Source organism: Salvelinus fontinalis, chromosome 26, assembly GCF_029448725.1.
Source record: "Salvelinus fontinalis isolate EN_2023a chromosome 26, ASM2944872v1, whole genome shotgun sequence".
Lineage (NCBI taxonomy): Eukaryota > Metazoa > Chordata > Actinopteri > Salmoniformes > Salmonidae > Salvelinus > Salvelinus fontinalis.
In genome coordinates this window covers 16,992,182-17,114,077 of record NC_074690.1, presented here as the reverse complement: position 1 = coordinate 17,114,077, position 121,896 = coordinate 16,992,182, and the positions used below count along the sequence as shown (strand labels likewise).

At 44.3% G+C, this 121,896-nt stretch overlaps 5 protein-coding genes across 5 annotated transcripts in view; 3 read left to right on the top strand and 2 right to left on the bottom strand.

The window, feature by feature from the left end:
* The first annotated feature begins 7,620 nt into the window (after nt 1–7,620).
* On the top strand, nt 7,621–12,499 carry LOC129823761 (trithorax group protein osa-like). The gene is made up of 7 exons (XM_055882723.1): nt 7,621–8,087; nt 8,328–8,501; nt 8,624–8,742; nt 8,824–8,989; nt 9,099–9,214; nt 9,321–12,323; nt 12,413–12,499. Exons 1-6 carry the CDS (start codon nt 7,724–7,726, stop codon nt 12,318–12,320), a joined length of 3,939 nt encoding a protein of 1,312 aa, XP_055738698.1. The 5' UTR covers nt 7,621–7,723; the 3' UTR covers nt 12,321–12,323; nt 12,413–12,499.
* A 9,164-nt stretch (nt 12,500–21,663) lies between these two features.
* Nucleotides 21,664–26,026, bottom strand: ahsg2 (alpha-2-HS-glycoprotein 2). The gene is made up of 7 exons (XM_055882722.1): nt 25,791–26,026; nt 24,991–25,101; nt 24,817–24,898; nt 24,332–24,489; nt 23,690–23,797; nt 23,424–23,501; nt 21,664–22,393 (listed from the first exon to the last, which is right to left on the bottom strand). Exons 1-7 carry the CDS (start codon nt 25,998–26,000, stop codon nt 22,004–22,006), a joined length of 1,137 nt encoding a protein of 378 aa, XP_055738697.1. The 5' UTR covers nt 26,001–26,026; the 3' UTR covers nt 21,664–22,003.
* Nucleotides 26,027–37,155: 11,129 nt separating this feature from the next.
* LOC129823759 (uncharacterized) lies at nt 37,156–62,637 on the top strand. The gene is made up of 10 exons (XM_055882720.1): nt 37,156–38,717; nt 38,890–39,112; nt 39,193–39,298; nt 40,291–40,438; nt 42,787–42,834; nt 43,080–43,157; nt 55,973–56,110; nt 59,071–59,154; nt 59,348–59,398; nt 59,541–62,637. Exons 1-10 carry the CDS (start codon nt 37,755–37,757, stop codon nt 59,649–59,651), a joined length of 1,950 nt encoding a protein of 649 aa, XP_055738695.1. The 5' UTR covers nt 37,156–37,754; the 3' UTR covers nt 59,652–62,637.
* A 23,334-nt stretch (nt 62,638–85,971) lies between these two features.
* LOC129824525 (protein crumbs homolog 1-like) lies at nt 85,972–102,582 on the bottom strand. The gene is made up of 8 exons (XM_055884219.1): nt 102,534–102,582; nt 100,936–101,958; nt 99,004–99,557; nt 94,803–94,968; nt 91,345–92,272; nt 90,903–90,944; nt 90,592–90,714; nt 85,972–86,230 (listed from the first exon to the last, which is right to left on the bottom strand). The coding sequence occupies exons 1-8, from the start codon at nt 102,580–102,582 to the stop codon at nt 85,972–85,974; spliced, it is 3,144 nt and encodes a 1,047-aa protein (XP_055740194.1).
* A 10,033-nt stretch (nt 102,583–112,615) lies between these two features.
* Nucleotides 112,616–121,896, top strand: part of zbtb41 (zinc finger and BTB domain containing 41) — a 19,454-nt gene continuing 10,173 nt past the window's right edge. Inside the window, exons 1-5 of the mRNA XM_055882719.1 lie at nt 112,616–112,766; nt 113,249–114,518; nt 119,449–119,656; nt 120,636–120,705; nt 121,856–121,896. The exon at nt 121,856–121,896 is cut by the window's right edge and continues 107 nt beyond it. Coding sequence (XP_055738694.1) covers nt 113,279–114,518; nt 119,449–119,656; nt 120,636–120,705; nt 121,856–121,896 — 1,559 coding nt within the window. The 5' untranslated portion in view covers nt 112,616–112,766; nt 113,249–113,278. The remainder of the gene's footprint in view (nt 112,767–113,248; nt 114,519–119,448; nt 119,657–120,635; nt 120,706–121,855) is intronic.

Here is a 121,896-nt window from a genome sequence, read left to right as displayed (position 1 = left end):
TCGGGGGAGAAGGGCCTCGATCAGGGATGTGGAACCCGATGGTCACTCTGACAGAGCTCCAGAGTTCCTCTGTGGAGATGGGAGAACCTTCCAGAAGGACAACCATCTCTGCAGCACTCTACCTATCAGGCCTTTATGGTAGAGTAGCCAGACAGAAGCCACTCCTCAGTAAAAGGCACATGACAGCCCGCTTGGGAGTTTTCCAAAAGGCACCTAAAGACTCTCAGACCATAAGAAACAAGATTCTCTGGTCTGATGAAACCAAGATTGAACTCTTTGGCCTGAATGCCAAGCGTCACGTCTGGATTATCCCTGGCACCATCCCTACAGTGAAACATGGTGGTGGCAGCATCATGCTGTGGGGATGTTTTTCAGCAGCAGGGACTGGTAGACTAGTCAGGATCGAGGCAAAGATGAACAGAGAAAGTACTGAACAGAGATCCTCGATGAAAACCTACTCCATACCGCTCAGACTGGGGCGAAGGTTCACCTTCCAACAGGACAACGACCCTAAGCAAACAGCCAAGACAACGCAGGAGTTGCTTCAGGACAATCGAACATCTCTGGAGAGACCTGAAAATAGCTGTGCAGCGACGCTCCCCATCCAACCTGACGGAGCTTGAGGGGATCTGCAGAGAAGAATGTTAGAAACTCCCCAAATACAGGTGTGTCAAGCTTGTAGCGTCATACCCAAGAAGATTCAAGGGTGAAATTGCTGCCAAAGGTGCTTCAACAAAGTGATGAGTAAAAGGTCTGAATACTTACATAGTTGTGAGTTTTATATTTTTCCTAAATTTGCACCAAAAAAACTACATGCTTTGTCATTATGGGGTATTGTGTGTAGATTGATGAGAGGGGGGAAACTATTTAATCAATTTTAGAAAAAGGCCTTTGTATCAAAATGTGGAAAAAGTCAAGGGGCTGAATACTTTCTGAATGCACTGTAAGTTATAGCAATCTGGTGCCTGATGGAAAAGTCAATCAACCAAATACCACTAATTGATCACAGTTGCGTTCAACTTGGACGCAATGTTCAGATAGCAATGTAGGCTGTAATGTAGAATAGACATATGCCTCTCATGTAGAATAGGGAACCATGTCAGCTCAGAACAAGACATTTCTGTCTGCATCGTTCTGAATGTCGCACCCTCCTGAAGGTGACGTTGGTCATTTGATTAGAGACACCTGTGAGTGGGAGGTCTGAAGTCTAATTGGTCGGTAATCATATTCAGCCTCTGGCGACAGTGAGTGAAGGAAACTCTTTCAGCACACTGATGTGGTGGTCTGGTGTGTTTGTGAAACACAATTTTATTTTGATGACATGGAACACAAAAGGGGCAGCATCTATCTTTAACATGTTTAGGGCTGGTTGTGATAGTATGGAACTCATTTGAACATGACACTGGCCATTTGATTTAACCTGGACTCGGGTAGATGTAACATAGTACATTTAAATATGGTACACTCCAATTAGTTTGATGTTTATGTATGGTATGCATTAATTTCTTGTCGGCTATGAAAAGCCAACTGAAAATTATCCATGATTATTATTTGACCATGCTTGTCACTTATGAACATTTTTGAACATCTTGGCATAGTTCTGTTATAATCTCCACCCGGCACAGCCAGAAGAGGACTGGCCACCCCTCATAGCCTGGTTCCTCTCTAGGTTTCTTCCTAGGTTTTGGCCTTTCTAGGGAGTTTTTCCTAGCCACCGTGCTTCTTCACCTGCATTCTAGCTGTTTGGGGTTTTAGGCTGGGTCTCTGTACAGCACTTTGAGATATTAGCTGATGTACGAAGGGCTATATAAAATAAACTTGATTGATTGATTGAATTTGAAAAAGTCCATCATCCATTAGGTTAAAGGGTTAGGGGAAAGGTTAGTTAACATGCTAGTAGTTGCTAAAGTTGTCCGTGATGAGATTCGAACAAGCAACCTTAGGGTTGCTAGACGTTCGCGTTATACTTCCACCCTGACCAATGTTTTCTTACGTTTTTGCAATAAGTAACCTTCTGTCATATGTAGACTTACCAAAAATAATATGTCATACTATTTTGAGTGTCTTGGATTTACGTTTACTACTTCACGTATAGACTATGAGACCAGGCTGTTTGATTAGAGACATCTGTGAATGGAAGATCTGAAGTCTGATTGGTTGATAATCATCTTCAGCATCTGGCGACAATGAGTGAAATTAACTTTTGCATCACACTGGTGTGGTGGTCTGGTTTGGTTTGTGTGTGAAAAGTTCCTGCTTACTCTATGCCCCCAAACCCCACTGCATTGTCACTACCAATATCATTATGACCCTCAGCCAGCTAAGGCTGTAACTGGCTCGGCTTAGAAAGATCTTCAGCATCCTTGGTATCGAGATCCCTTCCACCCTTATGACCCTCAGCCAGCCAAGCCTGCTATTCATCATCCTGTGACTCAGAAGCCTACTCCTGCCATCCTTTACCTTGTTATTGAAAAGCCAACAGCTCCACGGCATCCGTACTACCCATAATCTGCTACTCCGCCTCCTGGGAACCCTCAATATTACTTTTCCTTCTACCCTCTGCCCTCCAAATCTGTAATTATCCACTGAAAATGCGGTCGGAGGATTAGTATGAAAGGTGTGACATACTGCATCGCAGTGCGACTCGTATGACATTAGGTGTACCCACGTTAGGTGGGGTCAGTACGTTCTGTATAAGTGAAATGTGAAATGGCTAGCTAGTTAGTGGGTACGCGGTAGTAGCATTTCAATCAGTTGCGTCACTTGCTCTGAGACTTTAAGTAGGGTTGCCCCTTGCTCTGCAAGGGCCGTGGCCTTTGTGGAGCGATGGGTAACGATGCTTCGTAGGCGACCGTTGTTGATGTGTGCAGAGGGTCCCTGGTTCGCGCCCGAGGTCGGGGCGAGGGGCCGTACTAAAGTTATACTGTTACATTGATGCTGTTGACCCAGATCACTGGTTGCTGCGGAAAAGGAGGAGGTTGAAAGGGGGGTGAGTGTAACGGATGTGAAATGGCTAGCTAGTTAGCGGGTACGCGCTAGTAGCATTTCAATCAGTTACGTCACTTGCTCTGAGACTTTAAGTAGGGTTGCCCCTTGCTCTGCAAGGGCCGCGACCTTTGTGGAGCGATGGGTAACGATGCTTCGTGGGCGACCGCTGTTGATGTGTGCAGAGGTTCCCTGGTTCGCGCCCGTGTCGGGGCGAGGGGACGACGTAAAGTTATACTGTTACATAAACACAAACTCACTTCCTTGACAACAACCTTCACAATAGCGCTGATGTCTGCGGAGGCTGCATCGCACTAAATGCTGTACGGTAACTTCAGATGTCGCATTTATCGTGCAGAGCATTTTTTATTGTCAACGTGTTAGTCTGCAATGGACACTTGAAGTGAAGGAATCTGCACTGTACATATCAATTAGATTTAAATTAACATTAACCCACAATTCTTCATTTGGGTGGAATGTTTTCTCTGCCTCCACATTATCCACAGGTTAACAGTCAACTTGTGAGTTGACACTTGATGTCAAGGAATCCGTAAATATCAATTTGATCTATAAAGACATTTTTCATTTCACATACAGGTGTTAAGTGCACAGAAGTCATTTGTACATTGTTTTGCCCTTCCGATGCGACCTTCCAGTGACTCCCCTTCCACAACTTAACAATGGACCAAGTTATTTGCAACAACAAAAAAAGAAAGATTATTGAAATCGTTCTCTTAGTTGTCAGTCGTGAGTTATTAATTTAATATTTTGATAGTATACCACAGCATGCCATTGTGATTTAGTGCTGAATGTTTTAGTTTTATGCATTGAATTTCTATGTAGCCTAGCTACAGTATGTAAGGTAAAAAGCTACATTTAAAATTTATGAAATATACACTGAACAAAAATATAAACGCAACATGCAACAATTTCAAAGATTTTACTGAGTTATAAGGAAATCAGTCAATTAAAATAAATACATTAGGCACTAATCTATGGATTTCACATGACAGGAATACAAATGCATCTGTTGGTCACCGATACCTTAAAAAAAAGGTAGAGGCGTGGATCAGATAACCAGTCAGTATCTGGTGTGACCACCATTTGCCTCATGCAGCACAATACATCTCCTTCACATTGAGTTGATCGGGCTGTTGATTGTGGCCTGTAAAAATGTTGTCCCACTCTACTTCAATGGCTGTGCAAATTTGCTGGATATTGGCGGGAACTGGAACACGCTGTCATACACGTCGGTCCAGAGCATCCCAAACATTCAATACAATTTTATAGGTCACATACACGTTTCTTTAGCAGATGTTATTGTGGGTGTAGTGAAATGCTTGTGTTCTTAACTCAAACAGTGCAGCAGTATCTAACAATACACACATCTAAAAGTAAAAGAATGGAATTAAGAAATATATAAATATTAGGACGAGCAATGTTGGAGAGGCATTGACTAAAATACAATAGAATAGAATACAGTATATACATATGAGATGAGTAAAGCAGTATGTAAATATTATTAAAGTGACTAGTGTTCCATTATTAAAGTGACCAGTGATTCCATGTCTCCAGTATGTACATAGGGCAGCAGCCTCTAAGGTGCAGGATTGAGTAGCTGGGTGGTAGCCAGCTAGTGATAGCTATTTAACAGTCTGATGGCCTTGAGATAGAAGTTTTTCAGTCTCCCGGTCCCAGCTTTGATGCACCTGTACTGACCTTGCCTTCTGGGTGGTAGCGGGGTGAATAGGCTGTGGCTCGGATAGTTGATGTCCTCGATGATCTTTTTGTTTTGGCCTTCTTGTGACATCGGGTGCTGTAGGTGTCCTGGAGGGCAGGCAGTGTGCCCCCGGTGATGCGTTGTGCAGACCGCAACACCCTCTGGAGAGCCTTGCGGTTGTGGGCAGTGCAGTTGCCGTACCAGGCGGTGATACAGCCGGACAGGATGCTCTCAATTGTGCATCTGTAGAAGTTTGTGATTTGCTTAGGGGCCAAGCCAAATTTCTTCAGCCTCCTGAGGTTCTTCAGCCTCCTGAGGTCTTCACCACACTGATTGTGTTGGAGGCGTGCGTGGCCACGCAGTCATGGGTGACCAGGAAGTACAGGAGACTGCTGAGCACACACCGTTGTGGGGCTTCTGTGTTGAGGATCAGCGAAGTGGAGGTGCTGTTTCCTACCTTCACCACCTGTGGGCGGCCCGACAGGAAGTTTAGGACCCAGTTGCATAGGGCGTGGTTCAGACCCAGGGTCCCGAGGTTAACGATGAGCTTGGAGGGTACTATGGTGTAGAAGGCTGAACTGTAGTCAATGAACAGCATTCTTACGCAGGTATTCCTCTTGTCCAGATGGGATAGGGCAGTGTGCAATGGCGATTTTCATCGTCTGTGGATATTTTGGGGCGGTAAGCAAATTGAAGTGGGTCCAGGGTGACATGTCTGGTGAGTATGCAGGCCATGGAAGAACTGGGACATTTTCAGCTTCCAGGAATTGTGTACAGATCTTTGTGACATGGGGCCGTGCATCATCATGCTAAAACATGAGGGGATGGTGGGTGGATGAATGGAAAGACAATGGGATCTGGTCACGGTACCTTTGTGCATTCAAATTGCCATCGATAAAATGCAATTGTGTTCGTTGTCTGTAGTTTATGTCTGCCCATGCCATAACCCCACTGCCAACATGGGGCATTCTGTGACATCCGCAAACTGCTCACCCACACAATGCCATACACGCTGTCCGCCATCTTTCTGGTACATTTGAAACCAAGATTCCTCTGAAGAACACACGTCTCCAGCTTGTTAGTGGCCATTGAAGGTGAGCATTTGCCCACTGAAGTCGGTCACGACGCCGAACTGCAGTCAGGTTAAGACGCTGGTGTGGACGCTTCCCTGAGACGGTTCTGACAGTTTGTGCAGAAACTCTTCGTCTGTGCAAACCCACAGTTTCATCAGCTGTCCGGGTGGCTGGCCTCAGATAATTCCGCAGGTGAAGAAGCCGGATGTTGAGGTCCTGGGCTGGCGTGGTTACATGTGGTCTGCAGTTGTGAGGCCGGTTGGACGTACTGCCAAATTGTCTAAAACCACGTTGGAGGCAGCTTATGGTAGAGAAATGAACATTCAATTATCTGGCAACAGCTCTGGTGTACTTTCCTACAGTTAGCATACCAATGGCACACTCCCTCATAACTTGAGACATCTGTGACATTGTTCTGTGTGACAAAACGGAACATTTTAGAGTGGCCTTTTATTGTCCCCAGCACAAGGAGCACCTGTGTAAGGGGCTCCTGAGTGGCGCAGCAGTCTAAGGTACTGCATCACAGTGCTAGATGCGTCACTACAGACCCTGTTTCGATCCCGGTCTGTATCACAACCAGCCGTGATCGGAAGTCCCATAGGGCGGCGCACAATTGGCCCAGCGTCGTCCTGGTTAGGGTTTGGCCGGTGTAGGTCGTCATTGTAAATAAGAATTTGTTCTTAACTGACTTGACTAGTTAAGTAAAGGTAAAAAATGTAAATACAAATATTTTTTTAAGTGTAATGATCATGCTGTTTAATCAGTTTCTTGATATGCCACCTGTCAGGTGGATGGATTATCTTGGCAAAGGAGAAATGCTCACTAAAAGGGATGTAATAAATTTGTGCACAACATTTTAGAGAAATAAGCTTTTTGTGCATGTGGAACATGTCTGGGATCTTTTATTTCAGCTCATGAAACATGGGACCAACACTTTGGGATATATTTTACTAGCTACCATAGAATGCTATCAAAATGTATTTCCACACCATATATTTAAATATATAAACATATATGTAGAAATATATGAAAACAGCAGATTTTGTTATATGTCCATATATTTTTGTGTACATATAAGGCTTAAACATAGATTTAGCAGTGGAGGCTAGTCGGAGGACTTATAGGAGGACAGGCTCAAAGTAATGGTTGGAATGAAATTAATGGAACTGAGTCAAATGTGTGGTTTCCATATGTGTGATGTGTTTGATACCTTTCCATGAATTGCATTCCAGTTATTGCAATGAGCCTGTCCTCCTATAGCTCGCTCACCAGCCTCATCTGCTATTTAGATATCTGTAATTTACATATATGTAAACACATGTACATACAGGTTAAAATATATGTCAATATATTATTTTTCCATATGTGTGTAGTGACATTTTTTATCCGACATGTACTTTACTCGCATAAAAAGGTTGGCTGGAAACCCAGGAGGCTGCCGAGGGGAGAACCGCTCATAATAATGGCCAGAACGGTGCAAATTGTATGGCATCAAACACATAGAAACCATGTGTTTGATTTATTTAATACCATTCCACTGATACCATGAGCCCGTTCTCCCCAATTAAGGTGCAACCAACACCCTGTGGTTGGAAACCTGGTTATAGATGGAACATATTCTAAGCGTACATGTCAATCAACCAAATACCATTAATTGATAACAGCTGCATATCATCACAGTTGCGTTCAACTTGGACGCAATGTTCAGATAGCAATGTAGGCTGTAATGTAGAATAGACATATGCCTCTCATGTAGAATAGGGAACCATGTCAGCTCAGAACAAGACATTTCTGTCTGCATCGTTCTGAATGTCGCACCCTCCTGAAGGTGACGTTGGTCATTTGATTAGAGACACCTGTGAGTGGGAGGTCTGAAGTCTAATTGGTCGGTAATCATATTCAGCCTCTGGCGACAGTGAGTGAAGGAAACTCTTTCAGCACACTGATGTGGTGGTCTGATGTGTTTGTGAAACGCGATTTTAGTCCGATGGCATGGAAGGCAAAAGAGGAGCGTCTCTCTTTAATATGTTTAGGGCTAGTTGTGGTAGTATTGAACTCCTTTGGTCAGTGCACTGCATTAACACAAACAAGATCGTCAAAATCCTCTATTGTCCTGGGACCCCATTTGAAGGGGGATCTTAACAATGGTAAAGAGGTGCAGTCTACAGGTGCTGTGCGATTTGGAAGGCTTATACTTGGACGTAATGTCAAACCAAGAAATGAGAGTTTTTCTACTGATGAACATACTGTCTCCAAAGTCAGATCCTCCAATGGTTCACTGGATGATGCTGACTACCAGTCTGACATGGGTATGTATGATCTCTAACTTGCTTTTTATTATGTTCATTTTGTTTCTAATTTTAGGAATGCTTTTGACTTAACAACAATTAGTTGCACCTTCCAGTGTAAATGGAAGTTTTTGGTCCAAACAATGCTGTTAGGGACTCTTAGTCCTGTGAATGGCTTTAGTAGCATTGTCCTACAACCTAGGTTTAAGAATAGACTACCATTGGTTTAGTTAAATACATAAGTTGTCTTCCACTTTAAAGGTTGGGAATCTAAGCAGCTGGGAGGACATGTTTATGGCACAGCTAGCCCAAGTAGTCCAGTGGTGGAAAGTCTTTTGCGGATGGAACCAAGTGTTGAATGTGTTGGGGACTCCATGAAACTAAAGGTCCATGACACAGGCTCTACACCAGGGTCTCTCTTTTTTGTGGACCGAGGTAAGTATCCAGCTCTTTATCCTGGTATTTGATTATGAGTCATTTGAAAGCTGTACAAGTTGTCATTTGTTTTGTTACTGGTTAACAAATATAATTTATCTTGCTGTTACAATGTCTTGCAGGAAATCAGTCTCCCCTGCCTCTGTCACAGTTGCCCACAAGCTGTGGTCATTCCATCAGAGCCACTCGCCAGGATTGGATTTTCATAGCAATCTATAATGGCTGTTATGTCACACTCGAGGTATGAAGTATATGAAATTGTTCCTATTTTATTGTGAATTAACACTTTCCAAGATGAGTAACTTTATATTTAATCTTGCAGGATGGTAATTATGTTCTGCCTTTGCGTTGGTGGGGGTTGCCAATTAAAATGTCCTGCCCTGCCAAAAAGTCCTCTAAACCCAACCCTCCTACTGTTTCCTGCTACCCTGAGGGCATGGTGGTGAAAATGGAGGGGGGCACCTCTGCCAAGGATCTCAGGGTCAAGTGTAAGTTAAGTCTCAATCCTTGTGCATTCTCAAGAGGAACACAAACGCAAGTTAGATAAGTATATTTGTAACTGTATGCTCTAAGTTCTACTCCATTACTCTCTTCCAGTCAAAGGACACTGGCAGCCATTGATGGAAGTTTCGCCCCATTGTGGCTACAGTGTGGTACCTCATCTAGAATATGTGACCATTTCTGCTCATTATGAGCCCTGTGTGGAAACTAAGGTATGGCTCTCTGAATTGTCAGTTGTGTTAATATTGCCCTTGCTGGTTTTGAAAGACATGGATGGGAATCAATGATTTGACTCAAATGTTAATCTCTTTATTGCAGGATGGGATGTTCACCCTTGAACTTGCTGGAGAGGGGGAGGTTAAAGTGTCCTGTCCTAGTTCTGTTGACCAGTCTATCCCTCGCCCCAATTACCCCCAAAACCCTTTGTTTCCTCTTCCTCCCACCATTGCGCTTCAACCAAGTCCAATGTTTCCTCCTCGGCCTACTCCACCCTCTAAACCCCAGGCGCCGCTGCATCCTTACTTCACAAAGCCTGCTACTCCACCTCCTGGGAACCCTCAGTATTACTTTTCCTTCTACCCTCTGCCAGCCAAGCCTGTAAGTAGCGCTCCACCTAAAGACCCCCAGCCTCACTGGTATTCAGAGTCCTTCTACCCTCAGCCAGCTGAGTCAGTTACTCATACGCCTGCCACACCTCCCCCTGCAACAGAAGCTCCAAATGGCAAGGTGTACTATCCTTACTACCCATATCCTTATGATCCTCAGCCAGCCAAGCCTGTTACTCATCCTCCTATGACTCAAAAGCCTGTTAGTGAAAAGCCAACATCTCCACTGCATCCTTACTACACAGAACCTGCTACGCATCCTCCTGTGAACCCTCAGTATTACTTTTCATTCCACCCTCTGCCTGCAACTCCTCCCCCTGCTGCCAAAGTTCCTCAGGGCCATGTACAACATCATGACTATCGACATCCCAAGCCTGTAACTGGCTCTCCCCCTAAAGACTCCCAAATTCCTTGGCTGGTTGACGGTCAAAGGAATCCCAAGCCTGCTACGCATCCTGTGACTCCAAAGCCTACACCTGCCATGCTTTCCCCTGCTACTGAAAAGCCAACAGCTCCACTACATCCTTACTACCTGAAACCTGATACTCTGCCTCCTGGGAACCCTCAGTATTACTTCTCATTCTACCCTCTGCCTGCTAAGCCTGTAACTCCTCCCCCTCAAGTGTCTACTCCTGCTACCAACGCTCCTCAAGGCCATGTGAAGCATCCTTACTACCCACATCCTCACTATCCTCCACATCGTAAGCCTGTAACTGTCTCTCCCCCTAAAGACTCCCAAATTCCTTGGGATTCCTTTGACCGTCAACCAGCCAAGCCTGTGACACATCCTGTGACTCCAAAGCCTAAACCTTCCATGCTTCCCCCTGCTACTGAAAAGCCAACAGCTCCACTGCATCCCTACTACCCACATCACTACCAACAGTTCTACCCTGAGCCAGCTAAGCCCAATACAATCCCACTTAGGCCTGCAACTGAAACATTAGAACAAACTCAACTTGTTGTTCATACATGGATACCTGCTCCTCAACAACCTAGTCATCAAAGAAATACTAAAGCACCTCCAACTGTGGCTCCTAGTTCCCCTCAGCCAGTTGACTCTTATCCACCACATCCTGGGTATTGTCCTGCAGTCTGCCCTACTGGTTTCTTGACCTGCTGCCCCATGCCCATATCTTTCCATCAACACCACCACAACCATTTTGGCCCTGTAACATCAAAGGATGGTGTAATCATTCCCGCTTACCCTTTCAAACATACATCTGACCTGTTCAATTATGCTTCAGTTTCTGAACCTAGCCAAGCCACTACAACCCAACAACCTGTAACGGCTCAGACGGTTGCCCCCACTAAAACGTCCTTGACTGGTTTCCATGACTACTGGAGTCAGCATGGAATGAGATTTTCAGCCTCCTTGGCTTCGTATGCCCAAGCACCTAGTGATGCCAACCAGCCCTCAGAACCCCAACGTCCAAAGGAATCACATTCTCAGCCCTACAACCCACAGCAGCCAATGCGCCCATATTTTGAAGCACCTGCCAGTGACTCCAAAAAACCTACGGCACAGCAAAAACCAATTCTGCCCCATAACCCACAACAGCTTATGCATGCATATCCTCTGCCATACAACCCACAAGGTCCAGTACAGCCACATGGCCAAGCACCTGTTTATTCTAAAAAGCCCTTGGAACATGAGCGACCTGCCAGTGATCCAAGTAAACCATCTGAACCTCAATCGCTGTCTAGTGACCTCAACAAGCCCTTAAAACCCCAACCTTCAAAGTGGCCACATTATCCTTTCAGACCTCCAATGTGGTATGACCCTGACATGTTCTACGCATCCAAGCCTCTGATGCAACCAGACCACCACATTCAACTGTCTGAATCTGCAATGCAGATGCATAGCACACTTGAACAACAGAGTCCTCAAGAGCATCCACATGGAACGCCTCAGCCTCCAAGACCAGTCAAGGAACTGGGTGGCTCCCTTCCCAGTAATTCAGAGGGTATCTCTAGCCTTCAGCAACAAAATCCTTCAGGCCAACAAATGCTTACCCATTACGGCTCATTGCCAATATATTATGCTGGTTCTAAACCATCCTACCCCCAAAAACCTGCAGCCAAGCCTTCTGGTAAACCCTCTAGACCTGAATTCCCAGAGTCCTTCGAACACTATTGGAAGCCCATTGTGCCACTAGGGTCTAACGAAGGGTTCCATGTTTCTTACCCGGCCCAGTCCGCAGGAGGTTCTTACCCGGCCCAGTCCGCAGGAGGTTCTTACCCGGCCCAGTCCGCAGGAGGTTCTTACCCGGCCCAGTCCGCAGGAGGTTCTTACCCGGCCCAGTCCGCAGGAGGTTCTTACCCGGCCCAGTCCGCAGGAGGTTCTTACCCGGCCCAGTCCGCAGGAGGTTCTTACCCGGCCCAGTCCGCAGGAGGTTCTTACCCGGCCCAGTCCGCAGGAGGTTCTTACCCGGCCCAGTCCGCAGGAGGTTCTTACCCGGCCCAGTCCGCAGGAGGTTCTTACCCGGCCCAGTCCGCAGGAGGTTCTTACCCGGCCCAGTCCGCAGGAGGTTCTTACCCGGCCCAGTCCGCAGGAGGTTCTTACCCGGCCCAGTCCGCAGGAGGTTCTTACCCGGCCCAGTCCGCAGGAGGTTCTTACCCGGCCCAGTCCGCAGGAGGTTCTTACCCGGCCCAGTCCGCAGGAGGTTCTTACCCGGCCCAGTCCGCAGGAGGTTCTTACCATGCTGCTATCTAAATGGTAAGTCATTTTGACCTTCCTCCATAGTTGCCTAAACATTTTAAGTCTTTAATTGAACAGTGGACTCAATATGCATCTGTCTTTTTCAGGATGCGAAGGGTCATGCATCCTTCAGTTAATGGTGCTGATGCCCACCAGAAGCAGTCATGTTTTCCCAATAAAGTAATTAACTGACAATTGCGCAACATTGTTAATTTTTTTCCCTTAACTGCATGTTAAGAAATTTAGGTTTTAAGAAATGTTTTAGCCAGGTGTGATTAACACTTGTACTGTAAACCAGAAGGCACAATTTCCACATACACCACTGACTTTTCTGTGTACTTTTCCCAGTCAATGTCACCCACATACAAACTTAAATTAATAATTTCAGACCATAGCTTCTGGAGCTATTTCAGATCATTGCTGAAACGCTGGCAGTATTCTAACACTCAAATATGGTGTAAGCCTCCCATCTAGTGGTCATATTGAAAAATAGTTCAGCTTTTCATGCGAATGGGGTTAGTGGTTGCATGCTATAGTTGTATTGGCCACTGATCTCAACGGAGTCTAAAATAAATAATTTGCTATTGAATGTGATCATTACTCACAGTGCATCAATTTCTATCCTGCCGCTTTGAAGTCTACTGCATTTTGCTAGAATCCCACTCAGACTGCACATGCATTTGGTGGCAGGACATTGTCACCCATTATCCTCATGCATCACTCATTTGCGCATGTCTAGAGTGAACTATAAAGCTTTTCTGCAGTCTTAAGAAATGCTGAGGATTTTTTTGTTTGATGTGCAACAATTGAATTAGTTTGGGAGTTCACACAACTGGTTAGGAGTTGTATGGGGATGTTGTGGCTTGTTCAATATTGGGTCACAGTAAGACATCAGCCAACAAATACTGTTGGCCTGGTTGTCTACCACCTTTGCTTCAACAGTGCTAGAATGTACCATCCTAAAAGAGGCAGCATGTCTTGAGTCTATCCAAAGCAACTTACTATTAGTAGTGGGTTGGTTAGATGGTGTCTAATGGGCATAACTGTGGTCCCCTCAGCTAGTAGAGCATGGTGTTGCTGGGACAGTGGGTTCGATTCCTGACACCACACTTATGTAGAATGCATGCATGACAGTCGTTTGCTGAACACAGGTTTCTGTGCCAATGACCACACAACCAATTAACAAAGCATATTGACATTGAGCACTTAAATCCCAAACCATGTTATATCAAAACACTCGATCTCTACAAACAAAATACATCACACCCTACCTTGTATGCTTACCCAGAATTGAAGTCTTGGCAATCTCCAAATGTCATAACTTTTTAATGTCTTGTAACATGTCTCTGTCCATTCATCAATTGGCCGGTGCAGTTTGGATTGAAGTCGGACTTATTTCCGTTGTGATCCCTATTTTCTTTTTACATAAATACATATACAATTACAGTGGTGTAAAGTACTTAAGTATTTTTTGGGGGTATTGGTACTTTACTATTTGTATTTTTTACTTCACATTCCTAAAGGAAATAATGTACTTAGTCCATACTGTTTCCCTGACAAGTACTCGTTACATTTTGAATGCTTAGCACGACAGAAATGGTCCAATTCACAAACTTATCAATAGAACATCCCTGGTCATCCCTACTACCTGATCAGGCGGATTCATTAAACACAAATGCTTCGTTTGCAAAGTATGTCTGAGTGTCACTATCTACCCGTAAATTTAAAAAGGATGGTGCTGTCTGGCTAGCATAATATAAGGAATTTTAAATGATTTAGACCTTGATACTTAGTGCCTTTGGAAAGTATGCAGACCCCTTGACTTTTTCCACATTTTGTTACCTTATTCTAAAATTGATAAAATAACATTTCCTCAGCAATCTGCTCACAATACCCCATAATGACAAAATGAAAAAAAGGTTCTTAGAAATGTTTGCAAAAAAAAAACAGTATTCAGACCCTTTGCTATGAGACACAAAATTGAGCTCAGGTGCATCCTGTTTCCATTGATCATCCTTGAGATGTTTCTACAACTTGATTGGAGTCCATCTGTGGTAAATTCAATTGATTAGACATAATTTCAAAAGGCACACACCTGTCTATATAAGGTCCCAAAGTTGACAGTGCATGTCAGAGCAAAAACCAAGCCATGAGGTTGAAGGAATTGTCCGTAGAGCTCCGAGAGAGGATTGTGTCGAGGCACAGATCTGAGGAAGGGTACCAAAACATTTCTGCAGCATTGAAGGTCCCCAAGAACACAGTGGCCTCCATTTTTAAATGGAAGAAGTTTGGAACCACCAAGACTCTTCCTAGAGCTGGCTGCCCGGACAAACTGATCAATCGGTGGAGAAGGGCCTCGATCAGGGAGGTGACCAAGGCCCAAAAGGCACCTAAAGGACTCTCAGAACATGAGAAACAAGATTCTCTGGTCTGATGAAAACAAGATTGATATCTTTTGGCCTGAATGCCAATCATCACAACTGGAGGAAACCTGGCACCATCCCTACGGTGAACTATGGTGATGGCAGCCTCATGCTGTGGGGATGTTTTTCAGGTGCAGGGAGACTAGTCAGGATTGAGGCCAAGATGAATGGAGCAAAGTACTGAGAGATTCTTGATGAAAAACTGCTCCAGAGCGCTCAAGGTTCACCTTCCAACAGGACAACGACCCTAAGCAAACTGCCAAGACAACGCAGGAGTGGCTTCGGGACAAGACTCAATGTCCTTGAGTGGCCCAGCCAGAGCCTGGACTTGAACCCAATTGAACATACAGTTGAAGTCGGACATTTATATACACATTAGCCAAATACATTTAAACATTTTTTCACAATTCCTGACATTTAATCCCAGTTAAAATTCCTTGTTTTAGGTCAGTTAGGATCACTATTTTATTTTAAGAATGTGAAATGTCAGAATAATAGTAGAGAGAATGATTTATTTCAGCTTATATTGCTTTCATAACATTCCCAGAGGGTCAGAAGTTGACATACACTCAATTAGTATTTGGTAGCATTGCCTTTAAATTGTTTAACTTGGGTCAAATGTTTTGAGTAGCCTTCCACAAGCTTCCCACAATAAGTTGGGTGAATTTTGGCCCATTCCTCCTGACAGAGCTGGTGTAACTGAGTGAGGTTTGTAGGCCTTCTTGCTCGCACACGCTTTTTCAGTTTTGCCCACAAATGTTCTATAGGTTTGAGGTCAGGGCTTTGTGATGGCAACTCCAATACCTTGACTTTGTTGTCCTTAAGCCATTTTGCCACGACTTTGGAAGTATGCTTGGGGTCATTGTCCATTTGGAAGACCCATTTGCGACCAAGCTTTAACTTCCTGACTGATGTCTTGAGATGTTGCTTCAATATATCCACATAATTTCCCTTCGTCTTGATGCCATCTGTTTTGTGAAGTGAACCAGTCCCTCCTGCAGCAAAGCACCCCCATGCTTCCCGGTTGGGATGGTGTTCTTCGGCTTGCAAGTCCACTGTATGGATAGGCCTGTAGGCTTAGGAGTCCACTGTATGGATAGGCCTATAGGCTTATGAGTCCCCTGTATGATATTCATATTCTAATATATACACTGCATTCAGAAAGTATTCAGACCCCTTGACTTTTTCCACATTTTGTTACATTACACCCTTATTCTAAAATTGATTAAATTGTTTTTTTCCCCTCATCAATCTACACACAATACCCCATAATAACAAAGCAAAAACAGGTATTTAGACATTTTTGCAAATGTATTAAATATTAACTTAAATATCACATTTACATAAGTATTCAGCCCCTTTACTCAGTACTTTGTTGAAGCGCCTTTGGCAGTGATTACAGCCTCAAGTCTTCTTGGGTATGATGCTACAAGCTTGGCACACCTGTATTTGGGAAGTTTCTCCCATTCTTCTCTGCAGATGTTGGCACCACAAACCAATGCTGGCACTAAGACCATGCTCATTGAGCTGTATACGGCCATAAGTAAACAGTAAAACGCTCACCCAGAGGCGGCGCTCCTAGTGGCCGGGGACTTTAATGCAGGAAAACCTAAATCCGTTTGACCTAATTTCTACCAGCATGTTAAATGTGCAACCAAAAACTCTAGACCACCTATACTCCACACAAAGAGATGCGTACAAAGCTCTCCCTCGCCCTCCATTTGGCAAATCTGACCATAATTTTATCCTCCTGATTCCTGCTTACAAACAAAAACTAAAGCAGGAAGCACCAGTGACTCGGTCAATAAGAAAGTAGTCAGATGACGCAGATGCTAAGCTACAGGACTGTTTTTCTTGCACAGACTGGAATATGTTCCGGGATTCTTCTGATGGCATTGAAGAGTACACCACATCAGTCATTGGCTTCATCAATAAGTGCATCGATAACGTTGTCCCCACAGTACATACCCCAACCAGAAGCCATGGATTACAGGCAACATCCGCACTGAGCATAAAGGGTAGTGCTGCTGCTTTCAAGGTGCGGGACTCTAACCCGGAAGCTTATAAGAAATCCCACTATGCCCTCCGACGAACCATCAAACAGGCAAAGCATCAATACAGGACTAAGATTGAATCGTACTACACTGGCTCCGACGCTCGTTGGATGTGGCAGGGCTCGCAAACTATTACAGAGTACAAAGGGAAGCACAGCTGTGAGCTTCCCAGTGACACAAGACTACCAGACGAGCTAAATTACTTCTATGCTTGCTTCGAGGCAAGTGACACTGAAGCATGCATGAGAGAATCAGCTGTTCCGGATGACTGTGATCATGCTCACAGTAACCCATGTGAGTATTTAGTTAAACAATTCTAATAATTTTACATTTATTTAACTCTGGTATAAGCACTTTAAACAGGTCAACATTCACAAGGCCACAGGGCTAGACAGACTACCAGGACGTGTAATCCGAGTATGCGCTGACCAACTGGCAAGTGTCTTCACTGACATTTTCAACTTCTCCCTATCTGAATCTGTAATAGCAACATGTTTCAGGCAGACCACCATACTCTCTGTGCCCAAGAACACTAAGGTAATCTGCCTAAATAACTACCGACCTGTAGCACTCACGTCTGTAGCCATGAAGTGCTTTGAAAGGCTGGTCATGGCTTACATCAACACCATTATCCCAGAAACCCTAGACCCACTCAATTTGCATACCGCCCCAACAGATCCGCAGATGATGCCATCTCTATTGCACTCTACACTGCCCTTTCACACCTGGACAAAAGGAACACCTATGTGAGAAAGCTATTCATTGACTACAGCTCAGAGTTCAACACCATAGTGCCCTCAAAGCTCATCAATAAGCTAAGGACCCTGGGACTAAACACCTCCCTCTGCAACTGGATCCTGGACTTCCTGAGGGGCCGCCCCCAGATGGTGAGGGTAGGTAACAACACATCCACCACGCTGATCCTCAACACTGGAGCCACTCAGGGATGCGTGCTCAGTCCCCTCCTGTACTCCCTGTTCACTCATGACTGCATGGCCAGGCACAACTCCAACACCATAATTAAGTTTGCTGATGACACGACAGTGGTAGGCTTGATCAACGAATACGACAAGACAGCCTATAGGGAGGAGGTCAGAGACCTGGCCTTAATTTTTTAATATTTTTTTCTTAAAATGGCATTGTTGGTTAAGGGCTTTTAAGTAAGAATTTCACTGTAAGGTGAAATTCTAAATAACCGTATTAATATAACCTTGAGGGGGCAGGTTCTCTAACAGGCTAACACAACAAACCAAACACTGTTCAGATTCAGACAACTACGGAAACAACTCCAGGCCAAACTGCACCAAAAGAGAAGTAGAATAGAGAGATCTAGAGCGTCTAAAAATAAATAATACATGTCAGAAGATTTCAAATGGTTCCAATATTTAAGGCAATGCAGTGGTATTATTCCTCTTGGTGCTTCTCAAGCCTTTGCCCTCTGAACCTGTTGAATTCGGCGCGTTTGACAAGTAAAATTTGATTTGATTTGATTTGAGATCATCGCAAGCTCTGTCAGGTTGGATAGGGAGCATCGCTGCACAGCTATTTCATGTCAAAGGGGGCTGAATACTTATGATACACACTGTATATTATTAGATAAAATATTACTGTGAAGTGTCATTCTGGTTCCACCTCTAGCCCTGATCTGAAATGACTAGATAGGTGAAATTAAAATATGTTGGAAATTCTTACATATTAAATTGTTTTCCATGCATTGAGATACACTTTGTCAATCTGGTATCTTCCCCAGCTTTAAGACTCTTATAAAGTCCTGGATTGTTCTGCTCAGTTCCTCTAGGACTACCTGTAGGCAGCTGCCAGTTGTTGTTAGGATGATGGTGTCATCGGGTCCACAGACATGGCATGGACATCAGGTTGCCAACAGCAACAGCAAACAATGGCACATCACTATTGGAGACAGATTTTAAGATATTACAAGGGTCTTTTATACAGCTGAAACCTGTTTTAAATGCAAAGAAAACACATTTTATAATTTTTAATAGGTTCAAAAAGTTGGTTGAAAATACACTTGCACTTACGAGCTTAGATGGTTCTCGAATTAATCAGGTCTCTGCATATAAATACTTATGGATATGGTTGGATGATAAACTGTCTTTTAAAATGCATATTAATGAACTTTGTAAACGGCTAAAAATCAAGCTAGGCTTCCTCTATAGAAACAGGACATGCTTGTCCTCTACAAATAGAAGGCAAATTGTGCAAGCTACTTTTATGTCTGTTATAGATTATGGGGATATTATTTACATGCATGCTACGGCATCAACACTTAAATCGCTGGATGCTACTTATCATTGCGCACTTAGGTTTATTACGGGTGCTAGCTACAGAACTCACCACTGTGTTTTATATCATAATGTGGGTTGGACTTCGCTGTCCGTGAGACGAGAACAACATGCTCTCGTGTTTGTCTATAAAGCACTTCTGAACAAACTACCTTCTTATTTATCATCACTCATCAACATTAGAATTAGAATTCCTAAAACCAGGTCTCAACATGGATTACACTTGAGGCCAATGCGATTTCCTCAGAGTTGGGTATGGCTGCCTTTTCCTGTTACGCTCCTTGCCTATGGAATAGCCTGCAGACTAAACTTAAACTTGAGACTCTTGTCCCCCTTGCTAATTTTAAATATTTATTGGAGAATTTTTATTTTTGTATTGCTTGTAACTGTTTCGGGTAATGCAAGTTCTTGTGCTGTTAGGGGAATAACCTATGTGTAAATTAAATCTGTTGTTGTATTTAAATGTTAAAAAATTATATACATTTTTGTATTATCTGTGATCGTTTTGTTGGTCTTGTTTAGTTTTTTAAATCATTGTACCTAAACTGTATGTGTAAACATGTATACGCAGGGCCCAGCTGTAAAAGAGACCTTGTTCTCAGTCTGTGTTCCTTGTTGAAATAAAGGTATGATAATCTTCAACCTTGATCATTGCTCTTTGCCAGGATTGGCAAGTATTCTGAATGGTCAAAACAAGTGCTTTATGCTTTCAGGTCATTTTATATTTCCATGCTGATAATTTACCTGGAATGTCTGCATATTTATGTTGTCTTCGATCATCAAGAAGGCCTTATAGTTTTGCACAGTAAAATAGATATGTGAAAACAAGAAAGCCCACCAACGCTGAGTGTGTATGTAGGTTCTGACTGTAAAGAGGTCCTCAGTAACCCAGAATACACATGTGCCTTCTTTGACCAATCAATAGGGTAGTTCTTTGAATTGGAGTATTAGAAAAAGGGGTTTCATAAGACATTGTTTACACAAGCAAAGTACCATTGAACATTTTGAATGAAAGCTGTGTTGCTATCACAGACTTGTTAATGAAGCCCTTTCAAACCAAATTGTGTTTTCTGGATTAAAAGGTGTCACATAATCCTTTTCTAAATTGTCCACAGTTATGTCCATATTTTCTAGCCATATATTTTTTATGTTTTGATGTACATGATCTTTCAGGGATTGATTATGATACTATAATTTTGATTAGAAATGTATAGTACCAGTATTATTTTGTACCATAGAACAGCCATACTCAACACGCAGAACTCAGTCGGGCCTTGACTCCTGGTATCGTATAAACACACATAAGAAATGGGAAACTGTGTAGAATTACAGGACATGAGCTTTAAAACTGCAAAACGTTCTCTCTGCCCCATGGCAAACTGTGTAAAATTGCATGAAATTAACTTTTAAATTGCTAAATGTTCTCTCCGCTAACAAGAGGGGTGTTAACCGTTTGAACAGTTTGGGGTCACATGTGTTGTGAAGTGGGGGGTTTGTTACTATGACTATAAATACAGTAACAATATCCACCTGGACCTTTGCCACCTAGGAAATGTGTGTGACCGGACCTGCTCAAATAATACTTGAGTACCCCTGCCATAGGCCATAGTCAGTGCTATGTATCATAAGGCAGCCCAATATGGACAGCATGGATCAATGAATAGTTTAATAAATATAGATGAATGAATAGTTTAATTCTTAGAGGATGGATGATGCCAGTGCTTCTGAAAATAGTCATTGATTTTGAATACCTTATGAATTATATCACCAGAGTAGTTTATGTAGTAACGCATTTTAAGATGCTCAAAAATGACTAACAACCTTCATGCACATTAACACAGTGAGTCCTATTGTCACGCCGGTGTGATTTAGGACTTCTAAAGCCACTTCTAAACCCTTTTATGTGCTTGAGCTACAGACTTCTGAGTTACACCATTGGATTCGTCCACTCCCTCTGCATCCTTTGGTACGTAACATTAGTTTGTTGAACCGGGGCGGAGCTAAAGCGATGTTTGTGAGACAAGGGAGGACCCCGAAACGGCCCAGGGCAAGGTCTTTTATACAAAAACATCTGTAGAATCCGAATGGTTTGAGCTTTCAAGTATTAAAAGATATGACGCTCACAAGTTACACAAGAGTCGTTAGAAGGTAAGGGGTTCTTCTACACAGAAGATCATAGGAAATCCCAGGACATAGTGTCTATAATACTGTAATAAACTCACATAGTTGCGGTCATAAACTCTGAACGCCAAACAGTTGTCACTGACTAGTTGGATATTCATTTCCCACTGAGAAAACAATTCCTGTACTTACAGCATTCATTTGAATTCATTCTGATCAGGTTTTTGCTTTGGCATAATATATATATATATATTTTTTACATTTGTCAAAAAATGAATCTCATGAATTCAACAGTTTATGTCAAATAGTTGTGTCTTCTACTGGTTGTCCTGAAAAGAAAATGGTAAAACACTTAATTGTGAGGCTAAATATAAGGGCTGTACATCAAAGTCAGATAAATAAAAAGCCCTTTTCTGCTGGGGTCTCGTTTAGCTGTGAAAGACACATGAGAAAGTAATTAAAATGTCATTCTTTATTACCCCTAGATACAGAGCAGTTCAGAGTACATACAGCCATTGCGCATTGAGCGTAGTAAATTAACCCTTATTACCTACATTTTAACCCTTACTTGTAACTCCCACATGTTTAGAACCATGAAAAAATAGCTAGTAAAGATGTAGGAAATCTCTACCGAACCAATTAATGATGAAGGTCTTGTAAAAGCAAAATGAAAACTCAGCAAGGAAAGCAGACTCAAGCCCTTATGCGGTATTCTCTGATCATGCAGTGGGCCCACTGCATGCAGTTTGATGACTGCGACATTAAAGAGTCTGTGCCTTGTAAAATCTGAACGCTTCTCAGAAAAATTGCTTCTTCCCTGGACACACTGGCACAGGTGCAAGAGGTGCAGACACAATAGCTGGGCTGTCTGGCACTGGTTCTGGGGCTTCCCTCTTCACCACCCCAGATACAACAGGTGCGTCCGTGCCTACAACTGGATCGACTACGAACACAGGGGGCGCTTCGGTACCTACAGGGACCACCACCACGGGGACCACAGGCACTATGGACTCCTCGGACTCGCCAGACTCGCCAGACTCGGCAGACAGAAGGCCGCTGCGGTCGGGGTCGTGGAGGGCGGTGAGTTTGTGGTGCCTCAGGCCGTGGACCTTGTGGAGGTTACCAGCGTGGACGTGGACCACTGACGCAGGCACCGGGACTGTGCCATTGGTGTCCACGATAGGCATCTGTACATTAGAACGAGAGACAGGTCGTCAAAGTACTGTGTCAGTGCAATGGTTTGTTTTCATGTGGCATTTATTGATATACCCTGGCATTATGTGGCTGAGTGATGAGGAGACAGACCACCAGATATACCCTGGCATTATGTGGCTGAGTGATGAGGAGACTGACCACCAGATATACCCTGGCATTATGTGGCTGAGTGATGAGGAGACAGACCACCAGGTATACCCTGGCATTATGTGGCTGAGTGATGAGGAGACAGACCACCAGATATACCCTGGCATTATGTGGCTGAGTGATGAGGAGACAGACCACCAGATATACCCTGGCATTATGTGGCTGAGTGATGAGGAGAAACTGATTTTGTTTTTGTCCATTGGGTATTTCTGTTTGCGGAATATTTAGATAAAGCCTTCAATAAAAGAAAAATGGCTACCTATAATTAAATTATAAAAATATTTATCTTCGATGTGGTAAATGGCACGTGTGTATTAAATATTGTGTATAGGCTTGTCTCCCATATGAATATTCTCTTTGTGCCAGACTGGGTTCAAATGCCTTCTATTTTTTTCTGTATTTATTTATCTGTATATATGATGTATTTATGTCTATGTGTATTTACAGGGTGTATGTATGTATCTAAATATGTCTATATTTTACTGCTCTAAGGATATAATTATTGTTTGGATAACCTTATTCACTATTATGTATTGATTTTTACCTTACTTTTTTTCACTCTTTATGCGATTTGCACCGGAAGAAGAATGCTCATTTAATTACCACAGTGAATGATTGTAATGTTTGTTTATGTGTCAGTTCATCCCATAAGGGATGTGTTGCCAATTGGAGATTTGACCAGAAAATAACATTTTCATTCATTCATTTCATTCATTCAATTCATTCATTCATTCATATTGTTCGGTTCAAATAAGATATAGCCTTTATAGAGTATAGAAGACACATTAATAACTCAGTGATAACAAGTCACCTACTTATTCACAGGTGTGAGTTAATGCATGTCTTTTCTCTTACCATTGAAGATGCAGCAAATATATTGCACTGGATTGAGTGTAGAGAACTCACACCAGCAACTTGACAAAAGCCACGTTGCTGAAAGAGAAAAGAAACGTGTTAGCTGCTCACATGGTGGTACTGATTAAATACCAAGACATTGAGTATGTTTCAATAATCACACTATCATACCACCTAGAATAGTATACATCCTAAATAGTATGCTAGTATGGCATTTTCAATGCAGGTTCGGGCTTTCCTCCTTCCATGATATAATGTATACTTACTGCCGTAGCATTGGTCAGCGGCACACAGTTGTCATCCCTGTCATCAGCGGTGCAGTTCGTTTCTACTATAACGTATTCTGCCAAGTATCTGGCTCCACCAGACACAACCTGCAAACAGAATTGAAGTACATAATGCCTTTCCACTATAGTTGTGTCACAGTTAGTATATGGGAGGTGTATGCTCAAACAGAGGAGATGTTTAATTTTATTTAATCTTTATTTACCTAGGCAAGTCAGTTAAGAACAAATTCTTATTTACAATGACGGCCTACACCGGCCAAATCCGGACGACGCTGGGCCAATTGTGCACAATGGGACTCCCAATCACGGTCGGTTGTGATACAGACTGGATTCGAACCAGGGTGTCTGTAGTGACACCTCTAGCACTGAGATGCAGTGCCTTAGACCACTGCACCACTCGGGAGCCCCACATCAACATCAACCTGTCTAATGGAGCCCCTATTCACTTTTTACATTTAGGGCTAGTTTCCTGGACACAGAAAAAAAGCCTAGATCTGTGTGCAGAAAACTCTCCCTTAAAATGTTTACCTCATTTGGACATAAAAAAAACATTACCATACTCTTTTTAGAAGATTGCACTTGCCCACATGATGATCATATGATCAGAAACATATGTTTTACCTGAGTTGACATGCGTCCGACTTCCATGATTTCAAACAATGACTCTTTGCCTGTCTTGTTGTTGAAGGTGACCAGCGAGGCAAAGACCATGGTCAGGCCTGCAGTGTCGTTAAGGGGAAGGAGTGAGGCACAGCCCACACAGAGGTCCTCCGTTGATTCTTGACATGGTACCAGATAGAGAGAGAAGGTGAGTGTATTAGTGTGTGTGTGAATATATTCCACTTGGCACAGACGTCAATTCAACATCTATTCCACGTGTGTTCAATGTAATTTCATTGAAATGACGTGGGAACAACGTTGATTCAACCAGTGTGTGCCCAGTGGGATCTCACCTTCCCACTTCTGTGGTACCTCTCCAGTCAGTAGCTGTCAGACTTTGTTCACAGAATGTGTTGATTATACTTTATTTGCCTGGGGAACGGGATTGTGAAATTATATAGTTCACTGGATTAGATTGAAAAAAATGTGACATAAAGATTGCATACCTTCAGTTTTACACTTGAAAGCTGTGACAGACATAACTCCTCCAACCTTTCTCAGTACCACATCACAATCTCCCTCCACTGCCTAAAAAACAACAAAGAACATTACCAATGATCCATTGGAATTAACTACATTGAATATAAAATGTATTAAATAAAGTGGAGAATTGGCCTCACTGTGGCTACTTTCGGTCTGACGGTGCAGTTGGCGACAGGTGTAGGGTCCAGAACATGACATGTGGTCTCCAGTAGGTCCACTTCCATCAGATAGATCTCTGATCCATCAGGCTATTGAACAACACTGGAGAGCATGACTGAATGGGAATACATTATATCTGCGCTCTTATTCTAAAATAAAGTGTCTCAGAGTTGGAGTGCTGATCTAGGATCAGACTACACCAGTCGTCCATATAATCTCATTCATTATGATCTAAAAGGTGAAACTGATCCTAGATCAGCACTGTGAATACAGCTCCAGGGCTAACTGTAGCGGTTAACACATGAAAAAAGGGGCTTTGTATCAAAAGTATATTTCTCCTTAGAACACTAGGGTAAACAAAACCAAAATATGTATATTTTATCTGTCTCAAACATCTGCAAAACTGTAGACTGGTAGGACCTGGGTAGTTAAGATAAACTTGAAAATGTATCTTGTCTTTACATTTACATTTTACATTATAGTAATTTATCAGACGATCTTATCCACAGAGACTTACAGTAGTGAGTGCATACATTTTCATACTTTTTTTCATACTATTTTTTGTACTTAACATAACAATAATTCCGCCTCATTCTGCGAGTACAGAAGTCCAATCTACGCGAGGCCGGTATTTCCATTACAATCTGTAATAATGAATGTTGCACACTAGACTGTATCATACATACATCTAGGCCAATCTAGAGATGAGGCATATAGAGATGTATCTCTATGTGACTCTGTGGATTATTCTATTATCCATGCTCCAGCTCTGGCTCACCTTGGTTATGATCTTGATGTCATCGATCTGGTTCAGGGCGTACTTGTAGCCGTGCGTGTGCTGTCCGTTGAGGTAATCCTGGGCCACCAGGGCTGCAGCTTTCACGTCGGGCGAGTCGCAGGGCGGACGGGTCACATTATGCAGCAACAACTGGGCCCATGCCCCTGTCAGCAGCCCCAAAACCAAGGCTATACCCAGGCGACTCATCATTAGGAGGGTTAGGACAGGGCGAGAGGATGGAAGTATTGTAGCAGGTAATGACGGGGGTACACTAGAAGAAGTCCACATGCCCTGGTATATAGCCTGTACTTTAAACTTCACTACAGAGCCAAGGTAAACACATGTCCACCCCGGACTTCTGTGTACCGTGTGGGTTGTGCAAGAATCCTCAGCCTGAACCCCATGTGGAATATTGCCAAGATAAATGCTAGACTGACAAAGTCTGGGGTGATCAGGTACATTGGTGTCAGCAGGTAGATGTCAAAGTTTTACTCTTCAGTTCAACTGAGAAAAAGTCACGCTTGGATAAAATATGGGATTTCATTGATGTGAATTTAAATTTTTTATTTTATTTATTTCACCTTTATTTAACCAGGTAGGTTAGTTGAGAACAAGTTCTCATTTACAACTGCGACCTGGCCAAGATAAAGCATAGCAGTGTGAACAGACAACAACACAGAGTTACACATGGAGTTAACAATAAACAAGTCAATAACATAGTAGAGAAAAAAAAAGAAAAGGAGAATCTATATACAATGTGTGCAAAAGGCATGAGGAGGTAGGCAATAAATAGGCCATAGGAGCGAATAATTACAATTTAGCAGATTAGGAAGATGCCATGAAAAGTAATACTGTAGCAAAACTGTAGCCCGGGTCTTCTCTAGATCTTCCGTAGCCTGTGTGTTCAGAACATGCAGTAGCTTTAAAAGACAATGTAATATTTTTTTATTTTTTTTTTATTTAACCTTTATTTAACCAGGAAGGGCTCATTGAGATTTAAAATCTCTTTTTCAAGAGCGTACTGGCCAAGATAGGCAGCACCAAGTCATTACAAAAATTACAGACAGACAACATGAAAAACTACAAGTAATCTAGTAAAAACCATTGAATTCACAAGAGTATAACAATATCAAAAACAGCAAATTAAAAACATTAACAGGTCAGGGAATCAGCCTCAGAATCCTTCATCAGTGATTTAAAAACACCAATCGGGACAAGTTCTTCCAGTTTAAAATTATTTTGTAAGGTGTTCCAAGACGATGGCGCAGAGTAAATAAAATACCTTTTATCAAATTCAGTTCGGACATTTGGAACAGTTAGCAGGATAAAGTCTAGCGAACGAAGAGAGTACCCACCACATTTCTGAACAATAAAAATGCCCAAATAAAAAGGTAGTAAACCCAAAATGGCTTTGTAAATAAAAGTATACCAGTGACTGAGCCTACAAGTGACTAGAGAAGGCCAGCCAACCCTGGTATACAAAGTGCAGTGGTGCGTAAGGGTTTTGCAGTTTAAAATAAATCTCAAAGTGCCATGGTAAAGAGTGTCAATTGATCTCAAACACTGAGCGGAAGCATTCATATATAAAATATCCCCATAGTCTAGTAAAGGCATAAATGTAGCTGATACTAGCCTCCTTCTGGCTTCAAAAGAAAAACAGGCCTTATTCCTAAAATAAAATCCCAATTTCAGCTTCAATTTTTTTGTAAGTTGTTGAATATGCAATTTAAAAGACAGGCCGTCATCAATTAGAATTCCAAGATATTTATATGAGGTTACAACCTCAATCTCCTTGCCCTGACAGGTAGTAATAGGTGGAAGGTTCAGAGGTCTATTTCTTGCATTAGAAAACACCATTAGTTTAGTTTTGGCAGTATTGAGGATAAGCTTCAATTGACACAAGGTATGTTGAACAGTATAAAAAGCAGTTTGCAAGTTCTGGAAAGCTTTTGTAAGAGATGAGGCACAACAGTAAATAACAGTATCATCAGCATAAAAATGAAGTTGTGCATTTTGGACATTTTTGTCTAAATCATTTATATAAATAGTGAATAAGAGAGGACCAAGTACAGAGCCTTGGGGCACACCATTCAGGACAGACAATTTAACAGACATAAGCCCATTAAATTGAGTGCACTGAGTTCTATCAGACAGATAGTTAGCAAACCATGCAACTGCATGCTCCGAAAGACCTACACTCAACAATCTCTGCCTTAGTATAGCATGATCAACTGTATCAAAAGCCTTAGAGAGATCAATAAAAAGTGAGACACAGTGCTGTTTTTTGTCAAGGGCTTCAGTGATATCATTTAAAACCTTCATGGCTGCTGTAATTGTGCTATGCTTCTTCCTGAAGCCCGATTGGTACATTGATAAAATAGAGTTAGTAAATAAAAACTCTTTTAGCTGTTCACTCACAAGGGTTTCAAGTATTTTCACCAGGGGTGACAGCTTTAAGATTGGCCTATAATTATTTAAAAGAGTTGGATCTCCCCCTTTTAAAAGTGGTAGGACAAATGCTGATTTCCAGATCTTTGGAATTTCATTACATTCCAGGGTTAGATTGAACAGATATGTAAGTGGTTCAGCTATGAAATCAGCTGCCAGATTTAAAAAGCAGGGATCCAAAAGATCAGGACCTGCAGGCTTTCTTTGATCTAAGGATTTCAGGGCTTTATGTACCACCTGCACTGAGAATGGCAGAAAGCTAAAAGTTTGACCAGCTCTCACTGGTTCATCCACACAGGGTTGTACAGAGACAGAGGACACTGGTTCATCCACACAGGGTTGTACAGAGACAGAGGACACTGGTTCATCCACACAGGGTTGTACAGAGACAGAGGACACTGAATCAAACAGCCTACCAGATGATACAAAGTGCTCATTGAAACAATTCAGCATTTCAGTTTTGTCATATATAGCAACAGAGTCCTTCAAAACACATGACGGTAATTCATTAACATTACTGTTACCAGACATAGACTTAATAGCATTCCAAAACTTTCTAGGGTCATTCAGGTTATCAGTGGTAACAGACATAAAATATTCAGACTTGGCCTTCCTGAGAAGAAAAGAACACTTGTTTCTTAACTGCCTAAAAATAAGCCAATCAGCATCAGAACAAGATTTCATTGCTTTAGCCCAGGCTAGATTACGGTCGTGAATAATACAAGACAGCTCAGAAGAAAACCATGGATTATCCCGCCCTTTAACCCTGAACCTGCGGAATGGGGCATGTTTGTTTACTATTTGGAAAAAAACATCATGAAAGAATATCCAGGCAGTTTCCACATCAGGGATAAGCTCAATCTTGCTCCAGTCAAAATAAAACAAATCATGAAAGAAAGCCTGCTCATTAAAACACTTCAAATTTCTCTTACGAATAAAACGTGGATTTGTCTTTGGAACCTTAGTATTTCTAACAGCAACAACAGCACAATGGTCACTTAAATCATTACAAAAAACACCAACCGCAGAATATTTATGTGGAACATTTGTCAATATCAAATCAATCAGGGTAGATTTATCTGGGCATTTAAGATTTGGGCGAGTGGGTGAATTAATCAACTGGGTAAGATTCATAGAATTACAAAACATTTTTAAATCATCAGACACCGGCTTTAACCAACACCAGTTGAGATCACCAATCAAGATCATTTCACTGTAAAGAAGTTTAGACATAAGGTGCAAAGAAGAAAATGCATCACCGAGAGCAGAGGGGGTCTATAACAGCCAATCACAGTTATAGAGGCCCTTTGAAACCTCAATATTCAAAGCAAGAAATTCCAACTGTTTACAAATAGTTTCAGACTTTGCCACACTTACATGGAATTTAGATTTTACATATATAGCCACACCCCCACCTTTCTTAACCCGATCAGTGCGATAAACATTGTAACCACTTATACAAATATCCTTATCAAAAATAGACTTGCTGAGCCAGGTTTCAGAAAACACAATTACATCAGCATCAGTTGATTTAGCCCAAATCCTAACCCCATCAATTTTTTACAATGAAAAATACCAAAACCAGATCTTGATTTAAAATCAGAGGGGGTTTGGAGACATTGCATATCAGGGCCAGGGTTAGGTTGCACGTTACCTGATATCAACAACAGAAGAATAACTAGGCACCTCTGTTTAATAACCTTGCACGGCTTCTCTTTTTTAAGAGACCTACTGCAAGCGAATTCTACAAGTGAGTTTCCAGACAATACAAAACAGTCATTTAAAACCATTAGACTTTGGTAGTGACACAAGTTCGTACTGTTCACATCATGCCACAAATGCATCGGCACTTGGACGAGTGGACCGAGTGAAAAAGAGCGAGTTCCTGCAGACAAAATGTCTAATGGACGGGAGAGCACATTGTCATTGGTTGATGCATGCAACGTCGCACCAGGGGAACGAGAACACGTACCCGACATCGGCCGTGTTCGAGAGCATCAAAACTAGTGCAGTCAGTCAGTCAAAATTTACCCATGATACATTGTGGTTTTGATCCTCTCAAACACGGCCACAGACACAGAGAGAGAGAGCTGGGCCCTGACAGTACATCTCAGTAAGACAAAAATAACGGTGTTCCTAAAAAGGTCCAGTTACCAGGACCACGAATACAAATTCCATCTAGACACCTTTGCCCTAGAGCACACAAAAAAATATACATACCTCAGCCTAAACATCAGCACCACAGGTAACTTCCACAAAGATGTGAATGAGCTGAGAGACAAGGCAAGAAGGGCTTTCTATGCCAACAAAAGGAACATAAAATTCGACATTCCAATTAGGATCTGGCTAAAAATACTTGAATCAGTTATAGAACCCATTGCCCTTTATGGTTGTGAGGTCTGGGTTCTGCTCACCAACCAAGAATTCACATAATGGGACAAACACCAAATGGCGCCGGAAGAAATGGCAGCAGTTTTACGGGCGCCCAACCAATTGTGCTATTATGTTTTTTTTTTGCATTATTTTTAACTTATTTTGTACATAATGTTTCTGCAACCGTATCTTACTTCAAAAAAGAGCTTCTGGATATCAGGACAGCAATCACTCACCTCGGATTAGACAAAGATTTTTTCTACAACAAAGACGACGCACAAGACATTCTCCAAACACCCCACAGGACTGACATCCCCGTAATTTGCAAGAGGAAGCGACGCAGGTACAGGGGACAAAGAGCCGGATGCCTGGTCAGGACCCGGAGAAGGCGACTGGGAAAGATGCCGTTACCGTCAATACTACTCGCCAAGAAGCAATCATTGGACAATAAATTAGACGAGGTACGATTACAAATATCCTAGCAACGGGACATCAAAAACTGTAATTATCCCATGTTTCACGGAATCGTGGCTGAATGACAACATGGATATTCAGCTAGCAGGATATCAAATCAAATCAAATGTATTTATATAGCCCTTCGTACATCAGCTGATATCTCAAAGTGCTGTACAGAAACCCAGCACGGTGGCTAGGAAAAACTCCCTAGAAAGGCCAAAACCTAGGAAGAAACCTAGAGAGGAACCAGGCTATGAGGGATGGCCAGTCCTCTTCTGGCTGTGCTGGGTGGAGATTATAACAGAACATGGCCAAGATGTTCAAATGTTCATAAATGACCAGCATGGTCAAATAATAATAATCACAGTAGTTGTCGAGGGTGCAGCACGTCAGCACCTCAGGAGTAAATGTCAGTTGGCTTTTCATAGCCGATCATTAAGAGTATCTCTACCGCTCCTGCGGTCTCTAGAGAGTTGAAAACAGCAGGTCTGGGACAGGTAGCACGTCCGGTGAACAGGTCAGGGTCCCATAGCCGCAGGCAGAACAGTTGAAACTGGAGCAGCAGCACGGCCAGGTAGCCCACAAAGATCTCCGCCACGGCACAACCCAAGGGGGGGCGCCAACCCAGACAGGAAGATCACGTCAGTGACTCAACCCTCTCAAGTGACGCACCACTCCTAGGGACGGCATGAAAGAGCACCAGTAAGCCAGTGACTCAGCCCCTGTAATAGGGTTAGAGGCAGAGAATCCCAGTGGAGAGAGGGGAACCGGCCAGGCAGAGACAGCAAGGGCGGTTCGTTGCTCCAGAGCCTTTCCGTTCACCTTCACACTCCTGGGCCAGACTACACTCAATCATATGACCCACTGAAGAGATGAGTCTTCAGTAAAGACTTAAAGGTTGAGACCGAGTCTGCGTCTCTCACATGGGTAGGCAGACCATTCCATAAAAATGGAGCTCTATAGGAGAAAGCCCTGCCTCCAGCTGTTTGTTTAGAAATTCTAGGGACAGTAAGGAGGCCTGTGTCTTGTGACCGTAGCGTATGTGTAGGTATGTACGGAAGGACCAAATCGTAAAGATAGGTAGGAGCAAGCTCATGTAATGCTTTGTAGGTTAGCAGTAAACCCTTGAAATCAGCCCTTGCCTTAACAGGAAGCCAGTGTAGGGAGGCTAGCACTGGAGTAATATGATCAAATTTTTTGGTTCTTGTCAAGATTCTAGCAGGTGTGTTCAGCACTAATTGAAGTTTATTTAGTGCTTTATCCGGGTAGCCGGAAAGTATAGCATTGCAGTAGTCTAACCTAGAAGTGACAAAAGCATGGATTAATTTTTCTGCATCATTTTTGGACAGAACGTTTCTGATTTTTGCAATGTTATGTAAATGGGAAAAAGCTGTCCTTGAAAACAGTCTTGATATGTTCGTCAAAAGAGAGATCAGGGTCCAGAGTAACGCCGAGGTCCTTCACAGTTTTATTTGAGACGACTGTACAACCATGAAGATTAATTGTCAGATTCAACAGAAGATCTCTTAGTTTCTTGGGACCTAGAACAAGCATCTCTGTTTTGTCCGAGTTTAAAAGTAGAACATTTGCAGCCATCCAATTCCTTATGTCTGAAACACAGACTTCCAGCGAGGGCAATTTTGGGGCTTCACCATGTTTCATCGAAATGTACAGCTGTGTGTCATCCGCATAGCAGTGAAAGTTAACATTATGTTTCCAAATGACATCACCAAGAGGTAAAATATATAGTGAAAACAATAGTGGTCCTAAAACGGAACCTTGAGGAACACCGAAATGTACAGTTGATTTGTCAGAGGACAAACCATCCACAGAGACAAACTGATATCTTTCCGACAGATAAGATCTAATCCAGGCCAGAACTTGTCCGTGTAGACCAATTTGGGTTTCCAATCTCTCCAAAAGAATGTGGTGATCGATGGTATCAAAAGCAGCACTAAGGTCTAGGAGCACAAGGACAGATGCAGAGCCTCGGTCTGACGCCATTAAAAGGTAATTTACCACCTTCACAAGTGCAGTCTCAGTGCTATGATGGGGTCTAAAACCAGACTGAAGCGTTTTGTATACATGGTTTGTTTTTAGGAAGGCAGTGAGTTGCTGTGCAACAGCTTTTTCATTTTCTTTGTTGTGAGGAATGGGAGATTCAATATAGGCCGATAGTTCTTTATATTTTCTGGGTCAAGGTTCGGCTTTTTCAAGAGAGGCTTTATTACTGCCACTTTTAGTGAGTTTGGTACACATCCGGTGGATAGAGAGCCGTTTATTATGTTCAACATAGGAGGGCCAAGCACAGGAAGCAGCTCTTTAAGTAGTTTAGTTGGAATAGGGTCCAGTATGCAGCTTGAAGGTTTAGAGGCCATGATTATTTTCATCATTGTGTCAAGAGATATAGTACTAAAACACTTGAGTGTCTCTCTTGATCCTAGGTCCTGGCAGAGTTGTGCAGACTCAGGACAACTGAGCTTTGGAGGAATATGCAGATTTAAAGAGGAGTCCGTAATTTGCTTTCTAATGATCATTATCTTTTCCTCAAAGAAGCTCATGAATTTATCACTGCTGAAGTGAAAGCCATCCTCTCTTGGGGAATGCTGCTTTTTAGTTAGCTTTGCGACAGTATGAAAAAGAAATGTTGGATTATTCTTATTTTCCTCAATTAAGTTGGAAAAATAGGATGATCGAGCAGCAGTGAGGGCTCTTCGATACTGCACGGTACTGTCTTTCCAAGCTAGTCGGAAGACTTACAGTTTGGTGTGACGCCATTTCCGTTCCGATTTTCTGGAAGCTTGCTTCAGAGCTCGGGTATTGTCTGTTAACCAGGGAGCTAGTTTCTTATGACAAATGTTTTTTGTTTTTAGGGGTGCGACTGCATCTAGGGTATTGCGCAAGGTTAAATTGAGTTCCTCAGTTAGGTGGTTAACTGATTTTTGTACTTTGACGTCCTTTGGTAGGTGGAGGGAGTTTGGAAGTGCATCTAGGAATCTTAGGGTTGTCCGAGAATTTATAGCATGACTTTTGATGATCCTTGGTTTGGGTCTGAGCAGATTATTTGTTGCGATTGCAAACGTAATTAAATGGTGGTCCGATAGTCCAGAATTATGAGTAAAAACATTAAGATCCACAACATTTATTCCACAGGACAAACTTAGGTCCAGAGAATGACTGTGGCAGTGAGTAGGTCCGGAGACATGTTGGACAAAATCCACTGAGTCGATGATGGCTAGTCATTGACTACAGCTCAGCATTCAACACCATAGTACCCTCAAAGCTCATCACTAAGCTAAGGATCCTGGGACTAAACACCTCCCTCTGTAACTGGATCCTGGACTTCCTGACGGGCCGCCCCCCAGGTGGTCAGGGTAGGTAGCAACACATCTGCCACACTGATCCTCAACACTGGAGCTCCACAGGGGTGCGTGCTCAGTCCCCTCCTGTACTCCCTGTTCACCCACGAATGCATGGCCAGGCATGACTCCAACACCATCATTAAGTTAGCAGATGACACAACAGTGGTAGGCCTGATCACCGACAATGACGAGACAGCCTATAGGGAGCAGGTCAGAGACCTGGCCGGGTGGTTCCAGAATAAAAACCTATCCCTCAACGTAACCAAGACTAAGGAGATGATTGTGGACTACAAGAAAAGGAGGACCGAGCACGCCCCCATTCTCATCGACGGGGCTGTAGTGGAGAAGGCTGAGAGCTTCAATTTCCTTGGTGTCCACATCAACAACAAACTAGAATGGTCCAAACACACCAAGACAGTCGTGAAGAGGGCCCGACAAAGCCTCAGGAAACTAAAATGGTTTGGCATGGGTCCTAAGATCCTCAAAAGGTTCTACAGCTGCAACATCGAGAGCATCCTGACTGGTTGCATCACTGCCTGGTACGGCAATTGCTCGGCCTCTGACCGCAAGGCACTACAGAGGGTAGTGCGTACGGCCCAGTACATCACTGGGGCTCAGCTGCCTGCCATCCAGGACCTCTACACCAGGCGGTGTCAGAGGAAGGCCCTAAAAATTGTCAAAGACCCCAGCCACCCTAGTCATAGACTGTTCTCTCTGCTACCGCATGGCAAGCGGTACCGGAGTGCCAAGTTTAAGACAAAAAGGCTTCTCAACAGCTTTTACCCCAAAGCCATAAGACTCCTGAACCGGTAATCAAATGGTTACCCGGACTTTTTGCATTGTGTGCCCCCCCCCCCCCAAACCCTCTTTTTATGCTGCTGCTACTCTCTGTTTATCATATATGCATAGTCACTTTAACTATACATTCATGTACATACTACCTCAATTGGGCCGACCAACCAGTGCTCCCGCACATTGGCTAACCGGGCTATCTGCATTGTGTCCCGCCACCCGCCACCCGCCACCCACCACCCGCCAACCGCCAACCCCTCTTTTACGCTACTGCTACTCTCTGTTCATCATATATGCATAGTCACTTTAACCATATCTACATGTACATACTACCTCAATCAGCCTGACTAACCGGTGTCTGTATGTAGCCTCGCTACTTTTATAGTCTCGCTACTGTATATAGCCTGTCTTTTTACTGTTGTTTTATTTTTTTACTTACCTATTGTTCACCTAACACCTTTTTTGCACTATTGGTTAGAGCCTGTAAGTAAGCATTTCACTGTAAGGTCTACACCTTTTGTATTCGGTGCACGTGACAAATAAACTTTGATTTGATTTGATTTGAGACTCTGCATACAGAATTCTGCAAAAATGTCCTCCATGTACAACGTAAAACACCAAATAATGAATGCAGAGCAGAATTAGGCCGATACCCGCTAATTATCAAAATAGAGAAAAGAGAAGTTAAATTCTACAACCACCTAAAAGGAAGCAATTCCCAAACCTTCCATAACAAAGCCTTCCCCTACAGAGAAATAAACCTGGAGAAGAGGCCCCTAAGCAAGCTGGTCCTGGGGCTCTTTTCACAAACACAAACACACCCCAAAGGGCCCCAGGACAGCAACACAATTACACCCAACTAAATCATGAGAAAACAAAAAGCTAATTACTTGACACATTGGAAAGAATTTACAAAAAACTGAGCAAACTAGAATGCTATTTGGCACTAAACAGAGAGTACAGAGTGGCAGAATACCTGCCCACTGTGACTGACCCAAAATGAAGGAAATCTTTGACAATGTACGGACTCAGTGAGCATAGCCTTGCTATTGCGAAAGTCCGCCGAAGGCAGACCTGGCTCTCAAGAGAAGACAGACTATGTGCACACTGCCCACAAAATGAGTTGGAAACTGAGCTGCACTTCCTAACCTCATGCCAAATATATGACCATATTAGAGGCACATATTTCCCACAATGAATTCGAAAACAAATCCAATTTGATAAACTCCCATATCTATTGGGTGAAATACCACAGTGTGCAATCACAGCAGCAAGATTTGTGACCTTTTGCCCTAAGAAAAGGGCAACCAGTGAAGAACAAACGCCATTGTAAATACAACCTATATTTATGTTTATTTATTTTCACTTTTTTTTCACATCGTTACAACACTGTATATAGACATAATATGACATTTGAAATGTCTTTATTATTTTGGAACTTTTGTGAATGTAATGTTTACTGTTCATTTTATGTTTATTTCACTTTTGTTTATTATCTATTTCACCTGCTTTGGAGATGTAAACATATGTTTCCCATGCCAATAAATCCCCTTAAATTGAAAATATTTTATTGAGAGAGAGACAAACACACACACGCACACACATGAAAATAACACATACATTGACATGTATGGATGTAAATTTAGCAAAATGGCATAACGTGGCATCTCTCATCATTTTATTTACTTTTTTCAAAAACCCACGGGCTGTATTTGATTGACCCTCATTTATTGAAATTGAATCAATTCATGTATTTATTATTATTGAACGTATTATTCTGATCACTTTTTTTCTTGATAAATTCCGATTGGTACCGGTCGTATCTAGTTATCATAGCTACAAAGTCATAATTATGGTTTAATCCCGCCTATCTCTACAATGTATCTTCTTGAAACCTTACCCACTCTGCTAACCTTATACCTAACTCTACCCTTGAATGAATACCAAAAAGCAAATGTTTGTTTTCATGAATTTGTACGATAAATTCAATTTTTACTTCTTTGTGGCTGTGGTAACTAGTGACCACGGAAGCCAGTGTCGTGACGTATTCAATGTGCGACCGCTTGCATGAAATCGACACATGACACAATCAGTCGTGATGTATTTTGCAACAGGCGTCTGGTCGTCCAGGCGAAGAGAGTATACACGAAAATTATGTGGTCCAGGTATCGGTTCATTTGGGTAAATACATGTTGCTACATATTTCTGAATTAATTGGAGTCAGTCAAGACAATACTAAACATGCTGACGTCTAATAGTGTGTGCTACATTTTGGTTAGAGAATTTTTTTTGCTGCACGCTTTGGTCCCAAATCCTTTCGGTGTGTTGTTGGAGGCTCTGACATGACACATGCGGGCTAGCTTCAAACGTGGTTCAAGTTAGCTAGCTAGCATACCGGTAGTTAGGATTCACAGTAGCCAATAATCAAAACATTGTATTGCCGTGCCAGTATGTACATTGCCAGAGAGTAGGTAACGCTACTGTGAACTAGCTATTTGAGTTATATATTAGTTAAATTAGGCATCTTAAGGGCATGTTTTTCTCAGCGTGTGGTGTCTATAGTACGTCTAGCCAGTCGGCTGAGGAGGCAAAGAAGGGAAAAATAGAAGGCAAGGGTCAGGTGTCTTGTTTTCCTTCCTCGGACCCAACTGAAGGCACTCAAATGGGGAGCCATACCCTGGAGACCATGACCTATTCGAGTCATTCACTCAAAAGCGGTAAGCTCTCAGCCGTCCAGTCAAACACACGGCTAGAGCTATTAGTCCCTCTCTCACACAAGAGCAGGATAAAGCACAAACTTAAAGTGGAGCCTTCCATTGTCTCTGCTCCAGTCCTCCCTAGTGTAGCTATTAGCAACCATGGGCTTGAACCTGACTCTGAGTGCATTGCTCCCACAGACAACACTCAAGCAAATCTGAGATCAGATCTAAAGCAGATCTCTGTGTCTCATACCTGCTCTGACCTGCCCCTGAGTCAGTCCCCCTCCATGCACTCCCCTTGCCCTCCCTCCACAGTGCACATCAATAGACAGCCCCTGCCAGTCACACACGCCTCTTACCTCTGCTGCAGCCCTGTGGCACAGGTCCACGACCCATCCCTAACCACAACCACAGCCCCCATTAGATCCACAAACCATAGACAATGCCTGAAAAGGGGCCTAAAGCACAACAGAAAAGGAGTCTCTCCTCTCTCCATGCGACACAAGAGGCATTCGCGGCGCCGGTGTAACATCCAGTTCTGGTGCCAGGTGTGGCTGAAGCGGGGGCACAGAAAGTGGCGGAGAGCCAGGTGTCTCCACTGGTTCTCCATGATCAGAGCTAAAAGACTGGCGGAAACCAGGAGACTCCTGTCTATTGTCAACACACAGATGTCTTATAAATACACTGGGGAATTGGAGGAAAGTCAGAAATGGCAGAAGGTACGCAAAGGAAAAGAAGTGGTCACTACGGCCATTGCATGTGATGGTCAAGGCCTGGACAGTGCAGAGGACAGCCAGGCAAGTTCAAATTGCATTACACCAACATAGCAGTCAATACAAAGTCCATGAGCATGTACATGTCATCCATTTATATGCTCAGGCCTATCCAAACACATTTATAAATCAATACAAGAGACCCATACTGACAGCAATAAAATCCAAAATAGCTAAATACTGTTTACTTATTTAGGCAAAGGGGAGTTTGGAACAGAAGGTGTGTCCGTCTGTGGGCACATCAGTGCTGTGTAGCAACCCTGTCAAGGAGGAGGACCAGGGCATAGTCAGAGCTAGGGATGCGGCCACCGCCACTAAACAGGACACATTGGTGACAAAGCGAGCAGTGCTGCATCTACCTCAGAGCCAGTGGGCGTCCACGGACGTCAGCTGGGAAGCAACAACGACGCTCATCCATGGTACATTTGTTTTTCTTAAACTTTTAAAATGTTTCCTTAAGTGCTGCCTTGAGTGTCTAATGTTCTTTCTATCTCCGTAGAGTTCCTTGACTGCTTCTATGTGAAGTACGGAAGTTTCATCCCATTGAGCAAGAGCGATGTACTGAAGCACCTTAACAAGAAGCTGAACACTGACCTTACTAAGGGGCAAGTACATAATAAATACAACAGAGAAGACATGGTTTTAGTTCCCTCACTTCATAATGCAATATGAGTAGTATGCCCTGTTTTTCCTGATCATGTGGCCTGACTTGGGTATACTAGGCCAGGGCTGCCCAACCCTCTTCCTGGAGATCTACTGTCCTGTAGGTTTCCAGTGCAACCCTCTTCCTAGAGATCTACCGTCCTGTTGGTTTCCAGTGCAACCCTCTTCCTGGAGATCTACCGTCCTGTAGGTTTTCAGTCCAACCCTCTTTCTAGAGATCTACTGTCCTGTTGGTTTTCAGTCCAACCCTCTTTCTAGAGATCTACCGTCCTGTTGGTTTTCAGTCCAACCCTCTTTCTAGAGATCTACCGTCCTGTAGGTTTTCAGTCCAACCCTCTTTCTAGAGATCTACCGTCCTGTTGGTTTTCAGTCCAACCCTCTTTCTAGAGATCTACCGTCCTGTTGGTTTTCAGTCCAACCCTCTTTCTAGAGATCTACCGTCCTGTAGGTTTTCAGTCCAACCCTCTTTCTAGAGATCTACCGTCCTGTTGGTTTTCAGTCCAACCCTCTTTCTAGAGATCTACCGTCCTGTTGGTTTTCAGTCCAACCCTCTTTCTAGAGATCTACCGTCCTGTTGGTTTTCAGTCCAACCCTCTTTCTAGAGATCTACCGTCCTGTAGGTTTTCAGCCCAACTGTAATTTACCACACCTGATTCTATTTATTAGCTGTTTATTAGCTGCACACCAAGCTGAATCAAGTATTTTAGGTTAGGGTTGGACTGAAAACTTACAGGACAGTAGAACTGGAAGAGGGTTGGGCAACCCTGCTCTAGGCCCTAGCTGTATCTTATATCTCTGGCCCTGGACAACTTTAGACCCAAGGTATAGCCTATCCTGTTGAGTTCACATGGTCAAGGAAAAACTCAGGGCCCTAGGAATTATGAGGCTCTCTACTAAAGAACAAAACAATGTTCTGTTCTGCCCTCTTTCATAGGAAGTATTTAATCTCTGCAGTAGTAATGAAGTACCAGGCTGTCCTAGCGCATAGAATGATGCCCGCTTTCCAGGTGGTCTACAACAAGCACACTCTGACACTGGAAGACTTGTCTACGCTGGACGATCAGAACTGGCTCAATGACCAGGTTGGTGCCTTTGACCCAAATCCACCAATTTTACCATGATATACAGTGCCTTTGGAAAGTATTCAAACCCCTTGACTTTAACAAATTTTTGATGCGTTACAGCCTTATTCATAACTGGATTAAATAAAAATCCTCAGGAATCTACACACAATACCCCATATTGACAAACCGAAAAGAGGTTATTTGACATTTTAGAAAATAAATAAAAAACATAAATACTTTATTCAGACCCTTTGCTATGAGACTTGAACATTGAGCTCAGGTGCATATTGTTTCTATTGATCATCCTTGAGATGTTTCTACAACTTGATTGGAGTCTACCTGTGGTCAATTCAATTGATTGGACAAGATTTGGAAAGGTGCACAACCGTCTATATAAGATCCCACAGCTGACAGTGCATGTCAGAGCAAAAAACAAGCCATAAGGTCGAAGAATTCGTCTGTAGAGCTCAGAGACAGGATTGTGTCAAGGCACAGATCTGGGAGGGGTACCAGAAAATGTCTGCAGCGTTGAAGATCCCCAGTAACACAGTGGCCTCCATCATTCTTAAATTAAAAGTTTGGAACCATCAAGACTCTTCCTCGAGCTGGCCGCCCGGCCAAACTGAGCAATCGGAGGAATAAGGGCCTTGGTCACATAGGTGACCAAGAACCCGATGGTCACTCTGACAGAGTTCCAGAGTTCCTCTGTGGAGATGGGAGAATCTTCCAGAAGGACAACCATCTCTGCAGCACTCCACCAATCAGGCCTTTATGGTAGAGTGGCCAGACGGAAGCTACTCCTCAGTAAAAGGCACATGACAGCCCGTTTGGAGTTTGCCAAAAGGTACCTAAAGACTCTCAGACCTTGAGAAACAAGATTCTCTGGTCTGATGAAACCAAGATTGAAGTCTTTGGCCTGAATACCAAGCGTCACGTCTGGAGGAAACCTGGCACCATCCCTACGGTGAAGCATGGTGGTGGCAGCATCATGCTGTGTGGATGTTTTTCAGCGGCAGGGAGACAAGTCAGGATCAAGGCAAAGATGAATGGAGCAAAGTACAGCGAGATCCTTCATGAAAACCTGCTTCAGACCGCTCAGGACCTCAGACTTGGGCAAAGGTTCACCTTCCAACAGGACAACGATCATAAGCACACAGCCAAGACAACGAAGGAGTAGCTTCGGGACAAGTCTCTGACTGTCCTTGATTTGCCCAACCAGACGAGTTTCAGGAGAAAGTTCTTTGTTTCTGGCCATTTTGAGCCTGTAATCGAACCAACAAATGATGATCCTCCAGATACTCAATTAGTCTAAAGAAGGCCAGTTTTATTGCTTCTTTAATCAGAACAACAGTTTTCAGCTGTGCTAACATAATTGCAAAAGGCTTTTCTAATGATCAGTTAACCTTTTAAAATTATAAACTTGGATTAGCTAACACAACGTGCCATTGGAACACAGGAGTTATGGTTGCTGATAATGGGCCTCTATGCCTATGTAGATAATCCATAAAAAATCAACCTCTGCCATATCGTGGATTCAGAGCTAATAGAACTCAAAGGGTTTTCTTTAATGGAAGCGTCTCTAATGTTAAACATGTAAAGTGTGGTGTACAGCAGGGCAGCTCTCTAGGCCCTCTATTCTTTTCTATTTTTACCAAAGTGACTGGCATTCCAGCTACAATAGTCATTTACAACATTAACAATGTCTACACTGTATTTCTGATCAATTTGATGTTATTTTAATGGACCAAAAATGTGCTTTTCTTTCAAAAACAAGGACATTTCTAAGTGACCCCAAACTTTTGAACGGTGGTATATATCCATAGACTGATATATAGTGTTATATACGGTCCTGAATGAATTGTGAATAATGATGAGTGAGGAAGTTAGTCACACAAATATCATACCCCAAGACATGCCGACCTCTCACCAATACAATATTCGTGAGTTAGCATTTTTTGAAGGGTATGATATTTCTGCATTCGATTCATTTAGGAATATCCTTAACCATGGTAGCATCCACATGAATGTAGAACTGTTTGACTCAAATGACACTACGTTATTTACCATTCATTTCTAATGGGCACAAAATAATCTGAAACACAACCGAAACACACAGCAAATGCATCCAACAAATTTGTCACAAGCTTCATGTAAAGATTGATTGCTAGGAATATGGGACCAAATACTAAACTTTTGACTATAATACACACAAAGGAATTTGTCCCAATACTTTCGTTCCCCTAAAATAGGGGCACTATGTACTAAACGTGCTGTAATTTCAGTTGATAATTCCCTCAAATTAAAGTTGTCAGTCTGCACTTCAACCTCAGTCATTGTATAATTTCTATTTCAATTTTCATTGTAAGGTCATGAATATGTATGGAGAATTAATCATGGAGTCTGCACAACACAAGGTAGGTTTTATTTCCCATTATATTTCCTCCATTCTATCAAGAAATATTCATAATGTATTATAATGATGTGTTACATTTATAATAATGAGTCTGATCACAGAGGGGTAGAAATTCAACAATAGCCTGAGTCCTGATGCAGTTGCACTTATATAACAAATGGGAGCAACTTTGATTGTCGTCCCTCCATTTGATGCATGTGGTCTTGGTTCCTGAATGAACGTTTTTTTATTTTTTTACTTTTCTAGGTCCATTTCTTTAACAGCTTCTTCCACCGACAGCTCATGACCAAAGGATATGAAGGGGTGAAGAGGTGGACCAAGAAGGTAAAGGCTGAATTTCAGATTGTTGAACTTTGTTTTGATCTTTCAGAATGGATGTCACTCAAAAGCTTCTGATAAACATTGGAGATGGGGTCTGTTCTGTTTCAATTCAGGAGATTATTTGTGATGTACATCAACTTTTATTGGTGATAATGGAATTGACCCCAGGGTCGTTCATTTTAGCTTTCCATTACAACTTTTTTTATTTTTACATTCCGTATTCTAATGAGCACAACCACTGTTTCACTTCGTGCAAACCGTTTTCTACCCTACTGAACACATCCCTGGCGTCTGTTTCACTTCGTGCAAACCGTTTTTTACCCTACTAAACACATCCCTGGCGTCTGTTTCACTTCGTGCAAACCGTTTTCTACCCTACTGAACACATCCCTGGCGTCTGTTTCACTTCGTGCAAACCGTTTTCTACCCTACTGAACACATCCCTGGCGTCTGTTTCACTTCGTGCAAACCGTTTTCTACCCTACTGAACACATCCCTGGCGTCTGTTTCACTTCGTGCAAACCGTTTTCTACCCTACTGAACACATCCCTGGCGTCTGTTTCACTTCGTGCAAACCGTTTTCTACCCTACTGAACACATCCCGGGCGTCTGTTTCACTTCGTGCAAACCGTTTTCTACCCTACTGAACACATCCCTGGCTTCTGTTTCACTTCGTGCAAACCGTTTTCTACCCTACTGAACACATCCCTGGCGTCTGTTTCACTTCGTGCAAACCGTTTTCTACCCTACTGAACACATCCCTGGCTTCTGTTTCACTTCGTTCAAAACGTTTTCTACCCTACTGAACACATCCCTGGCGTCTGTTTCACTTCGTGCAAACCGTTTTCTACCCTACTGAACACATCCCTGGCGTCTGTTTCACTTCGTGCAAACCGTTTTCTACCCTACTGAACACATCCCTGGCGTCTGTTTCACTTCGTGCAAACCGTTTTCTACCCTACTGAACACATCCCTGGCGTCTGTTTCACTTCGTGCAAACCGTTTTCTACCCTACTGAACACATCCCTGGCGTCTGTTTCACTTCGTGCAAACCGTTTTCTACCCTACTGAACACATCCCTGGCGTCTGTTTCACTTCGTGCAAACCGTTTTCTACCCTACTGAACACATCCCTGGCGTCTGTTTCACTTCGTGCAAACCGTTTTCTACCCTACTGAACACATCCCTGGCGTCTGTTTCACTTCGTGCAAACCGTTTTCTACCCTACTGAACACATCCCTGGCGTCTGTTTCACTTCGTGCAAACCGTTTTCTACCCTACGGAACACATCCCTGGCTTCTGTTTCACTTCGTGCAAACCGTTTTCTACCCTACTGAACACATCCCTGGCGTCTGTTTCACTTCGTGCAAACCGTTTTCTACCCTACTGAACACATCCCTGGCGTCTGTTTCACTTCGTGCAAACCGTTTTCTACCCTACTGAACACATCCCTGGCGTCTGTTTCACTTCGTGCAAACCGTTTTCTACCCTACTGAACACATCCCTGGCGTCTGTTTCACTTCGTGCAAACCGTTTTCTACCCTACTGAACACATCCCTGGCGTCTGTTTCACTTCGTGCAAACCGTTTTCTACCCTACTGAACACATCCCTGGCGTCTGTTTCACTTCGTGCAAACCGTTTTCTACCCTACTGAACACATCCCTGGCGTCTGTTTCACTTCGTGCAAACCGTTTTCTACCCTACTGAACACATCCCTGGCGTCTGTTTCACTTCGTGCAAACCGTTTTCTACCCTACTGAACACATCCCTGGCGTCTGTTTCACTTCGTGCAAACCGTTTTCTACCCTACTGAACACATCCCTGGCTTCTGTTTCACTTCGTGCAAACCGTTTTCTACCCTACTGAACACATCCCTGGCGTCTGTTTCACTTCGTGCAAACCGTTTTCTACCCTACTGAACACATCCCTGGCGTCTGTTTCACTTCGTGCAAACCGTTTTCTACCCTACTGAACACATCCCTGGCGTCTGTTTCACTTCGTGCAAACCGTTTTCTACCCTACTGAACACATCCCTGGCGTCTGTTTCACTTCGTGCAAACCGTTTTCTACCCTACTGAACACATCCCTGGCGTCTGTTTCACTTCGTGCAAACCGTTTTCTACCCTACTGAACACATCCCTGGCGTCTGTTTCACTTCGTGCAAACCGTTTTCTACCCTACTGAACACATCCCTGGCGTCTGTTTCACTTCGTGCAAACCGTTTTCTACCCTACTGAACACATCCCTGGCGTCTGTTTCACTTCGTGCAAACCGTTTTCTACCCTACTGAACACATCCCTGGCGTCTGTTTCACTTCGTGCAAACCGTTTTCTACCCTACTGAACACATCCCTGGCGTCTGTTTCACTTCGTGCAAACCGTTTTCTACCCTACTGAACACATCCCTGGCGTCTGTTTCACTTCGTGCAAACCGTTTTCTACCCTACTGAACACATCCCTGGCGTCTGTTTCACTTCGTGCAAACCGTTTTCTACCCTACTGAACACATCCCTGGCGTCTGTTTCACTTCGTGCAAACCGTTTTCTACCCTACTGAACACATCCCTGGCGTCTGTTTCACTTCGTGCAAACCGTTTTCTACCCTACTGAACACATCCCTGGCGTCTGTTTCACTTCGTGCAAACCGTTTTCTACCCTACTGAACACATCCCTGGCGTCTGTTTCACTTCGTGCAAACCGTTTTCTACCCTACTGAACACATCCCTGGCGTCTGTTTCACTTCGTGCAAACCGTTTTCTACCCTACTGAACACATCCCTGGCGTCTGTTTCACTTCGTGCAAACCGTTTTCTACCCTACTGAACACATCCCTGGCGTCTGTTTCACTTCGTGCAAACCGTTTTCTACCCTACTGAACACATCCCTGGCGTCTGTTTCACTTCGTGCAAACCGTTTTCTACCCTACTGAACACATCCCTGGCGTCTGTTTCACTTCGTGCAAACCGTTTTCTACCCTACTGAACACATCCCTGGCGTCTGTTTCACTTCGTGCAAACCGTTTTCTACCCTACTGAACACATCCCTGGCGTCTGTTTCACTTCGTGCAAACCGTTTTCTACCCTACTGAACACATCCCTGGCGTCTGTTTCACTTCGTGCAAACCGTTTTCTACCCTACTGAACACATCCCTGGCGTCTGTTTCACTTCGTGCAAACCGTTTTCTACCCTACTGAACACATCCCTGGCGTCTGTTTCACTTCGTGCAAACCGTTTTCTACCCTACTGAACACATCCCTGGCGTCTGTTTCACTTCGTGCAAACCGTTTTCTACCCTACTGAACACATCCCTGGCGTCTGTTTCACTTCGTGCAAACCGTTTTCTACCCTACTGAACACATCCCTGGCGTCTGTTTCACTTCGTGCAAACCGTTTTCTACCCTACTGAACACATCCCTGGCGTCTGTTTCACTTCGTGCAAACCGTTTTCTACCCTACTGAACACATCCCTGGCGTCTGTTTCACTTCGTGCAAACCGTTTTCTACCCTACTGAACACATCCCTGGCGTCTGTTTCACTTCGTGCAAACCGTTTTCTACCCTACTGAACACATCCCTGGCGTCTGTTTCACTTCGTGCAAACCGTTTTCTACCCTACTGAACACATCCCTGGCGTCTGTTTCACTTCGTGCAAACCGTTTTCTACCCTACTGAACACATCCCTGGCGTCTGTTTCACTTCGTGCAAACCGTTTTCTACCCTACTGAACACATCCCTGGCGTCTGTTTCACTTCGTGCAAACCGTTTTCTACCCTACTGAACACATCCCTGGCGTCTGTTTCACTTCGTGCAAACCGTTTTCTACCCTACTGAACACATCCCTGGCGTCTGTTTCACTTCGTGCAAACCGTTTTCTACCCTACTGAACACATCCCTGGCGTCTGTTTCACTTCGTGCAAACCGTTTTCTACCCTACTGAACACATCCCTGGCGTCTGTTTCACTTCGTGCAAACCGTTTTCTACCCTACTGAACACATCCCTGGCGTCTGTTTCACTTCGTGCAAACCGTTTTCTACCCTACTGAACACATCCCTGGCGTCTGTTTCACTTCGTGCAAACCGTTTTCTACCCTACTGAACACATCCCTGGCGTCTGTTTCACTTCGTGCAAACCGTTTTCTACCCTACTGAACACATCCCTGGCGTCTGTTTCACTTCGTGCAAACCGTTTTCTACCCTACTGAACACATCCCTGGCGTCTGTTTCACTTCGTGCAAACCGTTTTCTACCCTACTGAACACATCCCTGGCGTCTGTTTCACTTCGTGCAAACCGTTTTCTACCCTACTGAACACATCCCTGGCGTCTGTTTCACTTCGTGCAAACCGTTTTCTACCCTACTGAACACATCCCTGGCGTCTGTTTCACTTCGTGCAAACCGTTTTCTACCCTACTGAACACATCCCTGGCGTCTGTTTCACTTCGTGCAAACCGTTTTCTACCCTACTGAACACATCCCTGGCGTCTGTTTCACTTCGTGCAAACCGTTTTCTACCCTACTGAACACATCCCTGGCGTCTGTTTCACTTCGTGCAAACCGTTTTCTACCCTACTGAACACATCCCTGGCGTCTGTTTCACTTCGTGCAAACCGTTTTCTACCCTACTGAACACATCCCTGGCGTCTGTTTCACTTCGTGCAAACCGTTTTCTACCCTACTGAACACATCCCTGGCGTCTGTTTCACTTCGTGCAAACCGTTTTCTACCCTACTGAACACATCCCTGGCGTCTGTTTCACTTCGTGCAAACCGTTTTCTACCCTACTGAACACATCCCTGGCGTCTGTTTCACTTCGTGCAAACCGTTTTCTACCCTACTGAACACATCCCTGGCGTCTGTTTCACTTCGTGCAAACCGTTTTCTACCCTACTGAACACATCCCTGGCGTCTGTTTCACTTCGTGCAAACCGTTTTCTACCCTACTGAACACATCCCTGGCGTCTGTTTCACTTCGTGCAAACCGTTTTCTACCCTACTGAACACATCCCTGGCGTCTGTTTCACTTCGTGCAAACCGTTTTCTACCCTACTGAACACATCCCTGGCGTCTGTTTCACTTCGTGCAAACCGTTTTCTACCCTACTGAACACATCCCTGGCGTCTGTTTCACTTCGTGCAAACCGTTTTCTACCCTACTGAACACATCCCTGGCGTCTGTTTCACTTCGTGCAAACCGTTTTCTACCCTACTGAACACATCCCTGGCGTCTGTTTCACTTCGTGCAAACCGTTTTCTACCCTACTGAACACATCCCTGGCGTCTGTTTCACTTCGTGCAAACCGTTTTCTACCCTACTGAACACATCCCTGGCGTCTGTTTCACTTCGTGCAAACCGTTTTCTACCCTACTGAACACATCCCTGGCGTCTGTTTCACTTCGTGCAAACCGTTTTCTACCCTACTGAACACATCCCTGGCGTCTGTTTCACTTCGTGCAAACCGTTTTCTACCCTACTGAACACATCCCTGGCGTCTGTTTCACTTCGTGCAAACCGTTTTCTACCCTACTGAACACATCCCTGGCGTCTGTTTCACTTCGTGCAAACCGTTTTCTACCCTACTGAACACATCCCTGGCGTCTGTTTCACTTCGTGCAAACCGTTTTCTACCCTACTGAACACATCCCTGGCGTCTGTTTCACTTCGTGCAAACCGTTTTCTACCCTACTGAACACATCCCTGGCGTCTGTTTCACTTCGTGCAAACCGTTTTCTACCCTACTGAACACATCCCTGGCGTCTGTTTCACTTCGTGCAAACCGTTTTCTACCCTACTGAACACATCCCTGGCGTCTGTTTCACTTCGTGCAAACCGTTTTCTACCCTACTGAACACATCCCTGGCGTCTGTTTCACTTCGTGCAAACCGTTTTCTACCCTACTGAACACATCCCTGGCGTCTGTTTCACTTCGTGCAAACCGTTTTCTACCCTACTGAACACATCCCTGGCGTCTGTTTCACTTCGTGCAAACCGTTTTCTACCCTACTGAACACATCCCTGGCGTCTGTTTCACTTCGTGCAAACCGTTTTCTACCCTACTGAACACATCCCTGGCGTCTGTTTCACTTCGTGCAAACCGTTTTCTACCCTACTGAACACATCCCTGGCGTCTGTTTCACTTCGTGCAAACCGTTTTCTACCCTACTGAACACATCCCTGGCGTCTGTTTCACTTCGTGCAAACCGTTTTCTACCCTACTGAACACATCCCTGGCGTCTGTTTCACTTCGTGCAAACCGTTTTCTACCCTACTGAACACATCCCTGGCGTCTGTTTCACTTCGTGCAAACCGTTTTCTACCCTACTGAACACATCCCTGGCGTCTGTTTCACTTCGTGCAAACCGTTTTCTACCCTACTGAACACATCCCTGGCGTCTGTTTCACTTCGTGCAAACCGTTTTCTACCCTACTGAACACATCCCTGGCGTCTGTTTCACTTCGTGCAAACCGTTTTCTACCCTACTGAACACATCCCTGGCGTCTGTTTCACTTCGTGCAAACCGTTTTCTACCCTACTGAACACATCCCTGGCGTCTGTTTCACTTCGTGCAAACCGTTTTCTACCCTACTGAACACATCCCTGGCGTCTGTTTCACTTCGTGCAAACCGTTTTCTACCCTACTGAACACATCCCTGGCGTCTGTTTCACTTCGTGCAAACCGTTTTCTACCCTACTGAACACATCCCTGGCGTCTGTTTCACTTCGTGCAAACCGTTTTCTACCCTACTGAACACATCCCTGGCGTCTGTTTCACTTCGTGCAAACCGTTTTCTACCCTACTGAACACATCCCTGGCGTCTGTTTCACTTCGTGCAAACCGTTTTCTACCCTACTGAACACATCCCTGGCGTCTGTTTCACTTCGTGCAAACCGTTTTCTACCCTACTGAACACATCCCTGGCGTCTGTTTCACTTCGTGCAAACCGTTTTCTACCCTACTGAACACATCCCTGGCGTCTGTTTCACTTCGTGCAAACCGTTTTCTACCCTACTGAACACATCCCTGGCGTCTGTTTCACTTCGTGCAAACCGTTTTCTACCCTACTGAACACATCCCTGGCGTCTGTTTCACTTCGTGCAAACCGTTTTCTACCCTACTGAACACATCCCTGGCGTCTGTTTCACTTCGTGCAAACCGTTTTCTACCCTACTGAACACATCCCTGGCGTCTGTTTCACTTCGTGCAAACCGTTTTCTACCCTACTGAACACATCCCTGGCGTCTGTTTCACTTCGTGCAAACCGTTTTCTACCCTACTGAACACATCCCTGGCGTCTGTTTCACTTCGTGCAAACCGTTTTCTACCCTACTGAACACATCCCTGGCGTCTGTTTCACTTCGTGCAAACCGTTTTCTACCCTACTGAACACATCCCTGGCGTCTGTTTCACTTCGTGCAAACCGTTTTCTACCCTACTGAACACATCCCTGGCGTCTGTTTCACTTCGTGCAAACCGTTTTCTACCCTACTGAACACATCCCTGGCGTCTGTTTCACTTCGTGCAAACCGTTTTCTACCCTACTGAACACATCCCTGGCGTCTGTTTCACTTCGTGCAAACCGTTTTCTACCCTACTGAACACATCCCTGGCGTCTGTTTCACTTCGTGCAAACCGTTTTCTACCCTACTGAACACATCCCTGGCGTCTGTTTCACTTCGTGCAAACCGTTTTCTACCCTACTGAACACATCCCTGGCGTCTGTTTCACTTCGTGCAAACCGTTTTCTACCCTACTGAACACATCCCTGGCGTCTGTTTCACTTCGTGCAAACCGTTTTCTACCCTACTGAACACATCCCTGGCGTCTGTTTCACTTCGTGCAAACCGTTTTCTACCCTACTGAACACATCCCTGGCGTCTGTTTCACTTCGTGCAAACCGTTTTCTACCCTACTGAACACATCCCTGGCGTCTGTTTCACTTCGTGCAAACCGTTTTCTACCCTACTGAACACATCCCTGGCGTCTGTTTCACTTCGTGCAAACCGTTTTCTACCCTACTGAACACATCCCTGGCGTCTGTTTCACTTCGTGCAAACCGTTTTCTACCCTACTGAACACATCCCTGGCGTCTGTTTCACTTCGTGCAAACCGTTTTCTACCCTACTGAACACATCCCTGGCGTCTGTTTCACTTCGTGCAAACCGTTTTCTACCCTACTGAACACATCCCTGGCGTCTGTTTCACTTCGTGCAAACCGTTTTCTACCCTACTGAACACATCCCTGGCGTCTGTTTCACTTCGTGCAAACCGTTTTCTACCCTACTGAACACATCCCTGGCGTCTGTTTCACTTCGTGCAAACCGTTTTCTACCCTACTGAACACATCCCTGGCGTCTGTTTCACTTCGTGCAAACCGTTTTCTACCCTACTGAACACATCCCTGGCGTCTGTTTCACTTCGTGCAAACCGTTTTCTACCCTACTGAACACATCCCTGGCGTCTGTTTCACTTCGTGCAAACCGTTTTCTACCCTACTGAACACATCCCTGGCGTCTGTTTCACTTCGTGCAAACCGTTTTCTACCCTACTGAACACATCCCTGGCGTCTGTTTCACTTCGTGCAAACCGTTTTCTACCCTACTGAACACATCCCTGGCGTCTGTTTCACTTCGTGCAAACCGTTTTCTACCCTACTGAACACATCCCTGGCGTCTGTTTCACTTCGTGCAAACCGTTTTCTACCCTACTGAACACATCCCTGGCGTCTGTTTCACTTCGTGCAAACCGTTTTCTACCCTACTGAACACATCCCTGGCGTCTGTTTCACTTCGTGCAAACCGTTTTCTACCCTACTGAACACATCCCTGGCGTCTGTTTCACTTCGTGCAAACCGTTTTCTACCCTACTGAACACATCCCTGGCGTCTGTTTCACTTCGTGCAAACCGTTTTCTACCCTACTGAACACATCCCTGGCGTCTGTTTCACTTCGTGCAAACCGTTTTCTACCCTACTGAACACATCCCTGGCGTCTGTTTCACTTCGTGCAAACCGTTTTCTACCCTACTGAACACATCCCTGGCGTCTGTTTCACTTCGTGCAAACCGTTTTCTACCCTACTGAACACATCCCTGGCGTCTGTTTCACTTCGTGCAAACCGTTTTCTACCCTACTGAACACATCCCTGGCGTCTGTTTCACTTCGTGCAAACCGTTTTCTACCCTACTGAACACATCCCTGGCGTCTGTTTCACTTCGTGCAAACCGTTTTCTACCCTACTGAACACATCCCTGGCGTCTGTTTCACTTCGTGCAAACCGTTTTCTACCCTACTGAACACATCCCTGGCGTCTGTTTCACTTCGTGCAAACCGTTTTCTACCCTACTGAACACATCCCTGGCGTCTGTTTCACTTCGTGCAAACCGTTTTCTACCCTACTGAACACATCCCTGGCGTCTGTTTCACTTCGTGCAAACCGTTTTCTACCCTACTGAACACATCCCTGGCGTCTGTTTCACTTCGTGCAAACCGTTTTCTACCCTACTGAACACATCCCTGGCGTCTGTTTCACTTCGTGCAAACCGTTTTCTACCCTACTGAACACATCCCTGGCTTCTGTTTCACTTCGTGCAAACCGTTTTCTACCCTACTGAACACATCCCTGACGTCTGTTTCACTTCGTGCAAACCGTTTTCTACCCTACTGAACACATCCCTGGCGTCTGTTTCACTTCGTGCAAACCGTTTTCTACCCTACTGAACACATCCCTGGCGTCTGTTTCACTTCGTGCAAACCGTTTTCTACCCTACTGAACACATCCCTGGCGTCTGTTTCACTTCGTGCAAACCGTTTTCTACCCTACTGAACACATCCCTGGCGTCTGTTTCACTTCGTGCAAACCGTTTTCTACCCTACTGAACACATCCCTGGCGTCTGTTTCACTTCGTGCAAACCGTTTTCTACCCTACTGAACACATCCCTGGCGTCTGTTTCACTTCGTGCAAACCGTTTTCTACCCTACTGAACACATCCCTGGCGTCTGTTTCACTTCGTGCAAACCGTTTTCTACCCTACTGAACACATCCCTGGCGTCTGTTTCACTTCGTGCAAACCGTTTTCTACCCTACTGAACACATCCCTGGCGTCTGTTTCACTTCGTGCAAACCGTTTTCTACCCTACTGAACACATCCCTGGCTTCTGTTTCACTTCGTGCAAACCGTTTTCTACCCTACTGAACACATCCCTGACGTCTGTTTCACTTCGTGCAAACCGTTTTCTACCCTACTGAACACATCCCTGGCGTCTGTTTCACTTCGTGCAAACCGTTTTCTACCCTACTGAACACATCCCTGGCGTCTGTTTCACTTCGTGCAAACCGTTTTCTACCCTACTGAACACATCCCTGGCGTCTGTTTCACTTCGTGCAAACCGTTTTCTACCCTACTGAACACATCCCTGGCGTCTGTTTCACTTCGTGCAAACCGTTTTCTACCCTACTGAACACATCCCTGGCGTCTGTTTCACTTCGTGCAAACCGTTTTCTACCCTACTGAACACATCCCTGGCGTCTGTTTCACTTCGTGCAAACCGTTTTCTACCCTACTGAACACATCCCTGGCGTCTTTCACTTCGTGCAAACCGTTTTCTACCCTACTGAACACATCCCTGGCGTCTGTTTCACTTCGTGCAAACCGTTTTCTACCCTACTGAACACATCCCTGGCGTCTGTTTCACTTCGTGCAAACCGTTTTCTACCCTACTGAACACATCCCTGGCGTCTGTTTCACTTCGTGCAAACCGTTTTCTACCCTACTGAACACATCCCTGGCGTCTGTTTCACTTCGTGCAAACCGTTTTCTACCCTACTGAACACATCCCTGGCGTCTGTTTCACTTCGTGCAAACCGTTTTCTACCCTACTGAACACATCCCTGGCGTCTGTTTCACTTCGTGCAAACCGTTTTCTACCCTACTGAACACATCCCTGGCGTCTGTTTCACTTCGTGCAAACCGTTTTCTACCCTACTGAACACATCCCTGGCGTCTGTTTCACTTCGTGCAAACCGTTTTCTACCCTACTGAACACATCCCTGGCTTCTGTTTCACTTCGTGCAAACCGTTTTCTACCCTACTGAACACATCCCTGACGTCTGTTTCACTTCGTGCAAACCGTTTTCTACCCTACTGAACACATCCCTGGCGTCTGTTTCACTTCGTGCAAACCGTTTTCTACCCTACTGAACACATCCCTGGCGTCTGTTTCACTTCGTGCAAACCGTTTTCTACCCTACTGAACACATCCCTGGCGTCTGTTTCACTTCGTGCAAACCGTTTTCTACCTTACTGAACACATCCCTGGCGTCTGTTTCACTTCGTGCAAACCGTTTTCTACCCTACTGAACACATCCCTGGCGTCTGTTTCACTTCGTGCAAACCGTTTTCTACCCTACTGAACACATCCCTGGCGTCTGTTTCACTTCGTGCAAACCGTTTTCTACCCTACTGAACACATCCCTGGCGTCTGTTTCACTTCGTGCAAACCGTTTTCTACCCTACTGAACACATCCCTGGCGTCTGTTTCACTTCGTGCAAACCGTTTTCTACCCTACTGAACACATCCCTGGCGTCTGTTTCACTTCGTGCAAACCGTTTTCTACCCTACTGAACACATCCCTGGCGTCTGTTTCACTTCGTGCAAACCGTTTTCTACCCTACTGAACACATCCCTGGCTTCTGTTTCACTTCGTGCAAACCGTTTTCTACCCTACTGAACACATCCCTGACGTCTGTTTCACTTCGTGCAAACCGTTTTCTACCCTACTGAACACATCCCTGGCGTCTGTTTCACTTCGTGCAAACCGTTTTCTACCCTACTGAACACATCCCTGGCGTCTGTTTCACTTCGTGCAAACCGTTTTCTACCCTACTGAACACATCCCTGGCGTCTGTTTCACTTCGTGCAAACCGTTTTCTACCTTACTGAACACATCCCTGGCGTCTGTTTCACTTCGTGCAAACCGTTTTCTACCCTACTGAACACATCCCTGGCGTCTGTTTCACTTCGTGCAAACCGTTTTCTACCCTACTGAACACATCCCTGGCGTCTGTTTCACTTCGTGCAAACCGTTTTCTACCCTACTGAACACATCCCTGGCGTCTGTTTCACTTCGTGCAAACCGTTTTCTACCCTACTGAACACATCCCTGGCGTCTGTTTCACTTCGTGCAAACCGTTTTCTACCCTACTGAACACATCCCTGGCGTCTGTTTCACTTCGTGCAAACCGTTTTCTACCCTACTGAACACATCCCTGGCGTCTGTTTCACTTCGTGCAAACCGTTTTCTACCCTACTGAACACATCCCTGGCGTCTGTTTCACTTCGTGCAAACCGTTTTCTACCCTACTGAACACATCCCTGGCGTCTGTTTCACTTCGTGCAAACCGTTTTCTACCCTACTGAACACATCCCTGGCGTCTGTTTCACTTCGTGCAAACCGTTTTCTACCTTACTGAACACATCCCTGGCGTCTGTTTCACTTCGTGCAAACCGTTTTCTACCCTACTGAACACATCCCTGGCGTCTGTTTCACTTCGTGCAAACCGTTTTCTACCCTACTGAACACATCCCTGGCGTCTGTTTCACTTCGTGCAAACCGTTTTCTACCCTACTGAACACATCCCTGGCGTCTGTTTCACTTCGTGCAAACCGTTTTCTACCCTACTGAACACATCCCTGGCGTCTGTTTCACTTCGTGCAAACCGTTTTCTACCCTACTGAACACATCCCTGGCGTCTGTTTCACTTCGTGCAAACCGTTTTCTACCCTACTGAACACATCCCTGGCGTCTGTTCCCCTGTGTCCTGCAGGTGGATCTCTTCTCCAAGGCTCTGCTGCTGATACCCATTCACCTGGAGATCCACTGGTGTCTGGTGACGGCTGACACCGCCAGCAAGAGGATCCACCTCTACGACTCCCAGGGCATCGTTTTCAAGGAGGCTGCTGAGGTAACGTTGACATAACTTTTACTGATTTAACTTTTGTTTCTACAGGTTATTCTCATTGAGATCAAATCTAAATCAGACCTCACAACTGATGCCTCCCTACACCAGCTTTATGTGTGTCTGAATGCATTGGTGGTAGGGAAGACTCAAGCATATTTTAATAGGATGAACATGAAAATGCTTTATTTTATTTTAGCTATAATATGCTACTGTGGCTAAATATCTCACTTGACTGAAAGGAATGCTTTCATTTCATCCATACCCTTGCCCTGCACATTGTGGAATGACTTAACCAGTAGTGAATGTGTCCATATTCAATAACACAATATACATTCCAGTGATGTAAATGTTTAAACAAAATCGAGATCCTTACCTTTAAGAAAAATCCTTAACTGAAAAACATGTTTTATTTTTTTTGCCCACAAATTTAAAATCACTGTGCATTTTTCACAAAACATATTATTTTCTGTGTGTAGCCTAACTGGATTATATGGCTATAAAGACCTGGGGAAAGTTGTGTAATTTAAATAAAAACCAGAGAGGAAGAGGCAAACTTTTGGCTACTTTGGTGAATTTGGGAGGCATGCAAGACAAGACATATGCACACTGGCCTGCCTGCCCCTCTCTCTCCCCACGCTGGCCTGCCTCCCCCCTCCTCTCTCTCTCTCACGCTGGCCTGCCTCCCCCCTCCTCTCTCTCCCTCGCGCTGGCCTGCCTCCCCCCTCCTCTCTCTCCCTCAAGCTGGCCTGCCTGCCCCCTCCTCTCTCTCCCTCGAGCTGGCCTGCCTCCCCCCTCCTCTCTCTCTCTCGCGCTGGCCTGCCTGCCCCCTCCCCTCTCTCCCTCGCGCTGGCCTGCCTCCCCCCTCCTCTCTCTCCCTCGCGCTGGCCTGCCTCCCCCCTCCTCTCTCTCCCTCGCGCTGGCCTGCCTCCCCCCTCCTCTCTCTCCCTCGCGCTGGCCTGCCTCCCCCCTCCTCTCTCTCCCTCGCATTGGCCTGCCTGCCCCCTCTCTCTCTCAATGGCCTGCCTCCCCCCTCCTCTCTCTCTCTCGCGCTGGCCTGCCTCCTCCTCTCTCTCTCTCGCGCTGGCCTGCCTCCCCCCTCCTCTCTCTCTCTCGCGCTGGCCTGCCTCCCCCCTCCTCTCTCTCTCGCGCTGGCCTGCCTCCCCCCTCCTCTCTCTCCCTCGCATTGGCCTGCCTGCCCCCTCTCTCTCTCAATGGCATGCCTGCCCCCTCTCTCTCTCAATGGCCTGCCTCCCCCCTCCTCTCTCTCCCTCGAGCTGGCCTGCCTCCCCCCTCCTCTCTCTCCCCCGCGCTGGCCTGCCTCCCCCCTCCTCTCTCTCCCTCGCGCTGGCCTGCCTCCCCCCTCCTCTCTCTCCCTCGCGCTGGCCTGCCTCCCCCCTCCTCTCTCTCCCTCGCGCTGGCCTGCCTCCCCCCTCCTCTCTCTCCCTCGCATTGGCCTGCCTGCCCCCTCTCTCTCTCAATGGCCTGCCTCCCCCCTCCTCTCTCTCTCTCGCGCTGGCCTGCCTCCCCCCTCCTCTCTCTCTCTCGCGCTGGCCTGCCTCCCCCCTCCTCTCTCTCTCTCGCGCTGGCCTGCCTCCCCCCTCCTCTCTCTCCCTCGCATTGGCCTGCCTGCCCCCTCTCTCTCTCTCAATGGCCTGCCTCCCCCTTCCTCTCTCTCCCTCGAGCTGTTCTGCCTGCCCCCTCCTCTCTCTCTCTCACGCTGTTCTGCCTCCCCCCTCCTCTCTCTCTCTCGCGCTGTTCTGCCTCCCCCCTCCTCTCTCTCTCTCGCGCTGTTCTGCCTCCCCCCTCCTCTCTCTCTCTCGCGCTGGCCTGCCTCCCCCCTCCTCTCTCTCGCGCTGGCCTGCCTCCCCCCTCCTCTCTCTCGCGCTGGCCTGCCTGCCCCTTCCTCTCTCTCCCTCGCATTGGCCTGCCTGCCCCCTCCTCTCTCTCCCTCGCGCTGGCCTGCCTCCCCCCTCCTCTCTCTCCCTCGAGCTGGCCTGCCTGCATCCTCCTCTCTCTCCCTCGAGCTGGCCTGCCTGCATCCTCCTCTCTCTCCCTCGAGCTGGCCTGCCTGCATCCTCCTCTCTCTCCCCACGCTGGCCTGCCTGCCCCTTCCTCTCTCTCCCTCGCATTGGCCTGCCTGCCCCCTCCCCTCTCTCCCTCGCGCTGGCCTGCCTCCCCCCTCCTCTCTCTCTCTCGCGCTGGCCTGCCTGCCCCCTCCTCTCTCTCCCTCGAGCTGGCCTGCCTGCCCCCTCCTCTCTCTCCCTCGAGCTGGCCTGCCTGCCCCCTCCTCTCTCTCCCTCGAGCTGGCCTGCCTGCCCCCTCTCTCTCCCTCGAGCTGGCCTGCCTGCCCCCTCTCTCTCCCTCGAGCTGGCCTGCCTGCCCCGCCCCCACTCTCCCTTGTGCTGTCTCGCCTGCTCTTTCTCTTCGCCAATGTTGCCAGTGTGTGTTCAGTCTTCGGTCTGTTGCGTGTGGAATATGCCAGCCTATTTATTGATGATAGGCCCTGCTTTACTGAAGTTGCAAGACAGATTGCGAGATAGATAGGTCTAGTACACGGTTCTTCCTCTCTCTGCCTGGTGGCCAACCTGCCTATACTGTGCCTCTCCCCTTTGTGTTTGTGTTCTCGGCAGTACAGCAACTAATCAGTCTCCTCCGTTTCAAGTTCCAAAAATACCAATCTTAGCAGTCGATTCCTAGTGGAATCGAGTCTTAACACAAACATTTTTATTCACGTGGAATTGTATTTTATTATAATTTAATGGAAAACGAATAAAAAATGGTTTTTATTTGTCACATCCCTAATATATTCATGTTTTATCATAGCTTAATTAAATTGTTACTTGCTTAAAATTGTATTTGTTACTTGAACAAATACAATTTCCAATCATTAAAATGCTATTTCACCTGATTTAATGTAGACGAAGTCAACATTTAATTTTTTCTCCCCCCTTTCCATTCTATAGAATGTTTTAAGGTACATACATACTGAAGCGAAGGAGAGGAAGCAAACTGCATTTCAAAATGGCTGGAAGATGTATATCAACGAGGTATGATACATTGAGCTGTGTGTGGATCTTTGAAATTGAGTTTTAATGTTTGCTTGATCATTTTTTAACACAATAGAACAAAAATACTGGTCTTTAAGGGATTGCCTGCAGAAATCCTGCCAAAAATGCCATTTGAAATGTAGCCCATGATAATCACTGTTTTGGGTGTCTAACTCCTATTGATTTTTCGCAGAGAATACCACAACAGACAAATGAAAACGACTGTGGAGTTTTTGTGTTAGAGGTACCAGTGTATTTAAAAATATATATCCTTGATTATTTGAATTGTCTGCTTTTATCGTCATGTACCTCTGTGTCAGTGCAATCTTAATAAAGTATTACTTTCTGTCTCACTCACCCTGTTCATTCGTGTACCTTTCTCTCAGTACTGCAGGTGCCTTGCTTTGGGGAAACCGCTGCAATTCTCCCAAGGGGACATGCCGACTGTGCGAAAGAGAATCTACAGAGAGCTCTGTGAATGCAAGCTACAGGGCTGACAAAATGGACCTTTCACCTTTTCACCATCCTCACTCACCTCACCTGGGTCATACTAATTAAGGCACACTGTAGCAAAATGTTTTGCAATGGTAAAAAAAAGTTGAGATTGTCCTGTCTTTCAAGAATCCTTGAGCCATAGAAAATGGGGGGGGGGGGGGTTGGTTTGGACCCTGTCATTGTGTTAGCTGATATATCTAATTAGTGGAGAAGCATCTCCACCCCATATTCTGACAACCTGTCATTTCAAGCCGCATGGTAGCAGACTGACTAGCTGGTATTTATTTTAGCTTATGGTGTAACAAAATATGTTGTGAACAGTCTGTAATGACAGCAGACTAGTTGGTCTCCTAGATGTTGACATTTTTATTTTATAAAGAACTTGTATGAACTTGGTACTTACTGACTTAACAAAGTCTGAGGCAACTCTATATACGTGTGTCCACTGTTTTTCAATGTTTATTGCATAATTCTACATGAGCTTCAACAACGCTTAGACTATTGTTGAAGGCGGCAGACCGAATAGCAACTTACCATTGAATGTATTGAACATACGGAAAGTATTCTATCTAGTTTTTGTTCACAATTTCGTTATAGTTTGTGTTTTAGACATTTCTGTATGGGTCAAATTTAAGTTTTTTTGAATTGGAAAAATTGCATTCATTTAAATGTATTCTGTTGTCACTTTGTCAGTTAGATTTGCAATTTACCTTTAAGACTTAAGTTTTCCTATTATGTCATGTCTATCTCCCGGAGGCTCAGTTCTGTAACAGGTCAGCAGGAGGTTAATTTGGATCAGGTTTTGAGCCATTAAAAAGTAAATCAGGGCCCTTATTCATAAAGCGTGTTAAGGTAGGACTGCTCGGAGAAGCTTTGAGAATACAGTCCCAGAAGGATACATAATGTTTTTGTGTCTTTGTCACCTTACTTTCAAGAAAGACATAATCTGGTATTTTTATTTAACCAGGCAAGTCAGTTAAGAACAAATTCTTATTTACAATGAAGGGCTACCGGGGAACAACTGCCTTGTTCAGGGGTAGAACGACAGATTTTTACCTCGTCAGTTCGGGGATTTGATCCAGCAACCTTTCGGTTACTGGCTCTAACCACTTGGCAACCTGCCGCCCCAATATTGAACAAAGTTATTGTAAAGTATATGTACATAATAATGTTAAAGTAACTAAATTAATTTGATTTAGAGCCACTCTGTGTGCATTATTTTACCTAATGTATTGTACATATTTTCACTTAACAGATTTGATATGCATGTTGAGATTATGAATAATGGTGAGATATATATACATACATTTGGACACGTACTCAATACAGGATTTTTCTTTATTATTACTACGTTCTACATTGTAGAATAATAGTGAATACATCAAAACTATGAAATAACACATGGAAACATGTAGTTACCAAAAAAGTGTAAAACAAATCAAATTATATTTTATATTTGAGATTCATTAAAGTAGCCACCCTTTGCCTTGATGACAGCTTTGCTCACACTTGACATTATCTCAACCAGCTTCATGATGGAGTCACCTGGAATGCATTTCAATTAACAGGTGTGCCTTGTTCATTTGTGGAATTTCTTCCTTAATGCGTTTGAGCCAATCGGTTGTGTTGTGACAAGGTAGGGGTGGTATATAGAAGATAGCCCTATTTGGTAAAAGACCAAGTCCATATATGGCAAGAACAGCTCAAAAAGCAAAGAGAAATGATAGTCCATCATTACTTTAAGACATGAAGATCAGTCAATATGGAACATTTCAAGAACTTTGAAAGTTTCTTCAGTTGCAAAAAAACATCAAGATCAATGATGACACTGGCTCTCATGAGGACCGCCACAGGAAATGAAGACCCAGAGTTACCTCTGCTGCAGAGGATAAGTTCGTTAGAGTTACCAGCCTCAGAAATTGCAGCCAAAATAAATGCTTCAGAGTTCAAGTAACAGGTACATTTCATCAACTGTTCAGAGGAGACTGCGTGAATCAGGCCTTGATGGTTGAATTGCTGCAAATAAACCACTACTAAAGAACACCAATAAGAAGAAGAGACTTGCTTGGGCCAAGGAACACGACCAATGGACATTAGACCGGTGGAAATCTGTCCTTTGGTCTGATGAGTCCAAATTTGTGATTTTTGGTTCAAACCACCGTGTCTTTGTGAGACGCAGAGTTGGTGAACAGAAGATCTCTGCATGTGTGGTTCCCACCGTGAAGCATGGAGGAGGTGTGATGGTGTTTTGCTGGTGACATTGTCTGTGATTTATTTAGATTTCAAGGCACACTTAACCAGCATGGCTACCACAGCATTCTGCAGCAATACGCCATCCCATCTGGTTTGCTCTTAGTGGGACTATCCATTTTTTGTTTCTCAACAGGACAATGACCCAAAACACCTCCAGGCTGTCTAAGGGCAATTTGACCAAGAAGGACAGTGATGGAGTGCTGCATCATGACCTGGCCTCCACAATCACCCAACCTAAACCCAATTGAGATGGTTTGGGATGAGTTGGACCGAAAGGCAGGAAAAGCAGCCAACAAGTGCTCAGCATATGTGGGAACTCCTTCAAGACTGTTGGAAAAGCATTCCGGGTGAAGCTGGTTGAAAGAATGCCAAGAGTGTTCAAAGCTGTCCTCAAGGCAAAGGGTGGCTACTTTGAAGAATATGAAATATACTTTGTTGGTTACTACATGATTCTATTTGTGTTATGATACAGGCCTCCCGAGTGGCGCAGTGGTCTAAGACACAAGAGGTGTTACTGCAGTACCTGGTTCAAATCCAGGCTGCATCACATCCGGCCGTGATTGGGAGTACCATAGGGCGGCGCACAATTGGCCCGGCGTAGGCCGTCATTGTAAATAAGAATTTGTTCTTAACTGACATGCCTTGTTAAATAAAACTAAAAATGTCATAGTTTGATGCTTCTCTATTATTCTACAATGTAGAAAATAGAAAAATAAAGAAAAACCCTTGAATGAGTAGGTGTGTCTGAACTTTTGAGTGGTACTGTGTGTATGTATATATATATATACATACATACATACATACATACATACACACACACACACTGCATTCGGAAATTATTCAGACCCCTTGACTTGAAGCACCTTTAGCAGCGATTACAGCCTCGAGTCTTCTTGGCTATGACGCTACAAGCTTGGCACAACTGTATTTGGAGATTTTGTCCCATTCTTCTCTGCTGATCCTCAAGCTCTGTCAGGTTGGATGGGAAGCGTTGCTGCACAGCTATTTTCAGGTCTCTCCAGAGATGTTTGATCGGGTTAAAGTCCGTGCTCTGGCTGGGCCACTCAAGGACATTCAGAGACTTGTCCTGAAGTCACTACTGCGTTGTCTTGTCTGTGTGCTTAGGGTTGTTGTCCTGTTGGAAGGTGAACCTTCGCCCCAGTCTGAGGTCCTGAGCGCTCTGGAGCAGATTTTCATCAAGGATCTCTCTGTACTTTGCTTCATTCATCTTTGCCTCGATCCGGACTAGTCTCCCAGTCCCTGCCACTGAAAAGCATCCCCACAGCATGATGCTGCCACCACCATGCTTCACCGTAGGGATGGTGCCAGGTTTCCTCCAGACGTGACGCTTGGCATTCAGGCCAAACAGTTCAATCTTGGTTTCATCAGACCAGAGCATCTTATTTCTCATGGTCTGAGAGTCCTTTAGTTGCCTTTTGGCAAACCAAGCAGGCTTTCATGTGCCTTTTACTGAGGAGTGTCTTCTGTCTGGCCACTCTACCATATAGGCCTGATTGGTTGAGTTCTGCAGAGATGGTTGTCCTTCTGGAAGGATCTCCCATCTCCACAGAGGAACTCGAGAGCTCTGACAGAGTGACCATCGGGTTCTTGGTCACCTCCCTGACCAAGGCCCTTCTCCCCCGATTGCTCAGTTTGGCCGGGCGGCCAGCTTGAGGAAGAGTCTTGATGGTTCAAAACCTTCCATTTAAGAATGATGGAGGCCACTGTGTTCTTGGGGACCTTCAATGCTGTAGAAATGTGTTGGTACCCCTCTCCAGATCTGTGCCGCAACACAATCCTGTCTTGGAGCTTTACGAACAATTCCTTTGACCTCATGGCTTGGTTTTTGCTCTGACATGCACTGTCAACTGTTGGACCTTATATAGACAGGTGTGTGCCTTTCCAAATCGTGTCCAATCAATTGAATTTACCACAGGTGGACTCCAATCAAGTTGTAGAAACATCTCAAGGATGATCAATGGAAACAGGATGGACCTGAGCTCAATTTCGAGTCACATAGCAAAGGGTCTGAATACTTATGTAAATAAGGTATTTCTGTTTTAAATTTTTTATACATTTGCAAAAACCTGTTTTCACTTTGTCATTATGGGGTATTGTGTGTATGTAGATTGCTGAGGAAATGTTTTTGTTTAATCCATTTTATAATAAGGCTGTAACTTAACAAAATGTGGAAAATGTCAAGGGGTTTGAAAACCTTCCGAAGGCACTGTATGTGTGTGTATATATATATTAATATTAAACACACATGCTATAAAAAGTAAATGTACACTCAGCTTCATTACATTAAACATCTCAAATAAGAGTTCAGCAAAAACATTCTGGTTGTAATGCACACAAATTGCCTTCTACCATAATGGCCGTTCAGTATGAAAGTCAGATTTATATGGATACAGTGCCTTGTAAAAGTATTCATACCCCTTGGATTTCTTCGCATCTTGTTACAAAGTGGGATTAAAATTGATCTAATTGTAACTTTTTGGGGAATAAAAATTATATATATATAGATTTAATATAGATTAGACACTTAAAATATAGCGTTGCATGACTTTTCAGGCTATTTGTTCAGGCAAGCTTAAATTAGTTCAGGAGCAACATTTGGCTTAACAAATCACATACAGCGCTGTGAAAAAGTATTTGCCCCCTTCCTGATTTCTTATTTTTTTGCACATTTGTCACACTTAAATGTTTCAGATCATGAAACAAATTTTAATATTACACAAAGATAACCCAAGTAAACACAAAATGTTTTTTTTAAGTGATCATTTTATTTATTAAGGAAAAAAAGCTATCCGAACCTTCATGGCCTTATGTGACAAAGTAATCACCCCCCCCCCCCCTTGTTAAATCATTAATTTACTGTGGTTAATCACATTTTTTGGAAAGCTGAGTTCAATTTCACTAGCCACACCCAGGCCTGATTACTGCCAGACCTGTTGAATCAAGAAATCACTTAAATAGAACCTGTCTGACGAAGTGAAGTAGGCCGAAAGATCTCAAAATGCAAGACATCATGCCGCGATCCAAAGAAATTCAGGAACAGATGAGAAACAAAGTAATTGACATCTATCAGTCTGGAAAGGGTTACAAAGCCATTTCTAAAGCTTTGGGACTCCAGCGAACCACGGTGAGAGACATTATCCACAAATGGAAAACATTTGGAACAGTGGTGAGCCTTCCCAGGAGTGGCCGGCCTACCAAATTACCCCAAGAGCGCAGCGACGACTCATCCAAGAGGTCACAAAAGAACCCACAACAACATCTAAAGAACTGCAGGCCTCACTTGCTTCAGTTAAGGTCAGTGTTCATGACTCAACCATAAGTTCCAAGGCGAAAACCACTGCTGACCAAAAAGAACATAAAGGCTCGTCTCACTTTTGGCAAAAGACATCTTGATGATCCCCAAGACTTTTGGGAAAATATTCTGTGGACTGATGAGACAAAAGTTGAACTTTTTGGAAGGTGTGCGTCCCATTACATCTGGCGTAAAAGTAACACAGCATTTCAGAAAAAGAACATCATACCAACAGTCAAATATGGTGGTGGTAGTGTGATGGTCTGGGGTTGCTTTGCTGCTTCAGGACCTGGATGACTTGCTGTGATTGATGGAAACATGAATTCTGCTCTCTACCAAAAAATCCTGAAGGAGAATGTCCGGCCGTCAGTTCGTGACCTCAAGCTGAAGCGCACTTGGGTTCTGCAGCAGGACAATGATCCAAAACACACCAGCAAGTCCACCTCTGAATGGCTTTAAAAAAAACTAAATGAAGGTTTTGGAATGGCCTAGTCAAAGTCCGGACTTGAATCCGATTGAGATGCTGTGGCATGACCTTGAAAAGGCGGTTCATTCTCGAAAACCCTCCAATGTGGCTGAATTAAAGCAATTCTGCAACGAAGAGTGGGCCAAAATTCCTTCACAGCGATGTGAAAGACTCATTGCCAGTTATCGCAAACGCTTGATTGCAGTTGTTGCTGATGAGGGTGGCACAACCAGTTGTTAGGTTTAGGGGGCAGTTACTTTTTCACATCGGGCCACGAAGGTTCGGATAGCTTTTTTCCCTTAATAAATAAAATCATTACTTAAACTGCATTTTGTGTTTACTTGGGTTATCTTTGTGTAATATTTACATTTGTTTGATCTGAAACATTTAAGTGTGACAAATGTGCAAAAAAATAAGAAATCAGGAAGGGACAAATACTTTTTCACAGCACTGTAAGTCACATGGACTCACTGTGTGAAATTATAGGGGTTGACATGATTTTTGAATGACTAACCCTTGTCCCCCCCCATACATACATACATACATACCTACCTACCTACATGAACTCAGCAACAACAAAAAAGGAACGTCCCTTTTTCAGGACCCTGTCTTTCAAAGATAATTCATAAAAATCCTAATAACTTCTCAGATCTTCAATGTAAAGGGTTGAAACACTGTTTCCCATGCTTGCTCAATTAACCATAAACAATTAATGGACATGGAACGGTCGTTAAGACACTAACAGCTTACAGACGGTAGGCAATTTCATCACATTCCCAGTGGGTCAGAAGTTTACATACACTCAATTAGTATTTGGTAGCATTGCATTTAAATTGTTTAACTTGTGTAGCCTTTCCACAAGCTTCCCACAATAAGTTGGGTGAATTTTGGCCCATTCCTCCTGACAGAGCTGGTGTAACTGAGTCAGATTTGTAGGTTTTCTTGCTCGCACACGCTTTTTCAGTTTTGCCCACAAATGTTCTATAGGATTGAGGTCAGGGCTTTGTGATGGCCACTCCAATACCTGGACTTTGTTATCCTTAAGCCATTTTACCACAACTTTGGAAGTGTGCTTGGGGTCATTGTCCATTTGGAAGACCCATTTGCGACTTAGCTTTAACTTCCTGACTGATGTCTTGAGATGTTACTTCAATATATCCACATAATTTTCCTACCTCATGATGCCATCAATTTTGTGAACTGCACCAGTCCCTCCTGCAGAACACGTCTCCTTCCTGAGTGGTATGACGGCTGGACGGTCCCATGGTGTTTATACTTGCTTACTATTGTTTGTACAGATGAACGTGGTACCTTCAGGCGTTTGGAAATTGCTCCCAAGGATGAACCAGACTTGTGGAGGTCTACAATTTATTTTCTGAGGTCTTGGCTGATTTCTTTTGATTTTCCCATGATGTCAAGCAGAGGCACTGAGTTTGAAGGTAGGCCTTGAAATACGTCCACAGGTACACCTCCAATTGACTCAAATGATGTCAATTAGCCCATCATAAGCTTCTAAAGCCATGACATAATTTTCTGGAATTTTCCAAGCTGTTTAAAGGCACAGTCAACTTAGTGTATGTAAACTTCTGACCCACTGGAATTGTGATACAGTGAATTATAAGTAAAATAATCTGTAAACAATTGTTGGAAAAATTGCCTGTGTCATGCACAAAGTAGATGTCCTAACCGACTTGCCAAAACTATAGTTTGTTTAACAAGAAATTTGTGGAGTGGTTAAAAAACTAGTTTTAATGACTCCAACCTAAGTGTATGTAAACATCCAACTTCAACTGTACCATGAGGCCATTGGGGATTTTAAAACAGCTACAGAGTTCAATGGCTGTGATGGGAGAAAACTGAGGACGGATCAACAATTTTGTAGTGACTCCACAATAATGACAGAGTGAAAAGAAGAATACAAATATTTCAAAACATGCATCTTGTATGCAACAAGGCACTAACGTAAAACTGCAACAACAAAAAACACAGCAAAGGAATTACCTTTTTGGCTTAATTGCAAACAAAGACTTATGTTTGGGGCAAATCCAACACATAACTGAGTAACTGCCTCCTTATTTACAAGCATGATGGTGGCTGAATCATGTTATGGGTATGTTTAACATTGGCAAATACTGGGGAGATTTCAGGATAAAAAGAAACGGGATGGAGCTAAGCACAGGCAAAATCCTAGAGGAAAATCTGCTTCAATCTGCTTTACACCAGACACTGGGAGAGAAATTTGCCTTTCAGCAGGACAATGACCTACAACACAAGGCCAAATCTACACTGGAGTTGCTTACCAAGAAAACAATGAATGTTCCTCAGTGGCCAAGTAACAATTTTGTCTTAAATCTTCTTGGAACTCTATGGCAAGAATTGAAACTGGTTGTCTAGCCATGATCGCTAACATCTTGACAGAGTTTGAAGAATTATAAAAATAATAATGGGATAATATTGCACAATCCGAGTGTGTTAAGCTCTTAGAGACTTATCCAAGAAGACTTGCAGATGTAATCGCTGCCAAATGGGTTTATAACATGTATTAACTCAGGGGGCTGAATACTTATGCAACAACTATATTTTAGTTATTTAATTTCTACTAATCTTTAAAAAATGTTTCTTCCATTTTGACATTCCTGGCCATTGCAGAGCATCAAGCCTTTGGGCTCTCAAGTGGAGCAGCGGTCTAAGGCACTGCATCTCAATGCTAGAGGCGTCACTACAGACCCTGGTTTGATTCCAGGCTGTATCACAACTGGCTGTGATTGGGAGTCCCATAGGGCGGCGCACAATTGGACAAGCGTCGTCTGGGGTAGGCCGTCATTGTAAATAATAATTTGTTCTTAATTGACTTGCCTAGTATTTTGTGGAGATTGTTGACAAAAAATTACAATTAAATAAATGATAATCCCACTTTGTAACACAATAAAGTGTGAAGAAATCCAAGGGGTATGAATACTTTAATAAAGCACTGTAGACATTAAAGGAGAAGTTCCGTATTTTACAACTTAATGTTAGATGGTTCCTCACCTTGAAAGTAGTCTATACTGGGAGAAACTTGAGTCCATGGTCTCTCCAGGCCTGTAGAGTACCTTTTAGGGTGAGGAACCATCTAACATCAAGTTGTAAAATACTGACCGTCCCCTTTAAAATGTAATAAGGCGCAGACAGAGAGCGGACAGCGGACTGGGTGGCCCATTCACTTTCAATGAAGCCTAGGTGGGGAGGAAATTCTATTCAGGTGTACAGAGGTGCTCGTGCCCGCGGAAGCTGCTTAGCAGAGGCAGCGAAAACAGGATTCTGCTCTTATTTTTCAAGAGATTCCGTCGTTGTTGACCAATCACGTTGTTGACCAATCACGTTGTTGACCAATCACGTTGTTGACCAATCACGGTAGAAAACGTAGCCAACAGCAGGATACTATTAGTTTACAGAGTTATGTTTAACAACATATTTTTTTTTAAATCTACAAATATTTGTATTATTAATTTCTGTTGCATGTTTTATCCATGCTCATGGTGTTATAGCAATATTTTTTTTGCACGTTTATAATGTTTGTTTATTTCATTGCCATGTTCACCGGCAGCTGTCGCATAGACTGTGGACTTTCGTCCATGTGTGTAAAGGCACTAGCCGCTTTGACTAGAGGGACAAGTGGTGTATGTACTCTGCGATATTCTGCTGGCTGTCTGAAAAGCCCTATACGCTTTTGTAACAGGAAGAGCTGCAGGTCTTTCTGTTTAGAACAGATTCAAGTTAACGGTTCTTTTACAACACCTTCCTTGGCTGACTTGTTTAACATTAACAACGTCAAAATACATAGTTCTGAAATATGTACTGTGTCCCTTCACTCTTAGTCGTCCACATTAGCTTAGTCAGCGGTGGGATGCCCGTATATACACTGATATGAGGTCAGTTTTAACATTTACACTCTAATGGTAAAGGTAAGGATTCGGGGAGGGTAAACTGACCCTAGACGTGTGATCCTAGAACTTTAGGAGATGGGGGCAGCTTTTTCCCAGAGAATTTCATTGACCCTTTGTTCGCTCCCAATGGCCATTCGTCATCTATGTTGGCTCCCAATGGGCCCTAGTCATCCATGTTGGCTCCCAATGGGCCCTAGTCGTCCATGTTGGCTCCCAATGGGCCCTAGTCGTCCATATTGGCCCCTAGTTGTTTTCCATCTGCTGGTGTTCCTGATTGATCTCCTGGACATCATCGTGGTGCAGGAGGATGTAGGAAATTAGCTGGAACATGTATTGCCACAGCAGCAGGGCCAGGTACAAGTAGAAGTCACTACAGTCGACTGTGCATTGGTCACCTGAGAAGTTGCTCTCACAATCACAGTGGAAGCCATTGGGGAGGTTGTGGCAGTAGCCTCCGTTATCACAGGGGCCCGATGCGCACTCATCAAAGTCTACCTCACACCTGTGCAGAAGGGGGATTTAATTAAATATTATTTCATTAAGTAAATACAATTAATAATTTAATATTAATTCATTGCATTTAATTATATTTGTTATAACATGAATATACATTTTCATATACATTCATGCAATATTACAAGACAGACAGATATTGGGTCTCATTCACTAATCGTGAGTATGTACAGATTTGTGCTTCTACAGTGCACAAGATTAAATTGACAAATATTTTCGCTTTTGTAATTTCTTCTTATCAGAAATGTGTTCTTCTGTACAAACACATTTTACAACTGCCTTAGAACACTCGTACACACATTTTCTTGTTGAAACAAGTAAATTAGCAATTTTATTGATGAAGAATTTCTCCGGTTAAATGTTTTGACTCCGGTGAAAGTTGCTGTCTTACTTTGAGGAAGTGAAAAGAAGGATGCAATCGGTAAAAGTTATTTTCCAGTTGCTGTATTGTCATGCAAAGTATGTACATAGTAATATTAAAGTAACATAAACATGTTATCGATTTAGTTTATTGTGGATATTTTCATCTTACATATTACGTTTGTACAGTATGCATGTTGTGATTATGGCTTTCTGGTTTTGTGTTGAATATACTGTTTCCTATTATTTAGTATCTGATAGTAACAACATTTCCGAACCATAGATCCTCACTGTTTTACATGCAACACGTGATTCAAAACAATATATATAAATGAATAAATAAACAAGTTATACATACATAGATACACTACACGACCAAAAGTCTGTGGAAACCTGCTCATCGAACATCTCATTCCAAAATCATGGGCATTAATATGCAGTTGGTCCCCCTTTTGCTGCTATAACAGCTTCCAATTGACACTCTTCTGGGAAGGCCTTCCACTAGATGTTGGAACATTGCTGCAGGACCGATTCAGCCACAAGAGCATTAGTGTCACGCCCTGGCCTTAGTATTCTTTGTTTTCTTTATTATTTTAGTTAGGTCAGGGTGTGACATGGGGAATGTTTGTGTTTTGTTGGTTTTGGGTGATTCTATGGTAAAGGGGTTGTTGGGTGTAGTATATGGGTTTGTGTTGAGTACATGTGTCTAGCGTTGTCTATGTATGTTTAGTTGTCTAGGAGAGTCTATGGTTACCTGAATGAGTTCCCAATTAGAGACAGCTGATTTCGGTTGTCTCTGATTGGGAGCCTTATTTAGGGTAGCCATAGGCTTTCATTTGTTGTGAGTAGTTGTCTATGTGATACGTTTGTAGCCAGTGTGTGCACATCGTTGTTTAGCTTCACGATCGTTTTCTTGTTTTGTTTAGTGTTTAAGTGTTTTTGTTTCGTTTGCCTTCTTCGTAAATAAAAAGGAGATGGCTTATTTTCCTAAAGCTGCGTTTTGGTCCGTCAATCCTCCACACGATCGTGACAGAACTACTCACCAATACAGGACCAAGCGGCATGGAAAGCGGCAACAGGACCCACCTACACAGGATTCGTGGACATGGGAGGAGATACTGGATGGTAAGGGGCCGTGGGCACAACCGGGAGAATATCGCCTTCCTCGTGAAGAGCTGGAGGCAGCTAAAGCCGAGAGGAGGCGATATGAGGAGGCAGCACGGAGACAAGGCTGGAAGCCCGTGAGTACAACCCAAAAATTTCTTGGGGGGGGCCTTAAAGGGAGTGTGGCGAAGTCAGGTAGGAAACCTGCGCCTACTCCCTGTACTTACCGTGGAGAGCGAGAGTACGGGCAGACACCGTGTTACGCAGTAGAGCGCACGGTGTCTCCTGTACGCGTGCATAGCCCGGTTCGGTACATTTCAGCTCCACGTATCGGCCGGGCTAGACTGAGCGTTGAGCCGTATGTCATGAAGCCGGCCCAACGCATCTGGTCACCAGTGCGTCTCCTCGGGCCGGCGTACATGGCACCAGCCTTACGCATGGTGTCCCCGGTTCGCCTACATAGGCCGGTGCGGGTTATTCCACCTCCCCGCACTGGTCAGGCGACGGGGAGCATACAACCAGGTAAGGTTGGGCAGGCTCGGCGCTCAAGGGAGCCAGTACGCCTGCACGGTCCGGTATTTCCGGCGCCACCTCCCCGCCCCAACCCAGTACCACCAGTGCCTCCTCCACGCACTAGCCATATGGTGCGTGTCTCCAGCCCTTTACCACCAGTGCCTAAACCACGCACCAAGCCTCCTGTGTGTCCCCAGAGTCCTGTGCGTCCTGTTGCTGCTCCCCGCACTAGCCCTGAGATGCGTGTCCCCAGCCCGGTGCCACCAGTCCCGGCACCACGCACCAGGCCTACAGTGCGCCTCAGCCGGCAGGAGTCTGCCGTCTGCACAGCGATGCCTGAACTGCCCGTCTGCCAAGCGCCATCTGAGCCATCCGTCTCCCCAGCGCCATCTGAGCCATCCGTCTTCCCAGCGCCATCTGAGCCATCCGTCTCCTCAGCGCCGTCTGAGCCGCCCGTCTGCCATGAGCCTGCAAAGCCGCCCGTCTGCCATGAGCCTACAGAGCCGTCCGCCAGACAGGAGCCGCTAGAGCCGCCCGCCAGACAGGAGCCGCTAGAGCCGCCCGCCAGACAGGATTTGCCAGAGCCGCCAACCAGACAGGATCTGCCAGAGCCGCCAACCAGACAGGATCTGCCAGAGCCGCCAACCAGACAGGATCTGCCAGAGCCGCCAACCAGACAGGATCTGCCAGAGCCGCCAACCAGACAGGATCTGCCAGAGCCGCCAACCAGACAGGATCTGCCAGAGCCGCTAACCAGACAGGATCTGCCAGAGCTGTCAGCTAGCCATGAGCAGCCAGATCCGTCAGCTAGCCATGAGCAGCCAGATCCGTCAGCTAGCCATGAGCAGCCAGATCCGTCAGCCAGCCATGAGCAGCCAGATCCGTCAGCCAGCCATGAGCAGCCAGATCCGTCAGCTAGCCATGAGCAGCCAGATCCGTCAGCTAGCCATGAGCAGCCAGATCCGTCAGCTAGCCATGAGCAGCCAGATCCGTCAGCTAGCCATGAGCAGCCAGATCCGTCAGCTAGCCATGAGCAGCCAGATCCGTCAGCTAGCCATGAGCAGCCAGATCCGTCAGCTAGCCATGAGCAGCCAGATCCGTCAGCTAGCCATGAGCAGCCAGATCCGTCAGCCAGCCATGAGCAGCCAGATCCGTCAGCCAGCCATGAGCAGCCAGATCCGTCAGCCAGCCATGAGCAGCCAGATCCGTCAGCCAGCCATGAGCAGCCAGATCCGTCAGCTAGCCATGAGCAGCCAGATCCGTCAGCTAGCCATGAGCAGCCAGATCCGTCAGCCAGCCATGAGCAGCCAGATCCGTCAACCAGCCATGAGCAGCCAGATCCGTCAGCCAGCCATGAGCAGCCAGATCCGTCAGCTAGCCATGAGCAGCTAGATCCGTCAGCTAGCCATGAGCAGCCAGATCCGTCAGCTAGCCATGAGCAGCCAGATCCGTCAGCCAGCCATGAGCAGCCAGATCCGTCAGCCAGCCATGAGCAGCCAGATCCGTCAGCCAGCCATGAGCAGCCAGATCCGTCAGCCAGCCATGAGCAGCCAGATCCGTCAGCCAGCCATGAGCAGCCAGATCCGTCAGCTAGCCATGAGCAGCCAGATCCGTCAGCTAGCCATGAGCAGCCAGATCCGTCAGCTAGCCATGAGCAGCCAGATCCGTCAGCTAGCCATGAGCAGCCAGATCCGTCAGCCAGCCATGGGCCGTCCCTCAGTCCGGAGCTGCAGTCCCTCAGTCCGGAGCTGCAGTCCCTCAGTCCGGAGCTGCAGTCCCTCAGTCCGGAGCTGCCGTTCCTCAGTCCGGAGCTGCCCCTTATCCTGGTGCTGCCCCTTATCCTGGTGCTGTCCCTTACCCTGGTACTGCCCCTTAGTTCGGAGCTGCCCCTGACCCTGGTACTGTCCCTTACCCTGGTACTGCCCCTTAGTTCGGAGCTGCCCCTGACCCTGGTACTGTCCCTTACCCTGGTACTGCCCCTTAGTCCGGAGCTGCCGCTTAGTCCGGAACTGCCCCTTAATGCAGTGGGGTTAATGTGGAGGGGGGTCATTTGGAGGAAGCTAAGGAGGCGGTTAGGGACTGTGGTGACGTGGGGACCACAACCAGAGCCGGAGCCGCCACCGTGGATGGAAGCCCACCCAGACCCTCCCCTAGACTGTGTAATGGTGCGCCCGGAGTTCGCACCTTAAGGGGGGGGTTATGTCACGCCCTGGCCTTAGTATTCTTTGTTTTCTTTATTATTTTAGTTAGGTCAGGGTGTGACATGGGGAATGTTTGTGTTTTGTTGGTTTTGGGTGATTCTATGGTAAAGGGGTTGTTGGGTGTAGTATATGGGTTTGTGTTGAGTACATGTGTCTAGCGTTGTCTATGTATGTTTAGTTGTCTAGGAGAGTCTATGGTTACCTGAATGAGTTCCCAATTAGAGACAGCTGATTTCGGTTGTCTCTGATTGGGAGCCTTATTTAGGGTAGCCATTGGCTTTCATTTGTTGTGAGTAGTTGTCTATGTGATACGTTTGTAGCCAGTGTGTGCACATCGTTGTTTAGCTTCACGATCGTTTTCTTGTTTTGTTTAGTGTTAAGTGTTTTCGTTTCGTTTGCCTTCTTCGTAAATAAAAAGGAGATGGCTTATTTTCCTAAAGCTGCGTTTTGGTCCGTCAATCCTCCACACGATCGTGACAATTAGTGAGGTCGGGCACTGATGTTGGGCGATTAGGCCTGGATCGAAGTTGGCGTTCCAAATCATCTCAAAGGTGTTCAATTTATTTATATACACTGCTCAAAAAAATAAAGGGAACACTTAAACAACACAATGTAACTCCAAGTCAATCACACTTCTGTGAAATCAAACTGTCCACTTAGGAAGCAACACTGATTGACAATAAATTTCACATGCTGTTGTGCAAATGGAATAGACAAAAGGTGGAAATTATAGGCAATTAGCAAGACACCCCCAATAAAGGAGTGATTCTGCAGGTGGTGACCACAGACCCCTTCTCAGTTCCTATGCTTCCTGGCTGATGTTTTGGTCACTTTTGAATGCTGGCGGTGCTCTCACTCTAGTGGTAGCATGAGACGGAGTCTACAACCCACACAAGTGGCTCAGGTAGTGCAGCTCATCCAGGATGGCACATCAATGCGAGCTGTGGCAAGAAGGTTTGCTGTGTGTCAGTGTAGTGTCCAGAGCATGGAGGCGCTACCAGGAGACAGGCCAGTACATCAGGAGACGTGGAGGAGGCCGTAGGAGGGCAACAACCCAGCAGCAGGACCGCTACCTCCGCCTTTGAGCAGGAGGAGCACTGCCAGAGCCCTGCAAAATGACCTCCAGCAGGCCACAAATGTGCATGTGTCTGCTCAAACGGTCAGAAACAGACTCCATGAGGGTGGTATGAGGGGCCGACGTCCACAGGTGGGGGTTGTGCCCAATCCATGGTTTCTCCAGGCCTGTACACTACTTTCAATGTGAGGAACCATCTAACATTGTTGTAAAATACTGAACTTCCAAGCGTCAAAAAATATGTTTGATGTCTTCTGTGCCCATATGAATAACTCTTATGATGTAACTGGAATGATGAGAGAGATTTTCTTCTTCTCCGTTTTTGTTTTATTATTTCACTGCCATACTGTGTTCGATCTTGTCTAGCCATCTTGTCTCAAGAGGACCACAATGGAAATAAGTCCCAGACTTTATTGTGTGTTATCCTCAATGATTTTATTCATGTGCATGTATGGCTTTTAAGTTTTATGTGTGCTTGTTTTTTTTAAATGGTTGAATTAATAAACTAAACTAAAATCCCCACGAAGTCTTGAGGCTGTAATCACTGCCAAAGGTGCTTCAACAAAGTACTGAGTAAAGCGTCTGAATAGTTATGAAATGTGATATTTCAGTTTTTTAGTTTTATAAATGTGCAAACATTTCTAAAACCCTGTTTTTGCTTTGTCATTATAGGGTATTGTGTGTAGAATTGAAGAGGAAAGAAAACAATTTAATCATTTTTAGAATAAGGCTGTAACGTAACAAAATGTGGAAAAAGTCTACATTTGAATAGTTTCCGAATGCACTGTATATACAGTTCCAGTCAAACGTTTGGAAACACCTTCTCATTCAAGAGTTTTTCTTTATTTTTACTAGAATGTAGAATAATAGTGGAGACATCAAAACTATGAAATAACACATATGGGATCATGTAGTATGCAAAAAAGTGTTAAACAAATCAAAATATATTTTATATTTGAGATTCTTCAAAGTAGCCAACCGATGCCTTGATGACAGCTTTGCAGACTCTTGGCATTAGTCAATAGTTTAGTATTTGGTCCCATATTCCTAGCACGCAATGACTACATCAAGCTTATGACTCTACAAACATGTTGGATGCATTTGCGGTTAGTTTTTGTTGTATTTCAGATTATATTGTGCCCAATAGAAATTAATGGTAAATAATGTATTGTGTTGTTTTGGAGTCAATGCTTTTGTAAATAAGAATAGATATGTTTCTAAACACTTCTAAATTAATGTGGATACCACAATGATTATGGATAATCCTCAATGAATCTTGAATAATGAATGTATGAGAAAGTTGCAGAGGGTCAAAGGTCATACCCCTAAGTCATTCTGCTGTTTATCTTCTCAATAGATTTATATTCATCCAAAATATAAAAGAAACATGCAACAATTTAAATTATTTTACTGACTTACAGTTCATATAAGAAAATCAGTAAATTAATTAGGCCCTAATCTATGGATTTCACATGACTGGGCAGGGGCTTGGAAGGGCATAGGCCCACCCACTTCAGAGCCAGGCCCAGCCAATCCGAATGAGTTTTTCCCCACAAAAGGGCTTTATTATAGACAGAAATACTCCTCAGTTTTATCAGTTGTCCGGGTGGCTGGTCTCAGATGATCCCGCAGGTGAAGAAGCCGGATGTGGAGGTCCTGGGCTGGCGTGGTTACATGTGGTCTGCAGTTGTGAGGCCGGTTGGACGTACTGCCAAAGTCTCTAAAACCACGTTGGAGGCAGCTTATGGTAGAGAAATGAACATTAAATTCTCTGGCAAGAGCTATGTTGGACATTCCTGCAGTTAGCATGCCAATTACGTTTCCAGTCAATAACCAATGCAAAGTGTGTTTGTTTATCCTGTGTTCCATTCAATTAGCTAGTAAATAAATAATTTATCCAATTTGTGTAGTACTGAATCATAAGTAAGGCTGGGGTTTTTGCAGACTGCAAGGAGGTTACGACTGTTCAGAGTGATGATATGATTGGAAAGGGAAAGGGGGATACCTAGTCAGTTGTACAACTGAATGCCTTCAACTGAAATGTGTCTTCCACATTTAACCCAACCCCTCTGAATCGGAAAGGTGCGGGGGGCTGCCTTAATCGACATCCACGTCTTCGTTACGAGGTTATGATTAATAAGTTGACTGTTTATAGATGTGATAGGTAAATACCTTTTAGAGTTTAATTCGGGAGATGGTAACTCTTTAACGAACTGCTCTCGCGGTGCCCCAGATCCTATTGAGTTAATTGTTACCTGACTAATTTAATCAGGTAACAATTAAACATAGTTAGGTAACTAGATAAATAACAGTCTTCAGATTAATGTTAAAGTCAAGTCACGACACGGTATTACATATGAAATCTCTTAAGTAGCATATCGTTCGTCTTAATAATAATAAATAATAATAATGAAGTAAAACAACATAAGTAAACAATTCAGACCTTTGCAATTAAGTTAGCAGACTTGACAAGTAAGGGTGGGTAATTAAGAAAAATAAACAAAAATGAAATCAAAAAGAAAATATGCCTAAACAGTAAAAGATAAGGTAGGATCCATATATTGTCCATTGTTCATTAATTGGCATGGTGTAATCACTGTGTAAATGTCCTGAACCATAGGCAATATAATTATAACATGTTCAATACTCAGGAATAGTAGTATTATTGTTCCTTGTACCCGAACATGAGGGGTGTCCTCATCATTGTCTTATGCTGAGGGCAGCATCCTAGCCATAGTCTAGGCTGCATGATTGTGCATGGATAGCATACCTGAATAATGAGCTAGTCATGGAAGAAGTCTTGAACTTCCTTGGCAATGGAAAACGTGTGTGTTGTGTTCTGGAAGGTTAAGATGAGTTTTGCCGGGTGGATGAACATCTTAGGTTTAGCTTGCGTAGCTGGGTTCTCACCTCGTTGTAGGCCTCCTTCTGTTTTAGCAGTTCATCACTCAGGTCTGGGTAGATGCTGATCCTCTTCCCTGCATAGGTCAGACCCCTGAATTACGCTGCAAGGCGAACGATTCGCAGCTTGACTTCAAAACTGTGGATCCGTACAATCATACAGCGAAAGCAGGTTGAGGAGTTGACAAGTGTGGTGTGCAAGGTTAATCAGTGGCATGGGACCAATCTTCTCCTGCCTGAACAAGTCATGGAAAAGATCATGGAGGAAGTTGGGTTCTCCGCTTCCACGCCAGTTTCAAGTCCTGTGATCTGCACATTCAATTAACGGGACTGATTTTGGAGTGATTCAGTTCATTATCTCTTCCAACTTAGTTTACGCTGTTTCCAGATCATGGAGTCGCACGTCTGTCGTATTGGCTGTCTTCTCCAGACATTCCACTTTGGTTTAAAACATGCTCCCCGAGTGGTGCAGCAGTCTAAGGCACTGCATCTAAGTGCTAGAGGCGTCACTACAGACCCTGGTTTGATCCCAGGCTGTATATTACAACCGGCTGTGATCGGGAGTCCCATAGGGCGGTGCACAATTGGCTCAGCGTTGTCCGGGTTAGGGGAGGGTTTGGCCGGGGTAGGCTGTCATTCTAAATAAGAATTTGTTCTTAATTAACTGACTTGCCTAGTTAAATAAAGGTAAAATAAGTAATAGGTATCCACTCTGCCACTGATTCATTTAATATCTCGTATAGTAGCAGCCAGCTCTTTCTGTTGTCTGGTGTTGAGAGCCGTCATGTTCACACAGTTGAATTGTGGACGTACAAATTCTAGCTGCTGGAGCGTAATGGATCTGGTAGGTATTTCTTGTCACACAATGAATGTCCCACACCTTAATTTGATGTTTAGTATTGAGTTTTAGGAAATAAGTCTGTTAATTCATAGTAGTTTACATAAGAAAGTCACGGAAAGGTCACTAGTTTCAAAGTATGCCACCGGAACCAGAAACCTAACAGCAGCCCTTATCAGAAATGATTACTCAGGCAGTTGTAGAATGCGTTCAACAACTGCCTCAGACCACTCAGATGCACATTTCCTTGTTGACACGAGTCAATTTACAAACGAAAATGGTAAACTTTCCATTTAGTTATTTTAGAAGACATCAAATGTCCATTTTGATTTAACTCCTGACAGATGCGTTCCTTAGGAGAAGTATAGTTATGGTACAGTATGTATGTGATCCTGTGTGGCTCAGTTGGTAGAGCATGGTCTTACAACGGCAGGGTCGTGGGTTTGATTCCAGCTGGTTGTAATGCACAGCCTTCTACCATGATGGGAGTTTTGTATGAAAGTCCGATTTGCAGGTCATTCCTTTCAGAGCAGAACAAAAAAAAATGTACGGGGTAGATCAGCTTTAATATTGCAGATGTATTGGAGCTTCCGTCAATGTCATTGTCAGCATCATTTCCAATCCCCCATATATTTTTCTGTAAATATATATATACAATGCCAGTCAAAAGTTTGGACACACGTACTCATTCCAGAGTTTTTCTTTATTTTTACTATTATCTACATTGTAGAATAATAGTGAAGACATCATAACTATGAAATAACACATATGGAATCATGTAGTAACCAGCAAATTGTTTTAAAAATCTAAATATATTTTATATTTGAGATTCTTCAAAGTAGCCACTCTTTGCCTTGATGACAGCTTTGCAGACTCTTGGCATTCTCTCAACCAGCTTCATGAGGAATGTGTTTGAAGGAGTTCCCACATATGCTGGCCACTTGTTGGCTGCTTTTCCTTCACTCTGCGGTCCAACTCATCCCAAACCATCTCAATTGGATTGAGGTAGTCCCCTGGAATGCATTTCAATTAACAGGTGTGCCTTGTTAAAATTAAATTTGTGGAATTGTTTACCTTCTTAATGCGTTTGAGCCAATCAGCTGTGTTGTGACAAGGTAGGGGTGGTATAAAGAAGATAGCCCTATTCAGTAAAAGACCCAAGTCCATATTACGGCAAGAACATTTTAAAAATACAGAGAAACCACAGTCCATCATTACTTTAAGACATGAAGGTCAGTCAATCCGGAACAATTTCAAGAACTTTGAAAGTTTCTTCAAGTGCAGTCGCTAAAGCCATTAAGTGCTATGATGAAACTGATTCTCATGAGGACCGCCACAGGAAAGGAAGACCCAGAGTTAGCTCTGCTGCAGAGGATAAGTTCATTAGAGTTACCAGCCTCAGAAATTGCAGCTCAAATAAATGCTTCACATAGTTCAAGTAACAGACACATCTCAACATCAACTGTTCTGAGGAGACTGTGAATCAGGCCTTCATGGTCGAATTGCTGCAAAGAAACCACTACTAAAGGACACCAACAAGAGGAAGAGACTTGCTTGGGCCAACACGAGCAATGGATAATAGACCGGGGGAAATCTGTCCTTTGGCCTGATAAGTCCAAATGTTTGTTTTTTGGTTCAAACCACTGTGTCTTTGTGAGACTCCAAATAGGGGAACGGATGATCTCCATATGTTTGGTTCCCACTGTGAAGCATGGAGGAAGAGGTGTGATGATGTGGGGGTGCTTTGCTGGTGACATTGTCTGTGATTTATTTCGAATTTAAGGCACACTTAACCATCATGGTTACCACAGCATTCTGCAGCGATACGCCATCCCATCTGGTTTGACTTAGTAGAACTATAATTTGTTTTTCAACAGGACAATGACCCAAACACACCTCCAGGCTGTGTAAGGGCTATTTGACCAAGAAGGAGAGTGATGGAGTGCTACATCAGATAACCTGGCCTCCACAATCACCTGACCTCACCCCAATTGAAATGGTTTGGGATGAGTTGGACCACAGAGTGATAGAAAAACAGCCAACAAGTGGCCAGCATATGTGGGAACTCCTTCAAGACTGTTGGAAAAGCATTCCAGGTGAAGCTGGTTGAGAGAATGCCAAGAGTGTGCGAAGGTCTCATCAAGGCAAAGGGTGGCTACTTTGAAGAATATAAAATATAACATGTATTTTGATTTGTTTATAACTTTTTTGGTTACTGAATGATTCAATATGTGTAATTTCATAGATTTGATGTCTACATCTATTATTCTACAATGTAGAAAATCGTAAAAATCTAATTACCCTTGAATGAGTAGGTTTGTTCAAACTTTTGACTGGTACTGTATATATACATACATACATACATACATACATACATACATACATACATACATACATACATATGTTCATACATACATACACATACTGTATATTATATACATCTTTAAAAAAAACATCCTTTATTATTTTCCTCTAACCATACCACCCCTCCCCTAATTGAGGTAAACTAGTAAACAACAACACTTAGGTTTCTATTTCCAGCTTTATACGTACTATATACATTTTACGGACACAATCTATTTAACAGTAGTTATATTTTGTTTGTTTTTACTCCTATCCTTCCGCTACCCTTAACCCCTCCCATCTATTTCTGAAGACAATCCAGTTCGATTTCTATTTGCCATATCTTTTCATTAACTGTGCTGTTTTACAAAAGTTCTGAACCTATAGACATTGTAAGTACACTGTATATTTTACATTAGTTATCTTGTTGTTATTAATCCCACACTTCAGCTCCTCTCAACCCCTCCCATCTATCTCTTAACACCATCCATATTGGATTTCTATTTGTCATATATTTTTCAACTGTGCTGTGATGTTTCACAAAATTTCTGAACCTTTCTATTCTCGTAGTTTCTACAGATTGTAAATTAAAGATAAACTCTGTTTTCTCGCTCGATTGCAGAGCCTTTTGAAATGTTGCGCAACATGAGCTCATGGGCTCTCATGAAGTGTTTGATTAATACATTTGCATTGATGTCAAAGTGATTAGAGGGACAATAGCGTGCTAAATACCAGGCAGTTAGCAAGTTTGGTAGGTTACTAATGACCATCAGCATCATCAGAGCTTGGAGAAGCCTAATTACCATTACTAAACAGTTACATGGAATATGACTGCCTTCATGACTAGTGACCGCAGGTGTGGTGGTAATATGGTAACTGCAACAGCCCTAATCGCAACACTGAAGTGTAAGGAGCTTCCGATTTTTTTATGGACTGGATCTTTCTATTTACCATTTGGATCCTGTTTCAGTAATAATGAAAACCGACCTTCTTGTTGAGTATCTGATCATCTACAATTTTTATAGGAGTGGATGAAACATGATAATAACGGTCCTATGAGTATATCAAAAAAGGTTTGGTATACCTCCCCTGGTACAGTATGCCATCCAGCCCTGGAGTTTTCCCAGACTTAAAAGCTTTAATTGCATCAAGAAGTTCCTCCTCTGTAATTTGGCCTTCACATGAGTCTTTCTGTAGAGCTGTTAATTTTACATTATTAATAAAATAAAAAATACATACAATTAACTTCGGTTAGTGAAGATGGAGGAGACTGAAATGAAAACATATGCTTAAAGTACTTTGCTTCCTCTTTCAAAATATAGTTTGGTGAATCATGGGTGTCATTTTGGTAGCCTTATTATGTTGAAGATGAAAAAAATAATTTGGTGCATTTTTACCCATATTCCATCAAGTTCGCTTTAATTATTATAATATATTACACTTGATCTTTCTTCAACAAGTTCCTCCATTTATTTTTGTTTTTCCTCTAACTTATTCTGTGCCTCTTTGGTACAGTTTTTATTGGTATCTATCTTAATCCTTTCATTTCCTTTTCAAAAATGGACTCTTTTGACCTAAATTGCCTTTCTTTTAGAGATGAGTACTTCATTGCATGGCCTCTAAAGGCATATTTAAAAGTGTCCCATACAATAAGAGGATGTGCTGTACCTACAGCTGAAGTTGGAAGTTTACATACACTTAGATTGGAGTCATTAAAACTCGGTTTTCAACCACTCCACAAATTTCTTGTTAACAAACTATAGTTTTGGCAAGTTGGTTAGGACATCTACTTTGAGCATGACATAAGTAATTTTTCCAACAATTGTTTACAGACAGATTATTTCACTTATAATTCAATGTATCACAATTCCAGTGGGTCAGAAGTTTACATACACTAAGTTGACCGTGCCTTTAAACAGCTTGGAAAATTCCAGAAAACGATGTCATGGCTTTAGAAGCTTTTGATAGGCTAATGCAACAGTTAAACTTTACGTCCGCCCCCTCGCCCCGACTCGGGCGCGAACCAGGGACCCTCTGCACACATCAACAACAGTCACCCACGAAGCATCGTTATCCATCGCTCCACAAAAGCCGCGGTCCTTGCAGGGCAATGGGAGCTACTACTTCAAGGTCTCAGAGCAAGTGACGTCACCGATTGAAAGGCTATTAGCGCGCACCACCACTAACTAGATAGCCATTTTACATCCGTTACACTATTTCAGTCAATTGGAGGTGTAGCTGTGGATGTATTTCAAGGCCTACCTTCAAACTCAGTGCCTCTTTGCTTGACATCATGGGAAAATCAAAAGAAATCAGCCAAGACCTCAGAATTTTTTTTGTAGATCTCCACAAGTCTGATTCATCCTTGGGAGCAATTTCCAAACGCCTGAAGGTACCACGTTCATCTGTACAAACAATAGTTCACGCAAGTATAAACACCATGGGACCACGCAGACGTCATACCGCTCAGGAAGGAGTCACGTTCTGTCTCCTAGAGATGAACGTACTTTGGTGCGAAAAGTGCAAATCAATCCCAGAACAACAGCAAAGGACCTTGTGAAGATGCTGGAGGAAACAGGTACAAAAGTATCTATAGTCACAGTAAAAAGAGTCCTATATCAACATAACCATAACCTTCCTCAGCAAGGAAGAAGCCACTGCTCCAAATCCGCCATAAAAAAAGCCAGACTACGGTTTGCAACTGCACAAGGGGACAAAGATTGTACTTTTTGGAGAAATGTCCTCTGGTCTGATGAAACAAAAATATAACTGTTTGGCCATTATGACCGTCGTTATGTTTGGAGGAAAAAGGGGGACGCTTGCAAGCCGAAGAACACCATCCCAACCGTAAAGCACGGGGGTGGCAGCATCATGTTGTTGGGTTGCTTTGCTGCAGAAGAGACTGGTGCACTTCAAAATAGATGGCATCATGAGGAAGGACAATTATGTGGATATATTGAAGCAACTCAAGACATCAGTCAGGAAGTTAAAGCTTGGTCGCAAATAGGCAATGCAAGGCAATGCTACCAAATACTAATTGAGTGTATGTAATATTCTGACCCACTGGGAATGTGATGAAAGAAATAAAAGCTGAAATTAATCATTCTCTACTATTATTCTGACCTTTCACATTCTTAAAATAAAGTGGTGATCCTAACTGACCTAAGACAGGGAACTTTTTACTAGGATTAAATGTCAGGAATTGTGGAAAAACTGAGTTTAAATGTATTTGGCTAAGATGTATGTAAACTTCCGACTTCAACTGTATGTTATGTCGGAAAACGTCAGTTATAAATGATTCTGTCCAAGTTAAAAGCAAGTTATCATCCAATAGGCTTTGTTTAAATTTCCATATCCTTGCCCACGTGGAAATTCTGTAAGAGTATTGTATAGGCCAATTATTTGATGGTCCGACCGCATTCTGTCCCCTATCATTTTTTAAAAAACTTTTAGTGCCAGCGAGAACGACATAAGAAAGTAGTCAAGACGACTATCTTGATTGAGCCTCCTCCATGTATATGTCACTAGGTCAGGATATTAAACCTCCGCCATGTATATCTCACTAGGTCAGGATATTAAACCTCCATGTATATCTCACTAGGTCAGGATATTAAACCTCCGCCATGTATATCTCACTAGGTCAGGATATTAAACCTCCTCCATGTATATGTCACTAGGTCAGGATATAAAACCTCCTCCATGTATGTCACTAGGTCAGGATATTAAACCTCCTCCATGTATATGTCACTAGGTCAGGATATTAAACCTCCACCATGTATATCTCACTAGGTCAGGATATTAAACCTCCATGTATATCTCACTAGGTCAGGATATTAAACCTCCGCCATGTATATCTCACTAGGTCAGGATATTAAACCTCCTCCATGTATATGTCACTAGGTCAGGATATAAAACCTCCTCCATGTATGTCACTAGGTCAGGATATTAAACCTCCTCCATGTATATGTCACTAGGTCAGGATATTAAACCTCCTCCATGTATATGACACTAGGTCAGGATATTAAACCTCCTCCATGTATATGTCACTAAGTCAGGATATAAAACCTCCAGATATCCACTAGTTCCAATATATCCATGATTTCGATATTTCCTTAAGTGAAAAAGGGTAATAGTTTGTAGTGTGATTTCCTTTATGGTCCATTGAGGTATTTAAAACTGTATTATAATCTCCCACCATAATAATACAGTCTTGTATTGCTTGTAGGTTTGATAAAGTATTATATATATTTTCAAACAAGTGTGGATTATCATTATTTGGACTGTAAAGATTTATGAGCCATGGTTTATGTTTATGGTCCAATAACATATGTAAATAGTTAAGGTAAGGTTTTTGGGAGGGTAAATGGATCCTAGACCTGTGCATAGGAAGTGGGAGCAACATCTACCCAGAACATTCAATCAACCCTTTGTAGCCCATGTTGGTTCCCGATGGCCTTTTGTTATCCATGTTGGCTCTCATGGGCTCCTAGTTGTCCATGTTGGCTCCAATGGATCGCTAGTCGTCATCTATTTGCAGTTGTCCCCAGTCGATCTCTGGGCCATCATCGAGGTGCAAGATAAGGTAGGACATGAGCTGGAACATGTATTGGAATTGCACCAGGGCCAGGTACAAGTAGAAGTCGCTGACATCGATCTGGCATTGGTCACCTGAGAAGTTGCTCTCACAATCACAGTGGAAGCCATTGGGGAGGTTGTGGCAGTAGCCTCCGTATTCACAGGGACCCGACGCACACTCATCAAAGTCTACCTCACACCTGTTACACACGGGGGATTTAATGAAATATACTTATATATTAGTTATATATTTAACAATAATTGTATATTTTAATAATATTAATGACATTATTATATACGTATACATTGTGTTATGAAACCAACTAGCTAGCCGACTGAGTTTGGTACACTTTCTAAGTCTAGGAGTCCTAGGCCTAGCTAAATGGTCAGTAACCTGATTTAATGTATTCATTTAAAATCAAATCCGATTTTATTAGTCACATGTGCTGAATACAACAGGTGTAGAGCTTACAGTGAAATGCTATTTTACGAGCCACTAACCAACAGCGCAGTTAAAAAAAAATATGGATAAGAATAAGAGATAAAAGTAACAAGTAATTAAAGAGCAGCAGTAAAAAAATAGCAATATATACAGGGGGTGTGCCGGTACAGAGTCAATGTGCGGGGGCACCGGTTAATTGAGGTAGTATATGCATGTAGGTAGAGTTATTAAAGTGACTATGCATAGATGACAACAGAGTGGCAGTGGTGTAGAGGAGGGGGGGGGGGGGGGCAATGCAAATAGTCTGGGTAGCCATTTGACTAGATGCTCAGGAGTCTTATGGCTAGGGGCTAGAAGATGTTTAGAAGCCTCTTGAACCTAGACTTGGCGCTCCGGTACCACTTGCCGTGTGAGAACAATCTATGACTAGGGCCTTCCTCTGACACCACCAGGTATAGAGGTCCTGTATGGCAGGAAGCTTGGCCCCAGTGATGTACTGGGCCGTTCGCACTACCCTCTGTAGTGCCTTGCGGTCGGAGGCTGAGCAGTTGCCATACCAGGCAGTTATGTAACCAGTCAGGATGCTCTCGATGGTGCAGATGTAGGACCGATGCCAAATCTTTTCAGTCTCCTGAGGGGGAATAGGTTTTGCCATGCCTGCTTCACGACTGTCTTGGTGTGCTTGGACCATGTTAGTTTGTTGGTGATGTGGACACAAAGGAACTGGAATCTCTCAACCTGCTACACTGCAGCCCCGTTGATGAGAATGGGGGCGTGCTTGGTCCTCTTTTTCCTGTAGTCCACAATCATCTCCTTTGACTTGATAAGGTTGAGGGAGAGGTTGTTGTCCTGGCACCACACGGCCAGGTCTCTGACGTCCTCCCTATAGGCTGTCTCGTTGTTGTCCAAGTTGTGTCATCTGCAAATCTGGAGTGTTGGAGTCGTGCATGGCCTTGCAGTCATGAGTGAACAGGGAGTAAAGGAGGGGGCTGAGCACGCACCCCTGAGCGGTCCCTGTGTTGAGGATCAGCGTTTGGGGGGCGTTTTGTTACCTACCCTTACCACCTGGGGGCGGCCTGTCGGGAAGTCCAGGAACCAGTTCCAGAGGGAGGTGTTTAGTCCCAGGGTCTTTAGCTTATTGATGAGCTTTGAGGACACTATGGTGTTGAACGCTGAGCTTTAGTCAATAAATAGCATTCTCACATAGGTGTTCCTTTTGTCCAGGTGGGAAAGGGCAATGTGGAGTGCAATAGAGATTGCATCATCTGTGGTTCTGTTGGGGCGGTATGCAAATTGGAGTGGGTATAGGGTTTCTGGCATAATGGTGTTGATGTGAGCCATGACCAACCTTTCAAAGCACTTCATGGCTACATACGTGAGTGCTACGGTTCAGTAGTCATTTAGGCAGGTTGCCTTGGTGTTCTTGGGCACAGGCACTATGGTGGTCTGCTTAAAAACATGTTGGTATTACAGACTCGGACAGGGAGAGATTGAAAATGTCAGTGAATACTCTTGCTAGTTGGTCAGTGCATGCTCGCAGTACATGTCCTGGTAATCTGTCTGGCCCTGCGGCCTTGTGAATGTTGACCTGTCTAAATGTGTTACTCACATCAGCTGCGGAGAGCGTGATTACACAGTCTTCCGGTACAGCTGGCGCTCTCATGCATGTTTCAGTGTTATTTGCCTCGAAGCGAGCATAGAAGTAGTTTAGCTTGTCTGGTAGGCTCGTGTCACTGGGCAGCTCTCGGCTGTGCTTCCCTTTGTAGTCTGTAATGGTTTGCAAGCCCTGCCACATCCAACGAGCATGAGAGCCGGTATAGTATGACTCGATCTTAGTCCTGTATTGACTCTTTGCCTGTTTGATGGTTCGTCGGAGGGCATAGAGGGATTTCTTATAAGCTTCCGGGTTAGAGTCCCGCTCCTTGTAAGCGGTAGCTCTAGCCTTTAGCTCAGTGTGGATGCTGCCTGTAATCCATGGCTTCTGGTTGGGGTATGTACGTACGGTCACTGTGGGGACCACGTCATCGATGCACTTATTCATGAAGCCAATGACAAATGTGGTATACTCCTCAATGCCATTGGAGGAATCCCGGAACATATTCCAGTCTGTGCTAGCAAAACAGTCATGTAGCTTAGCATCTGCTTCATCTGACCACGTTTTTTAAAATATCTAGTCACTGGTGCTTCCTGCTTAAATTTTTGCTTGTAAGCAGGAATCAGGAGGATGGAATTATGGTCAGATATGCCAAATGGAGGGCGAGCTTTGTATGCGTCTCTGTGTGTGGAGTATAGGTTGTCCAGAGTTCTTTTCACTCTGGTTGCACATTTAACATGCTGATAAAAATTTGGTAAAACTGATTTAAGTTTCCCTGCATTAAAGTCCCCGGCTACTAGGAGTGCCGCCTCTGGGTGAGTGTTTTCTTGTTTGCTTATGGCGGAATACAGCTCATTCAATGCTATCTTCGTGCCGACCTCTGACTGAGGTGGTATGTAAACAGCTATGAAGAATACAGATGAGATCTCTCTCGGTAGGTAGTGTGGTCTACAGCTTATCATGATATACTCAACCTCAGGTGAGCAATAGCTCGAGACTTCCTTAGATTTAGTGTACCAGCTGTTATTTACAAAACTACATAGTCAGCTGCCCCTTGTCTTACCAGACGCCGCTGTTCTATCCTGCCAGTACATCGTATAACCAGCCAGCTGAATGTTGATATTGTCGTCGTTCAGCCTCGACTCCATGAAGCATAAGATGTTACAGTTTTTAATGTCCCGTTTGTAGTTTAATCTTCTCTGTAACTCGTCGATTTTATTGTCCAAAGATTGCACGTTTACTAGCAGAATTGAGGGAAGTGTTTTTTTTTTTTGATCGCCTTCGAATTCTCAGCAGGCACCCCGCTTTCCGGCATCTCTTTCTCCACCTCCTCTTCACGCAGATCATGGGGGTTGGGACCTGTTCCCGAGGGAGCCGTATATCCTCCGCCTCGGGCTCGTCAGAGTCGTGAAATAAGAAAAAGGATTCTGCTAGTCCGTGGTGAGTAATCGCAGTCTTGATGTCTAGAAGTTATTTCTGGTCATAAGAGACGGTAGCGGCAACATTATGTACAAAATGAGTAAAAAATAAGTTAAAAACGAACAAAAAAACACAATCGGTTGGTGGCACGTTAAAACATCTGCCATCCGCCATTTTCTTGTGTGTAGATTTATGAGAGACGTCGGAGTATGCAGTCCGTGTTGTATGCCTTTGCCTTCAGGAGACAGCAACCTTACCTAGGTCCTGGGCCTCCTCCATCCTGACTCCTGGGTCGGCCAGCCCAAGCGGGCTATTGAATTGTTAAATTCATGGTGACAAAATAAATACGTACAAAAAACGAGGCTGGACACAGCATCTGGCTGGACACAGCATCTGCAGTCGGTTGCGGCTGCCACCTAGGGATTATGTGTGGAAGTGGTAGTGTGCTGTCTCTCTATGCTAATACTCAACCACGCCCCCATATAATAACTGGTACAATTGGTACAATCATTTTTCTTCTTTATTCACATGGATACTGAGTAGCAATTTTGTTTTATTTCCAGTTGCTTTATGACTAAAACCTAATTAAAATTAACATCTTTGATCATTAATATTCTATCTAAATCTTCAAGGGAGAGGGAGTTGACAGGTTATGTTTTTTGTTTACCATGGTGATATGAATATATTTTGTTTAAATCTATCAAAAGTAGAGAACTTTCCGGACCCTGAGTTGTCTTGTTAAACTATATGTAAACATGAAGTTAAGAAAGTTGACCCTGCTCATTCCTCAATAATCTAGGATTTTTTAAAATCTGATGGAGTTTACCAAACCTTGGGACACATCTTTAAGGAGTCACAGTTTTAAGATACATATTCTTTGAAGTCACAGAGGGTTATTCCAATAAACTACATGAGATCCATTTTCAGATCCAAGTCTCTAACATTTTGAGTTTCCGAGGTTGAAATTGGAATCCTTTGCTTAGGACAAGGACTGTCCAGATTTTCAAGAATGCCTGAATTACATAGTAATTACACTTAGGTTTCATTGAGATTCATTGACACAAGTGTTTACTACAGATTTACTATTGTTTATAGTCATGGCTTACCATTGTCCTATAAAACCGGGGAGACAGTCACAGGTGTAGTCTTGCTTAGAGCAGTTCCCCCCGTTGAAGCAGCTGTAGTTCCATCTGTCTCCAGGACACACGGACGTGGGCAGGTTAGGGTATCTAGAGTTCAGCGACACAAACATACAAGCATCAGTTACCTGAAAGTTAGGAGTTTGATAGCTGGCGAAATGGCTCAAACAGTATTGCTAGTTGATTAAGTTGATGTGTCTAATCACCACAGATGTGAGCTAGTATTGGCTTGAGAGGATATCATTTAAAATTACTTGAAAGAACTTGAAATAACTTACGGTATCTTTTCAATGTACCATGGGACTTCTGGCACCTTTTCACTAAAAGAGAATGATTAATCAGGTATCAATTTGTTTTCATATTACCCTTGACATATGACATATGCAATAACTCATACACAATTGAGTTATAGTTTTGGATTGTTTTGTTTAGTTCTTGCAGATTTGTTTTGGGATTTTTTTCTATTTTCTTTAAGATAATTTAGGGTTAGGTTGGGTTAAGGTTGGGTTAGGTTAGGTTGGGTTGGGTTAAGGTTGGGTTAGGTTGGGTTAGGTTGGGTTAAAGTTGGGTTAGGTTGGGTTAAGGTTGGGTTAGGTTAGGTTAGGTTAGGTTGGGTTAAGGTTGAGTTAAGGTTGGGTTAGGTTGGGTTAAGGTTTGATTTAAGGTTGGGTTAGGTTGGATTAAGGTTGGGGGGGAATATGGGAAGCGTTTGAGACTTACTCGCAGAAGGGCCCGGTCATGTTCCTGGGGCAGTGGCAGGCGTAGTTCAGGAGGCCTCTGAGACAGGTGGCCCCCGGGCTGCACTTGTTGTTCTCACACGTATCCACATCCTTCTCACACCTGGTCCCCCCATACCCCGGCTCACACGCACATACATATCCCTCCCCCAACACGCTGCAGTTGCCATGGACACAGGGCTTGACGGCGCAGGTGTCCACGTCATTCTGGCATTGTGGCCCCATCCACTCAGGAGGGCACCTGCAGAGGGAGAGGTCAAATAGTTCCTCACACACCCCCTGGTTTAGACAGGGGTTAGGCGTGCACACACTAGCCCCCCGGCAGCCATATAGGGGGGTGGCGGCACTGGGGATCCTCACAAACTGCCCCTCTTGGGGCCTGGGAAGGTTCAGGTCAGTATCTCCATAGTAGGGCAGCGGGAGCCCCCCGATCTGGACAGGACCCAGACATCCATCCAAATTCCCCCCAGCCTCTGGCCCCAGACCTCCCAGGAGGATGTCCACTCCCTCCCTGAGGAAGGCCAGGCTCCCAGAGGCGACCTCGGACACAACATGCTCCTCCTCTACTCCATCTCTTCCCCCATCCAGGATCATGATCCACCTGGAGGTCTGTAGATCCGGGGATTCCATGGAGAGCTCCACCATGTGCCACTGGCCGTCGCTGACCAGGCCCCGGCTCTGGGCAGTGAGCTTGGGGGAGGCCTCGCCACAACCAGTCTGTAGTTCCAGCAGGAGGTGAGAGTCCTGGAGGGAGATGGTGATGAACTCAGAGCCTTTCTTGGTGTGTAGGAGGGTGGCGTCTGTTTGTCTGGTTCGCACACTGAGGAGGACGCTGCTGAGGTGCTGCCTGATCTTCCCATTGCCTCTGTAGGACAGTATGCTGTCATTCCGGAGGGTCACGTTGGACACACCTGGAATGCAAAACAGAAGAGGCTTAAAACAACGAAATCTGTAACTGAAATATCCTCAGTGGCACAAGAAGCAACCAAAAATCAACGAGAGAGATGGGGCAAGTACAATGTTCAAAATTTTGGGCTAAAACACCTTTAAGTAACTGAGTCATTAGCGGTTGCCCCCATCTATCCCACTGATTTGTGATTAGCCTTGGGTAAAGTTATTGAAACTAAATACAGAGAAGCAATTGCTACATGTCTATGTTTCCCTGGCCTCTCTTCAAGAACCCCCAGCCAGTTCAACGTATCTATTTAAGTACAGCAAACTTAATTCAACTAATTAAGCAGACCTGATTCAATTTATCAAGCAGACTGGATTCAGCTAATGAAGGGCTTGATGATTAGTGAACTACCGGTAATTGAATCAGGTGCACTGATACTGGATTAGGTCAAATACACTACATGAGCAAAAGTATGTGGACACGTGCTCGTCGAACATCTCATTCCAAAATCCTGGGCATTAATATGGAGTTGATCCCCCTTTGCTGCTATTACAGCCTCCACTCTTCTGGGAAGGCTTTCCACTAGATGTTGGAACATTTCTGTGGGGACTTGCTTCCATTCAGCCACAAGGGCATTAGTGAGGCTGTGCACTGATGTTGGGCGATTAGGTCTGGCTCACAGTCGGTGTTCCAATTCATCCCAAAGGTGTTAGATGGGGTTGAGGTCAGGGCTCTGCGCAGGCCAGTCAAGTTCTTCCACAATGATCTCAACAAACCATTTCTGTATGGTCCTCGCTTTGTGCACGGGGGCATTTTTGGATGGGGCCACAGTGTCGCCTGACCCTTCCTGTCTCAGCCTCCAGTATTTATGCTGCAGTAGTTTATGTGTCGGGTGGCTAGGGTCAGTCTGTTATATCTGGAGTACTTCTCCTGTCTTATCCGGTGTCCTGTGTGAATTTAAATATGCTCTCTCTAATTCTCTCTTTCTCTCTTTCTTTCTCTCTCTCGGAGGACCTGAGCCCTAGGACCATGCCTCAGGACGACCTGGCATGATGACTCCTTGCTGTCCCCAGTCCACCTGGCCGTGCTGCTGCTCCAGTTTCAACTGTTCTGCCTGCGGCTATGGAACACTGACCTGTTCACCGGACGTGCTACCTGTTCCAGACCTGCTGTTTTCAACTCTCTAGAGACAGCACGAGCAGTAGAGATACTCTTAATGATCGGCTATGAAAAGCCAACTGACATTTACTCCTGAGGTGCTGACTTGTTGCACCCTCGACAACTACTGTGATTATTATTATTTGACCATGCTGGTCATTTAGGAACATTTGAACATCTTGTCCATGTTCTGTTATAATCTCCACCCGGCACAGCCAGAAGAGGACTGGCCACCCCTCATAGCCTAGTTCCTCTCTAGGTTTCTTCCTAGGTTTTGGCCTTTCTAGGGAATTTTTCCTAGCCACCGTGCTTCTACACCTGCATTGCTTGCTGTTTGGGGTTTTAGGCTGGGTTTCTGTACAGCACTTTGAGATATCAGCTGATGTAAGAAGGGCTATATAAATACATTTGATTTGATTTGATTTGATGATTTTCATGCTAAAACAGGAAAGGGTCTTTCCCAAACTGTTGACACAAAGTCGGAAGCACAGAATCATTGTGTGCTGAAGCATTAAGATTTCCCTTCACTGGAGCTAAGGGGCCAAGCCCGAACCATGAAAAACAGCCACAGACCATTATTCCTCCACTAAACTTTACAGTTGGCACTATGCATTGGGGCAGGTGGCGTCCTCCTGGCATCCGCCAAACCCAGATTCGTCCATCGGACTACCAGATGGTGAAGTGTGATTCATCACTCCAGAGAACGAGAGTCCAATGTCGGTGAGTTTTACACCACTCCAGCCGACATTTAGGCTTGTGTGCGGCTGCTCGGCCAGGGAAACCCATTTCATGAAGCTCCCGACGAACAGTTATTGTGCTGAAGTTGCTTCCAGAGGCAGTTTGGAACTCTGTTGTGAGTGTTGCAACCGAAGACAGACGATATTTCCTTCATCACTCGGTCCCGTTTGTGTGGCCAAGCTTGTGTGGCCTACCACTTTGTGGCTGAGCTGTTGTTGCTGCTAGATGTTTCCACTTCACAATAACAGCACTTACAGTTGACTGGAGCAGCCCCAGCAGGGCAGAAATTTGACAAACTGACTTGTTGGAAAGGTGGCATCCTAGGATGGTGCCACTTTGAAAATCACTGAGCTCTTTAGAAAGGCCATTCTACTGCCAATGTTTGTTCATGGAGTGTATGGCTGTGTGCTCGATTTTATACACCTGTCAGCAACGGGTGTGGCTGAAATAGCCGAAACCACTAATTTAAAGGGGTGTCCACATACCCTTGTAAATATAGTGTAACTGGACCTTGCAGGCGGTATTAAAGGAGAGGTTTGAGAAACATTGATATGAGTAATAGTGAAATTTGACCTTTGATTTGTGCAGAATGGATTACATTGCTTGGTTCATAATCTCTTCAGAAAGGGGTTCCCGAACTAGGAACTCACATTCAAAGCCCTGTGAGAGGGTCTGGCAGGCTGCGGTCGAGGGGCACGGAGACAGCTCGCACCACTTGACCACCTCACAGCGCCGCCCTGCAATATTGGGTGGGCAATTGCAGATAAAGTCGTCCCACATGGAGTAGCACACTCCGCCGTTCAGACATGGGATGTTCTGGAGGAGACAAATAATAACTCTGTCAAGCAGTTGACTTTGTCATGGTGGGGAAACTGTTATGTCATGGGGAAGTTGTGCAGAGTCTTTTGGCGACTACAGTTGAAGTCGGAAGTTTACATACACCTTAGCCAAATACATTTAAACTCAGTTTTTCCACAATTCTTGAAATGTACCCTAGTAAGATTTCCCTGTCTTAGGTCAGTTAAGATCACCACTTTATTTTAAGAATGTGAAATGTCAGAATAATAGTAGAGAGAATAATTTATTTCAGCTTTTATTTCTTTCATCACATTCCCAGTGGGTCAGAAGTTTACATACACTCAATTAGTATTTGGTAGCATTGCCTTTAAATTGTTTATCTTGAATCAAATGTTTCAGGTAGCCTTCCACAAGCTTCCCACAATAAATTGGGAGAATTTTGGCCCATTCCTCCTGACAGAGCTGGTGTAACTGAGTCAGGTTTGTAGGCCTCCTTGCTCGCACACACTTTTTCAGTTCTGCCCACAAATGTTCTATAGGATTGAGGTCAGGGCTTTGTGATGGCCACTCCAATATCTTGACTTTGTTGTCCTTAAGCCATTTTACCACAACTTTGGAAGTATGCTTGGAGTCATTGTCCATTTGGAAGACCCATTTGCGACCAAGCTTTAACTTCCTGACTGATGTCTTGAGATGTTGCTTCAATATATCCACATATTTTCCTACCTCATGATGCCATCTATTTTGTGAACTGCACCAGTCCCTCCTGCAGCAAAGCACCCCCACAACATGATGCTACCACCCCCGTGCTTCACGGTTGGGATGGTGTTCTTCAGCTTGCAAGCTTCCCCCTTTTCCCTCCAAACATAACGATGGTAATTTTTGTTTCACCAGATCACATTTCTCCAAAAAGTACGATATTCGTCCCCTTCTACAGTTGCAAACCGTAGTCTGGCTTTTTTATGGCAGTTATGGAGCAGTGGCTTCTTCCTTGCTGAGCGGCATTTCAGGTTATGTCGATATAAAACTAGTTTTACTGTGGATATAGATACTTTTGTACATGTTTTCTCCAGCATCTTCACAAGGTCCTTTGCTGTTGTTAGGAGACCGAATGTGTCTCCTTCCTGAGCGGTATGACGGCTGCATGGACCCATGGTGTTTATACTTCCGTACTATTGTTTGTACAGATGAACGTGGTACCTTCAGGCATTTGGAAATTGCTCCCAAGGATGAATTAGACTTGTGGAGGTCTACAATTTTTTTTCTGAGGTCTTGGCTGATATTGTCACGGTTCATGAATCCACTGCCTCTCTCTCTCTCTCTCTCTCTCTCTCCTGTGTTTGTGTGGGCGTGGTTTCCAATCTTGGCCTGATTGTCTGCGCCAGCTGGAATTAATTATCTTCCCCTTTATATGTTCTGTAACCTGTGTTTCTTGTTGTCAGATCGTTGTTTCTTCCCTGAGGTTGTGTCGTGTGTCAGTGCTCTTTCTCTCGCAGCCCTTGTGGGGATTATCTGCTGTGCTCCTTCCTACCCAGCCGGACTCACTCCCTTGGATTTCTCAGCACGCTATCATCAGAGGATGTGCCCTAGGCCCTGGGTTGGATTCTGTCTGAGTATATTCTGTCTGTCCTGTTGATGCTGTAAACTATTTCATTAAACCATCGTTGCTTGCAATGTGGCATCCGCCTCTGTATTGTGACAGATATCTTTTGATTTTCCCATGATGTCAAGCAAAGAGGCACTGAGTTTGAAGGTAGACCTTGAAATACATCCACAGGTACACCTCAAACAGACTAATTGACATAATTTGAGTCAATCAGAAACTTCTATAGCCATGACATCATTTTCTGGAATTTTCCAAGCTGTTTAAAGGCACAGTCAACTTAGTGTATGTAAACGTCTGACCCACTGGAATTGTGATAAGTGAAATAATCTGTCTGTAAACAATTGTTGGAAAAATGACTGGTGTCATGCACAAAGTAGATGTCCTAACCGACTTGCCAAAATTATCGTTTGTTAACAAGAAATTTGTGGAGTGATTGAAAAACGATTTTTAATGACTCCAACCTAAGTGTATGTAAACTTCCGACTTCAACTGTATGTTGTCAAAGAGAATATACATGCAGAGCTCCAGAAACTGCTTCTCAAATAGAGCCCCCCCATCACACTTGTAGGCAATGTCATGGCTAAGTTAGCTAGCTTAGATCATGCACTGAAATGAGAGAAAATGAACAACTAAGTAAAGGGTAAGGACCAAGCAGGCAATGAGACAACTGAGCAGGGTGCAAACACTGTCGTAGGGTTTTTATTTTCCCAAACTTTAAGTTGTTAACAATGTAAGAGAATTCAAGCCAAAAGTTGCATAAAATATTATACGGTCGGTAAATTAATAAAAGTAAACTTTTCTAAAGCCTCAACATAAAGTATAACAGAGGTCCACATAGCAGAGGAGGAGCAAGTCAAATCAAGGGTTAACTAAAGCATGGCACTCCGAAGGGAATGGCCAGTTCCAAATATACAAGGCAGGTAGGCTGTAAAGATACTCATATATGTGCACAGTACATTTTAGCATAATATTTAGAGTTAGGGAAATCCATTTCCCCTACATGCTGGACAGAGGTGGTATCACCCAACACCCCTCCAGATTAAGGGTAATAGAATGTGCCAAGAACACCTAGCCACCAGAAAAGAGCTGCACAAAACCCAAATGGTAAAACGGGGTCATTATTTGAACAAGGCTAAATGTTTGTTGCAAATGAATGTTAAAGTGCACAGGATAGGGACATTTAGCAATGCGGTTAGATGTGTCCGTCACTCTAAGGAAGTTATCTTTCACTCTTTCATTGACTTCCCAAACCCCAAATCCCAGTATGGTCTGTTTGGTCTGCTTTGCTGGCATCCCAGGAAGTATTGGCTAATAGGAACTTTGGGTTTATAAACTCAGTGGTGTTGTCATGGGGCAACTGTGGTGTTGTCATGGGGCAACTGTGGTGAGTCATGGGGCAACTGGCATTGTCATGGGGCAACTGTGGTGAGTCATGGGGCAACTGGCATTGTCATGGGGCAACTGTGGTGAGTCATGGGGCAACTGGCATTGTCATGGGGCAACTGTGGTGAGTCATGGGGCAACTGGCATTGTCATGGGGCAACTGTGGTGAGTCATGGGGCAACTGACATTGTCATGGGGCAACTGTGGTGAGTCATGGGGCAACTGGCATTGTCATGGGGCAACTGTGGTGAGTCATGGGGCAACTGGCATTGTCATGGGGCAACTGTGGTGAGTCATGGGGCAACTGGCATTGTCATGGGGCAATTGTGGTTTTGTCATAGGGCAACTGTGGTGGTGTCATGGGGCAACTGTGGTGGTGTCATGGGGCAACTGTGGTGGTGTCATGGGGCAACTGTGGTTTGTCATGGGGCAACTGTGGTTTGTCATGGGGCAACTGTGGTGAGTCATGGGGCAACTGGCATTGTCATGGGGCAACTGTGGTGAGTCATGGGGCAACTGGCATTGTCATGGGGCAACTGTGGTTTTGTCATGGGGCAACTGTGGTGGTGTCATGGGGCAACTGTTGTTTGTCTTTGGGCAACTGTGGTGAGTCATGGGGCAACTGGCATTGTCATGGGGCAACTGTGGTGGTGTCATGGGGCAACTGTGGTGGTGTCATGGGGCAACTGGCATTGTCATGGGGCAACTGTGGTTTTGTCATGGGGCAACTGTGGTGTTGTCATGGGGCAACTGTGGTTTTGTCATGGGGCAACTGTGGTGGTGTCATGGGGCATCTGTTGTTTGTCTTTGGGCAACTGTGGTTTGTCATGGGGCAACTGGCATTGTCATGGGGCAACTGTGGTGGTGTCATGGGGCAACTGTGGTGGTGTCATGGGGCAACTGGCATTGTCATGGGGCAACTGTGGTGAGTCATGGGGCAACTGTGGTGGTGTCATGGGGCAACTGGGGTTTTGTCATGGGGCAACTGTGGTGGTGTCATGGGGCAACTGTGGTTTGTCAGTATAGTATGTAGTATATAGTATAGTGTATGTCCAGCTACTCACGCTGCAGACGTTGTCACTCGTACATCCCTGTGTGACGTTGACCAGCTCCTCTACGCCGTGTGAGGCCACCGGAGTTCCTATGGGAAAGAACTGCAGCCGTTTATTGTTGATTCTCAGGTCCTGGACACAGCCTTTCAGGTAACCCCCGAAGGAGGCCGAGGCTCTCTGGTCAGACAGGCCCCCAACGTAGACCAGGTCCCCTGGCTGAGCCACCACGGGCCGGATGGGAATGGTTCCATGGCTCTGGGCCGACTGGAACAGGGTCACAGAGTCGCCCTCCAGCTGCACCGTCACCAAGTGAAAGTGGCCGTCACTGACCACTTTGCTTCCCGCCAGGCTCTCAAAATTGTTCACCTGAACTTTGACCCGGCCGTCATCCAGCCACAGGCGGAGGTATTGGCTGGTGCTGTTAGCCAGGACCAGGAGAAGGCCGCTGGGGCGCCGGGTGCGCACAAACATGGATATGGTGATGGTGCCAGAACCCAGGGGATCGTTCAAGGAGAAGACGGCATAGCTTGCTACGTCCTCGTTCCCGAACTTGGCGGTGATGTACTCTGCGTTGATACAGAGAGAGAGAGTTTTAGAAAAAATAAATAAAGTCGCAAACTATGTCCTCCCAATTACTTAATGCATAGATGAAGAACTAACAGAGAGAGATAGTGTCAAAACACAAAGACAATAGCATGGTTTCCACTACACTCTTAGAAAAATGGGTTCCAAAACGGTTCTTCAGCTGTCCCATTAGGAGAATACTTTTTGGATCCAGATAGAACCCTTTTAGGCTCCACATGGAACCCTTTTGGATACCATGTAGAACTCTCTGTGGAAACGGTCCTACGTGGAACCCAAAACGGTCCTACATGGAACCCAAAATGGTTCTACCTGGAACAAAAATAAGTTAATCAAATGGTTTTCCTATGTGGAACCCTTTTCCGGTTCTGGAACGCAAGTTTTTCTGAGAGTGTACCAATCTCCAGTCGGGCCTCTTTTTCCAAAACGATGCTATTGTTTGTTTACTAGTCTGGGTACCAGGATTGGTGTAAATTCCATTTAAACTCAGTCAAGTCATGAAGTGAATTGAAATTCTATTCCTGACATGAAAAGTTTTCAAATCATGAATTGAATTAAACTCATAAAATTTAAATGGAATTGCCCCCAATTTTGACTTGGTACCAGATTGAGATGTTTATGCCACTCATTCAAGCAGCAGGGACGGAATATTGTGAGGTGTGTCAGGTGTGAGCTGGGGCAATCCGGCCCCTGAGGACTAGAGTTGCCCATCCCTGATTCAAGGTGAAGCGGACCAGTATTCAGAACTCGGACCAGTTATTTCCACCTATCACGTTAAAGCGTTGTGGCGGAAGTCCTTGGGAACCCCTGTTTTCTGGAAAGTCAATGCCCATCCCAGTCGGCTCCTTAAACGTTTCCTTAATCCTAAGGCCAGGTGTTATTTTATTTGCTCCTCTCTGCCTCTGTGTGTTTGAGGTTGTGTGTGTACGTTCGTGTGTGCCTGTGTGTGTGTGTGTGTACCTGTGTGTGTGTATGTGTGTGTGTGTGTGTACTGTATATGCTATTTTTACTAGTTCTCTAAGCTCCTTTGCAGTCTACCACAAGGTACTTTATGCACCTGTTCGGTGCCACATTACAAATCCAGCCATTCAGATTTTGCAGTGATTCTGAGGCTGAACTGTTGACCTGTAAATCAGGCAAAAATGACCCGTATCTTCTCGGGTTGACCATTTCCATTGTTCTTGGCTACATTATCCAAGCTTTAGGAGAAGCACATAACCATTGCTCTAATAGAATATGTGGTGTTATTGCATTGAAATTACGTTCTGAAGCTGTGGCTCTCATATTGTACAGTGTTTCTGCTTTACTATGGTTTTACTGCTACATCTTCAGTGTTTTCAGACAACACTCTCCAGGCCTTACCCTCAGCACAGTCTGTAGTCCCCCTGTACGGTCTGTAGCACTTGCACATATAGCTCCTCCATCCCTGGGTTATGCAATGCCCCCGGTTCTGACACGGGTTGTCGTCACACTTGTCCTTGTCGCTGCACCCCGCTGTGACGTTGATCTGAGCCGGCGAGTTGGCGGGGGCAGGCACCACCAGCCGTGACTCCACAAACACGTCCCGAAAACAGCCCAGGAAGTGGGCAGGCGGGGCAAGTAGGACAGGCGGGTCAGCAGCCTCAGGCGTCCTCTTTCTTGCTACCACACCGGAGCCCCAGCCCAGTCCCACACCTCCTAGGAAGAGGCTGTGACGGACTGAGCCGGACTCGGAGAGGCCGGAGCCTTGCTCCAGTAGGGGGGTATCGGTGGTTGGGAACTCCTTGGTGCAGCCCACCTCATCACAGGAGGACTGAAGCAATCTGACCCCGCTTCCCTCCGCCTCACTGCCCAGCCAGGCCTCCACTGTGTGCCACTGGCCATCCGACACGCTCGGCGATAACTCCAGAACCACTGCCCTTCTTGACTCTTGACCTCTTAGCATGCTGAGGCGTAAGTGGCTGTCGACCAGCTCGATGGTGAGCAGCAGGTCTTCGATCCGGCGCTGGAGGATGGTGCCGACGGGCCGGTCCGTCCTGAAGCTTAGGGTGACGTTCAGAGGTACTTCAGGGTCCGATAGCTGGGTCTCTACGTACATGTAGCCGCTGGTCTCGAAGGAGAAGATGGTGGACGTCTGGCACTTCGAGCCGGTGAAGCCCGCACGGCAGGTGCAGGTGTAGGTGTGGCGGTCGTTCAGGAGGAGGGGAGAGCAGATGCTGCCATTCTTGCAGCGGTTGCCGTCACAGCCCAGGAGGGTGACTGTGCAGTTCTCGCCTCCGTACAGTTGGCCATCTTGGCTCTGTTGAGAGCAGAGGCACCTGTAGCCTCCATGATGGCTCTCGCAGACGCCACCATTCTGACACGGTAGCAGTTCACATGTGTTAGTGTCCTCCTCACAGATGGCACCTGTGTAGATATGTAAACAATCAGATATATTTGCTTCCTGCATTAAAATCAGTTGGCAATTGTTCCTTTTTTATCTATGTGGAATTAATATGTTATTGATATGAATCCGTGTTTCTTTTTCCTGCATGTGAATTTGGCCATACCAAGAGATTGAAAACATTAATTCAAAAGTTTGGCACATGTCACTATTTATTTATTTATTTTATTTATTTTCCATTTGAATATATCCACATTTACCTAGTTAATTACACATCTATATCTAGGGAAGTATAACACTAATTTTGCAGATTGGTTGATATGTTCACTTGTACTACTTTTCCTATATCAACCAATAAAATAATAACTTTAATTATAGAAATAGATATTTGTAGTTTATTTCGTGACGTTTAGTTTGAACACTATAGAAAGCAAGTCATAAAGAACATAAAACGGTTGATGAAAATATTAGCGTGATAAAACAATTTGATATTCTCTTTGTAACACTTTTCTGTTCTGTACACTGTATAGCCTCACAGGAAACCTCACAGAGAACAACAACAACAACAAACACACTACGAACAAGAGAGCTAAATTACCTGTATAGAGTAACCACGAAATCCAAACATACACGTTGACTCTCAACATGGTCCTTGGCCAGTCCTCCTAATCAGTAGAAATCGGAATATCAGTAAATGACTCCATTGCATTTCACAGAAGTGGTTTGGAAGCCATTACAACAAATATCAGCTTCTTGTGTTTCCCCCATGCATGAATGACTGCCCAGTCCAGTCTAAAGCCAGGATCACTACGAGCTAGATAGCCTATTTGGGATTAAGCTAATGTACTTAAAATGTCTTACAAATGGAGTGCTAGCCAAGGAGGAGTTCACAGGACTAATTTGAGCAACAGCAAACATCTCCATTAGTCTAGTAACACGAAGGCTTACATAAGAGACTGGAACCTACCTCACCGATTATGAGTTTTTAAAATTAACTTTAATTTAATTCACAGGAACCCAGTTGAGACCAGTGTCTCATGGTGACCTGAAGACCCCCCAAAAATCCATTAATACAACAAAACAAAAAAATCCTAACTATAAGACAGCCTATAGTAGGAGGAGTACTGATGGGTGGTGTTATATCCTTCCTGTTTGGCCCTGTCCGGGGGTATCATCGGATGGGGCCACAATGTCTCCTGACCCCTCCTGTCTCAGCCTCCAGTATTTATGCTGCAGTAGTTTATGTGTCGGGGGACTAGGGTCAGTTTGTTATATCTGGAGTACTTCTCCTGTCTTATCCGGTGTCCTGTGTGAATTTAAGTATGCTCTCTCTAATTCTCTCTTTCTTTCTCTCTCTCGGAGGACCTGAGCCCTAGGACCATGCCTCAGGACTACCTGGCATGATGACTCCTTGCTGTCCCCAGTCCACCAGGCCGTGCTGCTGCTCCAGTTTCAACTGTTCTGCCTGCGGCTATGGAACCCTGACCTGTTCACCGGACGTGCTACCTGTCCCAGACGTGCTGTTTTCAACTCTCTAGAGACCGCAGGAGCGGTAGAGATACTCTTAATGATCGGCTATGAAAAGCCAACTGACATTTACTCCTGAGGTGCTGACTCGCTGCACCCTCGGCAACTACTGTGATTATTATTATTTGACCATGCTGGTCATTTATGAACATTTGAACATCTTGGCCATGTTCTGTTATAATCTCCACCCGGCACAGCCAGAAGAGGACTGGCCACCCCTCATAGCCCAGTTCCTCTCTAGGTTTCTTCCTAGGTTTTGGCCTTTCTAGGGAGTTTTTCCTAGCCACCGTGCTTCTACACCTGCATTGCTTGCTGTTTGGGGTTTTAGGTTGGGTTTCTGTACAGCACTTTGAGATATCAGCTGATGTAAGAAGGGCTATATAAATACATTTGATTTGATTTCATTTGATATAGCTTATAATTCAAATCAAATTTGTCACATACACATGTTTAGCAAATGTTATTGCGGGTGTAGCGAAATGTTTTAGTACTTTGATAGTACACTGGTTTCAAAGATGTAGTGAACTGATGTCATGGACACACAAACACACACGTTGGAAGTTAAGGTACCATTCAGTAAAAACCTTTACAGTATTCTGTTAGCATATTGGTTAAGGTAAAAACACAGCCGCCTAATACATACTTGCCTACATCGGGGTATTTTGACTCTGTGGGGACTTGTTCATTGGTCTCTCTCTCTCCCTGTCTCTCCCTCTCTCTCTCCTCTCGCTCTCTCTCTTTCTCTGTCACTCTCTCCCTTTCTCTCTCTCTCTCTCCCTGTCTCTCTCTCTCTCTCCTCTCGCTCTCTCTCTTTATCTGTCACTCTCTCCCTTTCGCTCTCTCTCTCTCCTCTTAATTCAATTCAAGGGGCTTTATTGGCATGGGACACATATGTTAACATTGCCAAAGCAAGTGAGGTAGATAATATACAAAAGTGAAATAAACAATAAAAATTGCCCTCGGTTGCAACACTCACTACCAAGTTTCAAACTGCCTCTGGAAGCAACGTCAGCACAAGAACTATTCGTCAGGGGCTTCATGAAATTTTCCATGGCTGAGCAGCCGCACACAAGCCTAAGATCACAATGCCAAGTGTTGGCTGGAGTGTTGTAAAGCTCGCCCGCAATTGGACTCTGGAGTACTGGAAATACGTTCTCTGGAGTGAAGAATCATGCCTCACCATCTGGCAGTCCGATGGAAGAATATGGGTTTTGCTGACACCAGGAAAACGCTGCCTGCCCCAATGCATAGTGCCAACTGTAAAGTTTGGTGGAGGAAGAATAATGGTCTGGGGCTGTTTTTCATGGTTTGGTCTACACCCCTTAGTTCCAGTGAAGGGGAATCTTAATGCTACAGCACACAATGACATTCTAGACGATTCTGTGCTTCCAATAGGCCCTTTCCTATTTCAACATGACAATGCCCCTGTGCACAAAGCGAGGTCCATACAGAAATGGTTTGTCGAGATTGGAGTGGAAGAACTTGACTGGCCTGCACAAAGCCCTGACCTCAACCCCATTGAAAACCTTTGGGATGAATTGGAACGCCGAATGCGAGGCAGGCCTAATCACCCAACATCAGTGCCCGACCTCAGTAATGCTGTTGTGGCTGAATGGAAGTAAGTCCCCGCAGCAATATTCCAACATCTAGTAGAAAGCCTTCTCAGAAAAGTAGAGGCTGTTATAGAAGCAAAGGGTGTCCAACTCCATATTAATGCCCATGATTTTCAAATGAGATGTTCGATGAGCACGTCTCCACATACTTTTGGTCATGTAGTGTATGTTACAAATTCCAATTCATACAATCTGTTACGAATTGCAAATCGTAAATTATGTTACGAATTTGCTAAATGTACAATATGTTATGAATGTGCAAAACTTCTGATATGTTATGAATTCCAAGTTGTTGCTGGTAACGTTAGCTAGGTGGTTTGGTGACTAACATTAACGTTAGCTAGGTGGTTTGGTGACTAACATTTACGTTAGCTAGGTGGTTTGGTGACTAACATTAACGTTAGCTAGGTGGTTTGGTGACTAACATTAACGTTAGCTAGGTGGTTTGGTGACTAACATTAACGTTAGCTAGGTGGTTTGGTGACTAACATTAACGCTAGCTAGGTGGTTTGGTGACTAACATTAACGTTAGCTAGGTGGTTTGGTGACTAACATTAACTTTAGCTAGGTGGTTTGGTGACTAACATTAACGTTAGCTAGGTGGTTTGGTGACTAACATTAACGTTAGCTAGCTGGATAATGTTAGTTAGGCCAGGGGTTAGGGTTAAGGTTAGGAGTGAGGTTAAATGGTTAATTAAGGTTAAGATTAGGGAAAGTGTTGGCTAATTGTGGCTGGGACAGCGAATTGTTCCGGGTTTGTGGCTGTCTAGATCCCTGCTGTCAGTTGTTTTCAATTTTCCCCCGTGACCTGCCCTGTCTGGACCTGCAAGGAGTAACAGCCTAACATACGTTGCTAGCTACCATGACAAAGACCAAAGCCCACCGGAGTACCGTTGAGGGCAGTGGTGTCTCTCTATCACAGGTGAAGGATATTTGAAACTAACAAAAAGATAAGCAGTTGTTACAACAAGAAAATAGATTCAAGTGTTTTGTCCAAATACTCGTGGATTCTACTAATAAAAGAATGGACGACCTGACCAGAGAGGTTCAGGACCTGAAGAACAGTTAGCAGTTCTCCCAGGGTCAGCAAGATGACAGCAATCTGTAAGTCATTGAGAAAGGACATCAGTTCTGTGTGTGAATCCATGATAACAATGACATATAAATCTCGAGGGACAATCAAGGCGAAACAACATGATTGTGGACAGAATTGTAGAATCTCCACATGAGACCTGGATGGAGTCGGAGGACAAAGTGAGGGAAATTATCTCTGAGAAATTGAAGATGGTCCACAGGAAGATTGAGGTGGAGCGCGCCCACAGGACTGAAAAACCCACCATCGGCCCAGGTGATAGGCCCAGGCCAATAGTGGTCAAGTTCCTGAGGTTCAAGGACAAGGTAGATGTTCTGGAAAGAGCCAAGAACCTGAGAGGAATGTATGTCTTCCTCAATGAGGACAATCCTGAAGCTGTGCGCCAGAAGAGGAAAGAACTGATCCCAGCCATGAAAGCTGCCAGAGTCCATGGTGACATTGCGTACATCCGTGACATTTCGTACATCCGCTACGACCGACTCATTGTCCACCCTCCCTCCCAGAAGCCTGGAAGAGATGAGAGAGCCAAGCCTATGGGTTCGTAGCCTCAACCCCGCAGCACACACACACACCAATTAATTGATGGACTGCTGAATGTATACTTTTTCTCTTGCTTTGTCTGATCTTTTCAATATTATGTCTATCTCTGATAAGCTACCCAGGAAAGAGCTGAAAATAGCCCATATTAATATATGTAGCCTAGGAAATAAGGTTCATGAAATCAATAACTTGCTAACGTCAGATGAAATTCATATATTAGCCATTTCTGAGACTCACTTAGATAATTAATTTGATGATACATCAGTAGCAATACAAGGATATAACATCTATAGAAGAGACAGAAATTCTTATGGTGGAGGAGTTGCTGTATATATTCAGAGCCATAACCCTGTAATGCTTAGAGAAGATCTTATGTCAAGTGTTATTGAAGTGTTGTGGTTGCAGGTTAACTTGGCACATCTAAAGCCTTTTCTTTTGGGATGTTGCTATAGGCCACCAAGTGCTAATAGTCAATCTAAATAATATGTGTGAAATACTTGATAATGTATGTGATGTTAACAGAGAGGTCTAATTTCTTGGGGACCTGAATATTAACTGGTTTTCATCAAGCTGTACGCTCAAAAGGAAGCTTCTTACTGTAATCAATGCCTGTAATCTGGTTCAGGATATTACAATCAACCTACCAGGGTGTTTACAAACACTACAGGAACAAGATCATCTACATGTATCGATCACATTTTTACTAATGCTGTAGAACCTTGTTCTAAAGCTACAGTTGAAGTCGGAAGTTTACATACACTTAGGTTGGTGTCATTAAAATTCGTTGTTCAACCACTCCACAAATTTCTTGTTAACAACTATAGTTTTGGCAAGTCGGTTAGGACAGCCACTTTGTACATGACACAAGTAATTTTTCCAACAATTGTTTACAGACAGTATATTTAACTTATCATTCACTATATCACAATTCCAGTGGGTCAGAAGTTTACATACACTAAGTTGACTGTGCCTTTAAACAGCTTGGAAAATTCCAGAAAATGATGTCATGGCTTTCGAAGCTTCTGATAGGCTAACTGACATAATTTGAGTCAATTGGAGGTGTACCTGTGGATGTATTTCAAGGCCTACCTTCAAACTCAGTGCTTCTTTGCTTGACATCATGGGAAAATCAAAAGAAATCAGCCAAGACCTCAGTCTGGTTCATTCTTGGGAGCAATTTCCAAACGCCTGAAGGTACCACGTTCATCTGTACAAACAATAGTACGCAAGTATAAACACCATGGGACCACGCAGCTGTCATACCGCTCAGGAAGGAGTCGCATTCTGTCTCCTAGAGATGAACGTACTTTGGTGCGAAAAGTGCAAATCAATCCCAGAACAACAGCAAAGGACCTTGTGAAGATGCTGGAGGAAACAGGTACAAAAGTATCTATATCCACAGTAAAACGAGTCCTATATCGACATAACCTGAAAGGCTGCTCAACAAGGAAGTCACTGCTCCAAAACCACCATAAAAAGACAGACTACGGTTTGCAACTGCACATGGGGACAAACTTCGTACTTTTTGGAGAAATGTCCTCTGGTCTGATGAAACAAAAATAGAGCTGTTTGGCCATAATGACCATTGTTATGTTTGGAGGAAAAAGGGGGAGGCTTGCAAGCCGAAGAACACCATCCCAAACGTGAACCACTGGGGTGGCAGCATCATGTTGTGGGGGTGCTTTGCTGCAGGAGGGACTGGTGCACTTCACAAAATAAATGGCATCACAATTATGCGGATATATTGAAGCAACATCTGAAGATATCAGTCAGGAAGTTAAAGCTTGGTCGCAAATGGGTCTTCCAAATGGACAATGACCCCAAGCATACTTCCAAAGTTGTGGCAAAATGGCGTAAGGACAACAAAGTCAAGGTATTGGAGTAGCCATCACAAAGCCCTGACCTCAATCCTATAGAACCTTTGTGGGCAGAACTGAAAAAGCATGTGCGAGCAAGGAGGCCTACAAACCTGACTCAGTTACACCAGCTCTGTCAGGAGGAATGGGCCAAAATTCACCCAACTTATTGTGGGAAGCTTGTGGAAGGCTAACCGAAACGTTTGACCCAAGGTAAACAATTTAAAGGCAATGCTACCAAATACTAATTGAGTGTATGTAAACTTCTGACCCACTGGGAATGTGATGAAAGAAATAAAAGCTGAAATAAATAATTCTCTAATATTATTCTGACATTTCACATTCTTAAAATAAAGTGGTGATCCTAACTTACCTAAGACAGGGAATTCTTACTAGGATTAAATATCAGGAATTGTGAAAAACTGAGTTTAAATGTATTTGGCTAAGGTGTATATAAACTTCCGACTTCAACTGTATATCCATACCCATTGGATGCAGTGATCACAATATAGTGGCTATATCCAGGAAAGCCAAGGTTCCAACAGCTGGACCTAAAATAGTGGATAAGAGATCATACAAAATATTTTCCTGTGACTCTTATGTGGATGATGTTAAAAATATTTGTTGGTCTGATGTGATTAATGAGGAGCATCCAGACGCAGCACTTGATGAATTTATGAAATTGCTTCTTCCAATTATTGATAAACATGCACCTGTTAAGAAACTGACTGTTGGAACTGTTAAGGCTCCATGGATTGATGAGGAATTGAAAAACTGTATGGTTGAAAGAGATGTGGCAAAAGGAGTGGCTAATAAGTCTGACTGGCTTACTTACTGCAGATTCAGAAATTATGTGACTAAACTCAACAAAAAGGAGAATAAACTTTATTATTAAGTCAAGATCAATCACATAAAGAATGATGGAAAAAAACTTTGGAGTACTTGAAATTAAATTATGGGCAGAAAGACAAATTCAACTCCATCTTTCATCGAATCAGGTGGCTTATTCATCACAAAACCATATGATGTTGGCAATTATTTTAATGATTATTTCATTGGCAAAGTGGGCAAACTTAGGCAGGAAATGCCCACGACAAACAGTGAGCAATTATATTAATGCATAAAAAACAAATAATGAAAGAAAAGCAGTGCAAGATTGAATTTTTTAAGTTAGTGTGGGAGAGGTGGAAACATAATTGTTAACGATCAATAATGACAAACCTCCTGGCATTGACAACTTAGATGGAAAGCTACTGAGGATGGTAGCTCACTCTATAGCCACTCCTATCTGTCATATTTTTAATCTGAGCCTAGAGGAAAGTCTTTGTGATCAGGCCTGGAGGGAAGCCAAAGTAATTCCGCTACCCAAGAGTGGTAAAGCAGCCTTTACTGGTTCTAACAGCAGACCTATAAGCTTGCTGCCAGCTCTTAGCAAACTGTTGGAAAAATACAATGCTAATACAATACAAATACAATGCTATTTCTCTGTAAACAAATTAACAACAGACTTTCAGCATGCTTATAGAGAAGGACACTCAACATGACACAAATGACTGATGATTGGTTGAAATAAATTGATAATAAGAAGATTGTGGGAGCTGTACTGTTAGATTTCAGTGCAGCTTTTGATATTACTGACCATAAACTGTTGTTGAAAAAACTTAAGTGCTATGTCTTTTCAACCTCTGCCATATCGTGGATTCAGAGCTATCTATCTAATATAACTCAAAGGGTTTTCTTTAATGGAAGTGTCTCTAATGTCAAACATTTAAAGTGTGGTGTACCGCAGGGCACCTCTCTAGGCCCTCTATTATTTTCTATTTTTACCAGTGACTGGCATTCCAGCTACAATAGTCATTTACAACATTAACAATGTCTACTCTGTATTTCTGATCATTTTGATGTGATTTTAATAGACAGAAAATGTGCTTTTCTTTCAAAACCAAGGACATTTCTATGTGACCCCAAACTTTTGAACAGTAGTGTATGTGTTTGGAAAAAAAAGAAAGGAGATGGTTAAAAAAGACCTTGAATGTTGTTTTTTTCTGATTATGGGCTTACTTGTTGATTAGCCATACACAGAGCAGTTATTACGTTTAAGATGAAACTGTAGTGTTTAACAATATAGTTACAGGTACTGGTCATCTCTGTATACACGTCGCAAGACCCACTGGTTGATGCTTATTTATAAAACCCTTTTAGGCCTCATTCCCCCCTATATGAGATATCTACTGCAGCCCTTATCCTCCACATACACCACCCGTTCTGCCAGTCACATTCTGTTAAAGGTCCCCAAAGCACACACATCCCTGTGTCGCTCGTCTTTTCAGTTCGCTGCAGCTAGCGACTGGAACGAGCTGCAACAAACGCTCAAACTGGACAGTTTTGTCTCTTCATTCAAAGACTCAATCATGAACATTCTTACTGACAGTTGTGGCTGCTTTGCGTGATGTATTGTTGACTCTACTTTCTTGCCCTTTGTGCTGTTGTCTGTGCCCAATAATGTTTGTACCATGGTTTTTGCTGCTACCATGTTGTGCTGCTACCATGTTGTGTTGTTACCATGTTGTTGTTATGTTGTGTTGTCATGTGTTGCTGCCATGCTATGTTGTTGTCTTAGGTCTCTCTTTATGTAGTGTTGTGTTGTCTTTCTTGTCAGTCGTGGTGTTTTTTTCCACCCCCCCAATTTTTTTTTTCTTATCCCAGCCCCTTCCCGGCAGGAGGCCTTTTGCATTTTGGTAGGCCGTCATTGTAAATAAGAATTTGTTCTTAACTGACTTACCTAGTTAAATATGGGTTCAATAAAAAATGGATAATAAAAATAGTTTTGAGAAGATCAGAATGTACTTTATGGGTTATTCTAACACGACAGTTTCACTTGTGATTTTAAATGATCAACTTTATCGCTACATTATGCAATAACAGTAGACAGGGTTTGAATGTAAACATACATTGATAAATATTTGGGGAATGTGATGTGATGAATGGTTTAATTCATACTGTCTCCTTGGGCGCATGTGCTAGTTAGAGCACGACAGCAGTTGGGAACATGGCTATTTAGCGTACAATCACATGTTGTTTGTTACTTGGCATTTATGTTATTAAATGTGGCAACACATTGAAAATAACCTACGGATTAATTATCTTATATTTAGCATTAACCAAGGCCATTACAAATACAGTTCTAAATGTTAATTTCGTCGTTGATTCTACGAGTCAGTGTGAATCATTTCTCATATTTCCCCCTTTTCAGCTATAACATTACAATTGTATAGCTAGTAGGTTATGGGATTTCTGTAGATCGACAGAAGTGAATGAAGCTAGGTCAGTTAAGGTGATAATGGCTGGGGTCATTTTTCCACAATAGCATACCGTACATGGGGAGTTCATTTGCATGATGTCAGTAAATCTCACAGAGGTGTTGTTTTTACATGCCATACTTGTTGATGCTGATAAATTGATCAGTGTTGACGCTGACATTATGACATTATGTGTATTATTATTATTACATTATGACGTTGTCTAATGTATGTAAATAACATGTCATAATCCAAATTGCAAGTAGGTCATTGAAACAAGGGTGAAGAAGAGCAGAACATTAAAGGAGTCTATACTGTTGAAGACCAGTTTGAGGAACGGTTTGATTATTATCATGGGTTTCCAATCATTAATTTTCCTATTTTTTATTATCCTCCTCTAGTCATTTTCAAGTGGGTTGTGACTGTGAGACTGTTCGATGAAGGCGTTCACAATCCTTTCATCACACATCTCTCTCGATAGGTTCCCTATGTCGTATTTCACTACAATACCCACAATGCCACATAGACTATAAAGTCGCATAGGCGAATAATGTGATACAGTTCAGCACATTCTTCACGTTTATCAAGGAACACAAAGCACACAAAGGCTGTTACCGTTTAAAACAATTTACACGTACCTGCATAAATATGAGAGAAATATCAAAGTGTTTTTGTTGGCTTTTTGTGTGACATTTCTCTCTGGTTACTGTTACACAAAGGGCTCGAGGACAAAAGCTGAAACAGCCAATGAACGAGCGCGTTGTTTGTTTGCGACGTTTCCCCAAGAATGTGAAGGTGGGGCGTTTTGCGATATTCAGGAAATTGACATTTTTGCTATTTTCTCAGAGTAGAGATGTACGAGTGTACTTCGTATTTTTTTCTTAGCGTGCTTACACTTCTAAGGTAGGTTTGAAAATGAATTAACTTGCACGAATGCTTTCCCAAAGGGGCAGTAAGGGTCGTTTGTCAACGTTCTCCTTTTCGGGGGGAGGGGGCTTTTGTACAGACCATAACATAGGGGTCCTTGAGGTGGATAGCGAATTTGAGACTGCAACATTGTAGCCAACTGCTGATGCACATCAACACTGAATTGAGTTGGCTGCACGCTACGTTGTTGGAATAGGCGATATAACAACGTTGCCAGCAGTTGAGTTGTTGATACACCCATGTCACTGCATACATTGGCTTTCACAAAACATTAGCCAACATATCAAAGGCTGGCTATAACAGTAAATGCAATATCAAAATACACGTATAATCAGATGCATCTATAAGTTACATCTGTCTTTACCTCTCACCTTGCCATACAGGCTGTGTAATAACATATGTACAACATAACTTTCTGCTGACATAGGCTGTTTCTTGAAATTATGTCTGTTTTTCAGAACTCTTTGAATGGTTCCCCATTTAACATAATGATGACGAGAAAACCCACCCAACCTCAACCCCCAAACAGAAGAGGAAAGGTCAGTGCTTGTGCCAGTGGGCAAATTGACTCACTGGACATCAATACCATGACTGATTCAGAGACGGTTCCTCCATCACAAAAGAGACACCTGACCATGATGCAGCATGGCGACAACCTCCTCAAGTTTCTAAACGAGGACCGAACGAAGCAGAGGTTCTGCGACGTCTCTGTCAGTGTGGGCGGGAAGCGCTACAGAGCCCACAAAGCCATGTTGGCGCACGGTAGCAGCTACTTCCACGCCGAGCTGACCAAAAACCCAACCGCCGATCACGTGATTCTTGACCACGTGGATGATTCCGTGTTCCAACACTTACTGCACCTCCTTTACACGGCCGAGTGCGTCATTCCCGAGAGCGAGGTCCCTGCCCTGACTGAAGCGGCCGGCTTCCTGGACATGATGGATGTAGTGAAGCTCCTGGCAGAAGAGGGGGATGACCGGCCAGCGCTTGCCCGAGTGGAGGTTAAGTCCGTGGGGGAACCAAGCTCAGAGAAGACCTCTAAAGCTTCTGACCTTCCATCAGACTGTGTCGAGGTCCAAAGCCCAGTCCAGGCTCGTGCCCACCATTGTTTGTTCTGCAGCCGCACGTTTTGCTACAAGAAGTCTCTGGAGAACCATTTAAACAGGAACCACAGTAGCAGCACCGAGGGAGACGCCAGAGAAAAGGTGGTCAATCAAGAGGTTACTACCATGGTAACCACAACCCGGAGGTCTGCCCGCAGGAGGAGAGTTCCCGCTAAATTGGAGAGAGGTGACGCGGACAGCGCCAGCGCAACAGAGGGGAAGCTACATCAAGACCCCGCTAGTAGAGACCCTAACACCACAGAGGAAGATGACGAGGAAGATGAAGAAGAACAAGAAGATGGGAGAAAACCAAAGCACATATCCGACACAGGGGATGCACTCACCCCAACCGAGGGTGAGGAGGCGGAAGAGGAGAGGGAGGAGGAGGAGATGGTGGAAGAACGTCAAAGTGCGTTAGTACGGGGAGCAAGAGAGAGCGGTGAGAGTTCAGAGGTGGAGACAACAGAACACCAGACAGTCAATGAGGTGGAGGTATATAGTCAGGCTGCCAATGGTTCTAACTATGGAGCAGTGTACCCAGAGGGACTGGCTCCTGTCATCATCCAGAGCGTAAGCAAGAAGACGCTCAAGTGCCCCAAGTGTGACAAGACCTTTGACCGCACAGGTAGGTACTCTCCTTAAAGATTTTATTTAAATGTATTGCACTGATTACATTGTATTTATGTAGGCAGTTTTTTCTGAGCTAATATTATACAACAACAGATTAATAACATACATGACAACAACAACATAATAATTGTCACGACTTCCGCCGAAGTCGGCTCCTCTCCTTGTTCTGGCGGCGATCGACGTCACCTGCTTTCTAGCCATCGCCGCTCCATTTTTCATATTTCCATTTCTTTTGTCTTGTTCCATACACACCTGGTTTTCATTCTCTAATCACACTGAATGTATTTAGTCCTCTGTTCCCCTCCATGTCTTTGTGTGAAATTGTATTTATGTTATTTGGGTATTGTTACGCGCCATACTTTTGTCTATTGTTCCGTGTTTGGACACATTTATGTACTTTTGTGCTTTCGTTGGACCGGAAATAAGAAGTGCGCCTGTTCACTACACTCTGCTCTCCTGCACCTGACTTCGCCTCCAGTACACACCCTTAACAATAATAATAATAATATAGTATGAAACAATAACCAACATTCAACATAATAATAAGATATTAAACAATAATAATATGTTAAATAATTAATACATAACCAACATTTAAACATCCACAAGTGCTGTTTTTTGTCCTCTTCTCTTAGCAACGAAGTAAGTAGTAGGTTTAATTTGTTTGACTGCCAATCAAGTGACTCAGTGGAGTTTTCAAGAGCAGACATGGAAGCCCTGTGTAACGGCTGTCGCTCTCCTCATCCTCAGACGAGGAGAGGAGAGAAGGATCATCAGACCAAAATGCAGCTTCAGGGAAATAAGCCATCTTTTTATTTAACACGATGATGATGGCAACACGAAAAAACGAACACGAACTACACTTGAAATGATACAAAATAACAAACGACGTAGACTGACCTAAACATGAGAACTTACATTGACACGAAGAACGCACGAAATGGAAACAGACTACATAAACCGAAACAGTCCCGTGTGGTACGAAATAACATACAGACACGGAAGACAATCACCCACAAACAAACAGTGAGAACGCCCTACCTAAATATGACTCTTAACTAGAGGAAAACGCAAACCACCTGCCTCTAATCAAGAGCCATACCAGGCAACCCAAAACCAACATAGAAACAGATAACATAGACTGCCCACCCAAAACACATGCCCTGACCATAAACACATAAAAAACAACATAAAACAGGTCAGGACCGTTACAGAACCCCCCCCCCTCAAGGTGCGAACGCCGGGCGCACCAGCACAAAGTCCAGGGGAGGGTCTGGGTGGGCAGTTGACCACGGTGGTGGCTCCGGCTCAGGACGCTGTCCCCACACCACCATAGTCACTCCCTGCTTCTGTCTTCCCCTCCCAATGACCACCCTAAAACTCACATCCCCTAAATAAACGGCCAGCACCAGGAGAAGGGGCAGCACCGGGACAAGGGGCAGCACCGGGACAAGGGGCAGCACCGGGACAAGGGGCAGCACCGGGATAAGGGGCAGCACCGGGATAAGGGGCAGCACCGGGATAAGGGGCAGCACCGGGATAAGGGGCAGCACCGGGATAAGGGGCAGCACCGGGACAAGGGGCAGCACCGGGACAAGGGGCAACACCGGGACAAGGGGCAACACCGGGACAAGGGGCAACACCGGGACAAGGGGCAACACCGGGACAAGGGGCAGGTCCCGGCTGATATACTCTGGCAGATCCTGGCTGAGGGACTCTGGCAGGTCTATGCAGGCTGACGGCTCTCGACGCTCATGGCAGGCTGACGGCTCTCGACGCTCATGGCTCTCTGACGGCTCTCGACGCTCATGGCTCTCTGACGGCTCTCGACGCTCATGGCTCTCTGACGGCTCTCGACGCTCATGGCTCTCTGACGGCTCTGGCTGCTCATGGCTCTCTGACGGCTCTGGCTGCTCATGGCTCTCTGACGGCTCTGGCTGCTCATGGCTCTCTGACGGCTCTGGCTGCTCATGGCTCTCTGACGGCTCTGGCTGCTCATGGCTCGCTGGCGGCTCTGGCAGATCCTGTCTGGTTGGCGGCTCTGGCAGATCCTGTCTGGTTGGCGGCTCTGGCAGATCCTGTCTGGTTGGCGGCTCTGGCAGATCCTGTCTGGCTGACGGCTCTAGCGGCTCCTGTCTGGCTGACGGCTCTAGCGGCTCCTGTCTGGCGGATGGCTCTGTAGGCTCATGGCAGACGGGCGGCTTTGCAGGCTCATGGCAGACGGGCGGCTTTGCAGGCTCCTGGCAGACGGATGGCTCAGACGGCGCTGGGGAGACGGATGGCTCAGATGGCGCTGGGGAGACGGATGGCTCAGATGGCGCTGGGGAGACGGATGGCTCAGATGGCGCTGGGGAGACGGATGGCTCTGGCCGGATACGGCGCACTGTAGACCTGGTGCGTGGTGCCGGAACTGGAGGCACCGGGCTAAGGATAAGCACCTTCCTACTAGTGCGGGGAGCAGGGACAGGGCACACTGCATTCTCAAAGCCCACTCTATACCTGATGCGAGGTACCGGCACTGGTGACACCGGGCTGAGGACAAGCACATCAGGATTAGTAGGGGGAGAAGATACAGTGTGTTCAGGGCTCTGGAGACGCACAGGTGGCTTAGTGCGTGGTGCCGGAACTGGAGGCACCGGGCTAGATACACGCACTACAGGGAGAGTGCGTGGAGGAGGAACAGGGCTCAGGATACGCACTGGTAGCCTAGTGCGTAGTGTAGACACTGTAGGTACTAGGCTGGGGCGGGGAGGTGGCGCCGGAAATACCGGACCGTGGAGGCGTACTGGCACTCTTGAGCATTGAGCCTGCCCAACCTTACCTGGTTGAATACTCCCGGTTGCCCGACCAGTGCGGGGAGGTGGAATAACCCGCACCGGGCTATGTAGGCGAACCGGGGAAACCATGCGTAAGGCAGGTGCCATGTATGCCGGCCCGAGGAGACGCACTGGAGACCAGACGCGTTGAGCCGGCCTCATGACACCTGGCTCAATACCCAATCTAGCCCTACCAGTGCGGGGAGGTGGAATAACCCACACTGGGCTATGCACTCGTACAGGAGACACCGTGCGCTCTACTGCGTAACACGGCGCCTGCCCGTACTCCCGCTCTCCACGGTAAGCCTGGGAAGTGGGCGCAGGTCTCCTACCTGCCCTTGGCCCACTACCTCCTAGCCCCCCCCAAGAAATTTTTGGGAGTTACTTACGGGCTTTTTGGGCTTCCGTGCCAGACGCGTTCCCTCATAGCTCCGGTTCCTCTCTCCGGTAGCCTCTGCTCTCCTCAGTGCCTCCAGCTGTTCCCATGGGAGGCGATCCCTACCAGCCAGGATCTCCTCCCAAGTGTAGCAACCCTTTCCGTCCAATACATCGTCCCATGTCCATTGCTCCTTTTCCTGTCCCTTTCTCCGTTGACTCCGCTGCTTGGCTCTGGTATGGTGGGTGATTCTGTAACGGCTGTCGCTCTCCTCATCCTCAGACGAGGAGAGGAGAGAAGGATCATCAGACCAAAATGCAGCTTCAGGGAAATAAGCCATCTTTTTATTTAACACGATGATGATGGCAACACGAAAAAACGAACACGAACTACACTTGAAATGATACAAAATAACAAACGACGTAGACTGACCTAAACATGAGAACTTACATTGACACGAAGAACGCACGAAATGGAAACAGACTACATAAACCGAAACAGTCCCGTGTGGTACGAAATAACATACAGACACGGAAGACAATCACCCACAAACAAACAGTGAGAACGCCCTACCTAAATATGACTCTTAACTAGAGGAAAACGCAAACCACCTGCCTCTAATCAAGAGCCATACCAGGCAACCCAAAACCAACATAGAAACAGATAACATAGACTGCCCACCCAAAACACATGCCCTGACCATAAACACATAAAAAACAACATAAAACAGGTCAGGACCGTTACACCCTGAAGGACTGCGGGCAAAGATTTTTAATAACTAAACCAAGACAGACAGCCTGTCGTTTCCAATGGGAACAAATTAGCATTTTTTTTAACTAGGCAAGTAAGTTAAGAACAAATTCTTATTTACAATGACACTTGGTTAACTGCCTTTTTCAGAGGCAGAACGACAGCTTGGGAATTCGATCCAGCAACCTTTCGGTTACTGGCCCAATGCTCTAACCACGAGGCTACCCGCTGCCCCCCTCTAACCACGAGGCTACCCGCTGCCCCCATAGTGGGCAGAACAAGCAAGGAGGTGGGCAGAGGAAAGCACGACCTAGCGAGATCCTGTTGGCTCGTTCTAGCATCATCTGCATATTTCCGTTAGGGAACGCCTACTCTGTGAAGTGTGCTTGTGCAATACCTCAATTCACACTTGCAGTCCTAAACGTCATTATTTTTTAAAACGTTTACGAAGAGTAAAGTTTAGAATCCTAAATCCGGCAGGTAGCCTAGTGGTTAGAGCGTTGGGCCGGTAACCGAAAGTGTTGCTAGATCAAATCCCCTAGCTGACACGGTAAAAATCTGTTGTTCTGCCCCTGAACAAGGCAGTTAACCCACTGTTTCTAGGCTGTAATCTTAACTGACTTACCTAGTTAAATAAAAAAATTGTCCACTCTGTCTATAACCCATTCTAGTTTTGGGAACAGAAAACTGTATTGAGATTAAACGTTTCATCAATGAGAAAATTTGCAGAATGTTGTCCGAACTCCATCTTGTTCCATCTTCTCCCACTGCCCGCCATTGGGCTTCCTCTCACTACCATATTTGGTAATGAGTGGAAATGGCAAGCGGATGCTTTACATTTAAACATCCAGTGAAATATCTGTGTCATTGTTCTATCTGTGCTGCAGTTGTGCACCACTTATCTGTCTTTTGAGCCATAACATGTACCGAATACTTTATTATACCTCATAATATTATGATGTTTTTCTCTGTATTTTCCATAGGGAAGTATGAGAGTCACACCAGGGTACACACGGGAGAGAAGCCCTTCCAGTGTGACGTGTGTCTGCAGTGTTACTCCACCAAGTCGAACCTCACTGTACACAAGAAGAAGCACGCCAGCGACGCCCCCTTCCAGAAGAAGGACCACAAGTGCTCCTTCTGCAACAAGCTCCACGCCAGCAAAAAGACCCTCGCCAAACACGTCAGAAGGCGAGCCTTCGTTCCTGTCCCATCATCATTCTCTGTTAACCAGGGTTGGGGTCAGTTCCATTTCAATTCAGCCAAATCAGGAAGTAAACAGAAATTCCAATTCCACATTTTTCTAATAGAGAAGCTTTGAGGAACATTTGAATTGGAATAGGAATTACAGTTTACTTCCCGAATTGACTGAATTGAAATGGACTTGACCCCCAACCCTGATATTCACATTACACTCTTATACATATTATACATTTTGATTATTATAAATCCCTAACAATTGAGATTTTAGGAATATAATCACTCTAAATTCAAATTATTAAAATCATGTTCGTATGAATATAAAGATAAGGTTATTTATTTAGTGGTTGAATTGAAACCTTATTAACAGCCCTTCCAAACTACGGGCTGGTTTCCCGACCCAGATTAAGCCTAGTCCTGGATTAACAATCAATCAATGGAGATTCTCCATTGGAAGTGTGTTTTAGTCAATTACTAGGCTTAATCTGGGTCAAGGAAACCATTGCTAGACGAGTTTAATGTTTGTTTGTAGTCTTTCAGGGTAAAGGGGTTTCTGGTTAGTAGTAATCTGAGTTGATCATTATATGCCCTGATCTAGATGTTATTAGCAGTTCTATAATGGGGATTATTTCATTGCTCTTCAGGGATCAACAGTTTATTGAATTAAATGGATTACACTGTAGTCCACCAGTTGTGTCCTTTTCTCACTTAGTTTTATGTACATTTACATTTAAGTCATTTAGCAGACGCTCTTATCCAGAGCGACTTACAAATTGGTGCAAGTGTACTTAAAGTTAAAATAATTTGCTTTACCACCTTGTGGACACGTGTCACAGCGTAGTTCAGTGTCAAAGGGATCCAGACAGGTCAATGTTGTACTGTGTGTTTATATGGAGGCCCTCTGCTCTCCAAGGAGTGAAAAGGAATGAATAATGAAGTCACTAACTACGTGTTACCACTGTGCTTTCAGGTTCCACCCGGACCACATTCAGGAGTTCCTGGCCATGAGGAGGAAGAAGAACGATGGATGGAAGTGTGATGTAAGCTTTGACTTGTTTTATTTTATGAAACACAATCCCAAAAAATAAAATGTTTCCTATAACGGACACAGTATAGAAAATGAGGTAAGGAGTAAAATGCTAGCCCCAAGATTCAGACTACAATCATATTTTGAAGGGATCACTCACCTTGAGCCCTTATAATATGAATGTCTCTCGTTGATCAATATCAACACTTTGAGCCTAAGAAGTTTGGTTTTAACATTTAGCAGATGCTTTTATCCAAATACACTTGCATACATTTTTCATACTGGTCCCCCCCGTGGGAATCGAACCCACAACCCTGTCGATGCAAGCGCCATGCTCTTATCAACTGAGCCACATGTTAGTGTCACCAACATTAGCTCATCAAGTTCAAGTGACGTCATTGCATAGCCATATGAAATGAGATGTCTTTTAGAAGTCGAGTCAAAATCAAATCAAGTCAAATGTTTTGGTGACATACACGTGTTTGGCAGATGTTATTGCGGGCGTAGCGAAATGCTTTTGCTTCTAGCTCCGACATTGCAGTAATATTTAAGTAATATATCTTATCAGTTTCACAACATATACCCCAAAAACACTTAAATCTAAGTAAGGAATGGATTAAGAATATATACACATATATGTCAGAGTGGCATTGGACTAAGATACCAAGTGGCATAGTATAGAATACAGTATATACATATGAGATGGGTGATGCAATATTTACGCACAAGGACCACTCTATAATATATACCTACAGATGCAATGCAGGAAATTGAAAACCTGTAGTGTATTTGAGGTTTAAAAGGGCTTCTGGCGTTTGTAATTTCCACAGAAATGTCAGACTTATTTTTCCCTTAGTATAGCAAAATGTATCAACCCCTACAAAAATGTGTGTCCATGAATTATAATCCACATAATAATTCACATTTCCTGTTGCTGCAGGATTACTTTCATTCTGTAGCGAACTGGCTCAAATTAAGACCCTACATCTGTACACATCACATAATACATAGTCCACAGAATGATACACATAGTCCACAGAATGACACATTTTCACATTCACTGCAAGTACAGTCAGTGTATTCTGCAAGTACAGTCAGTGTATTCTGCAAGTACAGTCAGTGTATTCTGGAATCATCTTCTCTCTCTGCTCTTTCTGGTTCAGATCTGCCACAAGTCTTTCACACGTAGACCCCATCTGGAGGA

Coding starts and splice junctions, on each gene's coding strand:
- LOC129823761 (XM_055882723.1), top strand. CDS start 7,724: ATGTGGTGGTCTGATGTGTTTGTGAAACGCGATTTTAGTCCGATGGCA. Junction 8,088..8,327: donor TGACTACCAGTCTGACATGG/GTATGTATGATC, acceptor TCCACTTTAAAG/GTTGGGAATCTAAGCAGCTG. Junction 9,215..9,320: donor AGCCCTGTGTGGAAACTAAG/GTATGGCTCTCT, acceptor TCTTTATTGCAG/GATGGGATGTTCACCCTTGA.
- ahsg2 (XM_055882722.1), bottom strand. CDS start 26,000: ATGATGAGTCGCCTGGGTATAGCCTTGGTTTTGGGGCTGCTGACAGGG. Junction 24,490..24,816: donor TTTCAAGTGTAAAACTGAAG/GTATGCAATCTT, acceptor TACCATGTCAAG/AATCAACGGAGGACCTCTGT. Junction 22,394..23,423: donor TATTTGCTGCATCTTCAATG/GTAAGAGAAAAG, acceptor TCTAATGTACAG/ATGCCTATCGTGGACACCAA.
- LOC129823759 (XM_055882720.1), top strand. CDS start 37,755: ATGTTTTTCTCAGCGTGTGGTGTCTATAGTACGTCTAGCCAGTCGGCT. Junction 39,113..39,192: donor AACAACGACGCTCATCCATG/GTACATTTGTTT, acceptor CTATCTCCGTAG/AGTTCCTTGACTGCTTCTAT. Junction 40,439..42,786: donor AGAACTGGCTCAATGACCAG/GTTGGTGCCTTT, acceptor TTTCATTGTAAG/GTCATGAATATGTATGGAGA.
- LOC129824525 (XM_055884219.1), bottom strand. CDS start 102,582: ATGTTGAGAGTCAACGTGTATGTTTGGATTTCGTGGTTACTCTATACA. Junction 101,959..102,533: donor TTCGTGGTTACTCTATACAG/GTAATTTAGCTC, acceptor ATATCTACACAG/GTGCCATCTGTGAGGAGGAC. Junction 86,231..90,591: donor CCCGGTTTTATAGGACAATG/GTAAGCCATGAC, acceptor CGTGTGTAACAG/GTGTGAGGTAGACTTTGATG.